The sequence below is a fragment of the Nomascus leucogenys genome, chromosome 4 (assembly GCF_006542625.1).
Source record: "Nomascus leucogenys isolate Asia chromosome 4, Asia_NLE_v1, whole genome shotgun sequence".
Classification (NCBI taxonomy): Eukaryota; Metazoa; Chordata; class Mammalia; order Primates; family Hylobatidae; genus Nomascus; species Nomascus leucogenys.
The window spans coordinates 79387561-79531739 of record NC_044384.1 but is presented as its reverse complement, the minus strand read 5'-3'; the positions used below and the strand labels follow the sequence as shown (position 1 = coordinate 79531739).

The 144179-nt window shown below is 38.0% G+C and overlaps 4 protein-coding genes and 1 pseudogene across 7 annotated transcripts; all 5 read right to left on the bottom strand.

Moving 5' to 3' along the window:
• Positions 1 to 50148: 50148 nt before the first annotated feature.
• MS4A2 (membrane spanning 4-domains A2) lies at positions 50149 to 59830 on the bottom strand. Of its 2 annotated transcripts, XM_003275209.3 has the most exons (7): positions 59673 to 59830; positions 58671 to 58800; positions 58020 to 58154; positions 55680 to 55736; positions 54970 to 55131; positions 54477 to 54575; positions 50149 to 53010 (listed from the first exon to the last, which is right to left on the bottom strand). In XM_003275209.3, exons 1-7 carry the CDS (start codon positions 59726 to 59728, stop codon positions 52912 to 52914), a joined length of 738 nt encoding a protein of 245 aa, XP_003275257.2. In that variant the 5' UTR covers positions 59729 to 59830; the 3' UTR covers positions 50149 to 52911. The 2 variants fall into 2 exon arrangements, with proteins under 2 accessions (XP_003275257.2, XP_004087855.2); XM_004087807.2 differs by lacking the exon at positions 58020 to 58154.
• Positions 59831 to 70000: 10170 nt separating this feature from the next.
• Positions 70001 to 71133, bottom strand: LOC100593047 (annotated as a pseudogene).
• Positions 71134 to 75777: 4644 nt separating this feature from the next.
• Positions 75778 to 90087, bottom strand: MS4A3 (membrane spanning 4-domains A3). 3 transcript variants are annotated; one of them, XM_003275206.3, is made up of 7 exons: positions 89975 to 90051; positions 85190 to 85361; positions 83922 to 84059; positions 82226 to 82282; positions 79446 to 79604; positions 77230 to 77331; positions 75781 to 76701 (listed from the first exon to the last, which is right to left on the bottom strand). In XM_003275206.3, exons 2-7 carry the CDS (start codon positions 85343 to 85345, stop codon positions 76624 to 76626), a joined length of 690 nt encoding a protein of 229 aa, XP_003275254.2. In that variant the 5' UTR covers positions 85346 to 85361; positions 89975 to 90051; the 3' UTR covers positions 75781 to 76623. The 3 variants fall into 3 exon arrangements, with proteins under 3 accessions (XP_003275255.2, XP_003275256.2, XP_003275254.2); XM_003275207.2 differs by lacking the exon at positions 83922 to 84059 and having other exon boundaries at positions 75778 to 76701; positions 89975 to 90087; XM_003275208.3 differs by lacking the exons at positions 83922 to 84059; positions 85190 to 85361 and having other exon boundaries at positions 75778 to 76701; positions 89975 to 90044.
• Positions 90088 to 101083: 10996 nt separating this feature from the next.
• On the bottom strand, positions 101084 to 108664 carry OOSP2 (oocyte secreted protein 2). Its single transcript, XM_003275205.1, has 4 exons — positions 108416 to 108664; positions 105303 to 105481; positions 104175 to 104278; positions 101084 to 102191 (listed from the first exon to the last, which is right to left on the bottom strand). The coding sequence occupies exons 1-4, from the start codon at positions 108489 to 108491 to the stop codon at positions 102008 to 102010; spliced, it is 543 nt and encodes a 180-aa protein (XP_003275253.1). The 5' UTR covers positions 108492 to 108664; the 3' UTR covers positions 101084 to 102007.
• Positions 108665 to 117810: 9146 nt separating this feature from the next.
• Positions 117811 to 125016, bottom strand: OOSP4B (oocyte secreted protein family member 4B). Its single transcript, XM_030810129.1, is given in 5 exon segments — positions 117811 to 118086; positions 118957 to 119104; positions 123824 to 123921; positions 124766 to 124972; positions 124975 to 125016. Coding segments are annotated over 5 exon segments (528 nt in total). The 3' UTR covers positions 117811 to 118053.
• Between the last annotated feature and the right edge of the window lie 19163 nt (positions 125017 to 144179).

Sequence of the window (144179 nt, the reverse complement as noted above, 5' to 3'; positions counted from 1 at the left end):
CCTGTTATTATTTTCCATTTTCCTTGACAATATCCTTAGACAAGAATAACGTGGTATTTAGAATAATAGTCCCACAAAGATGTCCACATCCTGATCTCCAGAACCTTTGAATACATTATGTGGCACATGGGTGTCAAAGGTTGCAGAATTAAGATTGGTAGACTCTGACTTTAAAATATGGAGATTATCCTGGATGCAATCCCATGCCCAGTATAATCACATGGATTCTTAACAGTGGAAAACCTTTTCTGCCTGTAGTCATAGTGAGTGATGTGACAATGGCAGAAGAGTTCTCCTCCTTCCTTGTGAGAAGGACCTAACTCACCATTGCTGGCTTTGAAGGGACCAAGAACTGTGATCAACCTCTAGAAGCTGAAAAATGCAAAGAGGTGGATTCATCCTTGGATCCTTCAAAAAAGAACAATAAAAATTCAATACAGGCAGGGAAATAATATGCATATCTCACTATGAATAAAGTGTAAGAGGCCAGAAATAATTTTTCAAATAAAATGTTATAATATATGAAAAGAAAAAATATGGCAATGTATCATGATTAAGATGAACTCATTCCAGATATTCAAATATATTTTAACATTCTAATCTTTAAATACTACATTTACCACAGAAGCAGATTGTTTAAAGTATAATAGTATAATAATCTCAATAGATGCATGACAACAAATCTTTGGAATGAAAAAGCAAGTATTCATAATTTTAAAGCAAACTCTTAAAAATAAGGATAAACGAAAACTTCCTAAGCTAACAAGAAAATTGATTTTAAACCTACAGTGAATAGCATTATTAGTGATAAAACCTGAAAAGTGTTACATTATTGTCAGCAACACAACAATTATACACACTTCCTACATTTATTCAGGATTATTCTGGGTCCTTTATGTAGTAAAGTAAGACAATTCATAATTAAGTATAAATTGTTAGGGAAGAACCAAACTGTCATTAGTTGCAGATAATGAATTTTTTGTGTAGAAAATTTAAATGTATTTATAGAAAAAAATTAGATATAAAATGAGAATTTAGCAAGGAGGATGTATATGGAGGAAATATTAAAATCACTTGTATAACTGTATGACAATAAAAAAGTAGGACTACATGACTTAAAATAATTATATTATCAATAGCAATAGATATATTAAGTGTCTTAGTCCCTTTTGTGTTTTTATCAAGGAATTCCTAAGGCTTGGCAACTTATAAAGAAATAAGATGTATTTGGCTCATGCTTCCGATGACTGGAAAGTTCAGGATTAGGCATCTGCATCTGGTAAGAGTCTCAGGCTGCTTGCACTCACTGTGAAAAGTGAAGAAGAGCTAGCACGCGCGGAGATCACAAGGGAACAGTGGAAGCAAGAGGGAAGAGGCGCCGACTCTTTTTAGAGAAAGCGGAGAAATATATAATGTTTGTTGCCATTGCTTTTGGTGTTTTAGACATGAAGTCTTGCCCACGCCTATGTCTGAATGTATTGCTAGTTTTTTGTAGGATTTTAATGGTTTTAGGTCTAACATATAAGTCTTAATAAAGCCAAATCGACAAATGGATCTCATAAACTAAAGAGCTTCTGCACAGCAAAGAAACTATCATCAGAATTAACAGGCAACCTACAGAATGGAGAAATTTTGCAACTACTCATCTGACAAAGGGCTAATATCCAGAATCTATAATGAACTCAAACAAATTTACAAGAAAAAAACAAACAACCCCATCAAAAAGTGGGCAGAGGACATGAACAGACACTTCTCAAAAGAAGACATTTATGCAGCCAGAAAACACATGAAGAAATGCTCATCATCACTGGCCATCAGAGAAATGCAAATCAAAACCACAGTGAGATACCATCTCACACCAGTTAGAATGGCCATCATTAAAAAGTCAGGAAACAACAGGTGCTGGAGAGGATGTGGAGAAATAGGAACACTTTTACACTGTTGGTGGGACTGTAAACTAGTTCAACCATTGTGGAAGTCAGTGTGGCGATTCCTCAGGGATCTCGAACTAGAAATACCATTTGACCCAGCCATCCCATTACTGGGTATATACCCAAAGGACTATAAATCATGCTGCTATAAAGACACATGCACACGTATGTTTATTGCGGCACTATTCACAATAGCAAAGAGTTGGAACCAACCAAATGTCAACAACGATAGACTGGATTAAGAAATGTGGACATATACACCATGAATACTATGCAGCATAAAAATGATGATTCGTGTCCTTGTAGGACATGGATGAAACTGGAAACATCATTCTCAGTAAACTATCGCAAGGACAAAAAACCAAACACGCATGTTCTCATCATAGGTGGAATGAACAATGAGAATCATGGACACAGAAGTGAACATCACACTCCGGGACTGTTGTGGGGGGGGAGGGGAGGACAGCATTAGAATACACTAATGCTAAATGACATTAATGGTCAGAAATCAACATGCACATGATACATATTAACAAACTGCACATGTGCACATGTACCTAAAACCTAAAGTATAAAAAAAAAAAAAAAAAAAAAAATATATAATGTTTGTTGACTGGAAGATTAGTTATTACAAAGCTATCTATGCTATGATGAGATTGCAGACCTTGCTGAAACCTAGATTTCAGCTTCTCAAAAGACCTAGTCAAGCCACACCCAGACTTCTGAACCATAGGAACTGTGACATAATAAACATACGTTGTTTTAGACAACTAAGTTTGTGGTAAGTTTTTACAATAAAATTGCATATGGAATTTTAGTTTTAAAAAATCACTTCACAAATGTTCCATTTTCTTTATTTTTAAAGAAACACCTGCTGTTCAAATTGTTGTTCCTTTAAAGAAAGATTTCTCAATAGTGGCCTCTCCTATCCACCAGCCTGCACAAGTTGTTTCAGCTAGTCAGAATGCTGGTCTGTGATAGATTTCACAGAGGTAAAGCCCTATTTCTGGTGCATTTTCCTCTTTTTTATCTCTTTATTTTATAGGCTGTTTTTATAAATTGTTTTTCCAGCTTTTATTTGTAACTATTCTTGGAGTGAGTAGGATTTTATTCTAGTTATTTATAGAAGATTTCTTTAGAAAGTGTGTTTTTGCTGACATATTCTGGGCATTTTAAAAATTGTTTGGGCATCTTGACTTTGCTTCTCTCCTGCTAAATTTATTTTAATGTATTCTGATGCTGTTCTTTTTTCATATTGTTTTAGGAAGAAAAGGAGCCATTTGAATATGGAATGCATTTTTTTGCATTTACCAACTACAATAAATTTTGTATCTTTTTCAATTCCCCCATAATTGTTAGGATACGTTAGAAACAGTTACCCTTTGACAAGTCTAGCATTCTAAAATAAGTTCCTTCATAGTATTCCCTTGCTACTTTAATGCAGATTGGCCTTTGAGGTACCTGTCTTGAGCTGCCTACTTAGAGTTAAAACCAACATTTTAGAACTTATCTAGTGATCTGGCCGGACTCAGTGGCTCACATCTGTAATCCTAGCACTTTGGGAGGCTGAGACATGTGAATTTCTTGAGCCCAGGTGTTCAAGACCAACATGGGCAACATGGAAAAACCCCGTCTCCACAAAAAATACAAAAATTACTGACCCTAACAAAAATGAGGCCCAGGATCAGGTGATATGATATTACAGGAATGGAGAAAAGAGAAGTTGAAATCTCTACAGACAGAATGGGGCAGAAAAAACAAATGAAGAAGTACTGGGTACTCATTTATTTGGAATTTTCCAAACTTTATGAAACCAATACACTCACATGATCCAGGAAGCTTAATGAATCCAAGTATAAAATACGTGAAGAAAACTATATCAAAGCACATAAAAATAAAATTTCTCGAAACCAATGATCCAAAGAAAATCTTAAAAGTAGCCAGAAGGTGAAAACACATTTTACACACAGAGAATGACAGTAGATTTTTAAAATCAGAAACAATGTAAGTGACAATATACAATAGCAAAATTTCAAAATGCTGAGAAAAAAATTGTCATTGTAGAATTCCATACCCAGTGAAAACATCTTTCAAAATGAAGACACAATAAAGATGGCTTTAGATACACAAACACTAAAAGAACCCATTACTAGAAGCCTTGCCTTACAAAAAGAAAATGCCAAAACTTTCAGAATAGTACCAGATGCAAATGAGGAATGAAGGACACCATAAATGAAAACATCAGGAGAAAAACAAGAAGTTTTAATCATTTCTGTATATCTTTAAAAGATAAATGACTTTTTAAACAGGAATAGTAACAATGTATTTTTACTATTAATACACATGAGTATGCAATATGTAAGGCAACAAAAGCATCAAGTCCAGGAGAGTAGACATGGGAGTACCATTATAAGGTTCTTAAACTACAGATAAAGTATTATAATACCAATTGATTATAGACTATGATAACCTAAACATGTACAATATAAACCCTAAAACACATGATAATAGCATAACAAAGAATTATAACTAATGAGCAAAAATAGAAGATAACATATGATCATAAAAATATCTAAGTAGTCCAAAGAAGGCAGTAAATAGTGAAAAGGGGGACAAAAAATGGATAGGACAAATCTAAAACAAATGGCAAGGTAAAAGATTTAAATATAGCCATGTAAGTAATCACAGTAAATGCAAATGATATAAACAACTCAGTTTAAAACCAGGATTGACAGAATGGATTGAAGGAAATAAAAAGACCAAACTCTATGCTGCTTAAAAGAAATACAGTTTAAGTACAAAGAGACAGATAGGTTTTGAGTAAAAGCAGAAAAAAAAAGATAGAGTATGAAATGAAAGTTGAAATGTCTTCAGTGATATCAAATCAGATTTCAGAAAAAAGAGTATAACTAGTGATAAACGAGATCTTCTTATTAGAAAAAAAGTAACAAAATAGAAACTGAATTAATAACAACAACAATAATAATAATAATAATAATCTCCCCAAAAAGAAATCTCCAGGCCTGGATTATGTCACTGGAGAATTCTACCAAAAATTTAGTAAAGAATCAACACCAATATATGCAATATTTTCCAGGAAATTAAAGGCAAAGGAGAACCTCACAATAATTGTATAAAGCTAATATGACCCTGATAACAAAGCTAGTCACAGACAGTACAAAAAAACTGAACTTCAGACCAGTAGTGTTTATAAGTATACATGCAAATATTATTTTAAAGAAATAGAAGAAAATATTCTTAACAAAGTATTTGCAAATAGAATTCAGCAATAATAGTCCCCCCTTATTCTTATGGGGTAGAAGTTTAAAGACCCACAGTGGATGCCTGAAACTACAGATAGTACTAGATCCTATATACAATGTTTTTCATATACCTATAATAAACTTTAATTTTCAATTTAGACACAGTACAAGATTACAACAACTAAAAATAAAATAGAAATAATATAAATTTATAAATAAATCAAAATGTAGCAATTTAAAACTTATTAATTGTTCATATCTAGAATTTTCAATTTGATATATTCAGACTGCCATGGACCACGAGTGGTTGAAACCATGGGAAGTGAAACTGCTGAAAAGGGGCTTACTACTCTATACAAACAGAATTATACATGACGACCAAGTTGGTTTATTTCAAAAATGCAAGGCTGCGCTTGTAATCCCAGCACTTTGGGAGGCCGAGGCGGGCGGATCACGAGGTCAGGAGATCGAGACCGCAGTGAAACCTCGTCTCTACTAAAAAATACAAAAAAATTAGCCGGGCGTGGTGGCGGGCGCCTGTAGTCCCAGCTACTCGGAGAGGCTGAGGCAGGAGAATGGCGTGAACCCGGGAGGCGGAGCTTGCAGTGAGCCCAGATTGCGCCACTGCACACTCCAGCCTGGGCAACAGAGCGAGACTCTGTCTCAAGAAAAAAAAAAAAAAAAAAAAAAAAAAAAAAAAAAAAAAAAAAAAAAAAAAAAAATGCAAGGCTGGCTCAGTATTCAAAAATCAATCAGTAAAAAATTATCATATTAATAATCTGAAGAAAAATGACAGGATTGTATCAATTGGTGTACAATAAAATAATTTAACACAACTCTGCACACATTTAGGATTGAAAACCCTAAGAAAATTAAATCTAGGAGAGAACTTTCTCAACTTGAAAAGAGCATATACAGAATATCTACAGCTAATATAATTAATTATGGAAGACTGATTTTTCCCTAAGATCAGAAACAAGACAAGGATGTCTACTTTTACCACTGCTCTTTAACTTAGTACTTGAACTTCTAGCTAGCATGATATGGCAAGGAAATGAAATAAAAGGCATATAAGTTAGAAAAAAGTAAATAAAACTGTGTTTATTTACATATGAGATGATGGTCTATTTGGAAAATCTCAGGGAATCTACAAAAATATCCCTAGACTAAGTGAGTTAGGGGTGGTTGCAGGATACATGATTGAGATCTAAAAGTGTATTCTTATATACGAACAATGAATATGTAAACAGAAATTAATAATAGCCAAGTGCAATTGTTCAAAAATACCTAAGTCTAAATCTAACAACATAAGCACAGTATGCTAAAAACTGCAAAATGCTCATTAAATAAATCAAATAAGATTAAAATAAATAGACATTCAGTGTTCATAAATGCAAGCACCCAGCATAGTAAAGATATTGTCTCCCCCAAAAGATATAAATAAATTATAAATAAATTCAAATGTAGCAGTTTAAAACTTATTAATTGTTCACATCTAGAATTTTCAATTTAATATATTCAGACTGCCATGGACCACGAGTGGGCCAGTTTAATGCAATTTCTATCAAAGTCTGAGCAAAATTTGTGTAGCTATAGATAGGATTATTGAGAAATGTATGTGGAAATGAAAAGAATTAGAATATTTGAAACAAATTTTGAAAAAGCAGAAGAAAGTAGGCTGAATAACTCTACTTATTTCAATACGTATATATTTACAGTAATTAAAACTGGTTGGAGTTGGTGGAGCAATAGGCATGTCAATGTCATATCTTTTGCCAATTTTTAAATTGCAATGTTGGTGTTTTACCGTTGAGTTGAGAGTCCTTTATGTATTCCAGATACAGACTCTTGATGCTAGCTATTTGATAGATACATGGTTTGTGAACATTTTTTTCCCCAGTCTGTAGCTTCTCTTTTCATCCTCTTACCAGAATATTATTATCAGAGCACATATTGTTAATTTTTATAAAGTTCAATATATCATAAAATTTTATGGATTATATTTTTGATGTCTTATCTAAAAATTCTTCCAAAAGCTCTACGACCCAAAGATTTTTACCTTATCTTTTTCTAACATTTTTATGCTTTTACATGTCACTTTAAATTCATGATTTACTTTGTGTTAACTTTTTTTGTGAAGTGCAAGATTTAGGCTAAGTTTCAATATTTTTCATATGGATATTCAATTTCTCCAGCACCATTTGTTGAAAAAGGCTATTCTTTCTTCATTGAATTGCTTTTGCACCTTTGTCAAAAATCAGTTGGCCATACTTGTGTGGAACTCTATCTGGGTTCTTCATCATACACCATTAATATGCTTATTGCCCCAACAACTCCAACCAGTGTTAATTACTATAAATACATATGTGTTGAAATCAGTAGAATTAGCCCACTTTCTTCTTTTTTGTATGTAATTGTGAGGGAGTAACAAGGAGAATTTTGTGACAAGGGAATGATGCTCAATAGTGGTGATTGTTATACAAAGCTATGCGTATTATAAAATCTCATAAAACTATACATACATTTTATACCAATGTCAATTCTATAGATACATCAGATGTAACCATCGGAAGAAACAGATGAAGGACACATGACATCTTTTTTCTACTTTAGCAACTTCCTGTGAATCTATAATCATTTGATATAAAAGCAGAAAAATATAAAATAGATTGGAAGAGACACTTCAGTAAAGAAGATATACACATGATGAATAAACACATGAAAAAATGCCATTAGTCATTAGGAAAATGCAGATTAAAAACTACAATTAGGTGCTACGAAACATGAAGTAAAACGAAAAGAACTAACATGCTTTACCTATGAGAATCAGTACTGGCTTGACTCTAGATACTTTCACATCTGTCAGATGAATCATTTATTTCCAGAAACCTCTAACTTTTGGAGACTTCTTAGTTTTATTTAGGAGACCAGATTTGGTAGGGAGGTCTGGGTCCATTACCATTTCTCCATGAATTCCCTATCCATTGAAAAAACGTGCAGATACTGCATTTTTTTCTGATGTCTGAGAAGAGATTCCATTTTTTTTGCACATGAAAGTGTTTATTAATCAGGAACTTTTCATCTTTCTCCCTAGACCCTTATCCTTTGGACTGTCTTCGGGCCTTTTTCTTTAACTTTTATTTTAAGTTCAGGGATACAAGTGCAGGTTTCTTATATAGATAAACTTGTGGCATGTGAATGTGCTGTACAGATTATTTCATCACCCAGGTATTAAGCCTAGTACCCATTAGTTATTTTTCCTGATCCTCTCCCTGCTCCCACCCTCCAACCTCTGAAAGCCCTCAGCAAAATGATCATTGGGAATACTGGAAAGTTACCAAAACTATTTTTTAATACAGGCACTGTTGTGTTAAAATTCAAAGTAACACTGGCTTTTTGTTGTTATTGTTTGCTTTGTTTTGTTTTGGTGGTTTTTTTTTTTTTGAAATCCAGTTCTTCTTCAAAAGCAGAACATATATTTTTGAATTGAGATTCAAACTCACGTCATCTCATCATTTTGTTTAATGCAAAGTGGAGGGGACTCCAAAGGCCTGAGACGAAGCTTTAGGATACAAGTCTTGATACTACCGTGAGGTGGAATCCCAGCCAATGGAATTCTGTTCTCTTTAACAGGGCCTTGTGATTGTACTGATGATGCTAAACTGCTTGCAACTTTCAGTTACTTTTGCTCTCTGCACAGTCACCTATACTGCAGATGGCAATAAAATCAGTTGGATGAGTAACAGTTGAGAGAATGAGGATGCAATTGATTATTTTGTTTAGTAATCTTGCATACAATTATTCAAATATTTGTTAAGAGGAAGAAAGGCACAGCTGTTGTTCATGTACAGTTTTTGAAGACCACTCCTCAAACAGTATTTTGATCATATTTGCCATACATTTATAAACACCTAGGATACTCAGGAACTCTCAACGGTAACACCAAGTAATTCAATATTTTTTGTTAATTGATTCATTAGTTGATTTAATATCTATTGAACACTTATTTGTTTCATACATTGTGCAGCATGGTAAGGATATAAAAGTAAGCCATTCACTTCAAAAAAACTCAAAGTAGGCTGGGTGCAATGGCTCACACCTGTAATCCCAGCACTTTGGGAGGCTGAGGCAGATAGATCACATGAGGCCAGGAGTTTGAGACCAGCTTGACCAACATGGAGAAACCCCTTCTCTATTAAAAATACAAAAATTAGCTGGGCGTGGCGGTGCACGTCTATAATCCCAGCTGCTCAGGAGGCTGAGGCACAAGAATCACTTGAACCGGGGAGGCGGAGTTTGCAGTGAGCTGAGATTGCATCACTGGACTCCAACCTGGGTGACAAAAGAAGATTCTGTCTCAAAAAAAGCAAACGAAACAAAACAAAACACTCAAAGTATATAAAGGCAATTGCCCAATGAAGAAATAAATTGGCCCTGGCACAGTAGCTCATGCCTGTAATCTTAGTACTTTGGGAAGCTGAGGTGAGAGGATTGCTTGAGTCCAGGAGTTCGAGACCAAGCTGGGCAACATAGTGAGACCCCATCACTACAGAAAATAAAACATTAGCCAGATATGTGGCACACACCTGTAGTATTAGCTACTTGGGAGACTGAGATGGTAGAACTGTTTGAGCCCAGGAGACTGAGAGTACAGTGAGTGTTGATTGAACAGTGCACTTCACCTCGGGTGACAGAAAAAAAAAGAAATAAATTATACTACTGTGATACAGTACATTTAACATGCTGTGAACTAGGACTAAGTACAAAGTGCTTTAAAGAAATTGTCATTTTATTTTCCTGTTCTGCAACAACTCAGGAGTAGGTGGTCCATACCTGGGACTATAGCTTTACTTTCTTCCTTGTGTGGCTCCTTTTAACATATGAAAGTTGTAACTAAAGCTTTTTCCTTTATGTCTGCATCATATGGACAGATCTTTGTCATATAACCACACACAGTTATAAGAGTGGTGACGAAATCTAGCTATTGACCAAGCAGTTGTATGTCTAGGTTAAACCCAGGAGCTCTATTCAAGGAAGCAAGAGCAGAATAAAAATTGCTAGGCAATCCACATTCTCTGACCCTAAAACAGTCTTTTCTCTGGCCACCCAAATGTTCAACTTTCTCCCCAGAAAGGAAATGCATTTATTTTCTCATCAAGGTAGAAAATCCAGAGCCTCAGACTTTTGTTATACTTAGCACAATCTCAGGAAATTTTTAGTGATTTAACATTATTTTTTCCTATAATTCTGGAACCACTTTCTTGTTATTTGGGAAATCATGTTGTCTGCACTTTCCCACACTCACAGTCAAAATGCCATGATCGATTAGGAGGATTAAAAAGAATAAAAACATCTAGTTGGACAAAGAAATAATTAGTAATCCTGGAGTTACCTATTCATAGACTTTAATTGATTCTCTTAGGCAGGAATTGAGATTTGCTCCCCAAGAAATAGAGCAAGATCTGCTTATAATATGGTTTTCATCTCTGCTCATTCTGGCCCTTTACTTATTACCCTCTGGGTATTGGGAAGTTTGCCCCATTTTTCCATCCACTTCCTGATGGTGCAGGGGAACTGGAGATTGCATTATCTGGCAAACGGTTCCAGGTTTTTGCAATCTAGATCTTTGAGTCTGTCAAAATAAGATATCTTCAAAAATCAGGAATGGTAGAACAGCCTTATTCTCATCAGTCTGTAGAATTCATGTCTGAATTCAGTGAGGTGGTTCCAGTTTCAGCCACTATGCCTCCATTCATGTCAGCAGGAAACAGGAAGAGAAGAAAGAAGCATCCACTTATTTTAAGTGTTTAATTCAGAAATTGTCCTATGAATGTAATTCTTACATTCATTCAATCAGGTCTTCAAATCTGACCATAATGAGATGAAAATAAAACTTAAAAACATAGCCACAGATTGACAGCCATTTGTCCAGATATATACAATTTATTTTTTTAAAGACTAAGAGAGGAGAGATAGTCTTAACCATTAAAAGAATAAATTTAATGTATATTGAAAACACAAATGTTCTCTTATACCTGAGAAAATCTTACATATATTTGTCTATGGTATGTCCTTTATACATATGCCTAGAGATAGATATAAAATTACACACACATATACACTTGCATATACACACAAATATATTACACTTCTAATAGACATAAATTAATTTTCCTGGCCCTCATAAATATCCCATATTTCCATGATTTCCAGAAATTACCAGGCTGAGTGACCTCATAAATATCCCTACTTGTGTCATCTAGAATATCTCCTGATGGATAAACATTCTTTCGTCTTCCTTTTCTGCAAATCCTGTGAGTACTCGGATGTAGATGGAAACATGTTTGCCTGACACACATCTCTGAATCACTGAGTAGTCTACTAGCATCAGTCATGACTGAAGTTGACTCTACCATACACTATCTGGATAATATGTATTAAGTGACACCAGCTCAGCATATTTTGGAAGTAGGCTTTGTAAGTCAGGGTATGTCTTAAAGGACAGGATTATAATAAAACTCTGAGGATGTAGGTAAAATTATTCGAATGATTGTTTGGTTTATTTACAGATTTCTGCATTATCTTTCCTGAAACCAGCTTCAGAAGGTTCTTATCAAGACTTGCATCAAACTTCATTTTACCAAAACCTTGAGCAGAGAGACTCATCCTCTTAAACTACAATCTCTAAGAGAGATGCACAGACGTAAGATTACACCTCTGTCACATAGTTACATAGCGATGGCAACTGGAAAAAAATAAAATACAAAATACAAAATCAAAAGCTTGTTCAGATCCTTTTTTGGTGGCTGCTTTTATCCTAATCAGCATAGTCTAGATTAAGCCATAGTAAAATCTAAGTCCTGAAACATCAATGCTTCTTAGTCACAAATTCTATATAACCCAGTAAGTCATCAAGTGGCTCTATTTCATATAATCACACTGAGACTCAAACCAATGTGGATTCCACCATCTCTGACACCATATTTTGAATAGCATAATCCAGGTTTAATGCAGTGGAAGACAGAGTGGGAGACTGGCACATTTTCAACTAAGTGCTTTGTTTGACCTGGAGGCCACATATATCACTTCGTATCACAACTGAGTCACCAAAATTAACCACCTGGCCCCACTTAACCACATGGAGACTGGGATACATAGCAGAAAAGGTGAAGTATATGAGGAGCAATATTATCTCTGTCACAGGCATCCTTTCCAGGAGCCTATTCCAACAGGAAAATTCCAAGGAAATAATTTTCTTCTAATTTTTGCTAGGTCAATTTACTGATATTTCTTAGAATGTTCATATGTACTTATGTGACATTGTATTCCCTCTCTAAGTTTCTGAAAGTATTCTTTTGATTAACAATATCTTTGATGTAAAGTTCCTTAAACTAATTTTGAAAATAGCTTGAATTTCCTCTTGGCTCTACTACTTTATACCATATGATTTGAGACATTTGCATATTAGATTTTTCATCTAGGGAATAGAATATATTGTGCCTCTCATTTCAAGCTATTATAAAAATGAAGAAAAACTAAAAATGAAAAAATAATTATATTAAGCGCTATGGACATAGTTAAACAAGAATAATCTTCATATAAATTTTGTATTTATTAACATTATATATGCTGCACTTGCTGCACTTCACTGAATGCCATTTTGTTTTTATACGACTTTCTATAACTGATGACTATGCCACAATTTAATATCTTCAGCTCTGAGATCCTATTTCAGTCTCCATTGCCATGCTAAGCCCCTCTTTCCACCTTCCCTAATGTTCCAGCTTTCCTATAATCATAACCATCTTCAGGGGAAGAATTCTATTAGCTCCAGCTACATCTAAACGAAGAACCAAGGTCATACATCTATCAATCCATGAACTTTTAAAGATCCGCCTAAGAGAGTATGGGAGTAAAATCTCAGTGAATTCTAGCAATCCCACTTAGTTGGTGTCTTTTGTTTGTTTTACCAAGAAAGTAAGTTGTTTTACTGCGTGGGAGGGCAATTAGCCTGATCACTTTTATCCAACCTTAGGCTTGCTGCTTTCATTCATCCTACTTAGTAGAAATGTATTAGTGATGTAGACAGGGTGCCACTCTATCGTGAGACAATAATCTATTCCTCTTCTTCACATGAGAATCAGCTTTCAGTAACTAGTGGAATATTTCATCTCTCATTCTTATCCTTGTTGCTCTTTCTTTTCCCATCAACCTACTATCCATGTTTATAGCAACTACTCTTCCTTCTCTGAGTAGTGCTTGATAATCTAACATGTCCCTCCCAATCTAAGCATGCTGCCAGGGCAGCTAACTAAAAATGGTCATTTTTAATCAGTTATGGGTTTGGCAGTAATTTGGGGGTTCTTCATACATCTAATCAAAACAGAATTAAATCTTATTTGAGGCCGGGTCCAGTGGCTCACTCCAGTAATCCCAGCACTCTGGGAGGCCGAGGTGGGTGGATCACTTGAGGTCAGGAATTCGAGACCATCCTGGCCAACATGGTGACACCCCGTCTCTACTAAAAATACAAAAATTAGCCAGGAGTGGTGGCTTGTGCCTGTAATCCCTGCTACTCGGGAGTCTAAGGCAGGAGAATCTCTTGAACCCAGGAGGCGGAGGTTGCAGTGAGCTAAGATCGCCACTGCACTCCAGCCTGGGCAACACAGCAAGACTCTGTTTAAAAAAAATCTTATTCGAAAATAATCTATAAAGATTTTTGACTGTTACTAAACTTAAAGTTTGCAAGAGGCTGAAAATTTTCATGTTTTCTAAGCTTGGCCAACTGGTTAATGTTGTCTTAAAATCCTTATTTATTCAATATTTTTATACTGTTCTAGTGTGATGTACCCACAGCTACCTTGCCTTGTCTCAAAACATTTTCTATTTATCTGTCTGTTTAAACTATCAGTTTTACATATGCTATCATAAAATACTTGACTCTTGCTTTCTCTCTTTTCTTTCTTAATTCCATCAACTCACAGCAATCTACCTTCTTTGATTAGGAAAATCTACCAATTACTCTATGACCAGTATTTTCTGTCCTGCTCTTATTTGTGTTCTCTGTTGTATGTAACTATATATTTTAACTCAATTGATTTTGAAATTTTATTTTGACTTACAAGTTACTGTCTTAGCCTTAATCAATTAAGAATGATAATGTCAACTACAGAAAAATAACCAACATGCCTATGAATTCATTATAATGCCATTATAACTGTAAATATTTAAGTACAGTAACTCTCATAGAAACCCCGATGTCTCTTTCATGGGATTATATCATCTTTGATGCAGGTACATCTTATATCTATTCCGCATACTTAGCGGTAAATCTTTAATGACCATTGATATTGATTAAGGGATAAAGTAGGAATGTCTTGATACAATTAATATTAAGCAAGAAAATGGCTTTTATTGTTAGTGAGCATATCCAAGACTTTTTTAAAAATATAAAACTGATATGCTGTCAACGACACAAAAAGAATAAAGGCATGATTAATTCATTCAGGAGAAATATAAACAGTTTAATCGATTAGGAAGCCATTTCCCCATATTCATGGCTTGAAGTAACTGTGGAGAGTCCATGCTCACTGGTGGAAAGTGCTATAATTTGTCAAGAAATTAGGGCATGAGACATATGGACACAAGAGATGTCACTTCTTTTGGGCCCCAACTCCTAATGCAGTAATGTTTCCTTGGTTCTACCCTTTTGCTGATCCAGACACTTCTGCCCCATTCCCCACCTCATCTAATAATGGACAAGTCTTCCAAATGCAAAACTTATCACTAACACGTTTTCACACAGATGCATAATAAAAGACAGAAACTTGTGTGTCTTATATATTTTGTGTTTTAAAATAAGCCATAAAAGACACAAAAAAGAAAGAAAATATCATAGAACACATTCTAATCATCTGCACTTTAGGCACTGACTTCACTACACTACAGCAGACACTGAATCCAAATGAGAAACAGTAACAAAAATGAAGAATTCCAGCAGGAAGAGCACAGGCAGCTTAATCACTATACCTCACCAACTAAAATTAAATTATATTGAAACATATAGAATGATTTAGCCAAAGGTGAGTGGACGCCTCAGTACAGACGAAAGCCAAACTTATACAATGCGTGATGGCTGCTGTAATCTTCAACTATCCAAAATTTCCTCTAATCAGCAACCTCCTCGGTTAAATTTATTTCTAAGTATTTTATTCTGTCTTATGCTATTATAAATGGAATTGCTTCCATAATTTTATTTCCGTATTGTTTGTTGCCAGTGTTTAGGTCTGTATTGTTCATTGCTGGTGCGATTTTTGCATCTTAATCTTGTGTGCTACAACTTTGTTAAATTTGTAATATGACGGGCCTTCAAAAACTTCATAGAAAATGCATATTATGAAAAAATATGCATGGAATTCTATTTTGAGGGCACTGAAATGAATTCATTCTAACTTGTTATAGCAGGTCTGAACAGCATCTGGTTTGAGGCACTAAGAAAGATAAGACATCAGTTTGCAGCCTCTATCAGAGCAATGTAAACCCTGCTAAAGTTAAAGCAAGAGCCCCCATCAAATATATGGTGAAGCTTGGGTGGAAGAATGGTGAAATTGTTGATGGTTTACAAGAACGTTATGTGGATAATGTCCAAAGAAATCAGAGATTTACAATGAATAACTCATTTTAAGAAAGGACAAGATGATGTTGAAGATGAAGCCCTGCAGCAGCAGACCATCCACATCAATTTGAAAGGAAAAACTTCACCTTGTTTGTGCCCTATTTGAATAGGACCAATGACTAACAGCACAAATAATAGTCGACACCATAGACATCTTAATTGGTTCAGCTTACATAATTCTGCCTGGAAAATTAAAACTGAGCAAAGTTTCTACTCAATGGGTGCAGAAACCATTGCGCCCAGATCAACTATGGACAAGAGCAAAGATTTCGATGGAAATTTGAAACAAGTGGGATCAACATCCTGAAACATTTTTTCCTGATTTAGCACCTTTTGACTTTTTTTTGTTTTCTAATCTTAAAAAATCTGTAAACACTCATTTTTCTTTCAGTTAATAATGTAAAACAGATTGCAGTGACATAGTTAAATTTCCAGGACATTCAGTTTCTTAAGGATGGGCTAAATAGTCTGTATCATAACTTACAAAGTGTCTTGAGCTTGATGGACCTTATGTTAAAATTAAATTTACATTTTATTTTCAACTTTTCATTCCATTTTCCACAAACTTGTTGAAGTACCTTCCAGAGTTTTTTGTATTCTTTAGAAGCTTCTCTACATAAAATCATGTCATCTGCAGGAAGACTACTTTCTTTCCATTCTGGATTCCTTTTATTTATTTTCCATGCTTATTTGCTCTGACTGGAGATTCCAGTAAAATGTAGAATAAAAGTGGTGAAACTGGGTATCCTAATTGTATTTCTAATCTAAGGAAGAATGCATTTAGTCTTTCATTATTGACTATAATGTTAGCTGTGGGTTTTTCATAAATGCTCTCCATCACATTGAGGAAATTTCCAACCATTCTTAATTTGTTGACTTTTTATAACAAAGGTATTAGATTTGTAATGCTTTTTCTACATCAAAAAAAATGATAATTTTGTTCTTTCATTCTATTAATGTGGCATATTTCATTGAGTTATTTTCTTATGTTTTGTCACTTGCATTCCTGAGATAAATTCCTCTTGGTAATAAGATTTAAATATTAATAGGCTTCTGCATTTAGATAAATTTTTTTTGAGAATTTTTGCATCTATATTCATAAGGGATATGGTCTCCAATTTTATATGCTTGTGGAGTCCTTAGCCTGGCTTTGGCATCAGAGTAATGATGGCCTTATAGATTTAGTTAGGAAGTGTTTTCTCCTCTTCTACTTTTGGAAGAGTTTGAGAAAGATTGGTATTTAATATTTTCTGAATGTTTGGTAGAAGTCATCAGTGAAGCCATCTGGTCCTGGACTTTTCTTTGTAGGGAGGTTTTTGGTTATTGATTCAGCCAATAGGCATATTATAGATCTTTTGATATGTTCTCTTTTCACTTGCATCAGTATTGACAGGTTGTGTTTTTTCTAGGAATTTGTAGGGTAATTAGCATATCCATCACCTCACACCTTTATCATTCCTTTGTGTTGGGAACATTCAAAAATCTCTTCTTTTATGTATTTAAAAATATGCAATAAATTGTTCTTAACCATAGTTATCCCACATTGCTACAGAGCATTAGAACTTACTCTTCCTATCCAGCTATAATGTTGTCTTCACTAAACAACCTCTCTCTATACTCCCTCTCCCCTGCCCTTTTCAGCCTGTAGTAACCACTATTATATTCTATACTTCCATGAGATCCACTTTTTTTTAGCTTCCACATGTAAGTGAAAACATGTATTATTTATCTTTCTGTGCCTGGCTTATTTCACCTAACAAACTGTCCTCCAGGTTCATCCATGTTGCTGCAAATGACATGATTTTATTCTGTTTTTATGGCTGAAATCCTATTGTGTGTGTGTGTGTATATATATACATCACATTTTCTCTATGCATCATCTGTTGATGGACACTTAGGTTGATTCCATAGTTGCCTATTGTGAATAATACTGCAATAAACATGAGAGAGTAGAAGACACCCCTTTGACTGATTTCCCTTCCTTTACATATATACCCAGTAGTGGGATTACTAAATCATATGTTACTTCTATTTTTAGCTTTTTGAGAAACTTCCATACTGTTTTCCATAATGTTTGTACAAATTTACATCCCCTCTAATCGTCTACAAGAATTTCATTTTCTCTGCCTATTCACCAGCATTTGTTATTTTTCATCTTTTTCATAACATTCATACTAACTAGGGTGAGATGATATCCCATTGTGGTTTTGATTTTCAGTCCCCTGTTGATGAGTGAGGTTGAGTATGTTTTTATATACTTGGCCATTTGTATGTCTTCTTTTGAGAAATGTCTATTTAGATCAATTGTCCATCTTTAATTGGATTATTTGTTGTTTTGCTATTGAGTTCCTTTTATATTCTGAATATTAATTTCATGTCAGATGAACACTTTTCAAGTATGTTTTTCATTGTCTTTCATTTATTGTATTTCATTTTTTTACTCTGTTGATTGTGCAGAAGCTCATTATTTTGACATAATCTTGTCTATTTTTGCTTTTGTTGCCGTGTTCTTAAGGACTTATCCATATATCCTTGCCCAGGTTTATGTCCTTAAGCATTTCCCCTATGTTTTCTTCAAGTATTTTTATTGTTTGGAATCTTATATTAAAGTCATTATTCCATATTCAGTTTGTTTTTGTACATGGTTAGAGAAAGAGGTCTAGTTTTATGCTTCTGCATATGGTACTCAGTTTTACCAGTGTCAATTACTAATTCAGCCATTCTTTCATGAAATAGATTTTTATGCCTTTTCCCATCTCTTCTTTTGAAGCAGTCATAAGGTGAATATGTGTTTGTTTCATGGTGTCCCATAGGAACTGTAAGCTTTCTTCATTTTTTTTCTTTTTTGTTGTCTAACTAGATTATTTCAGAAGATCTGTTTTCAAGTTTAGAAAGTCTGTCTTCTGCTTGATCTGGTCTATCACAGCTTTTGACTGTATTTTTTATTATAGTCATTGAATTCTTCAGCTTCAATATACTATTTGGTTATTTTTAATGATATATAAATATCGAATTTTGCATTCAGTTCATGAATTGTTTTCTAAGTTTGTTGAATTGTCATTCTGTTTATCTTGTATCTCCCTGAGTACCCTTAAGATTATTATTTTGAATTTCTTTTCAGGCCTTTCATAGATTTCCTTTTCTTTGGGGTTTGTTACAAAGGAATTATTATGTTCTTTTGGCGGTATCATGTTTCTTTGCTTTTCCTTGTTTCTAGTTTCTCTGTATTGATATCTGCACATCTGGTGGAATGGTTGCCTCTTTCAATATAATAGAGTAGCTTTTATAGGAAAAGTTCTTTTTCTGTAGATGTGACCTCTATTGACAGTCAAGTACAGTGGTGTGGCTTGTGTTCTAGTGAGTGCAGTAGTGTAGTCTCCATGTGATTTCTTTAGATGTAATCAATGTCAGCAGTGTCTGTGAGTGCCTCAGTTGCCTAGACTATGGGTATTTCTGGAAATGGGGTGTGGTTTTGGTTGAGGAAGAGGCCATTGGGTAGGCCAGTACTAGTTCCTGGGAGGTTGCTTGCCAAGTGTAGGGACTCCACCAGATGCAAGGATAGGGTCACTGACAGAAGTAGTTGTTTGGTGGGCTGGCTCTCAGCCTCCAGGGAAAATGTGCATAGCACTTAGCATCTCCACTGGTCAAGGATACAGGGAGGTATATGCCTGCCAGCCAGTCTTAAGTCTTTAGAATGGGGCATGCATAGTGCTCAGCCGCTCCACTAGTCAGAGGGTCAATGATGATGGTGAGAACTGGAGGGCCAGTTCACAGGCCCTGGAGAGCATATCATTGGCTCCCCCAGTCATGGGAAAAGCACCCCACTGTGCTGGACTGCCTATTCCATGGGATATGGGGCCCTATGTGGGTTCAAGTGCCAGAATCATAGCTATACTACTAGTTCCAGCTAGGATCATGGCATAGCAACTATTTGTGTATATGTAGTGGGGTAATGGAAAGGCCCCAGGAATATGGAGATGCAAGGGATATTTGGCCCCAAGATAGGATGCACTCCAGCAATAACTATATTCTCAAAATCGTACTGTGCCACAGCAGCTTGGGTCTCAGGAAGTTGAAGAACCCAATATGAGTTTTCTCTCTGTAGCAATACAGCTGCATGATCTTCAGGAATATTCCTATATTAGGTTCAGGGCCTGTGAGGGCTGCAGGGTTCTCCTGAAGCTATAATTACAGGTATCTGCAGTGGTAATGGGAACTGCTAGGGATCTCCAGCTTACTTTTTTTCACAATGGAGTGTTCCTACTGGCTTCAGACCAATCCTGGCAAGATGCTTTACTTCCCACTCTATGCTGCCATCCCAAGTGTCTATTCCTCAGAGGGTTTTTTATCCCTTCCTTGCTGAATTCCAGTGTTGGCCTTTAGTCACTCTACCTATAAAACAATTATTTATATGTTGTTTTATTCCTTCCTTGCAGAAGAAACATATTTTGGACACCTCTAGTCAACCATCTTGATAATGCCTCCTGTTATAATCCTTTTCATTTCTGTAAGGTAGGTAGATATGTCTCATTTTCATTTCTGATTTTATTATTTTTTTTGCATTGTCTATCTCTATCCGTCTAGTTAAAACGTCAATATTGTTGATCTATTGAAGAACCAAGTTTTGGTTTTGTTGATTCTCTCTAATATTTTATTTTCTATTACATATATCTATAGTCTAATCTTTATTATTTCCTTCCTTTTATTAGTTTTGTGATTAATTTGTTCTTTTTCTAGTTTCCAGGATGTCAAGTTAGGTCATTTGTTTGAGAAATTTTTTTTTTAATATAGATATTAATGGCTATAAATTTTCTTTCAGAGAACTACTCTCACTGAATCACATACTTTTTAAAAATATGAAAACATTCTATATTTAATTTTTACATTTCAGGTTTTAAAGAATAAATTTATAATTATTAGTCTCATGCTGGTCTTATGCCCTTTTTATCATTTTATTATTGTTAAGTGTGCAATGTAGTGGCATTAATTACATTCACAATTTTGCATAACCATCATCACTATATTCAAAACTTTTTTTCCACCTCATACAGAAATCGTATCTGTTAAATAATATTAATAATAATAATAATATGTAGGGATTATTACAATTCAAAGTGAGACTTGGGTGGGGACACAGTCAAACCATATCATTCCATCCCTGACCCCTCCCAAATCTCACATCCTCACATTTCAAAACCAGTCATGCCTTCCCCACAGTCCCCTAAATTCTTAACTCATTCCATCATTAAACCAAAAGTCCAAGTCCAAGTCTCATCTGAGACATGGCAAGTTCCCTCTGCTATGAACCTGTAAAATCAAAAGCAAGTTAGTTACTTCTTAGATACAACGGAGGTACAGGTATTGGATAAATACACCCATTCTACATGGGAGAAACTGTCCAAAACAGAAGGGCTGCAGGCCTCACATAAGTCTGAAATCCAATAGCATAGACATTAAACCTTAAAGTTCCAAAATGACCTCCTTTGACTCTATGTCTCACATCTAGGTCATGCTGATGCAAGAAGTGGGCTCCCATGGCCTTGAGAAGCTCTGCCTCTGTGGCTTTGCAGGGTACAGCCACCCTCCTGGCTGCTTTCATGGGCTGGCGTTGAGTGTCTGCAGCTTTTCCAGGTGTACGGTGCAAGCTGTCAGTGCATCTATCATTCTGGAGTCTGGAGGATGGTGGCCCTCTTCTCACAGCTCCATTAGGCAGTGCTCCAGTGGGGACTCTGTGTGAGGGCTCATACCCCACATTTCCCTTCCACATTGCCCTAGCAGAGGTTCTCTGTGATGGCTCTGGCCCTGCAGCACCCCTCTGCCTGGACATCCAGGCATTTCTATACAATCTCAATTCTTGACTTCTGTGCACTTGCAGACCCAACACCATGTGTAAGCCACCAAGGCTTGGTGCTTGTACTCTCTGAAGCAATGACCTGAGCTGCACATTGGCCCATTTTAGCTATGGCTGGGATACAGGGGACCAAGTCTGGAGAATGCACAAAGCAGCAAGGCCTTGGGCCTGGCACAGGAAACCATTTTGTCCTCTTAGACTCCTGGGCCTGTAATGGGAGGGGCTGCTATGAAGACCTCTGACATGCCCTGGAGTCATTTTACCCATTGTCTTGGCAAGTAACATTTGGCTCCTCCTTACTTATGCAAATTTCTGCAGCCAGCTGGAATTTCTCCCCAGAAAATTGTTCTTTTTTTAAATTTTCTATACTGCATTGTAAGACTGCAAATTTTCCAAACCTTTATGCTCTGCTTCCCTTTTCAACATAAGTTCCAACTCCAAACCATATCTTTGTGAATGAATAAAACTGAATGCTTTCATTGGTACCCAAGTCACCTCTTGAATGCTTTGCTGCTTAGAAATTTATTCCGCCATATGCCCTAAATCATCTATCTTTAGTTTAAAGTTCCACAAATCTCTAGGGAGAGGCAAAATTCTGCCAGTCTTTTTGCTAAAGCATAACAAATCACCTTTTCTCCAGTTCCCAACAAGTTCCTCATCTCCATCTGAGACCACTTCAACCTGGACTTCATTGTCCATATCACTATCAGCATTTTGGTCAAAATCATTCAACAAGTCTCTAGAAAGTTCCAAACTTTCCCACATTTTTCTGTCTTCTGAGCCCTCCAAACTGTTCCAGCCTCTGCCCGTTACCCAGTTCCAGAATCGCTTCCACATTTTGGGTTATCTTTACAGCAGCACCCCACTACCCAGTGCCAATTTACTGTATTATTCTTTTCTCAGATACTAACAAACATACTCAAGACTGGGTAATCTATAAAGGAAAGAGGTTTAATGGACTCACAGTTCCACATGTCTGGGGAGGCCTCAAAATCAGGGCAGAAGATGAAGGAAGAACAAAGTGACATCTTACATGGCAGCAGGCAAGAGAGAGCTTCTATAGGGGAACTCCCATTTATAGAACCATCAGATCTCATGAAACTTATTCACTACCATGAGAACAGTATGGGGGAAAACTGCCCCCATGATTCAGTTATCTCCACTTGTCCCTGCCCTTGACACATGGGGATTATTATAATTCAAGGTGAGATTTGGGTGGGGACACAGCCAAACCATATCAAGCACTATTTGAAATGTTTACCTGAAGAAGTCTTAATGATGTGTTTCCTTGAGAAGCCCTCTTGTAAATCTTTCTTTTTTCTCCCACTGCATCTTGCTTATTCTTCTGGGCCTAACCATGGCCTATTTGTCTTTCTCTTATCTCTGTTGAACTAACAGACAACTCTGATGCCTGGATGGAGGGACCATGTATATACAGGAGTGAACTAATATTGATAAATGATTTAGAAAACCTCAAACTTTCAATTGTTTCCTGGAGATACTGTTATAAATCTGAGAGGTATTATTAGATACAGGCTTTTATATATTTTTTTAATATCCTTTTGTGACAAGACTTGAGTGCAGGAGTAGAAGTGAAAATACTGAGTGATTACGTATGAGAGAAAACTAGTCTTTGTTAAGCTGAAATAAGCAAAAGGATCACAATGCAGTTTTTAAAATTTGTTCAAGCAAAAAGTTGAAGAAGGTCATTCAGAAGACAACAGACTTCAGATAAATGGGGTCAGTGTTCTGAAGTGAAAAGTTAAAATCTTGCTTATATAGGCAGAAAACAAACAAGTTCAGTATAATTTTTCTATACAAGGCTGGTTTATGAGTTACAACAATTTAATTATTACAGTTTGCTTTCTTTTTCATAGGGCGTGTTTTCTTTTATTTACAGCTGGTTTTTATATCCTTTCCAGTTTAAAAGAGTGTATTTAATATTCCGTCTTAAAACAGTGCGGTAGCCATATCTTTGTGTAAGAAATGTAAGAAAAACACTAAACTATAATGAAGATCAACAGTGAATGGGGAAAGAGGTTTTCCTGGTGCCCTTTAGTCATTTTCAACATTTTACAAAGCAGTGAAGGTAAGGAATGAGGCTAATCTATAATCAGAGAAACAGAGGTTATAGCTGCTTAGGTTACAGCTGTCTGTCACATGACTCAGACTCCACAATCACATTCCTTTAAGGCTCAAAACAATTTAGAGTTTCAACAGCTTGGATTTTGAATTATTAATACTTATTTTAACATCTTCATTACCAATCAGTCATCAGACCTCTTCCTCCTCAAAAGTTATATCTGTAGTAGTACCTAGTTTTCTAAAGCACTGCAATTCAAAGTAAAGGTGTTTTGTCTCCCAAGGCCCACAAAGAGCACCAGGTACCCCTGATATTACAACAGGCTACAAGTCCAGCAACTCAGAACCCCAGTATCATGAGAATCAGCATTGTACCATTCATGACCTGCAAACAAGTATGTCTCATGAAAGAGTGAAGATTTGAAAAGTATGTATCTCCTTCATAAGAGTATATGGATGGCCGGGTGTGGTGGCTCACGCCCGTAATCCCAGCACTTTGGGAGGCCGAGGTGGGTGGATCATGATGTCAGGAGATCAAGACCATCCTGGCTAACACGGTGAAACTCCATCTCTATTAAAAATACAAAAAAAAAAAATTAGCCTGGCGTGGTGGCAGGCGCCTGTAGTCCCAGCTACTCAGGAGGCTGAGGCAGGAGAATGGCATGAACCCGGGAGGTGGAGTTTGCAGTGAGCCAAGATCACGCCACTGCACTCCAGCCTGGGCAACTGAGCAAGACTCCGTCTCAAAAAAATAAATAAATAAATAATTAAAAAAAAGAAGAAAAAAGAGTATATGGACAAAGAATTGTTTAGAAAGAGAAAACAGAGAAAACAGCACTTCTTGGGTTGGGAACCCAAAAATGGTTTCTCTTCTTGATTAGCTGCTGAGACACTTGAAACATGATATAAATTCTCCATGGCTTACATTTATTTTTGGTCAAACTATATCCCAGGACTACTAGAGTCAAACAGTGTGAACATGTTTGAGGGAAGTGCTAACATGACAATGTTGGTATATTGCATGTTAGACTTTTGAATTTCCATATTATAATTTTATATTATTAATGATATTACAATAGTAAGAACAAAGACTGTCTCAATCTCTCCAGCAGTTAAAGATAGATAGAATAGCAGCGTCAATGTTAAACAGTTTAATGCATGTTAGAAATTGAGGAGCACTGGGCAACCTCTTGCCCCATGTACCTTTCTCAAAACTTTATGTTAAAATTTCTGTTGTTAGCAATCCATTCTTCTCCCATCCCCCAAAACTATCTCTTCTCTTCTTTCCTAAGCAATGTGCTATCTAATATAAACTCTACTTCTCTCCTAGAGGTTAAAAATGGAACAAGAATGCAAGTTCTTAGTCAAATAGAGTCAAGTAAAATTATGAACATACATTCAGGTCTAACTTCTCCAGGAAGTTCTAAATGAGCACACAAGGATATTTCCTGTCTTTTCTCCAGTACGGTCTTTACAGTGAGTTAGTCTCTAACATACCTTATCCTCTGTTTTTTGTTATCTATCTCTATATCCTATTGAGACTGATTGACACCAAAGGGCAGCAGTAATGTATTCCTCTTTGCTTTATCTAGGCCTAGAGCATCTAGCCCAAGGCTAGGCATGCAGTGAGTGCATGGACTAACTGATATATGGAAGAGGCCACACACACTGACAGAGATCTTAAATTTAGATCCACTGAGTCCTCCTTATTTGCACTATTTTCAGAGATAATGTAGGAGCCATTTGCCAAACGTTCACTGAAAAATCAACTCACAAAAGGCTGGTTAATTGGAAAAAAAAAACATACAAATTTATAACCAAAGAGGGATTACTCACTGCTCAACATGGTTCAGAAACTTATATACTATTGATACAGGAGCTAGAAAGAGAATATTTAGGCAGATGTAAAGAAGTCCATGGCAAGGCTTCCTTTTTAACAAAAAGCAGCCCCAAATCATTTCTTTTCTAACAAAGAGCAGCCTGAAAAATCAAGCTGCAGACATAGATAAGCAAGCTGGAAGCTTGCACAGGTGAATACCAGCAGCTGTGCCAATAGAAAACAGCTAGCTGGAAGCCAGGTATGTTCGACATGGAGGCTCCATCTTCCCTTTTCTTTGTCACCATGTGTACAGTAAGGACCAGGCAACATGACGCTGGCCAAGTGGAGAACTTATCCACAGCCTAAAAGATTAGGGTGGGGCAACCAGCTTCTTCACATGCTATGCAAATGGCACACCTGGTCCAGTCAATCTTTCATCCCATATGTAAATCAGACACCTCCTCAGGCTTATCTATAAAACCTTCTGCATTTCACTGCCAAAGTGGCAACCCATTTCCTCTGGGACCCTTCTCTGCTCAGAGAGCTCTTCTCTTTCTTTTTTTTTTATTACTAATATGAGTTTTTTAAAATTATACTTTAAGTTCTAGAGTACATGTACACAATGTGCAGGTTTGTTACATATGTATACGTGCGCCATGTTGGTGTGCTGTAACCATTATCTGGTCATTTACATTAGGTATATCTCCTAATGCTATTCCTCCCCACTCCCCCCACTCCACGACAGGCCCCAGTGTGTGATGTTCCCCTTCCTGTGTCCAAGTGTTCTCATTGTTCAATTTCCACCTATGGGTGAGAACATGCGGTGTTTGGTTTTTTGTCCTTCTGATAGTTTGCTCAGAATGATGGTTTCCAGCTTTATCCATGTCCCTACAAAGGACATGAATTCATCCTTGTTTATGGCTGCATAGTATTCCATGGTGTATATGTGCCACATTTTCTTAATCCAGTCTATCATTGATGGACATTTGGGTTGGTTCCAGGTCTTTGCTATTGTGAATAGTGCTGCAATAAACATACATGTGCATGTGTCTTTATAGCAGTATGATTTATAATCCTTTGGGTATATACCCAGTAATGGGATGGCTGGGTCAAATGGTATTTCTAGTTCTAGATCCTTGAGGAATTGCCACACTATCTTCCACAATGGTTGAACTAGTTTACAGCCCCACCAACAGTGTAAAAGTGTTCCTATTTCTCCACATCCTCTCCAGCACCTGTTGTTTCCTGACTTTTTAAATGATCACCATTCTAACTGGTGTGAGATGGTATCTCATTGTGGTTTTGATTTGCATTTCTCTGATGGCCAGTGATGATGGAGAGCTCTTCTCTTTCTTTTGCCTGTTAAATTTCCACACTTGGGCTGGGCGCAGTGGCTCATGCCTGTAATCCCAGCACTTTGGGAAGCTGAGGTGGGTGGATCACCAGAGGTCAGGAGTTCAAGACCAGCCTGGCCAACATGGTGAAACCCCATCTCTACTAAAAATACAAAAAATTAGCCAGACGTGGTGGCGGGCACCTGTAATCCCAGCTACTTGGGAGGCTGAGGCAGGAGAATTGCTTGAACCTGTGAGGCAGAGGTTGCAGTGAGCCGAGATCATGCCATTGCACTCCAGCCTGGGTGACAGAGTGAGACTCCACCTCAAAAAAAAAAAAAAAGAAAGAAAAAGAAAAAAAATTAAATTTCCATGCTTAACCTCACTCTGATGTGTCTGCCTCCTAGCTTTCCATGTCGTGGGACAACAAACCTTGGGTATTACCCCAGACAATGATGCCACTACATTATGCTGGCCAAAAAGGTTATGGGAGGGGAGAGAAGAGGAAATGTATTGAGGATATTACTAGGAAGAATAAAAGGATCCCTGGGAACAGATTAACTTTTAAATAATTCTCTTTGACAGTGAAAGGGTCTATTCAGGTGTTGTTACATTTTTGTAACAAACCAGAAAAGCAAAGAAAAAAACCAATTGTTCTTCTTGGTGGGTCTGGAATTTAGGCAGATAAAGGCACTTCAACTTCTTTGGGAGAGATGATGGAAGCCCGGGGAAGGTCAGAAGGACCTTGAGGCTTCTTCAGTTCAGCAAGTTAAAGTGCCATAATTTGAGTTATTAGCTTCTGAGCTCCAACATTAACCAGACAATCAGATTTTATTCAGGGAGCTGTAAACACCCTAAGAGCCGTTAGAGAGGCAGTTAAGTCTTCATGCTTCTGGAACCATATTGTAAAAAAAAAAAAAAAAAAAAAAAAATTGTAAAAAACAAACCAAACTATCCTTGAAAAATTCTAGCCCCCAAGCTTTCAAGGAGGCTGATTTGAGTAATAAACTCCTGATCTATAGCAAGGTCTTACAGTCTTTCAGGAAGGAAGTCTCAGCAGACAAGTCTTTCAAAATGTTTTATATTTCATTTATATTATATATTTTTCTTATTGGTACCAGTGTGATAACAGCAAAAACAATGTAGACACTCCATTCAGAGGTGGTAGATTTTAAATTGTAGCTCTAATACTTATTAAAGAAATCATCTTTGGATTTTTTTATAGCTTTTAAGAATGAAACTCCCTTTGCAAAGACTATGACAGTGAGAGAAGTCTAGCATGGCTGATTTCTTCTTGCTTTTAGACTCATACATTGGCTGCCCTTGGTCACTTCTGGGTGTAGGCCAAGCTAACCATGGGAGGAATTAGGTTATAGTTTAACATTGAAGCAAAAATGATAATAGTGCCCCTGTAAAACAAATCTCCTTGCTCGGAGACAAAACTGCCTTTGTAAAACTAATGAAAGATTAGGATTACGGGAGAGGCCTGAATTCTGCTAAAATGTAGGCAGACCTAGATAATAACCAGCCCTTGTTCTGGAGGTCACAAGATTTGTAACTTCCCCAATTTCTCCTGTAGATAACATCACTATTGTAGAACCTAACATGGGTCTTTTGAGATGTTTTTCAGACTTTTGCATTCTGATGACCTACTGACTCCACCTGGACTCATGACTCATGACTCAACTGATCCTGTGGTCCCCACCCAGAGGCTGACTCTGCACAAAGAAGCTATTTTCCAAACCCGTATGATTTCATCCCCAACCAATCAGCATTACCCATTTCCTAGCCCCTTACAAACCAAACTATCCTTGAAAAACTCTAGCCCCCAAGCTTTCAAGGAGGCTGATTTGAGTAATAAACTCCTGTCCTCCCATTTGGCTAGCTCTGTATTTATTAAAATCTTTACTGTAATACTGCTGTCTATGAATCGGCTCTAGCTGTGCAGTGGGCAAGCAAAACCTGTCGGGCAATTACAAAAATAAAAGCGTTGTTAGTATCAAACCTGCTAACATGTATAAGTCATTCAATGGGGTTGCCTCATATTGGGCTCTCAGAAATATTATTTTCTTTTTATGTTTATAAGTATTTATGATGTTATGATAGATATAATTTGTTTTTGTCCATCCATGACTCCTAGCTTTCAACTAGGAAGATTCTTATAAGACTTCTCATGCCCCAAGTACTAAAGCAGTAAGAATATCTTTTGTTAAAGTATTTGACTTTTGTCCTTGGTTCCTGAAGTCACTCCTAAAAGATAAAGTGGAAAGACAGTCTTTTGTTATTTACAACAAGTGCTTTAAAATATTCCTAAGCTTATGTTAATAAGGCAATTTTTAGAAAGCCCTAGAAACAACTGGATGGAGGGCTGATTCCCAGGGGAACCATTCATTGTGCCCAGAGGGTTAGATTTTTTAGTCTCAACCCTCAACTTCCAGGAAGGGGAGAGGGACTGAAAATTCAGTTAATCACCAGTGGCCAATGGTTCAATTAGTCATGCCTATATAATAAAATCTTCATAAAACCCAAAAGGACAGGTTTTGGAGGGTTTCCAGGTAATGCACAGGCTTACAAGAAGGTGAACAAGAAACTCATTAATGTGCAGGGAGTTCAGCACATTCCATGAGGACAGAAGCTCCTGTGTTTAGGACCCTTCTGGACCTTGCCCTATATACCTCTTCATCTGGTTGTTTGTATTGCAAAAGAAAAGAAACTTTTTATCTGTGAAATGTGATCTCCCTTTTAAATTATCAGGCCGAGAGACATTGAAATTAGACCACAGTCCTGTCCCACCCTCTCCTCCTTGAGCTAAGTAATCATTTCTAAGCCACCTGCTATGTGGACTCTAGACTGAGTCACCACCAATAGCTATAAATTAACATAATGATGCCATATGCAGGCAGCATAATTTGAACCCTATAGCCAATCATGAATCAATGTTATCTCTGTAAACGAATACAAATTTCTGAAAAGAGAACTTTTGTAATCACTTTCCCTAATTCTACCTTTTTTCTTTAAAAACTTGAGCCTTTTCTTTGTTCTCAGGAGCAATTCCCAGTGTTTGCTGGGCTTCAGTCCTCAACCTTTGTCAAAATAAACTCTCTACCTATATTAATTTTGTCTTAGTTTCTTTGTTTAGGTCAACAGTATCCTTTATTATTTCCTTTATAATACACTGATAAACATGTTTCCCTGAGATCTGTGAGGTGCTCCAGCAAATTAGTTAAGTGCAAGATTGGGGGCATGGGATCCCTGATTTATAGTGGGTCAGTCAGAAGCACAGGCAAAATAACCCAGGGCTTCTGATTGGCATTGGAAATGGGAAAAAGTCTTGTGAGACTGAGCCCTCAAACCATGGAATCTGATATTATCTCCAGGTTAGATGGTGTCAACAGAATTGAAGGACACCCAGCTTGTGTTCACTCCAGAAATGATTGCTTGCTTTTTTGGCAGGGAGAAATCCCCACACATTTGGTGGCAGAAGTCTATGTTGTGTCTCTGGTGTGAGAGCAGAGGAAAAACAGTTTGAGTTGTTCTTTCTACTTGGTACTATTTTGGAAGAATTATGTAAAACAGCAATCTATCTTAAAAATAGTTTCCTGTGATTTCCTGCCGGGTCTGACCCTCAGACCCTGACTGAGCGACAGATGAATGCAGTATGCAGACACAGGTTTTTTGCCTGGCCACGTGGCTAGGGGACCAGGCGGCTCAAAGACCCTGAGGAGGGTGCCATAAAGAGTCAGCGGCCGCAGCCTCGACAAGCTGGCTTTGCCGGCATTTATTCAGTACAGATTTAATCACAAAGGCCTTGAGTAATTAACACGGTTGGGCCCCCCTCCCCACCCCCGAGGAGAGCAGTCCTGCACGCAGATAATTAAAGGCCAGGTTCCAAGGCCTAAGTAAACTAACTTATCTATATCAATTCCATTGTGCCTCCTTGTTATCTACTCTGAGAGAACTCAGCTGCCTTCAGCTATATCCTTTCCCCAACCTTTTGCAAAACCTCCTGGCCTTCCAAGAAGGTTTGCTTCTTTCTATAATTTTTTCCGCCACCCTGACTGATCTCCTATAATTTCCAACTTAATTTTTCTTGAAATCTAAATTGTTGTCCCAGTTAATTTGAATTAAGTTCACTGCCCAGATAATTTTCAAAATGTCACTGCCCAGTATACATACATGACAAAGCATGTTATGGTGGTAACACAGGTTATGGGAGAAAAGAGGAGGCCTGACTAGCAAAGCTGGTCTTGTTATGTAGATGAAACTTCACAGGTAGTAGCCCTCAGAGAAAACAGGTAGTAAATCTTTTTTTCAGACCTTTAAAGATGTCAGCCTATCTATCAGTTAATCTTTTCTGGATCTGCACAAGGGCTGGCCTCAAATAAAACCTGGCTGCATTAATGTAGATTCTCTCTACAGTTGCAGATCCCCTCCCTCAAAAGACAGCTTTGCAGGGCTACTTCTGTTTGCTGGCTCTCTGAACAGACATCTCAAAATACATCAAAGAGGTATATTTTGGGGTAAAATATTTTTATTTTCTTCAAAGGCAGGTGAGAAAGCATGAGGCATGGTAGCTGTGGCCACAAATAGTAAATAGACACTTGGTGCTAGGAAATCTGGATACACTTCACTAGTAAATATAATTCTTACTCTCTGGGAGGCATCTTTCATATTTTAATCTTTATTCAATTTTAAGACACTTCTTTCCCCTACCCACATTCTCAACTATTCAATATATAGTATTTTATGGAAGAAAAAAAAGCAATGGCAACAGTTTTTCTATAAAATGAGAACTAACTCATTTTTTTCCATTATCCTATCTGCCAACCAAACTATATTTATAACCACACATGTGGCCTTTTATTTTATTACAGGGTAATATTTTATTTCATTCTACTTATAAACATTTCTGTTCCCATGTGTTGTACTGAACACCTGTTGACTCCAATAGGAATGGCACCATGTCCAAGAGGCTGAGGAAGAGACCTGGAGACTGTGAACAAGACATAGGGATTATTAGGGACTTACATATGGGATAGTCCAGGAGCAGTGAGCTGGACAGGAAAACTGCTCCCATGTGTAAAAACCATGCAAGATATACTATATTTTCACTTAGCCATCTGCATCAGCCAACCTCCACCTGCCAATCTCCATTTAACCCAAAACAAAGGGCCTCAATCCCCTGTATTGCCTGATTCCAAGCAATGGGCCTGGAGTTTAGATGTTCTTCATGGATAAGGAGTGAATCTCCAGGTTGGCCATTCCTAGATTCCTTAGCTCAGAACACCAAACACACATTCTTAGACTATAGGGCCATTCTCAGCATATGCTTGAATTACTGCTGTCAGGCACGTGTTCCATACACTATGTAAAGCTTTCTCCCTCTATTTGAGATTCCATTTTTTCTTGCATTGTTAACGACTTCACTTCTGAATTTATCACTTTTCTGTCTTACATCTTTTAGTTCTTTCCCTCTCAACTTGATTATTTGCATCAGAATAGAGACATGTCTAAAATTTTAATTTTTTTTTTACAAAGTCTGATCTATTAACTCTCTGAAATGCCCATGTGAAAGGAAAATAAAATTGTGGGACCCCCCAAACACACCATGTCAAAGAGAGAAGCTAAGCTTGGGAACTCAGTCATGCAAAAACTGCCTTCCATTTTGTTCCTAAATAGCTGCAAGATAGAAAGCCACATGTTGCCCCAGGTAGCCTCTCTCACAAATTGTTCACAAAGAAATTCCTTGTGGCCTGGAAAATCTGTACCCTAAACAGAGTTGTCTTGAATTTCACCCTGACAATGTAAATTAGCAGCTTATCTTTGCAAGCATTGGACAAAGATGAAGAAACCATCCCTCCACCCATCCTGAGATAAATAGATATTTGACTTCTTCCTCTACTCTATGTCTATTTTTATGTTATGTAAAATGAAAATTTACTAACCTCAAGATGAATGCATAATTGACTGTTCCTCTGTCCTTTCCTTTCACATATAACATGTGGATTCAGTGAGCACTAATCAAAGCCTCACAAGGATATGAACACTTATCTCACTACCTACCCTCCTTCTTTTTTTCTTTCCTGTTCCCCCTCTGCCACTCTTTCCCCACTAAATATTGAAGTCCTCAAAGGCTTTTTGGAAAAAACACAGGTCACACATCCTGCTGTAGCTTGTGTCTTTTTTCCTAGGTGGATCCTCAAACATAGTGAAATAAACCTCTGAATTGATTGACACCTGCCTCAGACACACTTTTTGGTTTATATCCATTCTCCCCTTCTTTTCATTTCCTGCTTCAAGGAGGTTCATGTGTTATGCTGCCCCTGCTTTAATCAGCAAAATTTTCAGAATCCATAATCTGGATCCTATTTGCATCTATAACCTGAATTGGCCTCCATTATGGAATTAATCACAAAGCTCAGAGCAAGTCAAGAGAATGACTAAGAGAAAGAACGTTGGTCCCATCTGGACCCTACTTGAAGCTCTCTTTGCCCAATTTGTTTCTTCATTTGTAAAGTAGAGATAATAAGATTCTGGGTTTGTTTGTTTGTTTGTTTTCTAGTTGTGAGGATTAAATCAGCAGTCCCAATCTTTTTGGCACCAGGAACCGGTTTTGTGGAATACAATTTTTCCATGGACCAGGGCGGAGGGGATGGTTTCAGGATGACTCTAGCTCATTAAATTTATTGTGCGCTTTTTTCTATTATTATTATGTTGTAATATATAATGAAATAATTATACAACTCACCGTAATGTAGAATCAGTGGGAGCCGTTTGTTTTCCTGCAACTAGATGGTCCCATCTGGGGGTGATGGGAGAGAGTGACACCCAAAGCATGCTGCTTATGTCCGATCTACTCTGTAATATCATTTTGGTTGCTGTCATTGCAGAAAACCCTGCTTCATAAAGATAGGATGTGGAAATGGAAGCAGGCTTTTCAGTGCTTTTGTGGCAATCTCAGGAGATCCTGCCTTGACTTTAATTCAGAAGGTACAGAGATTTGAAGTTGTCTTAAACATAATTTTAAGGCCATCAACTCACTTTTAAGTATATCAACTTTTAAGTACATCACTTTTAAGTATATTAATTCACTTGGCACTATAAAGCCTGCCAACAGATGCAGCTTAATTATCACTTGCCACTCACTGATAGGGTTTTCATATGAGTCTGCAAGCAATTGATTTATTATGGTCTCTATGGAGTCAAACCTCTCTGCTAATGTTAATCTGTACTGGCAGCCACTCCTGAGCACTAGCATCACCGCCTCAGCGCCCCCTCAGAGAGTTAGACGTTAGATTATCATAATGAGCACGGAACTTAGATCCCTCACATGCGCAGTTCACAATAGGGTTTGCACTCCTATGAGGATCTAATGCAGCTGCTGATCTGGCAGGAGTGGAGCTCAGGCAGTGATGTGAGCAATGGGAGCAGCTGTAAATACAGACGAAGCTTCCCTGGTTGCCTGCTGCTTACCTCCTGCTGTGTGGCCTAGTTCCTAACAGGCCACCAGTCCATGGGCTGGGGGTTGGGATCCCCTGGATTAAATGACCCAATTATATAAACATAAATTTTTGTCCTTTTCCTTCTTTGGTTGATCATGCTATATAAGTGGCTGATTTGTAAATGGGCTTATGCTTCTTTCCACCACCTTCAGTGATCTATTTTTAAAAATGAAATAAAATCCACTTATGAGAGGAAGAAGAAATCTACTATTTTTATTTAACTGACTTATACTTGCTTCCCCACCTTCCCCAAACTGCTTAGGTACCAGGCAACCCCCTGGAATTTGTAGCCTGCTAATCTCAGTCATCTCTTTCTTTCACCTCGCTCATCTAACCATTTTCTCATTATCACTGGATTGTGTAAGATGATCACAAACCCAACAATGGGTAACTGCTGGCTTACACATGTAAAAGCTCACAAGTAGGACCGATCTTAAGAATAGTTTGCTGTAGAAATTCAAGGTATCACAAGTGCTCCACATCCAATTCCCTGCCCTTCTGAATTCTGCTCTTCTCTGAGTGGTGGCTTCATCCTCAGGCTGAATGCGTTTTTAAAAACACCAAAGATGCCGGGCGCGATGGCTCACTCCTGTAATCCCTGCACTTTGGGAGGCCGAGGCGGGCGGATCACGAGGTCAGGAGATGGAGACCATCCCGGCTAACAAGGTGAAACCCCGTCTCTACTAAAAATACAAAAAATTAGCAGGGCGAGGTGGCGGGTGCCTGTAGTCCCAGCTACCCGGGAGGCTGAGGCAGGAAAATGGTGTGAACCCGGGAGGCGGAGCTTGCAGTGAGCCGAGATTGCGCCACTGCACTGCAGCCTGGGTGAAAGAGTGAGACTCTGTCTCAAAAAAAAAAAAAAAAAAACACCAAAGATTTCAGAGGTCTAGCCCTCAGATGTGTGTTCCACATAATAGAGGAAAAGAAGACCTCTTGACCAAGCATTTCAAACTTTGGTCCATGTTTGCCTGAATCAATCAATACGGTCAGTGGGACAGATTTAATTGATTATCTCAGCAATTCTCAAATATTTTGATCTTAAAACTTTTCACTCTTAAAAATTATTGAAGGTCCCCAAAAGCTTTTGGTTTTATAAGTTGTATCTAAATGTTATCTACTGTATTAGAAATTAATAATGGAAAATTATAAAATATTTATTATTTAAAAATAGTAATAAACCAATTACATGTTAAATAACATTTAATAACATACAATAAGTTTTCTAAACAAACAAAACAGAAAGAAAAAATCCTACATGCATGGCATCACATTACACTTTTACAAATCTTTTAATGCTAGACTTAATAGAAAACATCTAGATTCTTATTTTGATTCATTGTTTAATCTGTTGTAATATAATAGTTAAGGTAGCTTCTAAAATATTTGACAATTCACTTGTGAGACAAGAAGAGTAAAAAAGAGTAAGTAATGTTTTAGCATTATTATGAAAATAGTTTTGATATCGCGTACCATGAAAAGGTCTTGGGGACCCTCAGGGTTCTCTGAACTGAATTTTGCTATATTCACTTATCCTTAGAGACATGCTATCCATTGAACCTGGAGATGACAGAATCATCCTGAAAAGTTCATTTTGTACTTTCTCATAGGAAAAGGAGGCTACTTTGAAAGAGGAACTCAAATCTGGTAAATAATTAAGTGTAAAAAAGAAAAAAAAATCAGAGTAGGTTCCCATTCAGCTGTATGATTCAGTGGTGTATAAGATATCTTTTTTTTTAATGCTATTTTTGTCATCCTAGCTACCCCATAATTGTGGTTTATCAAGTGTAGCAAATATACCACGCAATTGCAAGATGTTAATAAAAGGGGAAACTGTCGAGGGCAGAGGAGTATTGGGGAACTCTCTGTACTCTGCTTAGTTTTTCCATAAATCTAAAACTGCTCTAAAAATAAATTATAAAGATACTTTGAAGACTGAGGCGAGAGGATGGATTGAGCCTAGGAGTTTAAGCCTGCAGGGAGCCATGCTTGCACCACTGCAATGAAGTCTGGGCAACAGAGTAAGACCTTGTCTCTAAAAATGAATAAATAAATAAATGATGAATAAATAAATATTAATTTATAGAATATATTAATTCAAAAGAAATATTAATTAACAAATTACATGATCCAATACTTCAATGCCAATACAAAATTGTTTCTATAATGACAGATGTTTATGATGGTTAATATTGAATGTCAACTTGATTGGATTGAAAGATGCAAAGTATTGTTCCTGGGTGTGTCTGTGAGGTGGTTGCCAAAACAGATTAGCAATTTAGTCAGTGGACTGGGAGAGGCAGACATACCCACAATCTGGGTGGGCACCATCTAATCAGCTGCCAGTTCAGCTAGAATAAAGCAGGTGGAGGAACGTGGAAAGACTAGACTGGCTAAGTCTTCTGGCCTCCATCTTACTCTTTTGCTGGATACTTCCTGCCCTCGAACATCAGACTCTGAGTTCTTCAGCTTTTCGATTCTTGGACTTACACTAGTGATTTGCCAGGGGCTCGCAGGCCTTCAGCCAAAGACTGAAATCTGCATTATAGGCTTCTCCACTTCTGAGGTTTTGGGACTCGGACTGGCTTCCTGGCTCCTCAGCTTGCAGGCTGCCCTTGTGATCATGTGAGTCAATTCTCCTAATAAACTTCACTTCGTGTATATACATTTATCCTATTAGTTCTGTCTCTCTAGAGAACCCTGACTAATACATTGTAAAAACCAGCTTCTGAGAATCATCTCTCTATCCTTCAAATGAAGAGACTGGACTGGTTTTATGGTGTGTGCAATTCTTGCTCCTTCAGCTTAGGATTCTCCCTCAGATTTTCATTTATGGCTCTATGGCTTTCAAAATGCAGATTTCAGCTCACACATCACTTCCTCAGGTTCCCTGTCTACTGTATAATAATTTTGAGCTTTAACTACATTATCATCATTATCATCAACATTATCATCACTTTGCCATCATTATTTCTGAGTTTCATACATATATTGTGACACCAGTTTTTCCCACAACGATGTGAGACAGATACTGTTACTATCTCCATCTGCAGGTGAGGGAACACAAGCAAAGTAAGATTCAGCAAAAGGCCCAGGGTCACACAGTTACCAGGCTCTCACCCCATCTACTGATTACTCTCTATCCTATTACTTAAATAGATTTTCTTCACAGTATTATTCACTTCCTAAAATTATATTTATGATATATGTATAACTGTGTGTATGCATATGTGTATACATATATGAATGCATTTAGTTTTAAACGTGCTTATTTTTTGATTTGCCTATTTTAAGGGCAGAGAACTTCTTGTTCAAGTTTGTGTCTTCCAGAGTGAAAATGAGCCCTAGGAAGTATGGCCCTTCATAAATAATTTGTGAATTGATGAATGAAATCAGTGGTAATCTCCTCATTGCTCCGGGGCTATATCCTTGTGAATTTTATTTTAAAAGAGAGAGGTGATTATTACCTTTGTCAGGTAATTAGAATAGCAATAAGCGTGTGTGTGTGTGTGTGTGTGTGTGTATGTGTGTGTGTCTCTATCCTCCCCTCCCTACTACCCATCCAAGCCTCTAATAACCACAACGCTACTCTCTTCTTCTAGGAACTCAATGTTTTTTGGGGTACATTGTCATCCCTAGGCACTCTTCTAAATAGTTTACGTTTATTAACTCAGTGATTTCTCACAGTGACTTTATGAGATAGGTTCTATTATACACATTTTACAGAATAAATTACAGGCAGATGGAACACAGGAGAGAAACTTGTTTATCTAGCTCATTCCTTGTAATTCTACTTTAACCTGGAGTAACTCATTCTGTTTGCAACTTAATGTATTAAATGTTTATCCAACTTTTAGCAGTGTAGTAGTCACAAGTAGACAGGGTCTAATTTGAATATTTAATCTTGGCTTTTAAATCACTAAGCTTGCTTTGAAAAGCTTTTTTATTGTTCTAAGTGCTTCCCCAAATGCCCTAAATAACTAAGCTATTCTAGAATCCTGTCATCTTTCATTTGGGTTTTATAAATCTTCTGAATAACAGGCATATGCGTTAAGTTCTAAGATTCAATAAACAGTGTTTAGAATTATTCCTTTTTTATCGTGTAACAATATTGTCTGCTGGAGAAAATCTCACAATCCACTTTTTTTCCTTTTATTTTTAGTTGACACATAATTGTGCATATTTATGGGGAACAGAGTGATATTTTCATACCTGTGTATATTGTATAGTAATCAAATAAAGGCAATTAGCATATCCATCAGCTCAAACATTTATCATTTCTTTGTGGGAACATTCAAAATTCTCTTTTTAAACATATAAAATAAATTATTGTTAACTATATTCACCCTACAGTGCTAAAGAACACTAGAACATATTCTTCCTATCTAGCTGCAATTTTGTATTCATTAACCAATCTCTCCCTATCCTCCCCTCCCTGCTACCCATCCAAGCCTCTGATAACCACAATTCTACTCTCTTCTTCTGGGAAGTGAATATGTTTTTAGATCCCACATATGAGTAAGAACATGCTCAACATCCTCTTGGACACCACAAATTTTACCTCTCAGGGTCTGTGTTTTCAAAATTTGGTTTTTCATAGTGATTTTTCAAATCAGTCAGGAGTCAATTTTTTGTGAGTGACATATTCCCAACTCGAACCAGTTTTACAACAAATAGGACTTGCTAGCTCCCATTTTTGGTAAGACTCCTGAAATAAGCCTAGGCGATAATGGGATGAAAAACACTTAGAACAGCCAACAAGAATCTCTTGCCATTTCTTGTCTTTCTGACCCACTTCACTGCGACCTACTTTTCTCTCACCATAGGAGAGCTTTGTTGATAAGGCAAGAACAGCAAGTTTCAGGGTTTTATCAAAGACATTCTAACACAGCATCTACAGAATAGTACAGTAGCTCATTTTCACATTAATCCCCTGTCACAAACAATGATAGAAAAAGAATGCAATTGGCAACTTACAGAAACATTATTCTTCAATATGGTGGTTATCCACCGGAGAAGAGAAAAACATGAATTTCCAAGAAAAAATAATACGAGGATCTCTTTCTCTTTGAGTGAAATTTCCCAGTTTTCTCCTGGTGTCTTAGATAAGATTGAGAATACTGAAATTGCATTCCCAGGCCTTCAGTCAGGCTTATTTTCAAATTCAGAATTCGAAATTGAGTTCAAGAAGTACACCAATGTTTCTAAAACTGAAACAGAAGATTGCAAAATGGAAAATTAAGACTTCACTGTCCCACCTGGGGTCAAGTCTCTCCTTTATGGCGCAATCACCCGATGCCCTTGGCATGCCCTTGTCACGTGCCATTTTCAGGATAGATCTTCAGGTGAATATGAAGATATGCTGCCCAGGTGCCCCTTCAAGGAAAGACTTACTTCCCAGTGGTGAGGAATGCAGTGAGCAAACTCTGTATTGGTCTGCCTCAAATTTAGAGACATGCTTCAACTTATGTCAAAACCTCCCAGGCAGGCCACATCAGATGACTGAGGAAGGCAGAAGTATAAGCAAGCTTGGCCATTTCTACATGGTAAGAACAGTACAGGCCAGGTGCAGTGGCTCACGCTTGTAATCCCAGTACTTTAGGAGGCCAAGGCGGGCGGATCACGAGGTCAGGAGATCGAGACCATCCTGACTAATACCGTGAAACCCCATCTCTACTAAAAATAAATAAATAAATAAATAAATTAGCCGGGCATGGTAGCAGGCGCCTGTAGTCTCAGCTACTTGGGAGGCTGAGGCAGAATGGCGTGAACCCAAAAGGTGGAGCTTGCAGTGAGCCGAGATCACGCCACTGCACTCCAGCCTGGGCAACAGGGTGAGACTCTGTCTCAAAAAAAAAAAAGAGTCTGCAGGGTAATCATCCTCACCCCAGAGTCCCTTGCAGATTAGTCAAGTCTTCTCGTGTCTGCATCTCATTTCACACTTCAACAGTTTTGCTTCTTCCCCATGGATTTTCATGACTGTTATAGCACCCAGAGGTCCAAATACCAAGGCAACTCTTCTTGAACACTTAGAACTTGCTCTGGATTTACTCTGTTTTGTGTCTTTGGGCTCCTTTGGATTTGCCAGCTCCTCAAAAGAGATGTTGTCTTATATGTGTGACTTTTAATAACTTACAAAACTTATACAGCAGGCACAGATGAGCATGCAATATTGTCTGAAGAATTAATAGGGTAATTATTTAATTTTAGAAGTAAATGGGAGAGATATGGTCACAGATATTCTCCTCAGAATGAAGAGGCTATATGGCAGCAAAACAAAATAATATTGTCCTCTTTTAAAAATATAATTAAATAACCCATTATTCCTAAAAGGAAGCATTTAATACCAGTCACAGTCTAGAGTACCTAGAGAAAGAAAAGAAAAAGTGTTTGGAGAAGGAAAGGCTTTTCCAAAATAGCAGCACCAGAACATCAAGATCACTTGTGAGTCAGTTTTTCTACTCTATGTCATCATTAGAGGGGGTTCCTAGTGATAGGCAGATCATTTGTGTATCAGAATTTCAGTTGCCTGAATTGGCATTGACCACACTCAGTGTTTCTTAAACTAGACAGGTGTTCCGTGGTGATAAAGTCTGTGCAATCCTACCCCCAAACTTCGAGAAATCTGAGAGGCCAAAGAAAGAGGCTGACATATCCAGTTTATCAGAAAGAATCATTTAATAGAGACTTAGGAACAGAACCCATGACTATGTCACATACAGCAAAGTGACAAGATGATGGATTGCTGTGCCATTACCCCCAGACCAAGGGTTTATATACTATAGGGAATGAATGTGCACAAAGACACAATAGGAATGGGACTCGGCACTCCCAACCCCACTAATGCATTTTTCTCAGACCTGCTGGTCCTGCATGCTGCCCCTGGGGTGCTGGGTCACAGCCCAGGGAGAGGGCAGAATGCAGTGTTCATGGCAGAGCAGGTGGCCCCCAGGGCTCCACACCACTGTTGCTGGCTGGCCTAGCACTGTCGGGCAACAGTGGGCAGAGGCTTCAACCTGTAACTTCCATATTTCAATTTGGCCAAGAGTGCCTGCATCACCTCCTCCATAACCTTCAATAAAGCAGCCCCAGCATGCCCCACCCCACCAAGGCCTGTACTACGAAGTGGTAAAGGCCCTATAGCTTCTGGAGATCCCAACTACACCATCCAGACTGTAAACCAAAAATAAAATCCTAAGTTCCCCAACTGACTTATAGACCTCACCTCTTGGCCAAGGGTATTCCAAAATAAACCTGAAAGTCTACTTCAGGCTGTGATGGGAAGGGAGGTAGGACATGCCTCATTATAATCTCCTCCCTTTGAAATTTAAGCACAACTGACCAGCATTAACATTAATACAGAGACCTTGAGACTGACAAAACAGACTCTCTGTAGCAATAAGACACCAAATTCCAACCCTCTCTAGTATAGAATCACAAGACAGCATAAACCAAAAATAAAATTCTAAGCTTCCCTCTCACCCCCCAAATAACTGAATAGACCACTCCTTTTGGCCAAGGACATTCAAAAGTTAGTCTAAAACACAAATTCAGGCCATGATTGGAATGACTGGTTGGATATGCCTCATTATACCCTCCTCCCTTTGGAATTCAGGCACAACTGACCAACATTCACATTAAAACAGTGACCTTAAGACTGGCAAAGCAGACTCTTTGTAGCAATAAAATGCCAACATGATAGATAGCAGGCCCTGAAAGAAATCAAAGTATTTTACCCCAAAATATATTTCCTTGATGTTTCTCAAAATGGTGCTGCAAATCTGTCTCTTGTGGGGAAAATCTACATTCTGTAGACAATCCCTTTCTTTTTCCAGCTCTTTTTCCTGATCTAAGAGAGAATCAAGGAATATTCTGGCACCTTGCAAAGTCTAATAAGAAACACTTAAAATCTATTCTCTCTGAAACCTGCTACTTGGAGGCCTCATCTACATAATAAAAACCTTGGTCTCTACAACATCTTATCTTAACCCAGCCACTGCCTTCTACTGATTCCAGGTCTTTAGATAAACTCTTTCAACCAACTGGCAATCAGAAAATCATTAAATCCACCTGCGACCTGGAAGACTTCCAACCAACACCCCTCCTTCTCCCTTTTCCATCCCCCATCCCTGCTCCAAGTTGTGTTGCCTTTCTGGACCAAACCAATATACATCTTACATATATTGATTGATGTCTTATGTCTCCCTAAAATGTATAAAACCAAGCTGTAGCCCAACCACCTGGAACCCATGTTTTCAGGAACCCCTGGGGTTGTGTCATGAGCATATCCTTAATTTTGGCAAAATAAACTTCTAAATTGATGAGATCTGTTTCAGATACCTTTGATTTACAAAAGCCAGCAAGCCCTGAAAGAAATTGAAGTATCTTATCCCAAAATATATTTATTTAACATATTTTACATATTTTGACATGGCCCTATAAAGCTGTCTCTTGTGGAGAAAAATCTACATTCTGTAGAGAATCCCCTTCCCTTTCCCAGTCTTTTTCCTGGTTCAGGAGAGAATTAACTAAGAGTGTGGCACCTTTTAAAGTCTGATAAACTTTTACAGTCTATTCTCTCTGAAGCGTGCTACCTGGAGGCTTCATCTGCGTTAAGAATCTTGATCTCCACAACCCCTTATCTTAACCCAGACACTCCTTTCTGTTGATTCCAAGTCTTTAGGTAATAAACTCTTTCAACCAAATTGCCAATCAGAAAATCTTTGAATTCTCTCCTTCAAGTGTTCCCACCTTTTTGGTCTGAACCAATGTACATGTTACATGTATTGCCTGATGTCATATGCCTCCCCAAAAGATAGAAAACTAAGCTGTATCCCAATCACCTTGGGCACATGTTCTCAAGACCCCTTGGGAGGCTGTGTCATGGATAATTGGTTCTCATATTTGGCTCAGAACAAATTTAAAATATTTTGCAGTTTAACTCTTTTCGTTGACAAGACCTTGCACTCCCACTTCCTCTAGAGCCAGCCCTGTTGATGGAAAAACCTTTCGAGCCAAGATAAGCCATGCTCCGACCCTGTTCCATTCATTTCATTCAAGGTCCTCTGATTGGAGGACCTTTGAAAAGCTAAAACAAATGGTGTTCCAACATAGATTTCACTCAAAGAAGTTAACCCTATCACCCTCATGTGCACAACACAAGAAGGATGACTGGTCTTTACCTTTGCCTCATTATAATACCAAAGTCCCTACCCAGGGAGAGGCTTATTTGCCATTTTCTAATCATGTCATGTATGTGTTAGCATTACTCCTTACTAGACTCATGCACCCTGCACTGTACCCCACACACGTGGTGACACTCACCTATCTCATGAATTACGCATGTCACTTTCCTTAACCCGCTTATGCCTGAGGTTGCAATTTTTTGAATTTTTGCAATCAGACCTTGGTGATGACCTTGAGCAGTAGGATACAAATAACTCCCACACGCTTAGCATTCCAATAATGGAGCATGAGGCATAAATGTATTAAGGCACCACAATGCACAGCCTTTAGGGAGACAGCATGAGACCTTTAACTCCAGTGCTGGCTCCCTTTTGTTCCAACACAAGCCATTAATAAAGGCCTTGACTGGGAAACTTGTTGGGCCTCATGCCACTTTCTATTACATGAGATTCTAAGAACCTGTGATTGGTAACAATAGGACTATTGAAGTCGTTTCCCCAGGGAAAGGCAAGAACACTGTGTAAGTCTCCTTCAAGGCAGGATTTATAGTAACAGTAGATAAAGTAGAAATCTTAGAGGCATTCCCGGAACAGGGGTGAATCAGAAGTCAACATGCAACCAAGCAGCCTAGCAGCCCAACAACCTAGCCTCAAGCTGCATTTTAAACTTTTTTTCTTTTCTTTCCTCTTTCCCATCCCAGTCTCAAGATATAACTTTGAGACAAACTGCCTATGTGTTACCTCTCATCTTTAAATCCAGGCTCAGAATGTGCTGTGAACCTCCACTCCCTTTCATTTCCCATACTATGCTCCCATGCCTTATGCACGTTTATTTACCTACATGCTTGTTAAGCACACACCATGCTGTCTTATCCGGTCCTACCTTTCCTTGGAAGCTTCATGGGTCAGATCCTGATAGGGACCAGGCACTTCTGGAATTCTTTCTCCAATAAAAGATTACTTCAATGATGGAATCCACTCCAGGTGACTATAAGACGGACTGCAACTAATTTATAACCTGGCAGGATCCACGATGGTGCCAACCCCTTCACCAAATGAGACAATAATTCAAGATGAGACATCGGAGCAAGTCATGCCACCTGGCACCTCCTAGCCCCTTCTCTCTTCTGTATTCCAAACACTTTCTTAAAAAAACCCTGCTTACCCTCCACAAATCGAAGAGCGGAATTGCTCTATACTCTTCTCCTTACCTAGCATGGATAATAAAGGAATATCACTCTTTCTTATCATAATGCATTATTATTTTGACATCATTCCATAAGAAAGAAGTTCAGCGAGCAGCCAGACCCTTTTTGCTGGTTACAAACATGGTGAATTAGCATCCAAGGAGTTGCTTTATCCCCCTCAACATGCTCACTCTTTTGGCAATTCTGATTTAATAGGTTTGTTTTAGACACTGTAGTCAGACAAGTTTGGAAAACACTGTCATAACAGAGTCCTATATTTCTCCACACACGTATCTTCAGGTACACCTTTCTCAGCCACTGCCCTTCCTTCTGCCATGAATGTGGAACCCAAGCCTGCTCTCTCCTCCTCAAAGTCTCTACAGATACAATGACATGCATTTATTTTTTATTTTTATTTATTTATTTATTTATTTTGAGATGGAGTTTCACTCTTGTTGCCCAGGCTGGAGTGCAATGGCGTGATCTCGGCTCACTGCAACATCCTCCTCCCCAGTTCAAGCAATTTGCCTGCCTCAGCCTCCCAAGTAGCTGGGATTACAGGCATGCTCCATCATGCCTGGCTAATTTTGTATTTTTAGTAGAGATGGGATTTCACCATGTTGGTCAGGCTGGTCTTGAACTCCTGACCTTAGGTAATCCACCCTCCTCGGCCTCCCAAAGTGCTGGGATTACAGGAGTAAGCCACCACTCCTGGCCATGCATTTATTTTAAATCTTGTGAATTAGTATGGTCAATTTCTTTTCATTATTCTCTCTTTAGATTTATCTGAAGAGGAGAGAGATACCTGTGAGTCTGAGGCTCATTTATCACCTAGACTTTTAAATCCTCCTTGAGAAATTGCTGCAATTTGCTTTGAGGAGACAACATAATTCCAAATGTCTTGGTTATCCTTAACTGGGAATTTTGGTGTTTCTCGGACTGCTAATTTTCATCCTATTTATATTAGTTTGCTACGGCTGTGATAACAAAGTACCATAGACTGGGTGGCTTAAACAATAGAAATTTATTTTTTCACAGTTCTGGAGGCTATAGCAAGCCTAAAATCAAGGCTTAACAGGGTTGGTTTCTTCTGAGGATTGTAAGGGAAGGATCTGTTCCAGGCCTCTCTTATTGGCTTATAAATAGCCATTTTCTTTCTGTCTTCACATAGTATTCCTTCTGTACATGTCTGTGTCCTGCACTCCTCTTCTTATAAGAATATTACTCATATTGAGTTAGGGTCCACCCTGAATATCTCATTTTAATTTAACTACGCTTTAAAGAACCTGTCTCCAAATATGTCACATTCTGAGGTCCTGGTGCTTAGAACTTCAACATATAAACTTTGAGGGGAACACAATTCAGGCCATAACACCTCTGGAAGCAAGAGTCTTATTCTGTAATAAAACTTAAGATAATCAAGTGTGATACTCCATATTCAGAGTATCATCCTCCCTTCAGAGAGGAATTCTAAAAGAAGTAGACATCTTCCATCTGTTACAAACCCTAGTAGAAGAAGAGCCCAAGATATCAGGTGATACCAGAGACCTGGAAATAGGTGATTTCCAGGGGCTGGAGTGTGAGGTGTAAAGAAGTTAGTTCTTGTGTCTAGCTTTAAAAAAAAAAATGGTTATGTAGAGGTAACTACATAGAACTGTACCACCAATTAATGCTTCATGTTTTCTATCTCAAGAACAAATGCGTAATCATTTGGAAGATAGTATTCATTAATTTCACACCTCCCATGGCTAAGACAGACAGTTAAGCCAAGTAGGAAGAGCACAGACACTAAAGTCAAGCCAGCCTGGGTTTAAATCCCAGCTCTATAATCTCATGGCTAAGTGGCCTTGGGCAAATTGTTCTTATTCTTGTTATGTAAAGACGCTTACAGCTTTAAAAAAGAGGTATTGCTTACCTCAAGAGTTCGTTTCATGGATTAAAATGAAGTAACACAAGTTAGGCTTTCAGCAGAAGGCTGGAGACATAATGGAAATTCAAGTAAGTTTGGCTTTATTTACTTTCTTTCTTTTTTTGGCGGGGAGGGACGGAGTCTCACTCTGTCACCCAGGCTGGAGTGCAATGGCGCCATCTCAGCTCACTGCAACCTCCACCTCCCAGGTTCAAGTGATTCTCCTGCCTCAGCCTCCCGAGTAGCGGGGACTACAGGCACATGCCACCACACCCAGCTAATTTTTGTATTTTTAGTAGAGGCAGGGTTTCACTATGTTGGCCAGGCTGGTCTTGAACTCCTGACCTCGTGATCTGCCTAAAGGAGGAGACCAACCCTCATATTGTCTTATGCCCAATTTCTGCCTCCAAAGAAAAAAAAAGTAAAAACTAAAAGGCAGAAATGAAATCCACAAGCAGACAGCCCAGTACCACACCCTAGGCCTGGTAGTTAAAGATCGACCCCTGACCTAATCAGTTATGTTATCTATAGATTACAGACATTGTATAAAAAAGCACTGTGAAAATCCCTATCCTGTTTTGTTCCGATCTAATTACCGGTGCATGCAGCCCCTAGTCACGTACCTGCTGCTTGCTCAATCGATCACGACCCTGTCACGCGCACCCCCTTAGAGTTGTGAGCCCTTAAAAGGGACAGTAATTGCTCACTTGGGGAGCTCAGCTCTTGAAACAGGAGTCTTGCCGATGCTCCTGGCCGAATAAACCCCTTCCTTCTTTAACTCAATGTCGAAGGAGTTTTGTCTGCGGCTGGTCCTGCTACACGCCCACCACTGCCTCCCAAAGTGCTGGGATTACAGGCGTGAGCCACCACAACCAGCCCGGCTTTATTCACTTTCTTACTCTCCTATAGGATTTGGAATTCCAGTTCAAATTTTCCAGTTTAATTGTTTATTTATCATGGTACCTGCTCATGCCAGAAAAACTCTTTCCCTGCATTCTAGTAGCATCTTCTATTTGCCTAAGTGGATCTTTCTCTCCTCTCTCCCTTTTTGCACATGAACTTCTGAAGGACAGCATTTATAGCAATTCATATTTTCTGTTCTGTGTCTTAGCAAAATGTCTGGAATCTAACAGGGCATTGGCCCTTATTCAGGTCTATTGCCATATCCATAGAATCATGTTAGATAAAATATCAATTTATTTACAAATGGCAAAACATGGCAGCACCATTGTCTATCCTAGGACACTTGTCTCTAAAAAAAAAAAAAAATCATTGAACAATAGCATATCACGTAAGAAACCACTCTTAACATTCTCATATAGACCAATTGCCAGTCCTCCTTCTGCCCAGCCTAAATCTATCCCCAGGACAAGGCCTTACAGCAGCACAAAACAGATTCCAATCCAAAAATGTTATATAGGGCCACCAAATAACGAGAGGAAATGAGCTGTTTTCTCTGGGCACCTTTTACGCACTGTTTAGTGTTAGAGCCAAAAATTGATCTTGGCTCTCTCTCTTCCTTCTGTTTTTTACAGATTGAGCTTCTTGTACTGTTTTTCAACCAGTTCCTTCCTGATAGTCAGACATGGTGGGTTAAGATATTTCTCACTGATGAAGAAAGTTGATATGCTTTTAAAGGTTTCCCAAAACTCATCTGATAGCATTTTCCCTAGAGCCTCTTTCCATCTACTTCTCTGCCTTTTTGGGACTAAGATAACATCATTAAGATAACATCATTAAGATAACATCATTAAGATAACATCATTTTGTAATATATGTTTTTTAAAGTTCAATTTATCTGGAAGTAGTCTATGTGAAGGTTACTAATGATTACATTCCCTGATCTTACCCAGGGTCTTAAGCCCACTTTTTCCAACCAGAGTTAAGGGATAGGTGAATATTGCCAAATGTTCCTGAGAAGCTAACAGTGTCTCTTTTCCTAATTTCATGTTCAGGATTACACATCAATGTCTATAAATAAAAAAATAGGTTCCATTCATCATTCTAGAAACTGGGCTAAATGATTTTTGAACATGCACAATATTAAGTTTAATATATCCATTTAAGAAACAAACAAACAAAAAAAACTAAGATAAAATAAAATGATTGGCCAAGATCATAGAGCAAATACCTAATATAGCTACTGCAATTTGCTTCTGCATATATTGTATTCCAAAATCCACTGGCTTAATAATCCATGCTCCCCAAATATTGTTCAACAAAACCCTATGCTGGAACTCCCAGATAGAAGCAATTTGGAGATGTAAGTTCAGCTCACTTAACTGTTTGTAGAGCGAACAGAGGTTTTCCAGTGGAGAGAAATACTCACGTAACACAGAGAGATACTAATGAGGGACCCTCACGCTCTTGGATATATAGATTTACCCCAACACTCTAAATCAGGTTACACTTAAAAATATGGTACCCTGTCTCATTAGTTGTTTATATAAGTAGATTCATGTCTATAGCGGGAATTGTTACCTATTATATACTTATAATGGGAATTATTTGGAAAATTTTATTTCTTTTTTTTTTTTTTTTTTGAGACAGAGTCTGGCTCTGTCACCTAGGCTGGAGTGCAGTGGCGTGATCTCGGCTCACTGCAAGCCCCGCCTCCCAGGTTCACGCCATTCTCCTGCCTCAGCCACCTGAGTAGCTGGGACTACGGGCACCTGCCACCGTGCCTGGCTGATTTTTAGTATTTTTAGTAGAGACGGGGTTTCACCACGGTCTCAATCTCCTGACCTCGTGATCCGCCCGCCTCGGCCTCCCAAAGGGGAAATTTTATTTCTAAGACAATTTTTAGAAAAAAAAAAGCCCTTTGATTAGCATTTTTCAGAGGGATTTAGAAAAATATTATTGTCCCAGATATCCTGCTACACCACACACTTCTTTACCCAAAGTGGAGAGCTGCTTCTTTGAAAATATGTCCACCAAATTGTTCTGATTGCTGTTGCTATCTCAACCACAAACTCGGTAATTGTGATTACCAAAAATCCTAAATATTGAAAAATCACAGAATATGGGAACAGAAAGACCAGTTAGGAACCTTTTGTTCCAAATTGCTCATTTTCAGATGTAAAACCTGAGGTTCACAAGGAGAAAAAACTTTCTCAAGTTTACATAGCAAGTAAATAAGAATGAGGACTGACTGGTCAAATAGGACTCATGCTCCAGTTTCCTTTCAACTCTATTCCATCAATTATTAACAAAAGATGGCTGGTGTTTGTTCCTACATTCTGTTTTCTGGCTATGGGTTGTTTATAGAGTGTTCTGTTTGATAAAGGGCTGATGTAAAGGAGGACTTCAGAAACTGCTGTTGGTCTTTGGCATCATTTTATTAATGCCTTAATTCCCCATTATCTGTGATAAGTTCCTAAATCTTGTATGCCAACACAAAGACAGATACGAAATCAAGTTACATTATTCCAATTTATTGCACAAATACAGGTAATTGAGAATACATAAGGAGGTCACAAGCACACTAATAATTAATGATACAATACTGCATCATGGGATAGAGTAGTTATGGAGCAAGAAATTAAGGCTGGATGAAAAGGGTCTTCATGGAGAAGACGACCTTGAAGTTGAAATTTAGAAAGACAATTTGGGGCAGTGATAGTGTGAAGAGAACCCCAGCATTGTGCTCTGTGTCTGCCTGAGGTGTGCATACTATAAAAGGCAGGCAGGGTGGGGCAACTCTCCAAATGATCTTGAGAAAAAATTTATAAATTGTGTGTTGTGTATAACAAATACGTAGTCAATGATGAAAATATAAGTTGAGTGAAATAAAAGAGATCATATATTATACAACTGTAAAGATAGCTTGGATCCACTCCTAGGGGTCCTGGTAAACCAGGTTTAAGAGTCTGTATGTGAACATCCATGCCATGGAAGTGATGTGATTAATACCTACAGATGATCAAGAGTAGAGATGCAGCTTAGCATGATACACAGTGAAAGGGTAGGGTTTTTTATTCTGCTGTCAAATTTGGAGAAACAAAATTTTATTTTAGAAAAATGAGAAGGGGAAATCCTCAGGCCCTACAATTAAATAAAGCATACCAAGTCACTTAATTATTTGTTGTGTGATTGTCGTGATCACTTTCATAATCTAGGGAAATTAACATCTACCTGTCACCTTTTAATCTTGGCATCCTCAATACATAAAACGTAATTAATTATTTCATTAATTGTGACTAATACTCTCAGACTGATTTTTTTCAGTCATTCTATAAGAATCTTATACTTAGTCTAAAAACATAAACTATCTTTTCCTTCTTTTATAAACAGAATTTTTTCTTAGCTTGCTTTTCTTCACTATCTTCTATTCATAATCAACTATCTTATTTCTCACATATGCCCCCATTCTCTGTCTCTAAAGGTCTTTGCAAATATTTTATTCATTTACTCATCACAATACCCATGTGTGGAATTTCTCAACACTTTTTGCATTCATTCACTATTGCTATTTTCTCTGCCCCATATTCATGCCTTAGGTGGAGTTGCTTATCACTGTGGACTTTTCTCTTGCCCAAGCCTACAGATACTGTCTCTGATGGATACTTATTTTCTCTTTATCTAATCTTTCTCTATTTTGGGCTACCTGCTCTCTACGGTTTCACAATGCATGTTTATGCCTAATTATTGTATCTTCTAGTCTAGATTTTATCCTCAGTTTTTCCCTCCAATTATAGGCATATGAAGTTTAACTTAGCTTCACTTCTGTCTCAAAATGATTCTCTTAGACTGTTAACTTGCTTCATTTAATAATGATTTCTCTTATAATGACACTAAACCTATATCAAACTTTATCTTTACCAGAACTCTGTATTGGATGTCATCAGGCCTTCTATAGTTGCATTTCCCTTTGTCTCCCCAAAATGAAAGTCTAAAAATAAGCTTAATTCAGGTCTATTTGTCCTCCACCTTTCATATTTCTGACTTTTTATCTTTTCTTTTTTTTTTTTTTTTTTTTTTGAGATGGAGTCTCCCATTGTCACCCAGGCTAGAGTGCACTGGTGCGATCTCAGCTCACCGCAACCTCCACCTCCTGGGTTCCAGCGATTCTCCTGCCTCAGCCTCCCAAGTAGCTGGGACTACAGGAGCCCACCACCACACCCAGCTAATTTTTTGTTTGGATTTTTAGTAGAGATGGGATTTTACTATGTTGGCCAGGCTGGTCTCAAACTCCTGACCTCGTGATCTGCCCGCCTCAGTCTCCCAAAGTGCTGGGATTACAGGCGTGAGCCTCCGCCCCTGGCCCTTTTTATCATTTTTTCAACATAACCAGTGTTCTCCTTTCATCTTAGACTCAAACACTTAATGTATTAGTCAACCAGTTGCTTGTCTAACTTTATTCTTTAATTTAATTTGTTAACAAAATCTACCAGTTACTGTTTTTCTACATGTTTTAGATATAACCATTGTTTACATTTCCACTCACTTTATTTCTGCTTAGGTCTTAATTTAGTCTTCTTTTTTTCACAAATATTTTACTAAATGATCTCTCCACTTATAATTTCCCTGTTTTTACCTATCTACCTCCCCAGACAGTGGTAACAATAACATTCCCAACTTCCTACTTATCAATCTGCAAATAATATCATGTCAATGAATGTGCAATTATACAGATCTTTATAAAACTTCATGTCTTTGCAAAAATGTATTATTGACTGGTGGTAAAATATTTGCATAGAAAGTTATATATAGTGTAAGTAATACATATGTGTGTGTGACTGTGTGGGTATGGGTGGATGGTACAAATCATGCCCAACTGTAACTATTAGGAATGCTAAAAAAAAAAACCCTAAGAACCAAATATTATCAAACTGTCAAAGTTTAACCAACTTTCAGCCAGCCTTCTTGTTTTCTGTATTTGCACAGTTATAATGAAACAGTTAAATCTTGCTTACTACATGTTGACTTTCCAGCAGAGATGTGTGTGAAGTCGTAATATAAAACAAGAAAAATAGGAGTCTATCATATCTACAAATGGAAGGAGAATATTAAGGTGAACAGAAGCAACAAAAACAAAATATTCTCATCTGGTGAATAAATCTAATATAAAATTGGCAGGCTGTGGAGAGAATAGAAATTTTTCCAGTAGCCCCTTAACAAGACCTTGGCCTTATGGATCCTTGGCTGTGAATCAGAGTGTTCTGGACACGTGATTCTTATAAATCAATGGGAGGAGACATTTCCCCTCGGTCTTCCAACTCACTGTAAGTAGCTGAATATATGTTTAATTCTTCATAAACACGATCATCTGGAACCTGATAAGGGAAAAATCATTTCATATCAATTACCACGAATTTCCCGTCCCTAGAAGTCTCGCTCAAGAGACTTACCTCATCTACTTTTGTCTTTCTGGCTCTCACGCTCTCTGTCATTAAACTCTGATTATTTCTTTCATTTCCAGAAAACCAAACCAGACTGGCTGGCCAAGTGGGCCCAAAAGAAATCATGTCAGTCGATGACAAGTTGGTGAGGTTATTCCTTAGTATATCTGCTGTCTTATTTATCTATCTTTGGAAGAGAGTGATTTTTTTAATTTCTTTTATTTTTTTTTGAGACAGAGGCTCACTATGTCACCCAGGCTGGAATGCAGTGGCCATGATCTTGGCTCACTGCAACTTCCCCCTCCCGGGTTCAAGCAATTCTCCTGCCTCAGCCTCCTAAGTAGCTGAAATTACAGGTGTGCGCCCCCATGCCCCACTAAGTTTTATATTTTTAGTACAGACGGAGTTTCACCATGTTGGCCAGGCTGGTCTCCAAATCCTGACCTCAAATTATTCTCTGGCTTTGGCCTCCCAAAGTGCTGGGAAGTCTGGCTCTGTCACCCACGCTGGGGTGCAGCGGCATGATCTAGGCTCACTGCAACCTCCACCTCTTGGGCTCAAGCGATTCTCCTGCCTCAGCCTCCCAAGTATCTGGAACCTTAGGTGCCTGCCACCACGCTGGGCTAATGTTTTCTTTTCTGTTTTTGTTGTTTTGTTTTGTTTTGTTTTGTTGTATTTTTTAGTAGAGATTTGGTTTCGCCATTTGGCCAGGCTGGTTTCAAACTCCTGACTTCAAGTGATCCGCCCTCCTCGGCCTCACAAAGTGCTGGGATTACAGGCATGAGCCACCATGCCCAGCCTGGAGGAGAGTGATTTTAAAAGGTGGCTAGACTTGAATGCCTCAGGAAACTGGACAGATGGAGAGAGTATGTTTCTTCCATCAGACATGGGCAAGTACATGAGCACGAGGTGCTGGTGGTTCTCATCAAAGGTGTAATGGACAGGTGAGGCAAGTGGAAACATTTGGTAGTCATGAATCAGAAAGGAAAGAAAGCTGAGGTTTTAGAGCAAGTTGGAAAGGAAAAGTCAAGAAACAAAGGAATAAAACAGAAACAGGAATAGGCTACTTCTGGGGCAGAAAACAATGCAGATACCTGGGAGGTTTCCTCACAAGCCTTCTGCACATTCATCTCTCATGCTCCACACACTTTAAGGCATTTTCTAACATTATACAGATCCTATTATCCCAACCCTCATTCAGAGGGATATATTATGAAATGTGTGCTACTTATGGGTATAAAATGTGATTTAAAATGTGAGATTTGGAAACCAAAGTAATAAAACTTGGAGAAACTATTTTCTGGAAGAAATGTTTCAGAAAACCCAGGCCATATTTTTAAGGAATAAAGCTCCAGTTCGTTAACCTGTCATTCAAGATTTTATATCAGGCTTCTATCTACCTTGTTTCCTTTGAGTTCTTCACCAGCTCCATAGACTGTGAGTGACAACGCACTACCAAGTCCCAGAATGGTGAGAAACAGCATCATCACTACGATTTCCTATTGAACAGCAACAAACGACAAACAAAAAGAGTCACACGGTAGGCGCCCCAAAAGTTTATTTTCTTATAGCATCTCCTGTTTTCATCTCCCTACCATCTGACCAGTCCTTCTAAAGTGACGCATACACACACACACACACACACACACACACACAGGCACAGAAAAACCCAGAGATCGTCACTTGCAGTAGATAACTTTAACCCCGAGGAATTTGCCTGGGTTGAGGGGAGCGGGCAGCCAGCATCTCCCTGGACTGTGTGAACTTACAGAACACTGTACTATGTAATAGAAGTTACAGAAAAGGATGGTGTTCATGGAACAGGAAAAGAGGGCTTCTTACTTACATTAGGACCCAGAATCTTAGTCTTGCCACACACACAAAAATACATACAGCGGAAAAGGAAGCCATAAAGCACTTGTCGGTCTCGAAAAATTTCTGGCAACTGTGGATGTGGATATAAGCCAAGCTCTTCTTCAGGTTGATGATCAGGATGGTAATTCCTGTTCCCCCAGCTATGCTGCTGGCAGCGTTTGCTCCCAGGCTTCCTCTCACCTGATGATAGTGAAGAACACTCAGACCTGGGCCTGCACTTGCTGGCACATTCAATAAACCTATCTTCATTTCAGGGCTGGATGCATCCAGTAAATTCCACATCGCTTCCAAATTTTGGTTAAAAAGGGAAACCCTGAAAATGTCCACATTGTTTAATGAGCATATATTACTTTCTCGCTGGACTGCCTTCAGGAACCACATGAACACGTACGGTCTTTCCTCAAATATTCTCCTTAATTGAAAGCTATTTATTTGATCATGTGAATATGCCTACAAGGACAATGCCAGTGTGAGGACACTTTTTTTTAGAACGAGCATCAAGGTAAACATAAACTTCATTGTATGTTAAATGGTGCAATTTATGTTTCTAATTATTATATCCAACTTCTGTTGCAAAAAGCCTTAGGACACAAAATAGATTGAAACAAAATCATATATCCACATTCACAAGTAATATAGGAGACAAAGATGTGTTTCCCTTAAGACTCTTAAAACTCTGTTTTTCTTATCTTTTCAAGGATGGACAAAGACAGAAACGGGCAACTCACCAGATATGTTGCATTTCTCCCTTCAGATATAATTGACAAAATTCCAGAAATAGAAAACTGTTCAAAAAGGAGGAAAAAAAAAGCCACAATGAGTTTCTTGTTTTCAATGTGTCCTTTTCAACCCCATCTTCCAAACATAGGTAAAATTTGGGGTACTCGATAAAGTTACTTTTTAATGTCACTTGTGAGCCCAATATTTCCTTATTCTTATTTTCTATACAGAATTAAATGTGCATACGAATAAAGCTGGGTGTGGTGGCTCATGTTTGTAATCCCAGCACTTTGGGAAGCCGAGGCAGGGGAATCATTTGAGGTCAGGAGTTCAAGACCAGCCTGACCAAAACGGTGAAACCCTGTCTCTACTAAAAATACAAAAATTAGCCAGTCATGGTGGCATGAGCCTGTAGTCCCAGCTACTAGGGAGGCTGAGACAGGAGAATCACTTGAACCCGGGAGGCAGAGGTTGCAGTGAGCCAAGATCATGCCACTGCACTCCAGCCTGGGTGACAAGAGCAAGACTCCATCTAAAAAAAAAAAAAGTGTATATGAATCACGTGAGGGTCTTGCTAAAATGCAGATTCTTATTCATTAGGTCCTGGATGGAGCATGAAATTCTTCATTTACATGAGGCTCCCAGGAGATGCTAACCCTGACAATGCAGGGGTTACTCTTGGAGTAGCAATATCCAGCAACATCAGGGGCATGAATCTGTTAGACCACCACTCTCATTCTATTGCAATTGTCTGTTTGTATGTGCGTCTTCCGTCAGCTCGTTTAGGCATGAAACATGTGTTTGTGGCATGCATATTTCTAGAGTTTGACATATATCATGTGAATATAGAGTAATTATTAAAATGTACATGATGATATTGTTACCAAACATTTACATATTTGATATAAGTATAAGTCAATAGCACAAATTCAAAGCAATCTCCTAAAGACCCAGATTGTGAGTTTGATGGTTTGAGAGACACCTAATAAACTGTGTTTGAAATACAAAGACAGAGCCAAGTTTCAATTATAACAGAGGTAGAGGTTCAAGGAGAGTCCTGAACAAGTCATCCGAGCCCTAAGGATTTAGCAGAATTCAAAGTGAATGTGACATAGTTTAGAATTAAAATATATTCTTGTGAATGAAGTATCGATATAAAGAAAAAACATGAATAATCTCAAAATAACTGTGCAGCGAAGGAAGACAAACAGTAAAGAGAACATACCTATATAAAGCTCTAAAAACTGCAAGTTAATTTATATTCACAGAAAGCAGATCAATGTTTTCTTGGGGATGAGAGGACAAGGAGTGGAGGGAGGAAGAAAGAGTTACAAAGATACACAGGGAAGCTTTTGGAAATGATGGATACATACATTGTATTAATGTGGTGATGTTTTCGTGTGTGTCTATGTGTGTCAAAGGTTAGCAAATTGTACACCTGAAATACTTGCAATTTATTATATGTCAATTAGACCTTTAAAAAGTTATACACCTTGTTATCTTACTCATCCACCTATTTTTCCAGCTAGAACAATGAGTAAAAGAGATACCAGGAGAAAATACCTAAAAGAGTTTCTAGGGCATAGAAGGTCACCATATGCCCATTGATCTTAATTTTTCTCACCCCAGCAATCTCTTTCCTCATTTTTCATGAAGATAACTTTATTTTCTATTATTATTATTATTATTATTTTGAGACAGAGTTTCGCTCTTATTGCCCAGGCTGGAGTGCAACGGCACAATCTCAGCTCACTGCAACCTCTGCCTCCCAGGTTCAAACAAGCCTCCTGCTTCACCCTCTTAAGTAGTTGGGATTACAGGCGTGCACTATCACACTCAGCTAATTTTTTATATTTATTAGAGGCGAGGTTTCACCATGTTGGTCAGGCTGGTCTCGAACTCCTGACTTCAGATGATCCACCTGCCTCAGCTTCCCAAAGTGCTAGGATTATAGGTGTGAGCCACCATGCCCAGCCTCTGTTATTATTTTTAGTTGACAGATAAAGCTGTATGTATTTATTATATAACTTTATTGATGAATAGTGCTAGAGGCATGTTCTTGGAGTTGGATTCTGAAAGTTTAGGTTCAATTACTATTAGTCAAGCATCCCTTAGGCAAGTCATTTGACTTGAATTAGATTCAGGTTTCTCATGGGATAAAACTGTGGGCTAAATAATTAACCCATCATTAACTGTAAAAAGAATCTTTTGTTGTTGTTAATGAGCATATCTATGTTAAGAATTATAAATATCATCTTAATACTGGAAATAAACAACTGGTTAGAGCTGAGCAAGAGAAAAACCTATGTTCAGTGTTATTTCAGAAACAATTATAGATGTATACTCACAAATATGGCTCCCCAGAATGGATAACCTGCTTTAAATGATGAAAAAATGTCTCCCTCAATGTGTGAAATATCAAGTACAGAGCAGACAACTGTTCCAAAACAAAGGCATATCATAGCAATCACAATTTGTGTTACCTATAGAAAAACACATGAATTTCATGAAAATCAAAAAATTTTCCCAAGATTGTATCATTTTTTAATAACAGAAGCCAAACATGAGAAATTGCTTTAGTGTCCTAGACTGTCCTGAGAAATGATCCACACGTAAGATTTTCCAGGATACCCTGGCCACTATAAGAATTGATAACAAGCACTACCTAATGCATGGATGGCCAATACTTTTCTCCATGCGCCTTTATGTACGTAGTCATGTTGAACATCAGTAATTGTTCTTTACATCTAAGTAAAGACAAAGATTATGAATCCTTCATTCCTGTTGGCCATTCTCGTCCTAGCAATTTAAAGTCTTTATGAGGAAATGTTTCTCTCTTCCCAAAAGGACCCAGTTAGTGCCAACTCTTTATCTACCATGTTTTTCAGAGGACCTGCCACCTCTCACGAATCCAAGTGGGAAAACAGTTGATGCAACTCAATATTCTTTTCTAGACCCAAAAGAATTACTCTAGTCAAAGTTGGAGGAGGCTCACTCACCCCCAGGAACTCCTGCTCTTTTTTCAAAACTGTCAGCCATGTATGCTGTGGTGGGGATGAGGCCGACTTCAATAGTCTGCCTGAAGATACTTCCTGGGGGGATATTTCCAAGACTTCAAATGCAGGCACACTGTGAAATTTAAAAGCAATTCGGTCATGAGAACATTCTGTAACTCCCTGTGCAACATCTCGACAGACAGAAAGGGGAGTTTTGTTTATTTTTTCAAAGCCATCCTGTAATTCAAATCTTCATTGTAATCACTAAGAAACTAAAGCCCAGAGCAGCCAAGTAACTGACCAAGAATACCTGAATACTATCCAAGTGATTAGATGGGACAAAATGGAACAAAATCCATGCCACATTTTCCTATTCTTAATCCAGTGTTACTTTCAAGTTCTTTCTCATTCGTCTATGTTGACAAGTAAAACTGAAAATAAACACATTCACCTATGCATGTCACAATCCTTTTAACATAGAAATGTATCTGAATATATTTTGTCAGTAACAAACCCCAACTTCATGTACACAGAATACAATGAAGGAATGGCTTTGAATGGCTAGATGGGACTCTATTACTATTTTCATCTTTTCAGAGAAGCATCCCACAGCTTATGGATCATAAAGACCAATCAAGAAGCAGGTTATTTTATAAAGTATTTATAAAAGCGTGTGTGAAGGATATGTGTCCCTCAGCACATATCAGACACGGAAGCAAGAGATCTACATACATAGTATGAACTCTCCTGTGTCATACCCAGAAAATGAGCTTCTAATGTGAGAAATCTGTTATTTCCAGTTTACAAGCTGAGTAAAATATTCCTCTCCAGGGAGAGAGAACCACTTGGAAAGTATGGCAAGTAGCTTCCTCATACCCAATATATTAATTAAACTAGATGGATCCATGCCTAAATCCATAAAGTTTCATCTCCTAAGCACTGTGACTATGACTTCCCCTGCCACTAAGTGACTGAGAGTAGAAAAAAATAATACCTTGTACCTACCTGGAAGGCTCTTGTGGCAGAGCAAGATTTGCTCTCCTACTATTTTCCGTGTCCATTTTTTCATTAACTGAGCTCTCCAGGAGTAAAGAATATTGTTATATTGAGACTTGGTGGATTCCCTCTTACTGCATGCTCTGAATAGGCAGTTGAAATGGGTTACCTCATGACATTGATGATTATCTTTATACATAAGCCATTTGCCAGACAGATAAGTTTCTTGGCTGATTCAGATCAGCAGGCTTTTACTTGTGATGAATAGAAAAATCGAAAAGTCTACTAAATAAAGACTAATATGAAATAAGAATATTTGAGACTCCTGGAGCATAATTTTGCCTGAGACTAGCAGGATTTACAGAACCTGAAAATGAGACATTTTAGTAGGGGTTGAGAAGGTGAGAAAGAACTGCAGAAAAGAAAGAGATGTGCCCTTCTTCTGGAGTTTTCCCCACTTGTGTCCCAATTCAGCCATTTCTATGGCAGAACTTAGCCACCTGCACCTTTGAAAAGCTTGTCTTCCTTGTTTAAGGCCTACTTGGTTTCACACATAGACCCAAAACTGAAGTGCTGTTGTATGTGAGTGAGTGTGTGTTAGTCTCTAAATCTCCAGATCCATCTCTGACTTTAATATCTATCGTCTTTCTCTCTCTTTCTGTCTTTTGGAAACTGTTTACATGATTCGCTGCAGCAGATGGTCTTGGAAATACAACAGGCTACATTCGAACTCCTGTGAACCATACCTGATAGTGTGTAAAAGCTAAGAAGACTCCATTGTCTGCTAAATTATTAGACTGATGGTGCTTAAATCTTTACAATGGCAAGAATGGGATAGTGAAAACACCGAGAGGCATGAACTTTATAACAAATCCCATGAGCAAATCTAAACAGCATTGGACTGAGTAGTATGCCTAAGTTAGAATTAGAGCTAAACCATGTGATCACTGAAATACCATAACTAGCTAGACTATAGCAAAATCAGTACAGATAAGATTCAGAGAAGGTTTTAATCTCTTTTATTTCAGTTTAATTATAAACATAACCTTGAATGGCTTTCAATAATATTTAAGATACTAAAAATCACACCTCTAATCATGTGTGGTTTTTTTGGGGGGGAGGGGGGTGAAAAAGAAAATCTTTTTGCAGGAAACTAAGATATTTGCATAAACTGAGTATACTAAAATACATATTGGTATAGCTTTTGTAGCCAAGTTTATTAACTCAGGTGTCATCTTCCCATGGTGTCTTCAGGAATTGGTGGACCTAAACAAGGTGCTATTGGAATTAAGGAATAGACCTTACTCACTTATACGTTCATCCAAAAAGAACTTAATGTTCCATGCCAGGCACTGCCCTTATCACTGTGCATGCACAGATGAATGCCAAAATCCCAGGTCCTTCTAGTCCACAATCAAGCAGAATAGAACAAAGATAAATGATATATTATTACCCAATATGTCGGAGGCCAGAGGATGTGGGAACACATAGAAGGGTAAAACAATTCTGCCTGATAGGGGATATATAGAGTTCAGGGAAGGAATTCCCAGAGAAGGTAACATTTGAGACCAGACTTAAAATTAAAATGATAGCCTCAACAATTTTCTATTTTCTTTTTTTTCTTTTTTCTTTTTTTTTTGAGACAAGAGTCTCACTCTGTCACCCAGGCTGGAGTGCAATGGCTCACTGCAACCTCTGCCTCCCAGATTCAAGCAATTCTCCTGCCTCAGTCTCCCGAGTAGCTGGGACTACAGGAGTGTGCAGCTATACTGGGCTAATTTTTTTGAATTTTTAGTAGAGATGGGGTTTCACCATGTTGGCCAGGCTGGTCTTGAACTCCTGTCCTCAGGTGACTCACTCACCTCGGCCTCCCAAAGTGCTGAGATTACAGGAGTGAGCCACTGCACCCAGCCACGAATTTTTATTTTATCTTTCTTTTTCTTTTTCTTTTCTTTCTTTCTTTTTTTTTGACGGAGTTTCGCTCGTGTTGCCCAAGCTGGAGTGCAATGGCGCGATCTCGGCTCACCGCAAACTCCGCCTCCTGGATTCAAGCGATTCACCTGCCTCAGCCTCCGGAGTAGCTGGGATTACAGGCATGCGCCACCACGCCTGGCTAATTTTGTATTTTTAGTAGAGACAGGATTTCTCCATGTTGGTCAGGCTAGATTGAACTCCCGATTTCAGGTGATCCACCCACCTCGGCCTCCCAAAGTGCTGGGATTACAGGCGTGAGCCCCGCACCCAGCCTTATTGCCTCCTTCTTAATGAAATTACCCCACACCTGCTGGGAAAAGTCCTGAAGTCGTGGTTCTGTGTGGTGTTTCCTAGTAGCTTATAGTAGTTAATTATTTGTGCAGCAAACAATCACGAATTGAACTTGAGATTTAGACTGGAAACAAACTGAAGATGGTCTTTGGTGTTTGCACGCGATGCTATTTTGTGAGAATTCTCAACAGAGCCTTGCAAAATGCAAATCAGAACCTGTCATACCTTATGGCCTCCAAATTGTTTCCTATTCCAATTCTCACAACCACCTCCTTGCCGCTTCCTAAGTTACTTATTATCTTCTATGCCCACACTTTGGTTCCCTTCAGCCATGTTTTATCATCTTTCACAATAATGAACATTGAAACATATGACAAAATGACTGGCTTTTTTAGTGAGGCAAAATTATCACGATGAGTTTTAACTATGCTGCTACCTGAAAGGAAGAGATAACAGAGCTAACACCCCTTCCCTACCATGTATCTTTCCTCCTCTAGCACGGTCTTTGCACACGCCTTTCACCCACCCCACATCTCTGGCTTCCTCTTTGACAAGCAAGGTTTCCTCTTTAAGTTACATATTAGATTTATTTCTTGAAACTTACAAAAAATTTGCTTTTGTATCCCACATTGACAATTGTTTTCTCAAACTGAATGCTCGATTTACTTAAAATAAATATGCATGAATTTGCATGTTACAAGTTAAAATTTATACTATCTCAGATTAAAGCCTTAAAAGTAAAACCTAAAACCATAAAAACTCTAAAAGAAAACCTAGTCAATACCATTCAGGACATAGGCATGGGCAAAGACTTCATGACTAAAACACCAAAAGCAAATGCAACAAAAGGCAAAATTGACAAATGGGATCTTACTAAACTAAAGAGCTTCTGCCCAGCAAAAGATCAGAGTAAACAGGCAACCTACAGAATGGGAGAAAATTTTTGCAATCTATCCATCTGACAATGGTCTAATATCCAGAATCTACAAGGAACTTAAACAAATTTACCAGAAAAAAATAAACAACCTCGTCAAAAAGTGGGCAAAGGATATGAACAGACGCTTCTCAAAAGAAGACATTTATGTGACTAACAAACATACGTAAAAAAGCTCATCATCACTGGTCATTAGAGAAATGCAAATCAAAACCACGATGAGATACCATCTTGTGCCAGTTAGAATGGTGATCATTAAAAAGTCTGAAAACTGAACAGATGATGGCAAGGATGCAGAGAAATAGGAACGCTTGGGAGTGTAAATTAGTTCAACCATTGTGGAAGACACTGTGGCGATTCCTCAAGCTTCTCCTTGGTGAAGGAATGAAAACACTGGGCCATAAGTCCAGCATTCTGATTTTTCTGGGGGCTGCTGGGGCCTTTACTTAGGTCTTACCTATCTCAGGCAAGGGCAGATAGGACCTGGCATACCCTAGACACAGGGGCATCATTAAGAACAAAGGCTGCAGTTTGAATAGCAAGCTAGTACATGTCACATTCCCCCCTTCCAGCTCAGGGCAAAGCAAATAGGCAAAACAAACAGAACAACACTGAACCACAACTGCCCCCCTTCCAAAAAAAAAAAAAAAAAACCAGCTCCCTGAGAAAGGAAAGAAAAAGAGAGGACCATATGTTCAATAGTCTGATTTTTCTGAGGGCTGCCCAAGGCACTGGCTCTACCTCAACTGTCTCAGAGCATTTATGGCTCCTGCCATATTCCAAATGCCTAGGAACCACTGAGAACAGAAATAACAGTCTGAGATAGCATCTGGACTTGAGATGCTCCCAGAATGTCTGGACTGGCAGATTGGTGAGGTGCTTCTCCTATATGAGTCCATTCTATGAGACTATTGTGCAAACATCAACACAAGAGTCAAGGACAATGAAGAAACAGAAAAATACACTCCAAAAAATATAGTAAGTTTCCAGAAACTGACCACAAGGATACAAAGACATGTGATATACCTGACAGGGAAATCAAAATAACCATCGTAAAAATGCAAAATAAGGTCAGGAGAACATGCATGAATGTGAGAATTTCAAGAGAGATAGAAAGATTTAAAAGTATCAAATAGAAATCATAGAGTTGAAGAACACAATAGTTGAAATGAAATTCACTAGGTAGATTCTACAGCAGACTAGAGCAAGCAGAAGAAAAGGTCAGTGAACTTGAAGAAAGTTTATCGAAATTATCTAGAGAAATGAAAAGAATAAAAAGAGTGAAAAAAAAACTTAAAGGGGCTGGGCGTGGTGGTTCACGCCTGTAATCCCAGCGCTTTGGGAGGCCAAGACGGGTAGATCACAAGGTCAGGAGATCGAGACCATCCTGGCTAACATGGTGAAACCCCATCTCTACTAAAAAAAATTAGCAGGGCGTGGTGGCAGGCGCCCGTAGGCCCAGCTACTCAGGAGGCTGAGGCAAGAGAATGGCATGAACCTGGGAGGCGGAGCTTGCAGTGAGCCAAGATTGTGCCACTGCACTCCAGCCTGGGTGACACAGCAAGACTCCGTCTCAAAAAAAAAAAAAAAAAAAGCTTAAAGGATTTATGGGACACCATTAAGTGGGTCAGTATAGAAATCATAGGATTCTCGGAAAAAGAAGGGAGAGAAAAAGAAAGAAAGCTTATTCAAAAAATAATAAAGGAAATTTTCCAAATCTAAGGGCATCTAGAAAGCCCCTAATGGGCACCTACAAGGCCCAGTGGACCCCAAATAAGATGATACCAAGATATCCACACTGAGATACATTATAATAAATTATCAAAGGTCAAGGGCAAAGTGAGAATTTTAAAAGCCGCAAAAGAAAAGTGACTTGTTAATACAGTGGTGTCCCCATAAAAATATTAGGAGAATTTTTCAGCAGAAACTTTGCAGGCCAGAAGTAAGTGGAATGATATATCCAAAGTGCTGAGAGAGAGGAAAAAATGCCAACCAAGAATACTACTCTTGGCAAAACCATTCTTCAGAAATGAAGGAGAGATAAATACTTTCCTAGACAAACAAAAGCTGAGGAAATTTATCACCACTGAACCTGCATTACAAGATATGCTGAAAGGAGTTTTTCAAGTTGAAACAAGGAACAATTAAAAGCAATATGAAAGTATATGAGAGTATAAAATCACTTTTTCTTTAAGGTAAGGAGCAAGGCAAGGATGCCCATTTTTGCCAATTCTATTCAACATAGTACTAAAATCCCTAGCAAGAAAAATTAGGCAAGGAAAATAAATAAAAGGTATTCAAATTGGAAAAAAGTAAAAGTAAAATTGTCTCTCTTTGTAGATGGCATAATCATATATGTAAAAAATCCTAAAGACTACATATACTCACACACGTGCACACACATACACTTTGAATAAATAAATTCTGTAAGTAGCAGAATACAAAAATCAGTGGTGTTGCTACACACTAACAACAAACTTCCTGAAAAGAAAATTAAGAAAATATCTCATCTAAAATAGCATCAAAAAGAATAAAATACTTAGGAATAAACCTAACTAATGAGGTAAAAGACCTGTACACTGAAAACTATGAAACACGGAGGAAAGAAATTAAACACAAATAAATAAAAAGACATCCATGTTCATGGATTGGAAGGCTTAATATTGTTAAAATTTCTGCACTACCCAAAGCAACTTACAGACTCAATGCAAATTCTATCAAAATCCTAATAGAATTGTTTACAGAAGCTGTTAAAAATCCTAAAATTCATATGAAACCACAAAGGGCCCCAACAGCCAAAACAATCTTGAGAAAACACAAAGCTAGAGACATCTGCTGATTTCAAAATGTATTAAGAAACAACAGTAATTAAAACAGTATAATGCTGGCATAAAGGCAGGCATAAGACCTACAGAACAAAAGAGCCCAGATATAAATCCACACATATATGGCCAACTGATCGTCAACAAGGTTGCCAAGAATACAGAATGAGAAAAGGAGTCTTTTCTACAAATGGTGCCGGGAAAACTAGATATCCTACATAATAGAATGAAATTGATTTTTATCTTACACAATATACAAAATTCAACTTAAAATGAATTGAAGAATTAACTGTAAAGGAGACCCAAAATTGTAAATCCCATAAAATAAAACATAGAGGAAGAGTTTCATAATATTGAAGTTGGCAATAATGTATTGGATAAGACACCAAAAGCAAAGAAACAGAAGCAAAAATAGGGAAGTAGAAATAAATCAAACTTTTTGCACAGCAAAGGAAACGATAAAAAAAACGAGGAGACAACCTATAGGATGGGAGAAGTATTTGCAAGTAATCTATCTGATACGGAATTAACATCCAAAATATATAAGAAACTTTTACAACTCAGTAGTTAAACAATCAAACAAACAAAAGCAATAACCCGATTTAAAAAGTAGACAAAGTACTTGAATGGACTTTTCTCCAAAAAAGACATACATATGGCCAATGGGTAGATGAAAAGATTCTCAACATCACTAATCATTGGGGAAATGCAAATCAAAGCCAAAATGAGATATCACCTCATACCTGTTAGGATGACCATTATTAAAACATAAATAAATAATAAGTATTGGCGAGGATGTGGAGAAATTGGAATTCTTGTACACCGTTGGTGGGAAGGTAAAATGGTGCAGCAGCTATGAAAAACTGTATGGAGGTTTCAGCAAAAATTAAATATAGAACTACCATATGATCCATCAACCCTACTTTTCTATATTTAAGAGAATTAATACCAGGATCCCATGTTCATTGAAGCATTATTCAGAATAGCTAAGATGTGGAAACAACCTAAATATCCATAAATGGATGTGTGTTAAATACACACAATGGAATATTATTCAGTCTTTTTTTTTTAAAAAAAGGAAATCCTACCATCTGCAACAAAATGGATGAACCTGGAAGACATTTGCTAAGTGCAATAAGCCTGTCACTAAAGGACAAACACAGCGTGATTTCATTTGTATGAGGTATCTAAAATAGTCAAATTCATAGAATCCAAGAGTAGAATAATGGTTGCCAGTCCCTAGAAGGAGAGAGAAATAGAGAGTTGCTAATTAGCAGTCATAAAGTTTCAGTCAAGCAAGATGAATAAACTCTAAAGATACAATGTATAATATTGCACCTACAGTCCATAACAACGAGTGTACATTTAAAAATTTGTTAAGAGGACAGTTAAGTGTTAACTTTTGTTAAGTGTTCTTACCATAATAAAAAAATATGAAGTTGTACACTAACTATTTGTACATTTTTCTGTATCTTTCATATACCTCAATATAATGTATTTTGAATAAAATATGAATTTGGCTTTTCCTCTTTCAGGCATGTCCTATTATTTATGATCTATTACAAATTTTCATTACTATTTTCCATGGCAAATATCTATTTAGCCACAATTTTTGTTTTTGTTATAATGTGGGTGGCTGGCTGGAGGTTTCCATGTTTGCTTATTCCCCTGCCCCAGCTTTTAAATATGTAATTGACAAAGGTTGTATATATTTAAGATATACAATGTAATGACTTGATAAACATACATTGTATAATGACTACTATAATCAAATTAATTTACATATCCATCACCACCCATGTCATACGTTATGTATTAGTCTGTTCTCACACTCCTCTAAAGAACTGCCTCAGACTGGGCAATTTATAAAGGAAAGAGGTTTAATTGACTCACAGTTCCACATGGCTGGGAAGGCCTCAGGAAACTTACAATGATGGCAGAAGAGGAAGCAAATACGTCCTTCTTCACATGAGGGCAGGAAGGAGAAGTGCTGAGGAAAGAGGGAAAAGCCCCTTAAAAAACCATCAGATCTTGTGAGAGCTCACTCACTGTCATGAGAACAGCCCCCCATGATTCAATTACCTCCCACAGGGTCCCTCTCATGACACATGGGAATTATGGAAACTACAATTCAAGATGAGATTTGGGTGGGGACACAGCCAAACCACATCATCTTAGAAACCCAGAAATTGTTAGTCTTTTTTTTTTTTTCCTCCATTGGACTTTTATTTGAATGTAATATTTGGGACAGTTATTCAAAAGGACAAATATTTTCCAACTTAATCTAAGGTCATAATAAAACAAGCAACAAAACAGTGTTTGGGATTTCACTTTCTCGCTCTTATAATCAAGACTCAATGCCTCCCGTCATCAATATTTATTGAGCATTTACAATGTGTGAGGCACAATAGAACATAGAGAGAACATTGTCCCTGCTCTTGAGGAGCTTACATTCTAAAAACAAAAAAAAACAAAAAAAACGCCTCTTTTAAAATGTTTTGTTTGGTGTTTTCTGCAAAGTATTGAGAAAATATTCTGTAGAGTGAACTTTGGATATAACTTTACCCCATTATTATTTAAAGAATAGAGGAAAAGAAAGAGGAAGGATTTTAAAGGCAGACAATGACAGAATATTCAGGATAGGTAAGGTTTAAAGGGAGATAAACACAAACTAAGGAGAGATTTGTTGCAGTAAATAGGATGAGGGAAATAGTTTCTGGGATGCAGGCAAAGGAAGCAGAGTGTTTTAGACACTGAGTGGAGCCAGACATATCATGTGGCCTTTTTCCAAGTAAACGGCCACCAAGTAGGAATGGTTGGTGACAAGACAGAAGGCTAAAAAAGGAAGGTAATCTTGTGCTCCTGACAAATAGAAGGAATAAAGGATCAAAATCAAAGGCAACCTATAATAGTATCTATAAATTATTCTTAAAAATCAAAAGTGATTTGGAAGCCCAAAACTTACAGTTAATGCTACCCAATGTGATGATGGACCAAGAACATTGTGGCTTCCTAAGTTAGAAAATGCTGTACATTAAAATTTTAAAAGGAACATATTACTTTTTTCCAATCAATCCCCTTCCACTAGAAAAAACAGAAACTCATTTTTTTCAGGGTGAGGAGGAGCGGAGGCGAACATGGGGCATGGTTGCAAACAGTAGTTATGTTAGTAGTATTTTTGCTATGATAAATTTTGTGTTTAAACTTGGTAAAATTTCATTAACTGCCAAGGAAGAATAAGGAATAAATTTCAAAAAATGGACAATTTCCTTTAGAGCAATTTCAGAATCAAAAGACTAATTTACATGAAAAGCTATAGAGAAATAGCTGGAAAGTCTATTCATACAGCATTTATTCCACTTACATGAACATAATACATGTGTTATTAACAATTATGTTGGATTGTTTATAAAAATTTCATAAGATATTAAATGAAACTATGCATCATGTCAAGTTACTTCTCTGTTAACTACTGTTACAGTACATGCATGTGAGGCAAGTATCAAAAAAAGGCATAAAAGAAAAACACTTTAAAAATTAAATACACGTGTTTTCTTTTAATTTGACTGATTTGCTTGATGTACATGAAGTAATGACTATCAAGCAATTCACTTTTACTGCATCTTTACTTTTACATTTGTCCTTAGGTTGCCTAAAATATTTAAATACAAAGATAATGAGCGTAGCAAAAATAATGAAAGCAAACAGCAGTGAACTTTACAAATACGGAATATAAACCACTTCTGCCCATATCCAGAGTAAATTGGTCTCAGCTTTGTCTAAAGAACACTTCTGCAGCTGTAGTCAAAGGTGTGCACGTTGAAGTTGAGTATTCTGCAGATATACGTGGTTTAACATGTGGTATCCATAGCATATCTGTTTCTACCACAGCCTTGTAAGTGCTCCAAACCTTAAAGTACCCACAGTTACTATATCTGTGACTGGAACAAATTATCCCTTTTATTCCCCATGAGGACAAATCAATATGTAGGCAGTTTTCTTCACTCAGACATGGAAGCAGTTTTAACTCTGGCCATTGTGAAGTCACAATGTACCAAAAGTCCTATGCCAAACATTTATAACTTGTATAAAAATTCCACATCCCCATATTTTCCATCTCAAGATGAAAACAGATAACTCCCTAAATGTTGACTGGCTCTAATCTTCTAATATTAACATAAAAACCACATGGGAAATATTAAAATTTAAATAGAATTTCCATATCTTGGCCATTCTGAATACTGCTGCAATAAACATAAACCTGTCATAAAGCTAAACAGAAAACTATTTGTGAGACAGCATGGATGACAAACGGTCTACTGTGTAAATTTCAGAATGAGGCAGACAAAAGTTGGAGGGCTGGTTAATTTTTTTCTTCCTCTTGCTTCAGTTTCATCTCCTTGAGTATCCAATGTCCACAATGTCAAGTTGTCTCTCAGTAACTGCATTAGCAAGCAGCCTTTGTATGACTCTTCACTTAATGTATCAAGTTCAGCAAGGGCTTCATCAAAAGCTGCCTTTGCAAGTGAATGGGATTTCTCTGGGGAGTTCAGGAGCTCATAATAGAAGACAGAGAAGTTAAGGGCCACACCCAATCTGATAGGATCTGTTGGTTGCATTTCCTTTTTGGCGATTTCACGTATGCTTGTGGTGACTGATCTAGGATCCCTTTCATGTCATCACCAGCAGCAGCCTCAGGCCAAGTAAAAATAGTTGTCTCCTTTTTGTTGTTGTTGTTGTTGTTGTTGTCGTTGAAATGGAGCATTGCTCCGTCCCCCAGGCTGGAGTGCGATGGCACAGCATCGGCTCACTGCAACCTCCACCTCCCGGGTTCAAACGATTCTGCTGCCATTGAGGCAGCTACTCCTGAGTAGCTCGGACTACAGGTGCGTGCCACCACGCCCGGCTAATTTTTGTATTTTTAGTAGAGACAGGGCTTCACCATATTGGCCAGGCTGGTCTCAAACTCCTGATCTCGTGATCCGCCCGCCTCGGCCTCCCAGAGGGCTGGGATTACAGGCGTGAGCCACCGCACCCGGCCCTCCTTCATTTTTAAATAGAAGATTTTGCTCTCTGCTTCTGAGGCATTGGAGATCAAGAACTTTTCCAAAAGACATAGTACATAGTACATCATTGTAGATATCTCTTAGCTCCTTCTCAATTTTCTCTCTGTATTCTCAAGCCATCTGCTGTTTTTTCTCAGCACCTTCTGTCTTTTGCTCAATACTTGAGATGACCCTGCAAGATGACCTACAGACTCCTACAACATTTTTATAAGGAACTGAAAGACAATTCCTCTCCTCACTGGATAATTCGCCTCCTTTCTCAGTTACGGACTTCATGTAGACTGCAGTATCATCATATTGCTCAGCCTCCTCGCCAGTTTGTCCTTCTGAACCAGTTCATTTTTATCTATGACTGGATGCTCTGTGTCCGGAGTAGGTGGAAGTAGATGGACAGGGGTTCAGCAGTCTCTAGGCAGCAGCAGCGGCAACAGGAAGCTGAGACTCTGTCCCTGGATCTCGCTGCTCAAAAGCTCCTGTTCATCTTGTAACTGAAGTTTTGTACCCTTTGGCCAAACTTCCCTCCCGTCCCCTGCTCCCCAGTCTCTGGTAATCATCGTTCTACTCTCTGCTTTTATTAGTTCAATTCTTTTGGGTTTCACAAATAAGTGAGCTCATACAGTATTTGTTTTTCTGTGCCTAGCTTATTTCACTTAGAATAATGACTTCCAGTTCCATTCATGTTATCACAAATGGAAGGATTTCCTTCCTTTTTATCACTAAAAAATATATTCCATTATATATGTATTCCACATTTTCTTTATCCATTTATCTGTTCATGGATAGTTAGGATGTTTCCATATCTTGGCCATTGTAAATATTGCTGCAATGAAAATGGGAGTACAGATATCTCTTCAGCACACTGATTTCAATTCCTTTGGGTATATACCAGAAGTGGGATTGCTGGACTTATTTTTAACTTTTTGAGAAACCCCCGTACAGTTTTCCCTATGGCTGTACCAATTTATGTTCCTACCAACAGTGTACAAGGGTTCGCTTTTCTCTATACCCTGGCCAACACTTGCTATCTTTGGTCTTTTTAATAATAGCTGTTCTAACAGCTGTGAGGTGACAGCTCATTATGGTTTTGATTTGTATTTCTCTAGTAATTTGTAATGTTGAGCATGTTTTATATAGCTGTTGGCCACGTGTATGTCTTCTTTAGAAAAATGTCTATTCAGGTAATTTGCCCATTTTTTAAAATAAGTTTATGTGGGTTTTTTTTCTGGATTGTAGGAGTTCCTTACATATTTTGCATATTTACCTCTTATCAGATAAATGGCTTGCAAATGTTTTCTCCCATTCTATATATTGACTTTTCATTTTGTTAGTTTCCTTTGCTATGCAGAAACTTTTTAGTTTGATGTGACTCCACTTATTTATTTTTACTTTTGTCACCTGTGCTTTTGGTGTCTTATCAAAAAAATTATTGCCAAGACCAATGTCAAGGAGATTTCCCTATGTTTTCTTTTAGAATTTTCATCATCTCAGATCTTACATTTAAGTCTCTAATTCATTCTGAGTTAATTTGTGTATATGGTGTAAGGGTCCAATATCACTTTTTTGCATGTAAATGTCTAGCTTTCCTAACACCATCATTTTTGTCTCAAATTTTCCCAATTCTAAAACTATCTTGATTTTGCATACTTGTTTGATTCTCACTGGCACAGCAGTTATCCAAGCTCATATTATTGTCCAACTTTACACTGTTAATACCATTCTTACTGGGTTTCTTTTTTACATATTACATATTCACTTATGTACCAGCCCTCTCAAAGCTGTTATTCATAATGCAGCCATAGTGACCTTTCAAATTGGCATTATTAGTAGTATCACCATCCTCTGAAATCCATTCCATAACACCCATTGCTTTATGACTGGATCTCTGCCTTCACTCCTTCTCACTCTACTGCCTCCATAAGAATAGATATATAGATACAGTATTTTCCAGAATATCATATGAAAAGACTATATCTATATATCAATTAATATGGAAAATAGTTTGGTTGTTACCAGAGTTTGGGGTGGGGAGAGAAGTTGATTTTCAAGAGATTACAGAAGGGAACTCTTAGGATGATGAAACTGCTTTGTATGGTACTGTGGATACATAACTCTATGTTTTGTTAAAACTGATAGAATGATGTTTTGCAAATAATGAACTTTACTGTATGCTACTTTAAAATAAAAATTAACCAAGATAACTATGGAACGCAGGATGAAATTTAAACTGTGAAAAATAAATTAAACAACATTAGAAATGCATGCCAACCTCACTGAAAGAGGTAGAGGTTAAAAGGAGCTGGCCTAAGTATCTATAAAAAACAACTACTTTGACTGCATACCTTAAAGCTAAGGATAAAAAGAACTGTACACAAACAGTGTACTGTAGGTGGTAAATTTATTTCTCACAAAAATACTGGTTAGCAATTCTGAAATGAATTTACATGTATACTAATGTCAAACAGGTAAGGAAATAAATTGTGGAAATTGTTGCCAGATTTATTATATTCAGAAAACAGGTTATAAATAACCAAGGATGAGAGGTTGCTAGAATGGACCCTGTGTGGCCATATTTGAGTGGAATTTATCAGTAGGAATTCATGATGGAAAGAGAGAGATGGATAGATACATACATACATACATATGATAATAAATATAGTCATGTGTGTGCATGGGTCAGTGTACATGCATATACTTCTTAGCTTTGTCCCCTGAGAGGGCCTAAAAGCAGTGACATACAGTAGCAATGAGCATATCTTGCCTCCAGGTCAGGTTTTTTAAACATAGTTCTCTAAATAAAGAAACCAGAGCTCCCTGAAGAAATGAAAATTCTAGGTCTGTAGCAGGTGAAATAACATGAAGAATCTCGTAGTTCCAGAAAATATGAAAGTGCTAAAAAGGGGAGGGTGGGGTGGAGCATGTCAAAACTACACAGGAGCCAACTCAGCTCCCAAAGGCCAAAGCTGGAAAACTTTGAGAAACAAAATAAATATTGCTCATAACCAAAATAATAATATAAATATTCATTTGTACATAACAATATAAATAAACAAATGAGAGAAGAGACAAATCTTCCTTACTGAAACATTTAAATGATAAATAAAGGAGAAATGAGGGAAACAAAATCACCTTTTGAACAACACAATAGTATTTGCTGCAGGCAAAATCTACACATGAATGCTAAAACTTGTGGTTTTTCCCCATCTCTGCGGTGTAAATCCTCCCATCAGAGCTAACTTCAAGCTACCCAAACTATGTTGACCGGTGCTCCCTGAAAATTTAAAATTGACTTCCACAAAACAATATAAGCCAGTCTCAGGACATTCCTGTGTAAATTTTTTTTTTTTTTTTAGATGGAGTCTCACTCTGTTGCCCAGGCTGGAGTGCAGTGGCGCAATCTCAGTTCACTGCAACCTCTGCCTCCCAGGTTCAAGTGATTCTCCTGCCTCAGCCTCCTGAGTAGCTGGGATTACAGGCACACACCACCACACATGACCAATTTGTGTATTTTTAGTAGAGACAAGACTTCACCATGTTGGCCAAGCTGTTCTCAAACTCCTGACCTCAAGTGATCCACCCATCTTGGCCTCCCAAAGTGCTGGGATCACAGGTGTGAGCCACCGTGCCTGGAACCTGCATACATTTTCAATTGCTTCTTAAAACTAACAGAGTTGTCATTTTATAATGTCTTGTGACATACACCTCTCTCCAAACTTTTATTTTTCCATCTGCCCATTATACACTGAAGTTAAACCCACTAAAGTCTCTAGTTTATTCTTTGAATATTCAAAACTGTTTCTAACTTAAAGGCTTCGGATGTATCCTCTTTTCTTCCATTTGCCTTCCATCATGTTAACGCTCAGTTATCTTTAAGAACTCAGTTGAGAAGAAAAGTGTTCTTAAAAATTATCACTGACATGTCTTCTAATCTGGGTTAGAGCTCGTCCTACGTGCTTCTCAAGATTCCTAGACTCTTCCTTTCAGAGCCCTTGTGTGTTTCTAGGGGTCTATATCTCCCACTACAAGCAACTTAAGAGCAGAGATTATGCATCATTCTCTATTATATGCCAAGCTCTTAGCACAATACATGACACAGAGTAGGCACTCCCTAAATAACTGTTGAATTAGAACAGGAATTAAAAGAAATTAAAGAATGTGTAAGCAAAGGCTCAGTTGTATGTAAGAAAACCCAATTCTCCCTGAAGAGGAGAAAGAGCTGGAGTCCTTTAAAATTAACTGCCTGTTTTTCTGTGGCTAGTGAGCCTTATCTCTCCCTTTCCCAGGCATTGTGAAGACCCTGTTTCTCTAGCTGTGCAGCTGCAAGGTCACTAGGCAGATAAACTCAAGTCGTAAAACATGTTTTTCCTTGAAAAATAAGAAATAATGTAATACATGTCTTAACTGAATAACTGTCTTTGTTTCTCACTTCTGTAATAGGCTTCCTCCTGCACAGATCCTCCCCCGCCCCGCAAAATGCTTAAAAGGTAACCGGACTCTTTGCTCAGGGCTCAGTCCTTTGGACGTTAATCTGACTGGGTCAGTGCACCTAAATAATTAAATAATTCCTCCTCAACCCCTCGGTCTCTCTGATTCCTTAATTATCCCGCTGCAGAATGGATTAACAATAAAGAAATAATTATTATATAAGTAGGCAACAAGTGGTAGGAAAGAACCTTTGCACATACGATACACAAGTAGCTAAGAGTAAATTATGGGTATAAATTTATGGACACAATAAGTGCTTATATTTCTTATTCATAAATTTTATTTATCTTGAATATTTGTGAATAAGAAATATAAGGGCTTTAGCAGATTTATAAACGAGGAACTGAGGGAAGTTTTCACACCACATTGCCACCTTGAAAAGATGGCTATTGGAGTTGTTGGAAATTATACGAGGAGCCACAGTGGAAGTATAAGTAAGGTTTCCACTGTATCTCTCCAGCACATCTGACCACAATCCCACCTTGGCTTTCACCAGCAACAGCAAGACCAGCAACAACAGCAACATCATTAGCAAGTACCTGTGGTGCTGTTTCACATTTTCTTTTTATTTTCATTTAACCCTCAGAGCAACTGACAAAGTAGTTGTTATTATTACACCTATTTTACAGATGAGGAAAAATAGGTCAGAGAGATTAGATAACTTGCCCATGTTCATACAGGTAATAAGTGACAGTTTCAGAATTTGAACCCAGATGTGTCAGATTCTAAAGGCCTTATTCTTTACTTCTCTACTTTACAGTTTCCCATTGTCCTTTGAAGAACACATTTGGGCTTGCTCTCAGACTCACCAACATAAATTATCATTTACATATCAGGGCATGTGTGAGTTCTAGCAGTTCACTGAAATAAAATCCCTGAGCCTTAACCCTCCTATCTCAAATATAGTGAAAATTTATTTTAATGACAATGATGGTAATTTTTTATTTGACACCTTTTATAATGCTGATGTTAGTTAAAGTGAAGAAGCATTTCTCTGTAATGGAAAAAATGTCTCATTTTTCTTCCTACTGGGTGGTCAGAAGTTGGATTTTAGAAAAAATATATTGAATAGGGATTATACTGCCTTCCTTCCTTAAACCTCATAAAGCAATGGAGTAGGTGGGTAAGAAGAAATAGAACCAATTTCTGGAAACAACTTTGGAGTAATGATCATAGAAGTTACAAATATCCAAGAATGCCTAAAGAAATATATCTGTCCTTCCATACCCACAACACACAAATAGGATTTATAGTTAGGAGAGAAAGGATAGAGTCAGTCAAATGTCCAAGGTTCTTGTGATTGGTGCCATGGTAGAAGGATTGAGCTTTACAAACAGGCTCATGTTCTCCTGAGTTTGTGGGTGAAGCTCTGAGTCACTGGAGATTTAAGGTCAAATATTCATGCTCTCAGAATTAGTTTCATAAGGAAGTATTCTTGATTCCACAGAATTGGGAGGTGAGGAAATTTCCTAAAAAATAAAACAACATTAATGTCCACGAACAGGATCATTATCTCCTCCTCCTCCCATCCGTTCCTGTTATCATCATAATCATCAACAATAAAATCCATTCATTGATGTTTACTGTGCCAAATGCTGTAAAGATTATATAGACAGTACTCACAACAAACATTAGAAGAGAATGAAAATATTATTTTCATTTTACAGTTAATATATCTAAAATTTAGAAAGAATTATTAATTTTTCCTAGGTCATACAAGTAGAAAGTTACAAGTTATAAGAAAATAATAAAACTTAATTCCAGCTGTATAAGAAAGTATGCTCTTATATATCAAGTACAGTATTTCCTCTTGCATTTTCACGTCCAAATTCTTTTCTACCCTTCATTCCATCTCTAACATTCATACAATCTCTAATTCCAGGAACTCCACAAATCATTACCACATAAAAGTTTATTTCTAAGCATCAGAAACAACTTCAAACCCGACAGGGAGGCTTTGAGACCATGTGAATGATTAATCATTTGAAAAATCTCACCTCTCTTGAATTACAGCAGTTTGTTTTGCACCACATGGCTACAGTAGAGATGGTTATGCATAATTCCAGCGAGGTGAGAATCAGCAGTAGAGACACCACGCCCTAGGGGATATGATGCCTTATATCAAACCCAGTGGCAACATCCAGAGGTAAAAAAAAAAAATGTCAGCAGGAAACCAGACTACAACATCTCCCCGCCGTAAAGTGGAACAAAGCGAACCATAAATTAAAGACACAGACACATATAATACTGTAGAAGAGATAGTATCTCAATCTAAAAGCATGAAAACATTTTCTCTGAAGAGAAAGATGTGTCGCATTTCTATGTCAACGCATGTGAAGTAGCTACAGGGGGAAGAAGCTGTAGAAACAAAATTCTGACATTATCACTAACATCTTCCAATCTGAATAGTGGTAAACTAAGGAGAGGAGTAGGCAGTTTAGGAAAATGAACAAAAATGGCCCTTCCACAATTTCATTAATAGCACTTTATAGGGGTTTAGGCATTTACATTATCCCTAGAAACTAAAACACTAAGCTGATATAAACACAAAATAAAATGGTTGGGCTGATGATTCTACTGTTGTTACTGAGGCACCTAGAAGCAACCAATACAATATAACCCTGGAGGAAAAATACCTCCAAATTCACGGAAAAATCAGGCTCCAACAAATATAAATTTAGATCATTAAAAATATAATAAAGAAAATGAGAACACAAACTTCCACAAGTAGTGTCTCACCCATAGGTGGGAATTGAACAATGAGAACACTTGGATGCAAGGCGGGGAACATCACACACCAGGGCCTGTCGTGGGGTGGGGGGATGGGGGAGGGATAGCATTAAGAGAAATACCTAATGTAAATGACATATTAATGGGTGCAGCAAACAAACACGGCACATGTATACATATGTAACAAACCTGCACATTGTGCACGTGTACCCTAGAACTTAGAGTATAATAATAATAAAAACAAGAAAACAGGAAGCTTAGGAGTGAGTCTGTAATTAACAGTTCATAGATCATTGGGATGAAATGGATAATTCCAAAGGAAAATATTAATTTCTAAGTAGACCTCACAAGAGGTAGAATACCTAAACACAAATTTTTAAAAAATTGGTAAGGTTGGCCAGGCGCGGTGGCTCACGCCTGTAATCCCAGCACTTTGGGAGGCCGAGGCGGGCAGATCACGAGGTCAGGAGATTGAGACCATCCTGGCTAACACAGTGAAACCCCGTCTCTACTAAAAATACAAAAAATTAGCCGGGCATGGTGGTGGGCACCTGTAGTCCCAGCTACTCGGGAGGCTGAGGCAGGAGAATGGCATGAACCCAGGAGGCGGAGCTTGCAGTGAGCCGAGACTGCGCCACTGCACTCCAGCCTGGGCGACAAAGCGAGACTCCATCTCAAAAAATAAAAAATAAAATTGGTAAGGTTATTAAAGAGCTTTCCTTTGAAAACACCATGCTCATTTCATTCTAAAGCGCAGTCCTTCAAAACTTCAAGTCATTATTTGAACATTCCAGATTGCAGAGAAAGTTGTAAATCTCTCGTTTGTTTTATTAAGCAAGGAGATATGAAATGAAACTTTAAAAAAAATCTCTCTGCGGAGTGTAATAGTAGTAGTTGTAGTAATAATTGTGTATCATGATATACTAAGCCTTGTTTTAATTGCTTATCATATGTTAACTTATTAAATATTAACATCAATCCTATGAGATGGGTACTATTGTTATCCTCATTTCAAAAATGAGAAAACTCAAGGGATTATCTAATTTGCGCTTCATTATAAATCAAATAGGTGGCAGACCCAAGATTCAAATTATGGGCTGGGTGCAGTGGCTCACGCCCGTAATCCCAGCACTTTGGGAGGCTGAGGTGCATGGGTCATGAGGTCAGGAGATCAAGACCATCCTGGCTAACACGGTGAAACCCTGTCTCTACTAAAAAAATACAAAAAATTAGCTGGGCATGGTGGTGGGTGCCTGTAGTCCCAGCTACTCAGGAGGCTGAGGCAGGAGAATGGTGTGAACCCAGGAGGCGGAGCTTGCAGTGAGCCGAGATCATGCCACTGCACTCCAGCCTGGGCGACAGAGCAAGACTCTGTCTCAAAAAAAAAGAGGTTCAAATTATGGCACATTGGTACCTGATATATTATTTTTCTGTACATCCTGGATTGTTTGAAATATTTTATACATATTTTTCAGAAACATACATTTGATATGGAGCCCATGTAATTGCATAGGTCCGGTGACTTTGAAGACTGACAACTCTTTAATGACAGGATATTAACTGCTAAATTTACTGAGAGAAAAGCAATCCCCACTAGTGCAATTGTACCACTGGCAATGTTCATTCCAAAACTGTTCTGTATCTAAAAAAGAATAAGAATTTTCAATTAATATATGCAGCACATACTTCATTCCTTTGGCAACAATTCATTGACACAAACATTGATTGAATATTGTTTACACACCCACTGATATCCTAGATGCGAGACAAACATCAATGACCAAAGAAAGATTTCTGTCCCCCACCCTCCATGGAGCTTATATTCTAGCAATAAAAACAAAGAAAAAAGTAAACATACTATAGGTAAATTACATAATATTTTTGAAAGTGATGAAGTACTAAGGGCTAACAGAATGGGATAAGGAGAATCTGGGAATCCAAAAAGAGGAGTGGGGGTTCTTGATATTGAATAGAAATGACACTGGGGAGAGGCATGAAAGAGCTGTGGCTGCCAGCCAGGAGGATATCTGGGGAATATCCTTGCAGTTAGGGAAACACTCAAAGTCCTGAGGCCAGAATCTTTGGGGAAGCAAAGGGGCCAAGGGCGTTGGAGGCATGTAGGCAATACTAGGAAATGAAGAAGAAGGAAAGTTAACAGAGAGCCAAATCATGTAGGGCTCTGCAGATCACGAAAAGAACTTGTTTCTAACTCTAAGAAAAATACAAAGCCAATGAAAGATTTGGAAGAAATAAATGATATATTTGGCTTTATGGTTTCGAGGGATCACTGTTTCTAGCAAGGCAAAGAGAAGTTCAACGATAAAAGCTAGAAGCCCGATTAGGAGAGACAAGGTGGATTGGATGAAATGTCATCAATAGAAAGATAAGAAAAGGTCAAAATTGGATGTAACAATAGCTTGAAAGTAGAGCCAACATTATTTGCTGATAAAGAGGATTCAGGATTGTGAAAGAAAGAAGACTCTGGGTTATTCTGTGTTTGGTCTGGGAATCTAGAAGGATGACATTCCCCTCAGCTGACATGAGGAGAAGGTTTGAGGAAGAAGACTGGGAGTTGGGCTTTGGATCTTTACATGCCAGTGTGATGATCAGGAGAGACACCTGGGCTGGAAATACTTATTTCAGGGTTGTGGGCATATAGATATTATTTGAAGTCATAGGAATGTGTGAGATCACAGAAGAAGTACGTATAGATTGAGAAGAGCAGGTGGCAAAGAATTCAGCTCTGGGGCACCAGAACATTAAAAGGTCAGAGACAAAGAGAGGAACCAGGAAAGGAGACTGAGATGGAGAAACCAAAAGATGGGAGGAAAACCAGCCAAGCAATGTATGCTGGAAGCCAAGTGAGGAAATTCCTGGAAGGAAGAGTGGGAGACTAACTATGCTAAATGCTGCTCATGGGGTAAGTTAGATGAGGATCAAGAGTCGACCGTTGTTTTAGCAGGGTGGAAGTTTTCAGTGATCTTAAAGACAGCAGTTACAGAAGGATAGTAGGGAATAAAATAAAGTCTTATTGAAGTGGGCTTAATTCAAACCAGTATATGGAAATTAGAGAAAGAACATGATGATTCCTTTGAAGGAGTTTAGCTACAGAAGGAAATACAAATTGTGCCTGTCTCTAGCAGGGAGAAATAATGTCAAGGTTTTCTTTTTTTGTTTTGTTTTTAAGTTTAGAACAGTAACTGGATGTTTACATGCTGATTAGAGATGGGGCAAGGTAACTCATGCCTGTAACCCCAGCCTTTTGGGAGGCTGAGGCAGGAGGACTGCTTGAGCCCGAGATTTTGAGACCAGCCTGGGCAACATGGAAAGATCCTGTCTCTACCAAAAAAAAAAAAAAAAAAAAGACAAAAATTAGCCAGGCATGGTGGCACACACCTGTAGTCCCAGCTATGTGAGAGGCTGAGGTGGGAGGATGGCATGAGCCCTGGAAGGTGGAGGCTGTAGTGAGCTGTGACCACACCACTGCACTTCCACCTGGGTGACAGAGTGAGACTCAAAAAAAATATATATAGTAGAGAGACACAAATTAAAGTGATGCACTTGTGTGGGGAAAAAAAGAATGGAATCTTATACTCAAGTAGGGAGATCAGCTTTAAAGAAAATCACAAAGTTTTCCTATGGTAAGAGGCTAGAAGAAAAAATACATTGGTACAGATTTAGTCCATTAAGTAGTGGAGGTCTGAAAATTCTCTTCTAATGGCTTCAGTTTTCTCAGAAGAGACAGAAAAATCATCAGCAGAGAGTAAGGAGGAGAGAAGTGGGATTGGTGTTTGAGGATACAATAAAATGGTAAAATAGCTATCCATGGAGGAGGGAAAGTGAATGAATGGACTAGGAAAGTGGAGTATCAGTGGCTACGTGACTCACTAAGAACACATCATAGAGACTTAGCAGTTGTTTAGAATAGAAGTTTGGACTTTCAGTTGTCAAACTAGTTAGTGGTGGGAGTTCTTACTTCCAAATAATTAGAATTGGTCAAACTTGACAACACATAAAAATCAAGAAGACCTTTTCTAAGCTTCAAGTTCACCAATATTAACAGCAAGCATCCCAGGAATGCATCCTCGCAACGTATGTGATCTTCTGCTGACCTACCATCTGAATACGTTAAGAAAACTAATTTTTTGTCCATTAAATGATATTCAATGCCTCAGTTGTATTCATGGACACTTACTATCCTACTGTTTATGAATAATATATTTCTACTCCTCTGATCATAGAAAAAGAGGAAGTGCTACTTACCCATGTTCTCGTGGGTTTTCTCCCTGCTACAACAGACAAGGTTCCTGAACTACAGAACTGTTCGAAAATAGGAAGTAAAACAGATAAAGGAATATTAAGTCTCAACCATTTTCTTCTTGGTCCTCCCTCAATTAGCAGATATCCAGCAATAGTCATACAAACCTCCTTTTTAAATTCACATCCTAGGACACAGAATTGTACTTGATGCTGCTCACTTTATTTATTTATTTATTTATTTTGTCTTTCCATGCAATTAATTTTATTCATTTTGTTTTTTTAAATTTTTTTTATTTCCATACGTTATTGGGGAACAGGTGGTGTTTGGTTACATGGATAAGTTCTTTAGTGGTAATTTGTGAGATTTTGGTGCACCCATCACCCAAACAGTATACACTGCACACAATTTGTAGCCTTTTATCCCTCACCTCCTTCCCACCTTTCCCTCTGAGTCCCCAAAGTCCATTGTGTCATTCTTATGCCTTTGCATCCTCATAGCTTAGCCCCCACTTATAAGTGAGAACATATGATGTTTGATTTTCCACTCCTGAATTACTTCACTTAGGATAATGGCTTATGCAAGGATTTCATGACAAAGAAGCCAAAAACAAATGCAATAAAATCAAAGATAAATAGCTGGGACCTAATTAAACTAAAGAGCTTTTGCATGGCAAAAGGAACAGTCAGCAGAGTAAACAGACAACCCACAGAGTGGGAGAAAATCTTCACAATCTATACATCTAACAAAGGACTAATATCCAGAATCTGCAATGAACTCAAACAAATCAACAAGAAATAAACAAACAATTCCATCAAAAAATGGCTAAGGACATGAATAGACAATTCTCAAAAGAAGATATACAAATGGCCAACAAACATATCATTCACTTTTTAAAAATGAACCATCAGGGAAGTAATAATCAAATAATCAAAGCTGAATGAATACGTTTTAAAATCACCCCTATTTTTTCTGATTGCATGTTGACCCAAATAGTGGAAATGATTCTCCTGATTTTCAGACAGTAATCAGCAGACAAATTTCTTAACTCTCAAGCCAGGACTCTCTGCTGTACCACAAGGCAATTCATCAATACCCATTTTTCATTCAAATTTTTAAGTATCTATAACTGTAACACATAGATATAAGATAATTTTTAGGACTTCATTTGTACTTGGCAAATGTGGTTTCTCTTAATCAGAAAGAGATTTTTGGCCTGGCATCAGGGCTCACGCGTGGCAATTCCAGCATTTTGGGAGGCCAAGCTGGGAGGACCACTTGTGGTCAGGAGTTTGAGACCGTCCTGGAAAACATGGTGAAACCCTGTCTCTACTAAAAATACAAAAACAAAAATTAGCTGGGCATGGTGGTGCATGCCTGTAATCCCAGCCACTCAGGAGACTGAGGCAAGAGAATCACTTGAGCTGGGGAGGCAGAGGTTTCAGTGGGCAGAGATCATGCCACTGCACTCCAGCCTGGATGACAGACCGAGACCTTGTCTCAAAAAATAAATTAAGTAATTAATTAATTAATTAAAAAAGAAAGAGTTTATTGTCTCTAATTGTTTATATCAAGAATTGTGAATCAAAACCACAGCATGCAACCTTCCAATAACCCACAAACAATACTTTTGTCATCAAACACATCTCCAGCAGTGGTATCTAAGAAATAACATACAGCCAGGGGAGTATGAATACTCACAAATATAGCACCCCAAATCGGGTAGCCTGTGTAGAAGGTGAAGAAAAAGAAGTGCGTTTCGAGGTGGAACAGGTATTGCAAGGAACCCAGAAAGACACCCAAAGCCAGAATCATTGCTGCATTCAGGATCTGAATGGCCTGAAAGAAGAAAGGGGAAAAAGGCATAACAGTCATGTACTAAAGTGGACACTGAAAACAGGCCATTTTAATTTTCCTCAGAAAGGAGATGTCGGTGCTTGAAATGGTTACAGTGTCAAGCCTAAATTAACAGAACAAGAGCTTATCTGAAAGAGATTTTGTTCCACACTATCCGCACCAATTCCAGCGGCAGCCTTTCATCTTCACCTCTCTCCCACATTTCTGTTCCTTCTCACGAACTCCTCTCAGAAAGTGGCAGGAGAGTAAAGGAGACATGATTGGTAAGGTAGATGGAGTCAAAGTCTCTTCCCAGCATGCTTTTGGGTCATAATATGATGAAGGCAGACAGAGGATAAGCCATATCCTACTCAGCCTTTCTCTCAACCCAATGTTTAAATTTAAAATATAGAATATAAGCTTCATAGAGCTCAGCCTCCTGAAATGGCTGGTCAAAAGGCACAAAACAAAAAATGAAGCGTCTTGGAATCTGTTCTCCAAGGTTTGATGTTTTCTACCATGAGAAAATGCCTCTGCATTTCTGCTCCCCAGATCTATAAGAAGTCCCTGTCTTTTCTCCAATTCATCACTAAGTCAGTGATAAATAACTCAGAATTTCCTCCTTCTCAGCATAAGCAAGTTTTTCTACATGACACAGTTGGCTCTTGAACAACATCGGGGTTTGGAATGCCCACCCCTTCACGGTGGAAAATCCACATATAATTTGTGACTTCCCCAAAACTGAACTACTAATAGCCTACTGTTGACCAGAAGCCTTACTATTAACATAAAGAGTCGATTATCACATATTTTGTATGTGACATATTATATACAACAAGCTAGAGAAAGTAAAAAAGTTATTAAGGAAATCATAAGAAAGAGAAAATGTATTTACTATTCATTAAGTGGAAGTAGATTATCATAAAGGTCTTCATCCTCATCCTCTTCACATTGAATAGACTGAGGAAGAAGATGGAGAGCAGGGGTTGTTCTTGCTGTCTCGGGATGGCAAACAGGGGTGGAAGAAATCCACATGTAAGGGAATCCTCACAGTTCGAACACACATTGTTCACAGGTCAACTGTATTTATTTTCTTCCCTCTTAAATCAGTGTTTAAACTAAGGCTGACTTACCCCAAGAACTTGTAATTTTCCTTTCTGATAATCTTGTGATCCATCAATGGGCTGGTAGACAGAATTATTCAGCTCGTCTGGTCCCACCTCACTGCCTGGGGTACGATGGGTAGAGGCTGACCCCAGCTCTGCATTATCAACTTCATGGGAGGCCATTTGGGGTTGTTTATGGCTGTGATAGAAAAGAAATCCAAAGCCTTCATGCTTTCCCTTTTTCCACTAGCTACTAAAATTTTGAGTGTTACAGAAGGGTTCGATTCTGTCCATACATTACAGTGACTCTCCACAAATGGGACACCAGGGCAGAGCAACAATAGAGTTTGTACAATATTTAATTCTGTCTTGCCTTGAAGTAGTAGACATCATCAGGTCATTGTAGTAGGCCTTGGTACTTCACTTAACTTTAGAATGGTAAAGAACAATTTCTTTCTCATTTTGCATGCACTGATATACAGTCCCTGCCTTTCTTCAAATCAGTCGAGGGCAACCAGACATATGGTTTCTCTGAGCAGTGGTCTCTTTATAAGAATAATGGCTTTAGTCACATTCCAGTAATAATAATAGGTGTCATTTATTTAGTACTTCTTACTATATGCCAGGCACTGTCTGGATGCTGTGAATGTATTAATATATTTAATTCTGTTATAATATTATTATTATTCCCATTTCACAGATGAAAAAAATTGAGGTATAGAGAGACTGAGAAACTTACCCAAACTTATATAGCTTATAAATCATTTCAGATTCTACTAAAAACATTCTACTCTAAGGTCCAATATTTTTCAAACCACCACATTATACAGCATTATATAGAAGATGTCTTTCTGAGTATCAACATAACATAATAGAGTTTAAGCACTGTGGAAGATCCAAATTCAAATCCAGATTTCATCACTTACTAGTTGCATGACCTTGTAGTGGGAACCTCAGTTTTCACTTCTGTAAAAATGGGAATAATTTTAATTTTATATTAACATTGAGAGAGTTGACTTTGATAATGTACGGAATTCTTAACCTGTGAACAGGTGGTATCAGCTTTTAACTTATACTCTGCCTTCTGACAAAAAGGCCTTCAAGTTTATATATATATAAGGGTCACAAAACAACCACCTCAATCATTACAGCTAAAAAATATGTATCACTAAAGTACACACAGAATGCTTATATTGGACTTCTGAATGTTGGGCAATATAACTTCCTAATTCATAGTACCCTCCAACACAAAATAGTTGTAAAATGCTTATATGCTTTTTTAACTGATGAGGGAGATGGCATGAGATGAACCATAAACACACGAAATGATGCTGTATTCTGCCATAACTATTGATTGGGTTAAGAATAAGATCTTAATATAAATCATTCTACCATAAAGTCACATTCACGTGAATGTTCGTTGCAGCACTATTCACAATAGCAAAGACATAGAATCAACCTAAATGTCCATCAGTTGTAGACTGGATGAAGAAAATGTGGTACATACACACATGGAATACTATGCAGCCAAAAAAAGGAATGAGATCATGTCTTTTGCAGGAACATGGATGAAGCTAGATGCCATTATCCTTAGAAAGCTAATACAGGAACAGAAAACCAAATACCACATATTCTCACTTATAAGTGGGAGCTAAATGATAAGAACAAATGGACACATAGAGGGGAACAACACACACTGGAGATTATCAGAGAGAGGAGGGAGGAGATTGGGAAAAATAACTATTGGGTACTAGGCTTAGTACCTGGGTGACAAGCTGCACAACACACCCCTGTGGCATGAATTTACCTATAGAACGAACCTGTACATGTACCCTTCAATCTAAAATAAAAGCTTTTTATTGAAAAAGAAAGTAAAGAATAGTATCTTAATTTCTACTCCTTCTTATAAATTATATACTAGATCCATTTTTCTTTTTTTTTTTTTTTTTTTTTTTTGAGACGGAGTCTCGCTCTGTCACCCAGGCTGGAGTGCAGTGGCGCGATCTCGGCTCACTACAAGCTCCGCCTCCTGGGTTCACGCCATTCTCCTGCCTCAGCCTCTCCGAGTAGCTGGGACTACAGGCGCCCGCCACCACGCCCGGCTAATTTTTTGTATTTTTAGTAGAGACGGGGTTTCACCGTGGTCTCAATCTCCTGACCTCGTGATCCGCCCGCCTCGGCCTCCCAAAGTGCTGGGATTACAAGGGTGAGCCACCGCACCCGGCCGATCCATTTTTCTAATAATGTTTTTGTCAAGCTAAATACATGCCACTTTCAGGATGTTTACCTTTCTGATACTCTATTCTGGGGGCACGTATGACCCTCACTTAAGTGTGGTGACAAATTTACTAAGCATTGACTTAAAGTGAGAGTCAAGTCATGTTGTATTATTACACTGGGAATTGCTATAAAAGTTCATAAAAGTTCTCTACCAATACTGATAAAACATTTATTAGAAATGTCATAAAATTTTCCTACCAATACTCTTCATCAAAGTTTCCTACCAATATTGATTTTCATGCCAAGATTAAATTACATTCTCTATGTATTTAAATATGGATAAATGTGAAATGACAAGGAACTCTTAACCTCCCGTGTTCAGCACTGCACAGAACCCAAGAGCCAGGGAAGATCAATAAAGCTTAAAGCAAACTCTATGTGAATGATTTCCTAACGTAATTATCTGCAAGAAGTATAAATAAGAATAGCCAAAAAGCTAAGACTTCAAATTTATCCACTGGGAAATTTGTATGTATTTTGGATTAAATATCTAATGAACTAAGATGCATGCAATATGGAGAATGTTGCTGCTTTATGACCAGATAATTTCTTGCCTGTGTCTCCCACCTCACCCCTCACCCCTCCCTATCTCAAAACTCCATCCAGCCTTGTTTTATTGATTTGTCTTCCTTCAGAAGTTCCAAGCCCTCAACTGTCTTTAATCCTCTATGCTATCCCCCTATTCCTGAAAGACAAGTCCCCCCAAGCTTCACCTGGATAATTTCTGCTCTCCTTCCAGACTGTATTTTTTTTTTTTTTTTTTTTTTTTGAGCTGGAGCCTTGCTCTGTCTCCCAGGCTGGAGTGATCTCGGCTCACTGCAACCTCCACCTCCTGGGTTCAAGCTATTATCCTGCCTCAGCCTCCCAAGTAGCTGGGATTACAGGCGTGCACCACCACACCCAGCTAATTTTTGTACTTTTAGTAGAGATGGGGTTTTACCATGTTGGCCAGGCTGGTCTCGATCTCTTGACCTAAGTGATCCACCCACATCGGCCTCCCAAAGTGCTGGGATTACAGGCATGAGTCAACGCGCCCAGCCCTTCCAGACTGATTTTCAGCCCACATGTCATACTTCCAGGACGTTGTTTTTAGTCCTGGCCAACTCTGGAAGAAGCGTGCACCCCTTTTGTTTGCTCTCAAAATTTCCTCAACTTTCCTTCTCATACCACTTAATCAGCCTGAGCTTTAATTGCCTGGATACTTGTCTGTTACCTCGTTGTCTACTCATCACTGCAACTCCAGCGCCTAGCTCAGAACCATCAGATGGCAAGCACTCAGTTAACACATATGTTCAATCAGTAACCAGACTTTTGGTCCAGCCCAAGGTAGCCATCCTGATAAATGATAATGGAAAATACCTCTGCAAGCACTGGAGCCTCTCATCCCGAGAAACCCCAAGAGCACTTCTGAAGGGAGCAAATATCTAACCATATTATTTAACTTGATTTGTTTCAAATAATCAAAATAATCAGGGAGAATTTTCAGCCTCCAGGTGAAACAAAGTATATTTTGTAAAATTCGGTTAAATCAGTTATTTATTTGTTAAAAAAAAATCAGAGAAATGGTCCGGGTGCAGTGACTCGCGCCTGTAATCCCAGCACTTTTGGGAGGCCAAGGCGGGAGGATCACGAGGTCAGGAGATTGAGATCATCCTGGCTAACACAGTGAAACCCTGTTTCTACTGAAAACGCAAAAAAATTAGCTTGTTGTGATGGCACGCGCCTGTAATCCCAGCTACTCAGGAGGCTGAGGCAGGAGAATTGTTTGAACCCATGAGGCAGAGGTTGCGGTGAGCCAAGATCGTGCTATTGCACTCCAGCCTGGGTGACAGAGCGAGACTCTGTCTCACACACACACACACACAAAATCAGAGAAATGTAGATTTTCTAGGAAACTGCCAGTTAAGTTCACCTCTCCAGCTCTTAGTATGTGACAGGCATTTGTTCTAAGGGCTTTACTCATGTTTACTAATTTAGTTCTCACAACCTCAGATAAATGGGTACTACTGTTATGATCCTTTCCATCTAACAGACAAAGAAGCTGAGGAACAAAGAAGTTCAGTAGCTTTCCCAAGCACACACAGCCAGCAATTTCAGAAGCTAAAAATCAGAACCTGGTAATCCATCTCAAGTTATCATGACACTCTACTGTCCCCTGAGCTATGCTAAAATGCACTTTGCAGACCCCATACTTCAGGCATATCGAGACCACCCCTCATTATCAGAGCTGGCAGACAAACTCAGGTGCAGCCAGTGGGATTTAATGTACCTAAGAGGTGTGTGTGCATGTGTGTGTGTCCATACCCACATTTTCCCAAAGAAATTGCTGTATTATTATGTCTAACACTTTCTATCATGGCTCCAAAGGAATCGTCACATCCTAAAGAGAAGCCATGCTCACAGTTAAATGTTCCAAACCTCTACATAGCAACCAAACAGAGACCTTTGCAGACATCCCCAGTAGTCCACCGGGAGGCATTTTAACAAAAGATATGAAAGAAAGGGGAATGTCTGTGGAGAGAGAATCTATACCTTGGAGGATTCAGGCTTTGGCAGACGGCTTCCCTCCCAAGTCCACCTTGTCGCAAGTAGGAGACACTCAGAAAAGATCACTACAGCATCTTTTCCCGATAACGGAAGCCTCCACAGACTTAACGTTATCTTTACTTTATGCAACACTTTAGAGGACTCGGTGAAAATGTTTTGCGGGCTGACTGCCCAGTGTGCTAATCACATCTGCATTTGGGGCCTCGCTGATCCATTGTGTTTCCCCAGGGCTTAGTGATGATTAGGAAACTGGTGTGAGGGATAACTGTCTTCTGGCTTTCAGATGTTGCTTAACACATTGTTGGAACAGGAAATACAAGCAACAAATATGGGTAGACAAGTGGGAAGAGGTTGTGGGATGGAGGTAGAACAGAGTTAGTTGCATAGCAAGAAGAGAGAAAGTCACACTGTAAGAGAAGCATCTGGAGGAGGGAGGTGGTCACTCAGGCACTTATTTTACATAATGTGCCAGCAACGGTGCTGTGTACCTTATATGCGTGATGACATTCAATTCTCACATGCTTAGAGAGGTTAATTACTTTGCCCAATATCACAGATATAATAATAATGCAAATTATTGTTTAAATGTATTAAATGATTACTACGTACAGGTCATTGTTTTAAATGCTTTATATATGTTAATTCATTTCATCTTCACAATAACCCAGGACCCAGGTACTACTATTAACCCAATGTTATGGTAGAGAAAACTATGGTATAGAAATGTTACCCAGCTTTCCTAAAATTTAACTGGAAAAGCCCTGTGCAAAATCTCTGTTTTGTACAATGGTGAAGCCCAAAGTGTGCCTGTTATCCTAATATGATTGTTAAAACCTCTCCTTTCAGTTTCTTTTTTGTTGTTTTGTTTTTTAGGTTTTTTGTATTTGTTTGTTTGTTTTGTTTGTTTGTTGAGATGGTGTCTCGCTCTGTCATCCAGGCTGGAGTGCAATGGTGCAATCGTGGCTTACTGCAACCTCCACCTCCCAGGTTCAAGCAATTCTCCTGTTCCAGCCTTCTGAATAGCTGCAAATACAGGCATGCGCCACCACGCCCAGCTAATTTTTGTATTTTCAGTAGAGCCAGGGTTTCACCATATTGGTCATGCTGGTCTCGAACTCCTGACCTCAGGTGATTCACCTGCTTCAGCCTCCCAAAGTGCTGGGATTACAGGCATGAGCCATCACGCCCGGCCTCCTTTCGGTACTAAGAACTGTTTAAATAATTAAATACAATATGGCTGTTAAAAAATAGAGATAACCTTCTGTATGCTTGATAGGGAAAGATCTCTAGGATATGTAAGTGAAAAAAGAGAAGTGCAAAAGATTGTTTTAGTATGCTACCTTTTGTATAAAAGGCAAAATAAAGAATCTATATTGACAAAAAAAAAAGTGGCCAAATTATATGCTTATCCTAAATAAATGTCCTAAAATAGGTGATAGAAAGATCAGAGCCAAGTGACAGGGAGTAAAGAAGTAGGTAACGTGAAGATTCAAACCACAATCTTTATGAAGGTCACAGGGCCAGGCCTGAGAGAAATGGGGGCACAGACCCTGATCCATGCCCCAGGGGAGTCTGTGAGACAGAGAAGAATGTTCACAGCAAGGAAAGCGAGGTCCTAGTCCTACAAACAGGAGCGTAAGTGGGGACGTGATCACAGGAAAGAGAAAGAGGGCCAGTTACCAAGACCAAAGCATAGTGTGTGGGGCAGAGATTGTGAATATGAAATGAGCAGGGGCCCAGCTGCCAGAAAATTTCTGCACAGGTGCTTCTGCTAAGGGAGCTGGCACCTGAGCCCTAGGGCAGCGGCTCTCCAGGGTCTACATTTAGGAGTGAAGGAAGGGACTGATGAAAGAGAAGACAGAGACAGAAGTCAGAAGGAAATAGCCAAAAGGAAGGTGGTAAAGATAAGATCCTTCCCTCCCCGTTTTAGCCAGAACCATTGACAATGGAATACTGAAGAAGAAAGAGATGACAAGAAAATGCCTTCAGCGAAGAAGAGAAAGAAATCTGAAGAAGTGAAAGGAAAAAGAGTGGATGCTTTCAACATGCTCATTTTGAATTTGGAGCTGTAAAAAAAGCCATGAAAGGAAGTTACTTAAACTCTAAGGCTTCAGTTCTCCCATTTGTAAATTGAAGATCATAGTGCCCACTCTGGGGTATAAAGTGTAAATGACAGAATGCATGTAAAGTCTTAATAACTAAGATCTTCACGTGAGTTCAAAGTAAATAATAAAAATGATTGGGGTCTTTCTTCAATTCCATAGAGAATGATTGTGAGAAACTGCTTTCAAAGGAAGATTCACAAATAAAAATTTAATATACTTACCATATACAACATGATGTTTTGACACATGTGTGCATTGTGCAGTCACTACCACAAAGCAGATAATTAATCTTCCCATCAGATCACATAATCATCTTTTTTTTTTTTTTTTTTTTTGGTGGTGGTGGTGAGAACATTTCAGATCTCCTTAACAAACTTCAAGTACACAATACAGTACTGTTAACTGCAGTTATCATGCTGTACATTAGATCTGCAGACCATTCATGCTGTACATTAGATCTGCAGAACGTATTTATCTGACTGTACCTCATTAAAGCTGAGGGGGGAAGCAGTAAAATAAATACATAAAAATTATTTTTATTTTTTATTTTATTTATTTATTTGAGACAGAGTCTCACTCTGTCACCAGGCTGGAGTGCAGTGGTGCGATCTCAGCTCACTGCAACCTCTGCCTCCGGGTTCAAGCAATTCTCCTGCCTCAGACTCCCGAGTAGCTGGGACTACAGGCACACACCAAAACGCCCAGCTAATTTTTGTATTTTCAGTAGAGACGGGGTTTCACCATGTTGGGCAGGATGGTCTCGATCTCTTGACCTCGTGATCTGCCCGCCTCGGCCTCCCAAAGTGCTGGGATTACAGGCGTGAGCCACCACGCCTGGCCCCCTATTTTTTCCATTTGTTGTAGGTACCTAGTGTATATACTTATGAGGTACATGATATGTTTTGATACAGGCATGAAATGCACAATAATCACATCATGAAGAATGGGGTATCCATCCCCTTAAGCACTTATGCATTGCATTGCAAACAATCCAATCACACTCTTTATTTTAAAAATGTACAGTTATTATTGACTACAGTCACCCTGTTGTGCTATCAAATAGTGGGTCTTATTCATTCTTTCTATTTTTTTGTACCCATTAACCATCCCCACCTCCCTTCCCAGGCCCCCACTACCCTTCCCAGCCTCTGGTAACCATCCTTCTACTTTGTCTTCATGAGTTCAATTGTTTTGATTTTTAGGTCCCACAAGTGAGAATATGTGATGTTTGTCTTTCTGTGCCTGGCTTATTGCACTTGACATAATGATCTCCAGTTCCATTCATGTTGCAAATGACTGGATCTTATTCCTTTTTATGGCTGATAAAAATAAATAAATTAAAGATTTTTAAAAACAAATTAAAAAGGGAAAAATAGAAGATTCATAGACCTTTCTTCCACTTGCATGCAATATCTCCTAACGGCAGGGAGAAATGATAAAGGAGAGACTGACTAGCTTTCAGTGCTGAAATACCTTAAAGAATAATCAGGTTCAAAACTCAAGTTGCAAATTTCCAAAAGGAAAAGGAAATCTTCAAGTGAATTCACCTATAGTTTAGCTATTCGTTTACAAGTGCCCCATTTGACTAAAAAGCAATATATTTCTCAAGACTTGCTGGTCTTATCTACTTACTAAATATTATTGCTTGCACTGTCTGTTTTACCCCCACACACACACTCATGCCCATGTGTGTACATATTAAAATCACACTGTTCATGAAGCAGTACCTTTATATATCTTAACACATGTATAAGCTCTTAAAACAGTTAACCACGTAAGGTTTTTGACTTTGGGGTGCATTAAACGTGTTTAATTCATAAATTTACCAGTTTATAAAGTTGCAAAAGTCACAAGTTGAAATCATGTTGAAATGGTATTAGTTACTATAATTGTAAGATTAATAAAAGATTAAGACGGACAAGGGTTGTTGTTCCAAGAGGTCTTGAAATAATGAGCCATCAAATAAAATAAAACCAACAATCAGAAACTACCTTTGATTCATCCTTGTTTTGACCTCATGCTGTGTTTTCAAATAAACGAGGAAAATGGACTAGAAATCCAATCTCGGCATTTGAATGAAGGCATTGGTGTTTTTTAGAGTTCCTAAGAAAACTGGAAGAATTTATCATGTCATTTATTGGTAAACATGGAAATAGCCTAGATAGAAAATGCTAATACAACAGTTCTACTTTCAACTACCTAGTGGAATCTTCTGGGAAGTTTATAAGACATTAAATCAGGATATTTGTGATGAACCCAACATGAACATGAACTTCTTTTTTTTTTTTTTGAGACAGAGTCTTGCTCTGTTGCCCAGGCTGGAGTGCCATGGCACAATCTCGGCTCACTGCAGCCTCTGCCTCCCGGGTTCAGGCGATTCTTGTGCCTCAGCCTCCTGAGTAGCTGGGATTGCAGGGGCACACCACCATGCCCAGCTAATTTTTGTATTTTTTTTTAGTAGAGACAGGGTTTTGATATGTTGACCAAGCTGGTCTTGAACTTCTGGCCTCAAGTGATCCACCCGCCTCAGCCTCCCAAGGTGCTAGGATTACAGGCATGAACCACTGCACCCAACACAGACATTTTTTAAAGGTCCCAAGGTAACACCAATGTGAAGCCAGATTGTAGAACTACTGGGTATGTCTAAAAGACCTTTATAACGAGATAGTTGGAAATGAGATAGGAAAGAACAAATACATTTCTCTAAGAAAGGTCACCTCTTCTACTGGGGTGGCCTATATACTTTATTTTAGGGTGTAAAATTGTATCTTAGTTTGGAGTTAAATAGATTTCATTATTGACAGCCATTTTAATGGGATTTCATCCTGATAAGTACATTTTCTATAGTGCAAGATGGGCTTCACGTGAAATATTACAGCTCTTTAATCTTTGGCCTTGATTTGCATTCTCTTCACCAAAGGTAACCATTGAGTTCTACATGCACATATTCTTAAGATACCTAAATGCCATTGTATTATATATATCATGGTCCTCTTTTTCACTCAGCTCTGTTAGTAATACCCAATGTTTGTTTGTTTGTTTGAGATGAAGTCTTACTCTGTCACCCAGGCTGAAATGCAGTGGCATGATCTAGGCTCACTGCAACCTCTGCCTCCCAGGTTCAAGTGATTCTCCTGCCTCAGCTTCCCAAATACTTGGGATTACAGGCATGCATTACCACACTCCACTAATTTTTGTATTTTTAGTAGAGACTGGTTTCACCATGTTGGCCAGGCTGGTCTCAAACTCCTGACCTCAAATGATCCACCCACCTCGGCCTCCCAGAGTGCTGGGATTACAGGCCTGAGCCACTGTGAGTGTGCAGTCTGCTGTATCCAAATACTGCACTGACATCCACTATGTTTTACCTAACCACCACCCATAAATGAACACACAGGGATTATAGCTTGGTATCAGGAACTTTCTCATACCCATGTTCCTTAATTCTGTATGAGGATTTCTTTGCAATGTATAATCAAAATCCTAATTGCTGGGCCATAGGATGTGCACATAATTAACTTGACCGAGGACTGCCAGGTAGTAAACTCTAGAATGTCTGCACCTCTATGTGCACACATACAGTGCATGTGGCATTCAATATTCCCACTTACTGCCACCCATGGCACTATTCAACTCCATTTCTTACCAGCCTAAAAGTATTTCTGGGTACATTTAGCTAAGCTGTAACTACATTTACTAGAACTATCTTTCCTGAACAGTCTTTGGGTTGGTCATATAAGAAATTTGTGTGGGATTTGGGAGGTAGAAAGTAAGACAGCAGCCATGGTGCACCAAAATGGATTTAGGGTGCAAGTTACACACTCTGTCTCTGGTCCTCTGGCTCACCCCCCTAGCAACGGACTATAGCTGGGCCTATAATTTCTCCTGCTCTCACCAAATCTCCTTTAGCATCTCTGAGTCTTACACCAAGTGCTTGCACAACTCCATGGCAATGGATGCCAGGTCATCCTTGTGGTTAAGGTTGGAGATGAGAGGAAGATGTGGTTCCAATGTGTTCTTTTGCTTCCATGCTTCAAGGTCGCTTAATTACTGTACAAAACACATAACATAAAATGTACCATCTTAACCATTTTTTCAAGTCCAGCTTGTTTTCCAGGCTGCCAGCCCTGCTGACCTACAAGCAACATCAGGCTCACCATCAGATGCAAAAGTAACAGTCTTCCCAGTTCTTAAAATTAATTACGATAAATCCCTTATCAGTATCACTTAATCTGGTTCTGCTTACCTGATTGAACCCTAACTGCTACAAGGTATAAGTATTATATCATGACTCTTTTCTGGTTTTCGTTTCTCTATTAGCTTTTTGGACTTGTTTTCCTGTGAGTCATCAGTAGATTTATTTGATTAGAACAGTATAACATCCATTTCGCTGAAACCAGCTTTCAATTTTAAAATGCCTTTTCAACCTTCTCTGAAGAACAGTAGATGCTAAGGAATTCTAGGGTTTTCACAGAATATAGAATCCCCTGCCCTCAGGATTACTCCTTAATTTTAGAGATGACTTTAAAATATCGTTAATTTTACTTCCATTCCATTCAACCTTTTAAATATATAGTTTCACATATTAAAGATTATATAACCTTTTGAAATTCTGACTATTTTGGAAGCATCAGAGGAATACAGGATCTTTATCAAAATAATCCATCTCTTTTTTATGATGTGAGGCTTTTGCTAGCCCTACATCTTGCTAAATTTATATCCAGACTAGAAATAAAAATTGATGTGTTTGTGTATCCTAATTAGTCCCAAATATTGATTGAAGATGAATCTGCAGACGTAGTAGGGGAGAGGAAGCCCTGAAGTCACTCACTTGTGGGTCCCACGTAGACCCGGAGTCACTTCTTGTGCTTTCCTCCCGGGTAAGAAGTCCACGTCTGGCTGGGCACGGTGGCTCATGCTTGTAATCCCAGCACTTTGGAAGGCCGAGGCGGGCGGATCACGAGGTCAGGAGATCGAGACCACGGTGAAACCCCGTCTCTACTAAAAAATACAAAAAATTAGCCGGGCGTGGTGGCGGGCGCCTGTAGTCCCAGTTACTCAGAGAGGCTGAGGCAGGAGACTGGCGTGAACCCGGGAGACGGAGCTTGCAGTGACCCGAGATTGCGCCACTGCACTCCAGCCTGGGCGACAGAGCGAGACTCCGTCTCAAAAAAAAAAAAAAAAAAAAAAAAAAAGCAGTCCACGTCTAAGACCCAGGTGCTTTTCTAGAGAGAAGCCCACATGGCTGTCATACCGTCCTGCATTTGTGTCCCCACTGTCCGTAAAGACAGATCTCATTCCCAGTGGGCCTAGGTCTGTGCAGAGACTCATACTGACTTAGCTTTTTGCAGCATACCTTCCTTCCTTTGCCTTTGTTCCTGGAATGAAGACTCTAACTCCATCGCGTCACTAAAACATGATTCTAAAGAAAGAATTTCTACTCTAACCTGTCACCTTCTCCATTTCTGAAGAAAAACAGGGATATATTTTCAAGAAAAAATAAATCAGCATTTAAATATATGAAATAACACTAACTCTTTGATGATTTTTAATTATACCAAGTCTAGCTTTGCCTTCTGCAAAACTGAAAACAAAGCATCTGTTGTTTTGTGTGAAATATATTGGGTTTTATAAGTATTCTCGATGAATTCATCCCTGCATAACTTACATGTAATGAAAGAGAATGAACACATACACATAGAAAGTCTCACCAGGCTACCAGCCATGAAGTCACAAACAGAATACTTAACAATAGAGACACTGGTAATTTTATCATTTACATCCTTGATTTCTAATAAGGACCAGTAATCATGTAAGCAACACCTCAACCAAAATGACAATAATTTTGAGACTCTGAAATCTTTGCATGTGATAAATAAACATTTGGTTTTTTAAGACACTGATATTTGAGGTCATGTTATTGTAGCAGAACCTAATCAGTACTGCCTGATGCAGGTAAAGAAACAAATTTATACTGCTTTATACAACTGGCAGTTTGAGACCTGAAATAATTTGAAATCTGAATTAAGTCACTCCTAGGTTTCAGTTGTTCCAATAACGGTCATTGCCCTAAACTACTATTCAAGAACTGTGTGGTGATTATAACACCCCCAAATAACTTAAAACACACACACACACACACACACACACACACACACACACACACAAGTTTTTGTGGGCAAATGGAGGACGGGTCAGAGATGGGAAAACAAAGGACTTGCTCAAATATTTAAATTAATTATAGAAATAGAGATGATTCAAATGTTTACCTATTTTTATACATTAGAATGAAAGAGTAAATACCATTTCATAGAATTCAGTCAAGAAAAATAGATCCTACAATCCTATTGCACCTCTTGCTTTCATTTTCTCAAATGCCAGTCAAGGTGGTCCTTGACTAATTATCCAGTTAATTATTACTTTGACAGTTCAGATTTATCATGGGAAAAATGTCCTATCCTCAGTCTTTCCAATTTTAGTAAATATTATTACTGTCCACACAATTGCCTAGACCAGATATCTGGTTGTCAGGCTCCATTTTCACTAATTTCTTACCTCACTTTAAATCCATTTGGAAATATTTTACAAAATACATAGAAAATGAGCCCACATATTTTTCCGTCTTCACTGCCACAAACTCAGGCTATGACAACATCATCATTTGCCTTAATTTTTATAAAACTCTTATAGCACTCCTGGCTACTGCTCTCATCCATTGTTTACAGGGTAATAAGAGTGATTTTATAATATAAGTCAGATCCTGTCACTCCTCTGCTTACAGTGCCTGCAATGGCTTCTTATCTCACCAAGATAACTGTATGTTGCTGCTGGTAGCCTGATGTGTTCCCCATTATGTTTTTATGGGCATGGACATTCTGTTTCTTCTTTTGAGAAATGATTGAATAATAAATTCACTAAAGACAATATGTAAAATCCAATAAAATTCTCATGAGCAGTAGGTATTTTCTTTCAGTTTTTGTGGAGGCAAAGCTTGACTTTGTATAATTAAAAGCTACCAAAGAGTTAGGAGTAATGTATATGTTTAACTTGAATTATTTTTGTCTTAAATATATAATATTCCTTGCTTTACTTAGAAGGAAAAGAGAGAAGCTAAATTGAGCTTTGACTCAACCACATAAAATAAGCACTTTCAAATGTTTTAAACTAATATATACAGATATAATAGAAATAACGGAATCCATCACAATTACAGAAGGTAGAAGAATTTGTGAAATGAAGAATGGAACTATATTTATTCTGGCTTTTTTTTTTTTTTTTTTTTTTTTTTTGAGATGGAGTTTCACTTGTCACCCAGACTGGAGTGCAATGGCGGGATCTTGTCTCACTATAACCTCCGCCTCCTGGATTTAAGCGATTCTCCTGCCTTTGCCTCCCAATTAGTGGGATTACAGGTGCCCACCACCATGCCCAGCTAATTTTTTGTATTTTTAGTAGAGTCTGGGTTTCACCATGTTAGCCAGACGGTCTTAAACTCCTGACCTCAGGGTGATCCACACGCCTAGGCTTCCCAAATTGCTGGGATTACAGGCATGAGCCACCACACCCGGCCTGGCTTCATTCTTAAATGTTTATGTGAATTTAAGACAAATTACTTCCTCTTCCTGAGCCTAACTGGCATCACCTACAAAATGAAATGGCAGGATTTTATCCTTTTTAAGGGCTAAATAGTATTCCTTCTGTATGTACACCACATTTTCTTTGTTGCTGGATGCGTGGGTTGACTCCATATCTTGGCCATTGCAAACAGTGCTGCAGTGGACATGGGAGAACAGATATCTCTTTGACATACTGATTTCATTTCGTTTAGATATATACCCAGTAATGGGATTGCTGGAGCATATGGTAGTTCTATTTTTAATTTTTTGAGGAATCTCCATAAAGTTTTGCATAGTGGTTGTACTAACTTACATTCCCACCAGCAGTATGTAAGGATTCCTTCTTTTCTACATCCTTGCCAACACTTATTTTTGATTTTTTATAGTAGCTATCTGACTAGAGTGAAGTACCACATGATCTCACTCATATGTGGAATAAGTAGAATCGTGGTTACCAGAAGATGACGAGGGGTGGGAAGGGGAGGGGAGGAAGAGGGATGCTGAGGGATTGGTCAACAAAGCTAGAGTTAGGAGGAATAAGTTCTGGTGTTTTATTGCATAGTAGGATGATGAAAGTTAAGAATAATGTATTGCATATTTCAAAATGGCTAGAAGAGAGGTTTTTGAATGTTCTCATTAAAAGAAATAATGTTTAAGGTGACAGATATGCTAAGTACTCATTACATGATTTGTATATGTATTAAAACATCACTGATACTATTATGTGTAAATCATAATTTTTTAAAAAAAGGAAAAAATGAAGAGGTTTTAGAGCCACCCTTCTAAAATCCAGCCACATCACTCTTTATCTTGTACATATGCACTATCTCACACTCAATAATTTACTTTGTTTTCAGCAACCATTCACCTGCCCAATATTCTCTCAAATCAGTTTATATAAAATAATTTTACTTCTATATTCAAGAGAAACACTATTGCTCAACTTTAAGTTTTATTGAGAGTTGTGTAATTGCTTGAATAGCAATTGTTTTCTAGAGAACTAAAGTTCAGCAACTTAAGATGATTCCAAGCAGTAGAGTATAGTGGCTAATGTACAAAGAGAGAGTATAGAGACAGATCTAAAGGCAGATTGCCCGATTTTAAAACTTGAACCAACACCAACAAGTTGTGTGACTCAGGCAAATGATTTAACCTCTGTTTGTTTGCTTATCTGTAAAATTGGGATAATCGTGATATATTTCACTCTTTTAAGAAGATTAAATAATTTATCACAATGTACTTGAACCATATTCTGACCCTTAGGAAGTCCCATAGAAGTATTACCTCTTAGCTGCATATTAACTAGTAAAGACAGATGTTCACTATGACAGGGTCAAATTCTTTATTTGACAAGTAAACAGGTATAGATGGCATTTAATTGAAAGTGGAATAGTATCACTTTAATTAAAAATAATAATAAACAGTATCTTGGCAAAATTTGCTTCCAGGAGCATGTAGCATCAAAACATACATTCAATAAGCTATTGAATAGCCAATGGCACAGTTCAATTCTCACCCTAGATATAAGAAATCTATCAAATCAGAAGTATTTTTTGATATATTACATATTTAGACTCCATGTTTAAAGAAAGGAAGATAGTATAAAGTAGGTGGTAATAAATAATCATTTAATGAATGCTCTTACGTGGCAGGATAACTCTTTTAACTCTTTGCTTAACCAACTCAACCATTCAATTATTTTGAGTGTGGAAGAACCATTCGGAGGAACAAGGGAAACCTAACATCAAATTTCAGTTAAGGTAGTGGTTACTTGAGCTCTAGAAAATAAATTGAATTTAATTCTGGAATAATCTAAATAGGTTGTCACATGGCATTATTGTTAGGATTCAACTTTACTGATTAATAGGAAAGTCTACATGAATTAAAGTATCTGCACATAAAAGGATTTTGCCTTTCATGAGAGTTAATATGTTAAATTTTACACTATGCTCAAAGTTTGGCCTCTTGCACATTTATATGTCTCTCTCTATTCTTTATTCTTCCTGAAAAATATTAGAACATATTTATTGGAGGTTCTTATCAATTAGATCAAGTCATTGTCTTTGAAGACATATTTCTGAATCTTCTACACAGAACAGAAAAAACTTAAATATATAATATGAATTACCAAATAGTTAATGTTAAATTAATAAGCCACACCCCTGCTGAATACAAATATTTAGAAATACACATTCACTAATCAACTAATCAGGACCTTTACTGAAGTGGGGTTTTTAGAAACCAGAGACTTAAGGAGAGATATACACCAACTATGCTTTTGCTATGAAAAAACAAAACTATTTTCCTGCAAAATACCTAATACCAGCTTCAAGTTTCCATTTCTCCTTTAGCTCAGAGCAAGTTTGACTAGAAGATAATAATCCTAACTCTTCTGCTGTTGTCTGAAAGTCAGCAATAAAAGGACTAGGATCCAATTTTATTTCATTCTCAGTAGAAACTGGTGTAAGCCACACTGATTTCCTAAAGAAAAGGGAAACAGAAAGCAGATAGTGTTGGCACACTTGGGATCAAGTCAGTTTTACCACTGTTTAATATCATGATCATTTTCAGAATAGTCATTCAGGAGTATGGCATAGAGCCAGCATACTACGCCTTCTAGATCCTCGTGAACTCTTGGTACAAGATTTGAGCAGATAGACTCACAAAAGAACTAATTCCAGATAGTCTCCCCATGATTTCTGCATCAAACACTGAGTAGAAAGATGAATGGTCTTAGATAATTTGTGATGCTTGCATTAGAAGAGTACCAGTGTATCCAGCAAAACAGACTCAGCCAAATGAATCCTAAGAACAGTAAGAAAAAGCCACCAAAAGCTTAATCTGGCCCACTGTGGTGGTAGCAAAGTTCTATATGTCAATGTGAATAAGTGAATATGAGACAGAGAGACTACAACATTAACATTTATGCACCCAAAACCTAAACAGACAACTTTGTTGGCCGAGTCTTCATTTTTTTTTAAGGAAAGTAGGCTTCAAGCAACATAGTAGTTACTATCAAAATAGGAATATCTATTTATCATGATTACTCTGGCAGCCTACGCAAAGGCAGTAGTTCTGGGGCATTAGATCAGAACTCTGTGTTGCTCCAAGCTTTGGGTAGTTCATAGAATTGAAAACATATGTATGTGTGTGAAAGATAGACAGAGACAAAGAGATGGAGATGGAGAGAGACAGGGAGAGAGAGAGAGAGAGACAGAGAGAGAGAGAGACAGAGAGACCGAGAGGCAGAGCGAGAGACAGAGAGACAGACCAGAGAGACAGGCCAGAGAGACAGGACAGACCAGAGTGACAGAGACAGAGAAAGACAGAGAGACAGAGAGACAGACAGAGACAGACAGACAGACAGAGAGACAGAGACAGAGGCAAAGGCAGAGCGAGAGACAGGGAGACAGACCAGAGAGACAGGCCAGAGAGACAGGGACAGACAAGGACAGAGGCAGAGAGAGAGACAGAGAATCAAGGGGTGGTTTCTATTTAGAGTTCAGCTACTTTCCTGAATATCACTAAACCTCTCAGCCTTTATGAAAATAAGTTAAAGGGAAGAGTAAAAGTATTAACAATGTGAATGGACTTAGTGCCACTGAATTGTACACTTAAAATGGTATCTTAGATTATGTACAATTTACCAAAATTAAAAAAAAATTCTGCCTCTCCCTGAAGAAAAGTACTATAATCACATTAAAAGACATTGCTCATTGGCTGAGCTCTAAATTCTTATTTTGATGTCAACTATTTTCACATATTAAGCAAGGATAAGTTTTCCTGTGGTTTTGAGATAGTTTCCAAGATTCATCACTCAGATTTGTAAAACTTAACATAAATATTTCAATGGCATGGCAAAAAAAAAAAAGTATATCAGGATACCTTTCCACTTAGTCTCAAAGTTCATACGAGCCTCTTGGGATTCAATATCTCAGTTCCGCAAAATTGCAAGCAAAGTACATTTAATAATTAGGCTGATAAGCCCTCCCTTCATGTATTCTCCATGAGTTAGTATTAAATGAAGGATTGATTTTCTTATGTTTTTAGCCACTTACTATTACAAGATGAAATTGAGCAATAAAATGTATCGAAAAAATATTATAAAGACAAAACATAGAAAGATAATATCAGTGCTTAATTCTATCACTTACTAAAGGTGACTGAGTATTTAATGACTCTGCTTTGTAGCTGAGTTATTATAACGTAGTTACACTAGATTGTCTGTTAGGACCATTATAAATCTGTATGTTTTTATTCTAAAATAAACATTACATTCAAAATATTAAAACATTTTAAAATATTCATTAAAACATTTGTGTAAATACTAATTTGGGGTTTGTTTACAATTATACTTATGGGTGAATCATGTTATATTCTCTAAAATCTATGCTTCCGCAGAAGCTTCTCATAAGCAAAGGTAAAGCTAAAACATTCCAAAGGAATCAGATCTGCTGGACTCACCTAGAGGCGGAACACTCCAAATGGATTTCCTCAGGGTCATGATCTATATTCCTTGGGGTAAAGTACAGCTCAGTTTGAAAAAGGAGAGTTTCCTCAGAAACTACCTAGGAGAGCACAAAGTTTCGGTAGAAGACATTTGGAGTAACAGAGGATGAATACACACACTTGAATAGGATGTAAAAAAACATTCATGATCTCAAAAATGGCTACTGTCATTCTTAAATATAAATAAAGATAAGACAAGTCACTGGGACAGAAGAGGAGTGTTATCCCTAAGAGTGAATTTAAAATGCCTGGGGGCAAAACAATCTTAATTCATTGCAGCAAATTTAAGCTGCCACTTACAGCCATCTTTATGATTCATTAATGAAAAGGTTTCCAACAGTTCTTTTGAGAAAGGTGATTTGTAAGGCAAGTAACACAGTGGTTTAAAGCACAAGCTTTGGAGAGTATTCATCCTGGTTTGGCATCTAAACTACCACCAACAAGCAGTGCATCCCTGGAAAAATTGGTAAGGCACCTTCTGAAGCTCCAAGTTTCTAATTTCTAAAATAAAATACTTTATTCAAAAATGAGTGTTATTATCATTGGTCACTGGCCCAAAATATTTGTGTAATGTGAGTATAAATTGTTTAAATTTGGGAATCTATGAGAAGATAATATCCCAGGATAACAACGCAATTTAGGATTTGTGTCTAGCTGAATAACAAACAAGAGATTTCATTTCAATGTAAATCCACTATATATTGACACAAATCCTCATGGAACATGGATAGATTTCAAATGACCTAACATTGAACATGATAGAGCTTCCCAAGATTGGTGACCTCCCACATTAGAAGAATTAAATAAAATTTACAGCTGTCTGCTAATATTTAGTAAAATATAATAGTAGCCTAAAGGCAACTTAGAATCAGTTCCCTAGCCAATTTATAAATCTGTGATCTAAGGTCCTGTGCACACAGAATGACCCAATATTCAGTGAGAAATAATGATAAATTCCGTTGTCCTCTGCTCATAAATTACTACAACAACAAGCAAAGATTATTTTTTAAAAGACAATTTTAATACTAGGCATTAAAGTCTGACAAACATTTAGTATTTTTTACAGACAATCACTGTTCTCACCCTTGTCCTGATGCCACAATCATGAACAAGATATATAAACTCATATACATATGTATGTATCCAATTTGCAGGGCAGCCCATTCCCAGATGTAATTCATCCGCAAATATATACAGATTTCTGCTTTCTGCAAGTGGGATAACTGAGACCATCAACCAGTCCAGAGAGCAATTTATTTTCACTGTGGAAAGAACCATATGAAAAGCATCAGAAGTGTGTCTAAAGGAAGTGTTCAAAGAATAGTCAACTCTGCCCTTTGTGATAAATAAAAGGCATTTATTTCTCTGGCAAGGGTAACCATGGCTTAAAGGTTTTCTTATAAACATTATTAAAATTATTTTCCAAAATATCTAACTAATTATGCCCCCAAGTAACTAGATTTCAGTAATTTCATGGGGGAGGTGGGAGGATCAACATGCAAGAATAAGAAAAAGCATAACTGGGCCGGGCACGGTGGCTCACACCTGTAATCCCAGCACTTTGGGAGGCCGAGGGGGGCAGATCACGAGGTCAGGAGATCGAGACCATCCTGGCTAACACGGTGAAACCTCGTCTCTACTAAAAATACAAAAAATTAGCCGGGCGTGGTGGCAGGCACCTGTAGTCCCAGCTACTCGGGAGGCTGAGGCAGGAGAACAGTGTGAACCTGGGAGGCGGGGCTTACAGTGAGCCGAGATGTGCCACTGCACTCCAGCCTGGGTGACAGAGCAAGACTCCAAAAAAGAGAGAAAAAAAAAAAGAAAAAGTAAAACCATAACTGTATAGCCCCTTATTTTTTCCTAAATATTCCATGGAGGGTGATATATTTAGGACAACACATAAGGGGCAGAAGTGAATTGCAAAATATTAGAATAAAAGTGATATCATCCCAGTATACTTTTTGGAAAGAGAAAGAGGAGAAAGGGTGGTTCTAGAACAGGAGAATCCTTGTCTAGAGCAGCCAGAACCAGAAACAATCTCAGTCATAAAAGGAAAAAGAGAGAGAAAGCCCTTTATCTGGGATGTTAGCTCCATGCAAGTTTTGTTGTAAAACTCAGCTTTAGCCTCTATATTTAAATCGTAAGTCAATAATAATCATTGTTTGCAATAGATTCACTTGGAGGAACTGAGTCTTTACAGCATTAAAAAGGACATATTTAAATTATTAATGAGCAAGTGGCCACAGAGGACTCCACCACCATTGGAGCTTGGAAGTCCCGCCTTTAGAGAGAAATCATCATCAACAAGATAAGACAATGCACATTTCAGAAAAGGAGTAGAGGAGGCAAATGTCCTACATTAGTGATCATAATCTTTAAATCACGTCTCTATGTGTTTGAAATACTGTTCTCACATCACCTAGGAAAGATGATCAGGAAGGTCCTTCCAAAAGGAAAATAAATTCCAGCAGCTAAGATTAAAGATGGATGGAAAGGATAAGTGGACATGGACACACAGAAAGCCCATACTTATGATTTCACTGTATTTTTTTCACACTAACATTAGAAAGTCGAGTTTTTGTTTTTGTTTTTGTTTTTTTTTTGAGACGGAGTCTCGCTCTGTCGCCCAGGATGGAGTGCAGTGGCGCTATCTCCGCTCACTGCAAGGTCCGCCTCCCAGGTTCATGCCATTCTCCTGCCTCAGCCTCCCGAGTAGCTGGGACTACAGGCTACAGGCACCCGCCACCATGCCCGGCTGACCTCCTGATCCGCCAACCTTGGGCTCCCAGAGTGCTGGGATTACAGGCGTAAGCCACCGCGCCCAGCCTGTTTGTTTTTGAGACGGAGTTTTGCTTTTTTTTTTTTTTTTTTTTGAGACAGAGTCTCGCTCTGTTTCCCAGGCTGGAGTGCAGTGGTGTGATCTTAGCTCACTGCAAGCTCCGCCTCCCCGGTTCAAGTGATTCTCCTGCCTGAGCCTCCCGTGTAGCTGGGATTACAGGCGCCCACCACTACACCAGGCTACTTTTTGTATTTTTAGTAGGGACGAGGTTTCACCATGTTGGCCAAGCTGATCTCGAACTCCTCCTGACCTCTGGTAATCCACCCGTCTCGGCTTCCCAGTGTGCTAGGATTACAGGTGTCAGCCACCGTGCCCGGCCAGAAACTCGAGTTTTAGTTTGACATTCTATCAAATAGCTGAGAAAAGCCTGAGAAACACACATAGATACTTTCACTGCAGCAGAATCTTCCTTTGCTCAGGCTTCCTGAAAGACAGTTAGGGCCTAAACACCCTACCCATCCTAGATAGCCAGAATTCAGGGTCGCTCTTTCTCTCCATGTGCTGTTCATTTCAATAATAAACTGTTACGTGGTGAGCTGCACTGATCTAGGCATTCTTAAAATTCATCTTAGGTAAAATGGAAAAATATCAGGAGCTATGTGTGGTCTTTGCTTCCAAAGGTATTACAGGCCAAATGGGTAAGAAATTGACGTTATCAGTTTCAAAGAAAAATCCCATTTCAAATTAAAAAGTCTACAAAAAGAAACCATAAAGAACATAAAAAGTAATATTGAAATGCTGCTTTACAGAAGATTACATTTAGTCAGGCCTTGGAGCTGGCAAGAATTTGAATTCCAGGCAAAACAGAAAAGATACATTGGAATCAACTTGTAGACAGCAACGCACTGACTTCGCCTTCTCCTATTAACTTTGCAGAACCGTTGATGAGTTTAACATGAGTGAAGTTCAGAGCAGTCTTTTTAAGGGAACAAAACAGCAATAATATCAGCATCAAGCAAAAATATGAGTCTGGAAGCAGGAAGATCAGCTAAGATGCAACCGAATATCTTACAATATGATACAATCAAGCACCAGTAATTGGCAGTGGTTTTGAAAAGTCAGACTGAAAGAGAGCCAGGGACTATTCCTGAAGAACCTCTGCAAATGAGTCTCAAGATAGAGAGAAGACCAAAACAGAGAGAGAGAGAGAAATAAAAGCCTGAGAACTGGGACATTTAGGCAGAAAGAGAAAATGTATCCTCTGTATATTGACACAAGTCTACTTGGCCTGAAAGCGCTTCTTCTTCTAGCCAATTAGAATAAGATCAGATTTCTTCAGAGAGTAAAACACCTGCATGGAAAGCGATCATTCTGATTAACTCCTTCAAGGAAGCATTCTCTAAAACTTGTTATTTACCATGGAGGTTCTCAGCACCAGTCCAAATCAAGACAGCGAGGAGCATCAAGACTTCTAAAGCCATGGAGACCTTCATCTGGGCAGACCTCCAGCACAGGACGACTCAGGAAACAAGGAGTGGCGACTGGTTTAAGTGATTTTTATATGGCATCCCATGCTCAGCTGCGCTCGTTTTCCTCCTTATTTGGGTAGTTCACAGGATGCACTTATCACAGTGTCAACTACCTAAAGGCTGAGACTCTCTTGATTATCCAAACACTGAAGCTCAAAGAGACATATCAAGAAAAAAGTGTTATTTGATAACAGTCTGTACAAGGCCTGTAACAAACATCAGGAGGATGGCACGGCACACAATGCTTCCAGTAAATACTAAATTACAGGAAACTATTCTTACTAGCTAACGTTCAGGTGTTGTAAGTTTCCATCTAATATGAGAACAGCCTAGATCTTTCATACTTGAAATCAAAAGACTATTATTTCTTCATTTCTATGGGTTTGGCTGGAAGAAGCAAAGCAGAAATGATAAAGTGACTTGACCAGGAACATAAATCTCTAGGAGGGGACAGGCACCCAAAGGAGAGCCAAGTCTATTGGTATTAGGAAAGTTGACAAATCCGTCTCTGTTGATTCTTTCTAAATTAAGGTGTTGGTAACTTTAGTCATTTCAAACCTGAGACAAGAGAATATTTTATATGTATATATATACACATAACTTTATATGTATAATAACTTTATATGTATAATTCATTTCAATACTCAAGTAAAATAAAAGTTCCAGCCAAAGATTTTTATTGTATTTTTTAAAAATGTTAGTCATGGCCTGAATGTGACTGCGTGGTTTTAAGGGTAATTGAAAATCAAAGGCTAACAGTAAATAAAATTCAAAGAGGCTGAATTAAATGCCTATTATTGTTTTTAGTCATATCTGAATTATCTTTTCAATGTGACAATCTGCTGTCAAATGACTACATGCACAGAGTTTCCCTATGCGTTTAAGAAGGACTTCTATTTCTGACATTACATTCTCTTGTGGACGGTGAGATCCCCAAAGCTGTGACCCACACAGTGCTCTGCATCAGGAAAGCCTGGAGAATCCAGTCGCCAACCACCAATGGGGAAAGAATGTTAGAGAAAGAGAAGGGTAAGTCCACATATTATTTTTTCATCTTTCATTTTTTTTAAACATTTTTCTGATGTTATGAACATTTTCAGGATCTAAAATGTATTAACTTCATATGCAGTTTTAAATCTTGCCTATGTAAACATCTAATATTGTTCCAAAAGGAATCATTGGCCAGTTTCTTGTATTTAAGTTTGAGAAAGTTAGTTAAACAAGCTAAGGCTCCTGTTCATACTCTGTAAAAAGGAGATATATTCTCTCTAAACTTATTGTGAATAAGACATAGCAAATGTAAACAGTCTTGCTCAAGTTAATAGTGTACAAAAAATATCTAATATATGACTATTTCCTGTATCTTGAAGCACAGTTAGTAACAGGATTTTATGCAGTGTTTCAAGGATTACTCAAAGCCACAGAATGAACAAAGTTCATTTTCCAAAAATTCCAATTTTAATACAGAATTTTACTGTGAAAGAGTAACGGAATTTAAATATAACTTTAATGTAAAATAGATGGAGATAAAGCAGAGATAAAACAAATATTTTAAAACAATTTATAACTTAGGAAATGTTGCAACTATAGTACAAAAAAACTTTATTTTTCCTGGACCTTTTGAGAGTAGGTTGCTGGTAAGTTGTTCCCTTGACTCTAAATATTTTGAAGTATATATCCAACAAATAAGGACATTCTTCTATGGTGGTTCTCAATAATTGGACCTTAGATGATGGAGGGGTCCATGGGATCAAATCTATCTTCATAATAACAATAACACATTTTCTTTTGCACAATGCCGACATTTGCACAGGTGTGCAAAAACAGTGGTGGGAAACGCTGCTGTCTCTTGAGCACCAATCAAGTTAGTGGCATAAGAATGTGTTAGTTTGTCAGTCATCATTGTATTCTTCACCCCCATACACTCGCAGTAAAGGGAAAAAGCCAGTTTCACTTAAGTCTTGAAGCAATAAAAAGTATCTGTTTTATTAAATGCCAACCCCTGAATGCATGCCTTTTTACTATTCAGAGTGATAAAATAGAAAGTATGCATAATACACTTCTGCTGCGTATCGAAGTATGAAGAGTGTCTCAAGGAAAATCTGTGCAGTTATTGGAGCTGTGAGCTGAACTAGCCACTTGTTACATAGAACACCATCTTTACTTAAAGAATGACTATCAGACAAACAATGATTATTTGCCTGTGGGTATTTGACATTTTTTGAAATTGAATGATGTAAGCTTGTCACTTCAAAGAAAACAACTAACAACAATTAAACCCAGGGATAAAATTCAAGCTTAAAGGAAAAATTAGAATTTTGAAAAACTTGTATTCTCTACTATGAGCTTGGAAGCTCAGTGGTGATTTCTTAACCATGATTTCTTGTATTGAGTAATAAAATGTCATCATTTAAAACATCTGCATAACTCTGAACTAAAATTTTCCAAATTATCTGCACATGATGTTACAGAAACATTCGTGGGCAAAGTATAAGAGGGACCAGTGGATTTTAATGGGAATAAGTATGAAGAGTTTATTGATATATTTTCAGATCCCATTTTGCAACAAACCTCGAAGATACTGCCCCTTAGCAAGTTTTGGTGCAGTATCAAAAAAAAAAAAAAAATAGCCACAATGATCTGAAAAGACTTTTAAAATACTCTTCTTTTTCCCAACCACATATCTGTGTGAGGCAGGGTTTTCTTTATGTACATTAACCAAAGCGACATATTACAAAGACCGAATGCAGAAGCAGATATGATAATCCAATTGTCTTCTAGTTAGCCAGGCAAGAGACTTGTAAAAATGCGAATATAAAATGACATCACTCCTTTTTTGGAAGACAGTAATTTTTCACTAAATGTTCACTATTTTATGTTAACACCTGTTGGGTTTATTAGTTATTTTAATTATTTAATAAATATTTTTAACTGAGTTTTAATTTCTAATGTGGTAATGTGGATGGATAAAGGCCATATAAATAAAAGCTCTTTGTAATTCAATATTTTAACAGTCTAAAGGAGTCCTGACATCAAAAATTCTGAGCAGCATATATACCCAAAAGAAAGGAAATCAGTATATTGAAGAGAGATATCTACACTCCTATGTTTGTTGCAGAACTGTTAACAATAGCTAAGATTTGAGAACAACCTAAGTGTCTGTCAACAGATGAATGGATAAAGAAAATGTGGTACATATAAACTATGAAGTGCGATTCAGCCACAAAAAGTATGAGATGCTGTCTTTTGCAACAACAGGGATGGAGCTGGAGGCCATTATGCTAAATGAAATAAGCCAGGCATAGACAGACAAACATCACATGGTCTCACTTATTTGTGGGATCTAAAAATCAAAACAGTTGAACTCATGGACATAGAGAGTAGAAGGATGCTTACCAGAGGCTGGGAAAAGTAGTACGGAGGAGATGGGGATGGTTAACGGGTACAAAAAAAAATAGAATAAGACTATTTGATAGCATAACAGGGTGACTACAGTCAGTAATAACTTAATTGTACATTTTAAAATAATGAAGAGTGTAGTCAGATTCTTCATAATGCAAAGGATACATGCTTGAGGAGATGGATATCCCATTCTCCATGGTGCGACTATTGTGCATTGCATGCCTGTATCAAAATATCTCAGGGACCCCATAAATATATACACCTACTATATACCTGCAAAAATTAAAAAAAATGTAAAGTCTAAGCAGTCAGCATTATTGCATTGTGGCTGCAAAGTTGTTTAGCGGCTACAGAGTTACAGTTTTACAAGATGAAGAGTTCTGTTCACAATGTACAGATGAAGAGTTCTGTTACATGACAATGTAAATGTACTAAACACTACTGAATTGTACACTTAAAGTGGTTAAGATGGTAAATTTTATGTTATATAGCTCTTATTAAAAATAAAATTAAAACTATTACATTACATGCCTAAATGTGAAAGACAAGACTGTAATTTTTTAAGAGAAATACGTAGGACAGAATATCTTTGTGACATTCTAATAGGGAAGGCTAAAGGTGAAGGTTTGGAGTGGGAAAGGAATATAGGAGCATCCATGTTATACATACTTTGGTTAAACAGTGTTTTGAACAGCCACGTGAATATGTTGTAGAAGGAAATGAATAACTGAGTCTACATTTCAGGGGTGAAGTCCAGGATAGAGTTGTAACTTGAAGCCATCAGCATAGAGATGTTAATTAAAACAATGAGATTGAATAAACTCTCCAAGGGAGTGAATATGTAGAGATGGGGTGAGCAGTTCAATGTCCAACCCCTAGGAACCCCAATAAGCTAGAAAAGAAGAGAAATATCAGCCACAGAGTATCTACTAAAGACAAACAGTGATCACTGAGAAAGGATGCTATTGCAGAAGCAAGATTTTTTAAAAATTTGGCCAGAAGAATTAATATATCAATAATATACACAGAGATACATCATACTGAGAATAATTATTTCTATTAAAACTAATCACAAAACAAGGCCTCTAACTTTGCTATTGCAGAAAAAAAAACTTATTGCACTCCAACAAGAGACAAAAAGTTTATATATTTGAAATAGTTACTTTTTGTTTGAGACAGGATCTCACTCTGTCACTCAGGCTGGAGTGCAGTGGCACGATCACGGCTCACTGCAGTCTCAACCTCCTGGGCTCAGATGATCCTCCTACCTCAGCCTCCTGGGTAGCTGGGACTGCAGGCACCCACCACCATGTCTGGCTAATTTTTGTAGAGACGAGGTTTTGCCATGTTGCCCAGGCTGGTCTCAAACTCCTGGGCTCAAGCAATCCACCTGCCTTGGCCTCCCAAAGTGTTAGGATTACAGGTGTGAGCCACTGTGCCTGGCCTGAAATAGTTAATATCAATATTAGTTTCAGCTGATATAATCAACTTATTTTAAAAAAAGAGAATCAACTAAGAAATTATTAAACTGATTAAAAATTCAACAAGCATGATGGATATTACTACTCAAAAAAAAACCTTAAAGCAGTCAAATGTGCTAATTTGGATTCATTGATCCAATTCAAAAAAAACAAGAATAAAAGAATCCCATTAGTAATTGTTCCTGAGCTTGCATGAAACCTTGTAGAGGGCCTCATATTGGCAGTTGGTTGGCCCCATTCATTGTGTTCTACAATTTTTAGGGATACCTGATCACTAAGTTGTAAAGATAACAGTCTGTGTGCTTTGTTTCAATATATTGGTTGCACTGTTTGTGTAAGATTTGGGGCAACTCAAACTATACCACCGCTGTGACCTTATCCCAATGTAAAACAACCTTTCTGTAATACACATGCAGAATAAAGCAAGTGCATAAGGAAATTTTAAAGTTGTTATACACACTTTGTCCAAAGTATTATTGGCAGAGACCACATGTGTAATTATTTGTGTTACCCAAAGCATATCTTAGCATAATGAACTCATATGTGGAAATAATTGATTAGCTTTATCAAAATTAAACAATAAATATTACGGCAGTTTTCTCTGTAGCTATCTAGGTTACACTATATATGCTAGAGGCAAAGGAATGGGAAGGCTGCATTACTTAAATTCCTTTGTTAGGATTATTCGGGTGCCAGCAGTTGTAGAGGCCATCTCTGATCATACCCATCTGACATCTACCTGTGCCCCCCACTTTGTCCCATTCTCTGACCGGGGCACCCATGGAACTGACTTTCAGTTTGCCTTTATTCTACATTTTGTCACAACTACTAAGGAGGACAAAACCTGCTAACTCCCCTAACCACATTAAGTTTGAGTCCAGCCTTTTCTGGAGTGATTAGCAAAAATCCCGTCTGAATACTGATGAAGAACGCAAGATAGAAAGAAAACCAGAAAAACTGCTAAACTTAAAACATGCTAAATTTTTAAGCCTGTACAAACATTAAGTGTTGACTCCCAAAGAAATCTTTCCCATCTAAGTAGCACCACAAGTCACCCACTTATAGCCCCCAATCACAGGAGACGTGCTTGATTCCAGCGTGTTTCTCACACTCTGTGTCCAAACCATTTGTATGTTTTAATATCCTGCAAAATATATCCTCAATTGTACCACTTCTCTGGACCCTTGGCTCTAACCTTTCAAGTCAAAAACAATTTTCATCAACTTTCTGGTCAGCCTGTTACTACGTCTCCAGGAAATTAATAAGATTCTTTAACCCGGAGACACTGTTTCTTCAATTTCACAGCTGCGCAAATCCTTGTCAAAAATAAGACAGATTGTTATCCATCTTATCTCCCTCTGATACACTGTATATTCCTGAAATCATTATTATTGGAATTAGTGAATACCTACATTAAAAGTTAATTTTAAAAACTTAAGATTTTTCAAAGTATCAGACATTAAATGTCAAAAATTAAGGTCTAAAACCAAAAGCATCTGGATCAAAACCTCATTCTGACATGTAGAGATTTTGGCCAATTGAATTCAACATTGAGACTTTTTAGGTTGAGTTAATGAGTACTTGCCTCATTACTGTAGTGATTGTTAAATAAATGCACGTATCCTATTGCAATGAGGGCAACAGATGGCTATTTTTTAATTTTAGGTTCAGGGGTACACGTGCAGGTTTGTTATATAGGTAAACTGCATGTCACGGGGCTTGGTGTACAGATTAGTCACCCGGGTAATAAGCATAGTAACTGGTGGGTAGTGTTCTATCCTCTCCCTCCTCCTACCCTCCATCCCTCACGTAGGCCCTGGTGTCTGTTGTTCCCTTATTTGTGTCCACGTGTACTCGAGCTCTGGCTCCTACTTATAGGTGAGAATATGTGGTATTAGGTTTTCTGTTCCTGCATTATTTCACATACGATTATGGCCTCCAGTTCCATCCATATTGTTGCAAAGGACATGTCTCATTCTTTTTTATGGCTGTATGGAATTCCATGGTGTACATGCACCATATTATCTGTACCCAGTCTACCATTGATGGTCATTTAGATTGATTCCATGGCTTTGCTATTGTGAAGAGTGCTGGGACAAACATGTGTCTTTATGGTAGAATGATTTACATTCCTTTGGATATATAACCAATTATGGGATTTCTGGGTCGAATGACAGCTCTAAGTTCTTGGAGGAATTGTCACCCTGCTTTCCACAATGCTGAGCTAATTTACATTGCCACCAGCAGTATGTAATTGTTCCCTTTTCTCTGCAACCTGGCAAGCATCTGTAATTTTTTAACTTTTTAATAAGAGCCCAAAAATAACTTTTAATTGGGATTTATATTTCCAGGAGTAGTCAAAAATCTACTAGGGTTTTATCGAAATGAAAAATTAGGCCAAGTGGCCTGACATGGTGGCTCACCCCTCTAATCCCAGTACCTTGGGAGGCCGAGGTGGATCACCTGAGGTGAGGAGTTCAAGACCAGCCTGGCCAACATGGTGAAATCCCATCTCTACAAACATACAAAAATTAGCCAGGCATCATGGGTGCCTGTAATCCCAGCTACTCAGGAGGCTGAGGTGGGAGAATCATTTGAACCTGGGAGGCAGAGGTTGCAGTGAGCCAAGATCATGCCCATTGAATCCCAGCCTGGGTGACAGAGCGAGACTCCATCTCAAAAATAAAATAAAAAAGAAAGGTCAGGACAAGTCATGCTGCATCTTTAATTTTACTCAAGGTGGAAAGAAATAAAAATAGTAAAAGAATCACATATATTCAGATGACAAAATTTTACTGTCATTTTCCTTTCAAAAACAAAAGTATTCAGTCCCTTCAACCAATCCCAGCTCTTCTCCAGCTTCAGCTGTCATGGGAAGGATTGAAGGTCAGGAAATTGACATAGTTAGGTACCTGTTAGTCAACCAAGTCCAGCAGCTCAGCTAAGTTATTTAGCAGTTCTAGATGACTCAAATTTAATGTCTTTGTATTCTCTTGGCACAAAAATCCCCATTTCCAGAGGGGAAAGAGAGGTACTTTCAGATTTAGCAAAAATAAATTGTGTCTAAAGAGGTGGAGAGAGACCTTTTTCACATTTTCTTGTGTCCATGAGTTTCTCTCCCTCCCAGGAGCAAGAAATCTAGCCATAAGAATGTTCTGCCCCAACTACCAGTTTTCCCTATGGAAGAAGACTGACCTTGCTTTGAGTAAAGATCATTTGTGTGCATGCATCCCTGCTCATGTATGTGGCACTTCCTGGTTCAGTCTCCCTGGAATGAGTTTGGCACCTGTACTCTTGTACAGTATACTCAAAGGCACAAGACTTCACTTCCAGAGATACACTAAGCAATTTAAATTAAGAATTAGATGTCTTTCCACCTGGGATCCAAGCTGTGATCAGCATGATCTGAGTTTTGAGCACTTTTGTGTTGGGATAAGCAGCTATTGTGGAGCCTGCCGTCCCTCTAAGGGATTTTCACTGGGCCTGGGACACTGTGCTATATGGAAGCTGGGAGCCAAGTTGTCACTTGGTTCCAGGTTCTTTATTAGAAGAAATCATTTCCCTGTTCTGGGTACACAAGGCACATTCCCTGTATTGCTTAAGGTGTGGGTGTCATATGGCACTTGGCTGGTATCAGTATAGGTATACCTACCCCCTGTGGTAAGGCAACAGGGTCTTTGCCTACAGCTCCAGAGGGGTGCATGCATCCCCCACTTTGCATTGGCTATCAGGAGGGACCTCCATGGGAGACTAGTACTCACAACAAATGCTGATTTTGCTTCATCTTTTCTCCTTGCTGCACCTTTCCTTCTTTCCTGACACACAAAAAAAGACGCTGGTTCCAACCAGTGGTTGACACTATTATCTTTGCCATCCTCCATGCAATGGGAATTCTTATTTGGGATTCATAGCTGGATCTCCCTACTCGACATTTTGCCAATCGATTTAGGAGCCTCAAAAGGAAGGGCAAGTCATCTTGTTCACTGAGAAAATCTCCACCAAAGCACTGATGGTGGGAAGGGTGGTGTGATGGTGTAGTTGTGGCCCTATATGGTTACAACACTTTCAGAATTAGGCCAAAAAGCAATTGGAATCTTTTTTTCTAGATTCTTGCTTTATCAAGGTAATAGGAAAGAAATGCACAATGTCAAAATAAGTTTACAATGTTTCCTCATGAGACATTACCAGGAAACAGAAAAGGAAAAAGCAGTATAGAAAGCCACAGATGAAGGGCTGATGGGAAAATCCTCCTTTGAGTGCATTATAAAAGAGGGAGACTTAAATATATTTCACTGAGACACAGTTACTAAGCATAATGGGTAAAACTAAAGTGAGCAACTAAATCATAAAAATGCTGAATGTTAATTCAGAAAAGCACACACTGGGTATGGGAAAGCTTTATTATGTATGAACTTGATTTCAGAGTTAGAATGGCAATTTCACTTCAAATTAACTCATTAAAAAGTGTAAATATCATGGTATAGATATGTTATTCAAAACTCCAAAATGTAGTGAAACTGGTAACAGATGTTGCTACTCGTCTTTGTACAGACACATCAACAGTATTGATGAAACTGGTTTTCAGACAAGATGTATCACTTGTTCCCTTGCTTTAGGGAGGAGAGGGTGTTATAACACAGGCATTATTGATACAGTGACTTCTTAGATAGTTGCTCCTGTAGGATAGGGGGGAAAAGCAGTTAAGAGCTGCTTAAATATAACCTTACCTAAAAAGAAAACATGTTCAGAGAACTCATGGGTGCTCAATTAGAAGTAATGTGGAAAAAAAAAATTACATTTCTACCCTAAAATGTAATCTATGGAATTAACCAGCTATATCAAATATAACCATTAGATATTATGCTATTAGAAGTGATTAGCATCTATGTGTTGGCTAGATCGCTGCCTTTCTGAGACTATCAAGTAATTACATCATACATTTCAACTTTGATTTTAAGTGGTTTTTGGATCTCTAGAACAAAGCTTATTTCTTTATGAAATGTCAACTTCAAGGCTATTGTCAGTATGCACAAGTTTTCTGGCACCCTTTTAAAATAAGCTCAGTGGAAAAATCCTGATTAAAAAGAGTGTTTTCTACAGGTATTAATCTTAGGAAAAGTGCTAATTAGATGTAGTGACTTCCTCTGAATTTAAGCCTAGTTTACCTATCTGCCTACTTATTTTATACACATATATGTATATAGACATGTTTTTCTGCAAATATTAGTATGAAATTAGAGATCTGGTATGGGCCTTCTATGACAATTTCATTTTGTCACAGGCTATATTGAAAATGAACAGTTTAGTACCTGAGAGAATAGGTAAGGAAACTGACCAGTATGGAACCTATTCATGTTTATGTGCAACAAGAAAATTATAACTGTATCCAAGTACAGACTATGGTACCTAATTCTACAGGGTTCATATTAAAACCAGAGCAATTTCAGCATGCAGCATTCAAATAGGAATTTACATTATTGCCTTCCTTGAAGTTATATTTAACAAATTGTGGTTAACTATAAAATAAACAACCTTAATATTCTCACCTTATTAACACTATTAAAATTAGGTGTCCATGTTTTACTTTGTGTGGGAGCTGGTGACTCTTGTCCTTTTGTTTTTTGAGGGATTTCTTTCAAGGTGTTGGCATCAAACCCACTCATTCCAAAATGCATCACAGATGGGAATTTAAGCCTAAATGCAGAGCAAACAAAAGCAAAGCACAGGATTAATAGCTGTACAGATTTTTTGTGGGAAAAATATGTATTAGATAGGTTTGTTATAAGTGATAACTCAAAATAACTGACTTGTGGAGGAAAGGCAAAGTAGCTCAGTAAATCTAAATAAAGAGTTTGTAACAGAACCTTGAATAGGATGGTACTTATTGATCCAGAATTGATCCTTGACTTGACTTTGAGGCTCCAGGGTCAATAAAAGTTTTGAAAAGCAAAATGATTGTTAGATGTGACAAACATTCTATCTATGCTGAATGGACTATGACTCAACCAAGCCAAGCCACGCACATATCCCAAGATTAGAAATTGAAAACAGAGACCCATAGGTATGCAAAAAGATTCTACCGCCAAAATCTTAGGCAGGAAATAGAAACATAGTCCCCCCCCACCCTTCCAAGGTTAAAAAGGAGTTAGATTTCACCACCTTTAACTACCATCTCAACCCTTCCCCATCCTATCTTGGGAGTTGCGTGTTTATTCCCACTGCTGGTATTTCCTTCCCTGCATGTAAGGAAAAGTAATGTGGTTTGCTCATCTCCGAAAGCCAGCATGTAGGCAGTTCCAGGAGCATGATTCAGATTCAGAGTGCGTGTGTAAAGGGAGGCTAAAATCTCATTCAAATTTTCTATATCTCTTGTTGAATTTAGAAGGGCTAATATGTCCTGGCCTATTTGATCTGGGAGAAAAATGGACTGCAAATAGATAAGGCATAATAGCCTTTACTTCTATAATCTGCTATTGAAACCATTTTTTTTTAGAGCTTAGTGGATGCCTATATAGATGGCAATATAGTTCGATCCCATCTGCTAAGATTCCCCTTAAGACGCCCAGCACCAAGTGAGAAATCCAAGGATCAAATCTGATGTTCGTGATAGACTCATTCAAAAAGTCATTAAGTGAGGAAGACCGGCATTTGGACCCACCACGGAGAAAGCATCTATGCTCAGTGTTGGCCAAAAGACCCCTACAACCATTTCAGCAAAGAGATATTTTCTCTTTTCATGTCTTAATACCATTACCCTATCCCAGCAAACACAAGAAAAGTAGGGGAAGAGAATAGATTTTAAAACCACAAAAAGATCACATTTAAGAATCTATTCCAAAACTCAAACCCCAGCATAGCTGGAACTGGAAAGAAGGGAAGGAAGAAAACTAAGTATGAAAATCTAGTATTAAGTCATATTCCACTGGGCTTCACAAGTCTAATAGCCAGAAAATGACCTTCAAGATGCTGTCAAGCATTGAGGAAAAATTTACATTGCATAAAAGCAGTGATTACACGCCAGGTGCAGTGGCTCATTCCTGTAATCACAGCACTTTGGGAGGCCAAGGCAGGTGGATCACCTGAGGTCAGGCATTCGAGACGAGCCTGGCCAACATGGTGAAACTTCATCTCTACTAAAAATATAAAAATTAGTCTGGCATGGTGGGGCACACCTGTCATCCCAGCTACTCTGGAGGCTGAGGCAGGAGAATCATTTGAACCCAGGAAATGGAGGTTGCAGTGAGCTGAGATTGCACCACTGCACTCCAGCCTGGGCAACAGAGTGAGACTCCATCTCAAAAAAAAAAAAAAAAAAAAGTGACTACAAAATTACTCTCTGCAAGTTTAGACTATCTAATAATTAAAAGGTGAATATGACAATATCAACTGCAAAAAGGCAGCTAGATCTCAGGAATCAGAAGTAGGAATTTAAATGACATGTAACTTATCACCACGTTTACATGCTCATTGCCTTGACTCCATTACCATAAGTACCACTTCTTTCCATGATCCAAAAGGAGGAGACTAATGGCTTTTTTTTTTTTTTAAAGACAATCTCACTCTGTCACCCAGGCTGGAGTGCAGTGGCTCTATCTCAGCTCACTGCAAACTCCACCTCCCAGGTTCAAGTGATTCTCCTGCCTCAGCCTCCCAAGTTACTCGGATTATGGGCATGTGCCATCATGCCTGGCTAATTTTTGTATTTTTAGTAGAGACAGAGTTTCACCACATTGGTTAGGCTGGTTTTGAACTCCTAGCCTCAAGTGATCTGCCTGCCTTGGCCTCCTAAATTGCTGGGATCATCTTTTTTTTTTTTTTTAAATATCATACCCTTTACCTGCTTAGAGGCTGACAAGTTTACAAAGGCTGTTTGAAAAACTAATTGGCATTGTCCAAGTCAGGTGCTAACCCCTGGGTCAATTAAGTGGAAGAGGATAGGAGGTGACTGTAACAATAGAGCAGCTAATATTATAGACAGAGAGGTTGAGAAGACATTGGGGGCTGGAAGAACAAACATACTTTCTCAGATTAAAAGAGGGTACAACAGAGGTACATTTTCTACCCCGTTCCAGGAAGTATGGGAGACTCATACCAATTTGTAAAAATTCCTCATGGTCAGGGAAGCATGTTATTTAAAAAGCCAAAGACTACCACCAAAATCTTAGCCAGGCAAGAGAGGGAGACACCCATTCCAAGGCTAAAAAGCAGTTAGATTCCACCACCTTTAGCTATCATCTCAACCCTTCGCTATCCTACTTTAGGAGCTGTAGTGTTCATTCCCACTGTTAAATCTTTCCTTCCCTGACAGGCCCAGTACCTGGATAGCAGGGTCAATAGTATCTCAAACCTCAGAATCATGCAATGTACTTATGTAACAAACCTATATATGTACTCCCTGGATCTAAAATAAGAGTTAAAATTTAGAAAATTAAAAATAAAGGTTAGAACCACTTTAAGATCAACATGAATGTTTATGATATTTAGCTACTGTCTGGTTAACAATTGTGTTTATTCTGATGTAGCAACACTGTCCGTTAGTAAATCTTTATTACAGAAAATTCTAAGTCTACACTGTGCAAACGTTACCACTAACCACATGCCACTACTGGGCACTCGAAACAATAGCTCGTACAACTCAATTTTTTGTTGTTTTAATTTTAGTAATTTAAATGTAATATTACCAGTGGCTACTGGTTACTATGTTAGACAGCAAAGGTTTAGAGATGACTGGCAAAGTTTGAAGAACAGAGGTTCCTTTTAAAAGCTGATTTCAAGTCATTCCTTGCAGGGTGCCTTAATTTTGTCTGACCTTTTCCACCCCTCAAGAAGTATAAGGATATAGTGAGAATTTGTTTGAAATCATCCTGAACAACTGAAAATGGCATTGCTAAGTTGCAAATGAACTTAAGTAGTCAAGATAAAGATCAAATAGATCATTAAGACATAAATAAGAGCCCAGAGAAATCCAAGCTTATAAGGTCATTGATATAATGAAAGAGTCAGAGCAATTCAAGGATGAAAGAAATTTCATTTCAGTTAATAGTACTGTATCAACAGGATGTCCCTATGGAGATGGAAGAATCTTGACCTTCCTTACACTACAGGCAAAAATTAAGTTCAGATGGATTATAAACCCAAATATATTCAAAACCATAAAACTTTTAGAAGAAAATAAGACTTGGCAGTAGCAAGGAATTTTACGACAGAACAGAAAGCAATAACTAGAAGGAAGAGTCTATAAATTAAACTCCAAAATTAAAGATGTCTGCTTATCAAAAAACACATTAAGAAAATGAATAAGCAATGTGGGGACTGGGGCGAAATACATCTGACAAAGTCCTGGTCTTTGAGATATGAAGACCACTTACAACTTAAGACAGATGATGCAGAGTAAAAATGAACAAAGACGTGGCTCACAAGAGACATACAAATGGCCAATGAGCACTAATAACTAGTTATCAGAAAATGCAAATTAAATATGACTATGCACCTATTCAGATGGTTAGAATAAGAAACTGACATCAGAGGGTGAAACCACTGGACTCTCATACATTCCTCGTATTAGTGCCAAAAAAGACATCTTATTTTGGGAAAATATGCATCATTTCTTACAAAACTAAACAAAAACTCTCCCTATGATCAAGCAGTCCCATTCTTAGGTATTTAAAGGAAACAAAAACATACACCCAAAGACATACAAACATATGGTAATAGCACATTTATTCATAATAGCCAGAGACTGAAAACAGCACAAATCTTCATCAAATAATACGTATCTAATGAAATATACCACTCGGCAGTATAAGGAAACAAGCTGCTGGAATATACAACATAAACGAGTTTCAAACATTCTGCTGAATGAAATAAGCTAGACACAAAGCATACACGCTGCGATTCTATTTCTACAAAGTTGTAGAAGAGGCAAGAACAGTGAGGCGTGGCCGCAGGAACCAACTGGGAAGATCCACTTTCTGCAGCAATCAATCTTACGCATGGCGATAGGGTTTTATGTTAAACATAAAGCTCAGTTGACAAATGCATTAACTTGTGCAACATTTATATATTAATTGCTTGTGAGTTTTTCTTCAAATAAATTATTGATCCTTAATTCATGATATGCATGCTGAAGCACTTAGGGAAAAGTGTACTCATGTCTTCAATTGGAAGTGCATCAAAATTGATAGATGGGGAAATGATTGTGTAACAAAGTTTAGCAAAATGGTAGAATCTAGGTATTATATATAAATTCTTTCAATTCTGTACATTTGAACATTTTCCTTAGAATTAGAGAAACTTTCGAAATTTGTGCCATACGCATCCCTCCAGGGCATTTTTATAGCTGCATTCTTAACCGAAACATCTATCAACCAAATAATAAATTTAACAATGTGTAAGGGAAGTAGCTACACATACCTCTTCACAAAGCAAACCACTGGAAATTCATAGGCAGTATGCAACCTTGGTCTGTAACTGATCTCTGATAATATGGCGTCATCATTTGTTTGGAACATCTGAAACAATTGAGAGTTTTAATACTAGAAGGCATTAAATTATTTTGGTGGCTTAATGATCTCAATAGAGTCTGTTTTAGGAAAATCTGGAAATGTCATTTTACATTAATTTAACAGAAAATAGTAGACCTCATGAGAAATACTTTATTCTCCTTTTTCTCCTGGTCCTTCAACTTCTTTACCCCCATCTCTAATACCAGATGGGGGATAGGAGAAAATAATTGTCTCTGGGTCTGTTTTAAAGTATATGTACTTTTTCCAAAATAGTCCAATTGCATATATTCATAAACAATGTTCCCAGCTATTAAAATCTGACAGCAGATGGAGATAATAAAATTGAGAAGGCACAGGCCATACCTTATGACTTTGAGACAGTTTCACTCATCACCCAGGCTGGAGTGCAATGGCACCATCTCAGCTCACTGCAACCTCTGCCTCCCAGGTTCAAGCGATTCTCCTGCCTCAGCCTCCCAAATGGCTGGGATTACAGGTACCTGCCACCACATCCAGCTAAATTTGGTATTTTTAGCAGAGACTGGGTTTAACCGTGTTGACCAGGTTGGTCTCAAACTCCTGACTTCAGGTGATCCACCCGCCTCAGCCTCCCAAAATGGTGGGATTACAGGTGTGAGCCACCACACCCAGCCCCTTATGACCTTTTTAAAGTCCCTTAAATGAAATGTCCCAATTAAGTAGATAAGCACCTGGTCCTATCTAACAATTGATCACTGCAAGAGATAAGAAGATGCTTGAAAATTTTAATTAGGAAGGAACTTTTGATACTATTTAGCCCTGAAAAAAAAAATTCAGTATATGTTTTAGGGAAAAGCATCATGGCCCTTACAATTTTCTTGATCCCACAAGAAGTGACAGGATAAGAAAACTCGTAGTTAAATGACAACAGTCTTGTTACAGGACAGTTATCTCCCAGGTGTATGTCGCCAATTCTAATTTCTGTGTTATTATCAAAAGGCCTTATTTTCATTCTGACTAACAACCAATTATCAGAGCACATTGCAGTTATTGCTAAAAAAAAGAAAAATAGAAAAAAAAAATCCAAAAAGTAATATGGTAGCATACTTCATCTCAAGACATTACACTATCAGTGCTGACAGACAAATATAACACAAGCTACATGGGTAGCATTCAGTCTCCTATTAGCCATGTTCAAAAATAAGCAGGTATAGGCCAGGCACAGTGGCTCATGCCTGTAATCCCAGCATTCTGGGAGGCCGAGGCAGGTGATCACCTGAGGTCAGGAGTTCAAGACCACCCTGGCCAACATGGTGAAACCCCATCTCTACTAAAAATGCAAAAATTATCCAACTGTGGTGGTGCACCCCTGTAATCCCAGCTACTCGGGAGACTGAGGTGGGAGAATTGCTTGAGCCCAGGAGGCAGAGGCTGCAGTGAGTCGAGACCATGCCACTGCACTCCAGCCTAGGCAACAGAGTGAGACCCCCATCTCAAAAAAAGACATTAAAATTAAAATTTAAAAAAGCAGGTATAGTTTAAAATATATTTCATCTAAGCTAATATAACCCAAATATGATCATTAACATGTAACAAAACAAAAATTGAGATTACATTCCTTATACTAATTTTCTGGAACTGATGCATGTTTTGTATTTGTAGCACAATTCAAATTGGCCACACTTCATGTGCTCAAAAGCCCCTTGAGGGTGGTGGCTGCTGTGCTGCTCTGTTACATAGCTGCAAAAATCCATAAAGAGGTTAGTTGGTTATTTAATTTCTTTGCAACCATTTATTCATATTTAGAGTGAGCGTAGTCATTATTATCTACCTTTTAGGGTTCTGTGATGATTAAATGAAAGAAGGCATATAAAAGATCTTGGAACACTGCCTAGAACTTAAATGCTCAATTAATGTTTATTAAGGTAAAAACAATTTAATGGTCTTTATATAAGACACTACCACCACCAATTCCTTCCATAGTGATAGATCTCCATCCATCCATCCTCAGTATCAATTAAACTCAACCTGGATCAGAATTTAATACTATATAAAAGATTAGGTTACGGAGTCCAATCTTCTCATATTAACCTGAAGAAGCTGTGGCTATACCCTAGGAATATTTTTACAATACCAGGCACACAGGGATGTTTCACATTTTACCATTATGTCTCCCCACCCCTGGGCGGGGTGGGGGGGCGGGTCGTGAAACATCTTCATCTCTTTATCCCCATATGGCATGTATTTGGTCTTCAATATGAATTTTAATTAAATAAGTGACTAGTCCAACCATATAAGACATTGACCCAGGTTTTAATCTCAGGACAGTTGGCAGTATCCAAAGATCTACAGAACTCTGTCTTCTGTAAAATGTTTGGCTTAGAATTAGCCTTATTTGGCCTAGAAACCTGAGGTTACCAACTTGACACATGCTTATTGGGACAGCTAGAAGAACAGAGACACAAATACACATGGAACTCAGCATTTAGAATTTTGAGAAACCATTTTCCTAGAGCGATTAATAGCATAAGTTATTCATATAAGAAAGTTGATAGATACTGATAGTAAATACAGTGATGACAGCTGCAGAAGTGAAGTTTAGGGGGAAGATGAAAAAAAATCTGCAATCCACTTACCTCATAGCAGCACGACTATGGTACAATGTCCTTCTTGGTCCATGTCAAAATGGGAATTGTAATTACTATCAAGTCCCTCCTTTTATTCAGACTAAGAAAGGAGCTGTAGCCTATGTATTTTCTGTTTGTATCCCAAGGATAGATATATTTATCTTAAAAAGCAAAGCTTTCGGGGCCAGGCTGTCATTGAGGGGTTAATATGTTAGACCACAAGCCTGTTCCCATGGGGATTCCCACATTTATTGTCACCACATTAAATAAGAAGCTCCGCTGTTTATGCACCAATTCCTAGGTCAAATTTCACCACATCCTTTTTTTTTTTTTTTTTTTTGAGACAGAGTCTTGCTTTGTCACCCAGGCTGGAGTGCAGTGGCAGGATCTTGGCTCACTGCAACCTCCACCTCCTGGGTTCAAGTGATTCTCCTGTCTCAGCCTCCTGAGTAGCTAGGACTACAGGCATGCGCCACCACACCCAGCTAATTTTTGTATTTTTAGCAAAGATAGGGTTTCACCAGGCTGGTCTCAAACTCCTGACCTCAGGTGATCCACGCCACCTCAGCCTCCCAAAGTGCTGGGATTACAGGTGTGAGCCATGGCACCCAGCCTATGTTCTTGTTATTGAGTCTAACAAAGAAAACCTGAGATAGGACAGATAATCTCTTCATTTTCCAGATAAGAAATGAAATGCTCAAACCATTAAATTACTTGAAGAATCTTAAGTCTGGTACATAACGTGGCTGGCCCTAATACCAATCAGACAGTGATCTAGGCCATCAGTAGTCAACTCAGTCATTGCTGCAGTCTAAACAGCGTCTTCTTTGTCCACTGAACATCTGTGTCTTAGGAGAGGTAGGAGTGAAAGAGTGAGAATTAGAATAACAGTAAGTGCCTGACTCAGGTTTCAGTTAATTGTTCTCTATTCTCTATTAATAATGCTAGTCGGTAATTTGTCTAAAGCCTTACTAATCAAATTCTAGTCCACAAATCGGTAACATCAACGTCACCTTAGAACTCATTAGAAATATTGAGTTCCAGATCCCATCTCTAACCTATTGACCCAGTTTGCATTTTAATAACAAGATGACTTACATATACAAAGTTTGGGAACTGGTCTGAGAGGTACCAACATTCAGAGCTGCAAGATGACCACTGAATAAAAGCAGATAAAAACATGTGAAGAGAAGGATAGACGAGAGGCCAGATTTCTTTCACATAGCCATTCATTCAATTTTTATATAACTAATGCTTTCCAGTGCAAGGATGGAAGACTTTCTGTGTGCCAAGCATTATGGCTAGACCACAGTTACAAAAATGCCATAAAAAAATAGATTGGTAGTACTCTCAGAGCAGGAGCTAGGTTTTGTTTTGAAAGATGGAGTCTCCCTCTGTCGTCCAGGCTGGAGTGCAGTGGTGAGACCTCAGCTCACTGCAACCTCCACCTCCTGGGTTCAAGTGATTCTTCTGCCTCAGCCTCTGGAGTAGCTGGAACTACAGGCATGCACCACCACACCTGGCTAATTTTTGCATTTTTAGTAGAGATGGGGTTTCACCACGTTGCCCAGTCTGGTCTTGAACTCCTGAGCTCAAGCAATCTTCCTGCCTAGGCCTCCCAAAGTGCTGAGATTACAGGCACTAGGTTTTTTTTTTTTTTTTTTTTTCTGAGATAGAGTCTCGCTCTGTCGCCCAGGCTTGAGTGCAATGGCGCGATCTCGGCTCACTGTAACCTCCGCCTCTCGGGTTTAAGCGATTCTCCTGCCTCAGCCTCCTGAGTAGTCGGGATTACAGGCGTCCACCACCATGCCCGACTAATTTTTGTATTTTTTTGTTTAGTAGAGACGGGGTTTCGCCATGTTGGTCAGGCTGGTCTCAAACTCCTGACCTCAAGTGATCTGCCTGCCTCGGCCTCCCATAGTGCTGAGATTACAGGCATGAGCCACTGCAACCGGCCTACAGGCGCTAGGTTTTTAACTCATTTTACTCCCTAAGTTTCCCTAGACTTGTCTAATGTGACTAAAGTACACTTAGGTCTCAATCCCATCCTTAACTATGTACCCTAATTTTGGTCTCAGGGAATGGTAATAGAGAAAGTTAGACCCATATACAAAAAAGACATTAAGGCATTGAAATCTCAAAGAAAGATCAAACTCAGGTATAACAGAGAAGCCAAGTCTGATTATGAGAAAGGTAATCACAGGTTTGAGGTTTGATACTGGGTAGCCCCCCACAAACCTTATTCACTCTGAGACCCCTGCAAGGAGGTGGTCTTTAGCTTCGGTTGTTAGAAATCAAGATTATATGAAACGTAGCAGTGGTTTCAGCTGGTTTCAGGTCTGGCACTAGTTTTGCTTAGAAAAGGGGTCTCACAAACACATGCCTTAAAGTGCTTCTAAGCTGAAGTAAAACACGAGGCTGGGTTTCTCAACTCAGCCCTATAGAAATCTATAACCAAAGAGATTTTGTTGTTATTAGCTATACATTGCAGAATGTGTAGTAGCATTCTTGACCACTATCCACTAGCTACCAGTGGCAAATGCTGTTGTGACAGCCAAAAATCCCTCTAAATATTGCCAAATGTCCCCTGGAGGGCAAAACCACCCACTGAGAACCAGTATTCTAATGTAAAGGTGGAAGAGAACCAGTGCATGGTTACAGAAACAGGAGAAAGGCCATAGGCTGCTTTATTTGGCAAACCTCTCACACTGACATTAGACACAGCCGACATCACTCTGGCACACTGAACCAAACAGCTATCTCCTTATTACCTCAGGGTAATTCCAGCACTAAGATTTGAGTGTTTTCATTTCACTGGGCCTCTCATCATCTTATTTTAAGACACTATACATTCCTAGTAATTTTTTCCTGGCAGCCAAAATTAGAGAGACTTCAAAAGTAACTTGCCCAAGTTCATGCAGCTAACAAGTACAATGCTGGGGCTCAACTGTTTCCCAAACTTCAGTATATAGAGGAAGCAATTAGAACTCAACCAAATTCAGCTGCTTACTCTCTATATAATTTTCATTCTATCTCTCCAGCACCATGGATGGGCCAAGAGAGCCTGTAACCCTCCCCAGAAACCCAGAGATCTCTAAGGTAGTCCTTCCTTTCCCTGGTTCTCTCAAATTATAGGAGCCCCAGTTATGTTAGAAAAATGGGTCTCACATTAGAAGAGGGATAATGGCACAAGATAAACTGGAGAACCTTCAAATTGGCTTATAGAGAAAGAAAATACTTAGAGCACAGTTTATGTGACCAGAAAGGGTAAGTTTTTCCTAACTGAGTAATTAGAAACAGGCAGCCCTACCTGTTGGTTTATAATCAGGGAGAAAAAAAAAATCTCAGCTTTTTACACAGCAGTGTTTTAGAAAGTAATCTTATCACTTTAAATCACCACCTCTGAAGATATTTCTTATGCATACCTGGGTTGAATCCAGAAGAATTCCAAAACAATAAAGAAAAGAGAAAGGACCTACCTAAGAGCACAGAGGTCTTCGTTGCTCCAGACTCCAAGACACAACATAGGGAACAAGAAATGGCAAGGAGCTAGCGGTGGGGGGGGGGGGGGGGGGGGGGGGGGGGTTCCTTGAGTGCTTATAAACCTTTGGCCACATTCAGCTGTCTGCAATTACCCTCTGCTGGGGTAGCCTAGGGAAACCCCTTAGCATCTTCTCAAAGCATGGCCCATCAGCTGTCTGCAATTACCTTTGGCCAAAAACCTTTGGCCACATTCAGCTGTCTGCAATTACCCTCTGCTGGGGTAGCCAAGGGAAACCCCTTAGCATCTTCTCAAAGCATGGCCCATCAGCTGGCAGTAGCTGCATCACTTCACCTGTGCCATAGGCAACCTGGGAGCTTGTTAGATGCAAAATAACAGGTTTCACTCTAGACTTACAGTGTCAATCACAAACTGCATGTCAACAAGATTTCCAAGTAGCTCACATGCATATTAAATTCGAGAGGCATTTTTCTTAGCATAGCTTTAGTCTGGGCCACTTGACTACCGACTTCTTAAAAATTATTTTAAAATTAGAAATCATGATGTAAATAAAGTTACTCAATCTATTATACATCTCTAGGTATATGGATGTGTCTCAGTGAAGTCCTACATACCTACCTATGATACTTATTAATTAAATTATAAGGAACAAGAGCCCTAGGATTTAAAAAGCATCAGGAGACTGACACAGGTGACACATTTGTGATTTCATCTCACCATCATTCTCTCATTGTGGTTCAATTTTAAATTTCCTGAACTACTAATGAGGTTGAGCCCCTTCTCAAACATTTACTGACCATTTTGACACCCTCTATTGTGAAATCATTTTCCAAGTTTTCTATTTCGTTGTCTGTATTTTTAAAGTTAATTTGTAAGAGACCTTTATATATTCTGAATATGAATCTTCTGGTTTCTGTGTATTGTGAATATCTTCTACCACTCTGTACTGTGATGGTTAATTTTGTATGTCAATTTGATTGGGCCACAAGGTGCAAAGATCTTTGGTTTATAACGTTATCCTGGGTGTGACTGTGAAGGTGTTTTTCAGTGAGATGAACATTCAAATGGGTAGACTGAGTAAGGCAAACTGCCTTCACCAATGTGGGTGAAGCCTCATTTAATCTGTTGAAGGCCTGAATGGAATAAAAAGATTGAGAGAGGGAGCATTCACTCTCTCTGTCAGACTATCTTCAGCTGGAACATTGGTCTTCTCCTTTTCCTGACTTGGATTTAGACTAGAATTTATACCGTCACCTCTGCTGGTTCTTAGGCCTTTGGACTTGCACTGGAACGATACCCTTGGCTCTTCTCAATCTCCAGCTTGCTGACTGCAGATCTTGGGACTTCTGAGACACTGGGAATCACATGAGCCAATTCCTTATTGTATGTGTGTGTGTGTGTGTGTATATATCTCATATATACATGGTATATTATACAGACACATACATCTCATATTGATTCTATTTCTCTAGAGAACCCAAATAATACAGTAGGTAATCTTGTTAATTTCCTCATGGTATATTTAATGATAATAAACAGAATAATTAAATATTACTATGGTCTAATTTTTTCCTTTAGAGTTTGTGCACTTTATGTCTCTTTTAATGTCTTTATTGATCTGAAATCTATGACAATTTTTCCAGTATTCTCTTCTAAAAACTTTATAATTTTGCTCATCATATTGAGGTTTTAAATCTACTTGGAATTGATTTTTGTGAATAGAAAAGCATATTTGACCATATGGATAGCCATCTGGGAATTGAAATAATTTATTTAAAAGTCTGTCTTTATCCACAGTTCTGCAGTCTGTCTTTCATAAGTCAAGGTGTGTATGCCTATTTCCAGAGCCTCTATTTTATTCATTTATCTATTTATCCATTCCTGTATCAATACCAGTATATCTTGTTTACCATAGATTTATCTTGATATTGATACAGTAAATCCTCCTTCTTTTTTCTTTTTAAGTGTTCCGATTTTTTTGACCAATTATGTAAATTTTAAGACCAGCTTGCCAAGTTTTAGAAAAAAAAAAAAAACCTGTTGTTCAAGAGAATGAGAAGGCAAGACATACACTGTTAGAAAATATTTGTAAAAGACATAACTGATAAAAGACTTTTGTTTTGCAGTGGGCACATCTATGCAAACCGACCCCAAAGTCCAAGGAAGCTGAATGGGCAGAAGAAAGTGGTTGACAAATCCAGTTTCTTAGAAAGAAACATTTAATAGGGACCTAGAAACCATGTAGCCATGTTGTGCCTCGGTGGCAACGAGACCAGATGGTTGATCCCATGCCTTTTTCCCCTAGACCCAGAGGGGCATACCATAGGAAGGGAAATACGTGATTCAGAAGAGATGTGTAGGACAACTGGAAGTACGATGACATGAAGGTTGTTTTGACCTAAAGGCAGGATTTACACACTCTTATATAGGGAGCAATAGATAAACTGGAATCTTAAGAGGCCTTCTTTGGAACCAGGGTTAATCAAAAGTCAACATGGCAAATTAGCATTCAAGATGTAGTTGCTTTATCTCCACAACTGTTATCCAAAATATACAAAGTACTCAAAGTTAACAATAAAGAATCAAACAATGCAATTAAAAAAATGGGCCAAATACCTGAACAGACACCTCACCTAATAAGATATGCAGATGACAAATAAACATATGAGAGGATGCTGCATGTCACATGTCATCGGGGAAATGCAAATTCAAAGAATGAGATACTATTACACACCTATTAGAATGGCTAAAATCCAGAACATTTGCAACACCTGTTAGTTGCTGGTGAGGATGTAGAGCAACAGAAGTTCTCGCTCAGTGCTGGTGGGAATAGGAAATGGTACAGCCACTTTGGAAGACAGCTTGGTAGTTTCTTACAAAATTAAATATACTCTTAGTACCTGCTCCAGCAATGTGCTCCCTGGTACTTACCCAAAGAAACTGAAAACTCATGTCCACACAAAAACTTGCACACAAATGTTTATAGCAGCCTTAATCATAATTGCCAAAACTTGGAAGCAACCAAGATGTCCTTCAATAGGTGAATGGATAAACTGTGGTACATCCAGACCATAGAATATTATTCAATGCCAAAATGAAAGAAGCTATCATCACACCATGAAGAGACATGGAGGAACCTAAAATATTTGCATATTACTTAGTGAAAGAAACCAGTCTGAAAAGGCTACATATTGTGTGATTCCAACCATATGATATTCTGGAAAAGGCCAAACTACAGGAATAGTAAAAATATAAGTGGTTTCCAGGAGTTGGGTGGAGGGACAGATAATTAGGCAGAGCACAGAGGATTTTTAGGACAGTGAGACTATTCTGTATTATACTATAATGGTGGATATACGTCATTATACATTGATCTAAACTCATAGAATATATAACACCAAGAGTGAATCCTAGTGTAAGCTGTGGATTTTCAGTGATAATAATATGTCAATGTAAGTTCATCAATTGTAACATATTTACCACTCTGTTTAGGGGTGTTGATAATGAGGAAGGCAATTATATGTGGAGGCAGGAGAAATATGAAATACCTTCCTTTCAATTTTGCTGTGAACCTAAAACTGCTGCATAAAATGTTTTTAAAAACGGTTGCAATTTTTATTGTTATTGGAATCAATTTATATCCCACAGGACTGCCAAATCATGAACATATTATCCCTCCATTTATTTACGCCTTCTTTAGTGTCCATGAGTAAAGCATTATAATTATCCCTTTATATTCTTACAAAGGTTCTGTTAGATTTATTCAAAATAGTTATTATGTATATGCTATTGTAATTTTTAAATGTTTTCTAACTACTAGGTATATTTGATGGAACCTTTATCAAAATAAGGGAATTTCTTTATATTAATAGTTTACTCATTTTTATCACCATTGACTATTAAATTTTATCAAATTTTTTACTGTGCTCTACTAAGTACATTATTTGTTAATGTGGTAACAAACTTTAATACATTTTTTAATACTAAATCTAAATTTCACCATAGACACAAACCCAATTGATCATATATTTTTTAATGTATTTCTGGAGTTGATTTTTCTAATATTTTATATAGGGCTTTTACATCTATGTCTAATTGAGGCTTTCTATTGTAGTTTGCTCTTAGTTTAATTATTTACCTCTCATTCTTGGAATTCATCTCTTCAAATGTCTGTTAATGGTTGTTTAGTACTATACCTTTCAGCTCTTCTTCTTTTGTAATGTATAATTGTACACCATAAATTTCTCTAGTTGTATCCTACAACCAAATGATAACCAAAAGTGGTACTGTTTTTATTCAAAATGCTTTCTAATTATTATAGTGATTTTTTGATCCACTGCTTATTAAGAGAGGTCTTATCCAATTTCTCTACATGTTGATTTTTAAAATATTTGCATTATTTTATCACTTATCATTTATTGTTGAACTCTAATTCCCCCATCAGAAAACATATAGTATATCATTTCAATCCTTTGAAACAAAACTTTTCAACTTTTTGTAAATCTATGTAAGATTTAAAAGAATATATATTCTACACTCAGGATATGATAATGTATAGATGTCACTAGGTCAGTTTTGTTAACTGTGTCATCCAAATTGCCAAAATCCCAAAGAATTGTGAATGTATCATTGTATCATTTACTGTGAAAGGTGTATTAAAATTTTCCTCCTACACACACACACATGCATTACTTAATGACAGGGATATATTCTGAGAAATGAATCATTAGGCAATTTCATCATGGGTTAACACGATAGCATGTACTTACATAAACCTAGATGGTATAGCCTACTACACACCTAGGCTATATGGTATAACTTATTGCTTCTAGACTACAAATCTGTACAGCATGTGACTGTACTGAATACTGTAGGCAATTGTAACACAATGGTAAATATTTATGTATTTAAATATAGAAAAGGTGCAGTAAAAATATAGTGTATTTGAGACCAGGCTGGGCAATGTAGTGAGACTCCACCTCTCCAAAAAAAAGAAAGAAAAAAGTATGAAAGATTTTAAAATGGTACCCCTGTGTCTGTAGTGGGCCTCCAGCAAACTCCCGCAGACCTGCAGAAAAGGGGCCTGATTGTTAGAAGAAAAACTGACAAACAGAAAGCAATAACATCAACATCAACAAAAAGGACCCCCACGAAAGACAAAATCCCATCCAAAGGTCATCAGCCTCAAAGATCAAAGGTAGATAAATCCACAAAGATGAGGAAAAAACAATGCAAAATGCTAAAAATTCCCAAAACTAGAATGCCTCTTCTCCAAATGATCGCAACTCCTCTGCAGCAAGGGCACAAAAGTGGATGGAGAATGGGATTGATGAACTGACAAAAGTAGGCTTCAGAAGATGGATAATAACAAATGCCTCTGAGCTAAAGGAGCACGTTCTAACCCAATGCAAGCAAGCTAAGAACCTTGACAGAATGTTGCAGGAACTGCTAACTAGAATAACCAGTTTACAGAAGAACATAAATGACTTGATGGAGCTGAAAAACACAACATGAGAACTTCGTGAAGCATAAACAGGTATCAATAGCTGAATTGATCAAGCAAAAAAAAAAGGATATCAGAGATTGAAGATTAACTTAATGAAATAAGGTGTGAAGACAGGATTAGAGAGAAAAGAATGAAAAGGAATGAACAAAGCATCCAAGAAATATGGGACTATGTGAAAAGACCAAACCTACGACTGATTGTTGTACCTGAAGTATGAAGAGAATAGAACCAAGTTGGAAAACACACTTGAGGATATTATCCAAGAGAACTTTCCCAACCTAGTAAGACAGGCCAACATTCAAATTCAGGAAATACAAAGAACAGCATTAAGATATTCCTCCAGAAAAGCAACCCCAAGAAAGACACATAATCATCAGATTCTCCAAGGTTGAAATAAGGGAAAAATGTTAAGGGCAGCCAGAGCGAAAGGTCAGGTTACCAACAAAGGGAAGCCCATCACACTAACAGCAGATCTGTCTGCAGGAATCCGACAAACCGGAAAAGAGTGGGGGCCAATATTCAACATTCTTAAACAAAAAAATTTTCAACCCAGAATTTCATATCCAGCCAAACTAAGCTTCATAAGTGAAGGAAAAATAAAATCCTTTACAGACAAGCAAATGCTGAGGGATTTTGTCACCACCAGGCCCACCTTACAAGAGCTCCTGAAGGAAGCACTAAATATGGAAAGGAAAAACCAGTACCAGCCACTGCAAAAACACACCAAGATATAAAGACCAATGACACTATGAAGAAACCGCATCAACTAATATGCAAAATAACTAGTTAACATCATGATGACAGAATCAAATTCACACATAACAATATTAACCTTAAATGTAAATGGGCTAAATGCCCCAATTAAAAGACACAGACTGGCAAATTGGATAAAGGGTCAAGATCCATCAGTATGCTGTATTCAGAAGACACATCTCACATGCAAAGACACACACAGACTCAAAGAGATGGAGGAATATTTACCAAGCAAATGGAAAGCAAGAAAAAAGCAGGGCTTGCAATCCTAGTCTCTGATAAAACAGACTTTAAACCAAAAAAGATCAAAAAAGACAAAGAAGGGCATTACATAATGGCAAACAGCTCAATGCAACAAGAGGAGCTAACTATCCTAAATAAATATGCACCCAATACAGGAACATCCAGATTCATGAAACAAGTCCTTAGAGACCTGAAAAGAGAATTAGACTCCCACACAATAATAGTGGGAGACTTTAACACCCCCACTGTCAATATTACACAGATCAACGAGACGGATGAACCCAGCTGTAGACCAAGTGAACCTAAGAGACATCTACAGAACTCTCCACCCCAAATCAACAGAATATACATTCTTCTCAGCACCACATAGCACTTATTCTAAAACCAACCACATAATTGGAAGCAAAACACTTCTCAGCAAATGCAAAAGAACGGAAATGATAACAGTGTCTTAGACCACAGTGCAATCAAATTAGAACTCAGGATTAAGAAACTCATTCAGAACCACACACTACACAAAAACTGAACAACCTGCTCCTGAATGACTACTGGGTAAATAACAAAACTAAGGGAGAAATAAATGAGTTTTTTGAAACCAATGAGAACAAAGACACAACGTACCAGAATCTCTGGGACACAGCTAAAGCAATATGAAGAGAAAAATTGATAGCACTAAATGCTCCCATCAGAAAGTGGGAAGGATCTAAAATCAACACCCTAACATCACAATTAAAAGAACTAGAGAAGCAAGACTAAGCAAATTCAAAAGCTAACAGAAGACAAGAAATAAGTAAGACGACAGCAGAACTGAAGGAGTTAGAGATACGAAAAACCCTTCAAAAAATCAATGAATCTAGGAGCTTGTTTTTTGAAAAGATTAACAAAATACATAGACCACTAGCCAGACTAATAAAGAACTAATAGAAGAATCAAATAGACACAATAAAAAATAATAAAGGGGATATCACCACTGATCCCACAAAAATACAAACTACCATCAGAGAATACTATAAACACCTCTACGCAAATAAACTAGAAAATCTAGAAGAAATGGATAAATTCCTGGACACATACACCCTCCTAAGACTAAACCAGGAAGAAGTCGAATCCCTGAATAGACCGATAGCAAGTTCTGAAATTGAGGCACTAATTAATAGCTTACTAACCATAAAAAAAGCCCAGGACCAAATGGATTCATAGCCAAATTCTACCAGAGGTACAAAGAAGAGCTGGTACCATTACTTCTGAAACTATTCCAAACAATAGAAAAAGAGGGAATCCTCCATAACTCATTTTATGAGGCCAGCATCATCCTGATACAAAACCTGGCAGAGACAACAAAAAAAAGAATTTTAGCCAATATCCCTGATGAACATCGATGCTAAAATCCTCAATAAAATACTGGCAAACCAAATCCAGCAGCATATCAAAAAGCTACCCATCACAATAAAGTCGGCTTCACCCCTGGGATGCAAGGCTGGTTCAACATACACAAATTAATAAACGTAATCCATCACATAAACAGAACCAATGACAAAAACCACATGATTATCTCAATAGATGCAGAAAAGGCCTTTGATGAAATTCAGTAGTCCTTCATGCTAAAAACTCTCAGTAGGCTAGGTGACTGCATTGAATTTGTAGATTGCTGGAATTGATGGAACATATCTTAAAATAGTGAGAGCTATTTATGACAAACCCAAGGCCAATATCATACTGAATGGGCAAAAGCATTGCTTTTGAAAATCAGCACAAGACAAGGATGTCCTCTCTCATCACTCCTATTCAACATAGTATTGGAAGCTCTGGTGAGGGCAATCAGGTAAGAGAAAGAAATAAAGGGTATTCAAATAGGAAGAGAGGAAGTCAAATTGTCTCTGTTTGCAGATTATATTATTGTATATTTAGAAAACCCCATAGTCTCAGCCCCAAAACTCCTTAAGCTGATAAGCAACTTCAGCAAAGTCTCAGGATACAAAATCAATGTGCAAAAATCACAAGCATTCAAATACACCAATAATAGAGGCAAATCATGAGTGACAATAATAGAGGCAAATCATGTCACAATTGTGACAAAGACAATAAAATACCTAGGTATACAACTTAAAAGGGATGTGAAGGACCTCTTCAATGAGAACTACAAACCACTGCTCAAGGAAATAAGAGAGGACACAAACAAATGAAAAAAAAAAATCCATGCTCATGGATAGAAAGAATCAATATCATGAAAGTGGCCATTCTGCCCAAAATAATTTATAGATTCAATGATATTCTCATTAAGCTAACATTGGCTTTCTTCACTGAATTAGAAAAAACTACTTTAAACTTCATATGAAACAAACCAAAAAAAAAGCCTGTATAGCCAGGAAAATCCTAAGCAAAAAGAACAAAGCTGGAGCGATCACACTACCTGACTTCAAACTATACTACTATAAGGCTAAACAAAACTGCACGGTACTGATACCAAAACAGATATATAGACCAATGGAACAGAACAGAGGCCTCAGAAATAACACCACACATCTACAACCATCTGATCTACTACAAACCTGACAAAAACAAATAATGGGGAAAGGATTCCCTTTTTAATAAATAGTGCTGGGAAAACTGAAACTGAACCCCTTCCTTACACCTTATACAAAAGTTAACTCAAGATGGATTAAAGACTTAAACATAAAACCTAAAATCTTAAAAACCCTAGAAGAAAACCTCGGGAATACCATTCAGGACACAGGCATGGGCAAAGACTTCATGACTAAAACACCAAAAGCAATTGCAACAAAAGCCAAAATTGACAAATGGGATCTAATTAAATTAAAGAGCTAGGACTCAGCAAAAGAAACTACCATCAGAGTGAACAGGCAACCTACAGAATGGGAGAAAATTTTTGCAATCTATCCATCTGACAGAGGTCTACTATCAAGAATCTACAAGGAACTTAAACAAACGTACAAGTAAAAAGCAAACCTATCTAAAAGTGAGCAAAAGATATGAACAGACACTTCTCAAAAGAAGACATTTATGCTCCAACAAACATGAAAAAAGATTCATCATCACTGGTCATTAGATAAATGGAAATCAAAACCACAATGAGATACCATCTCACTCCAGTTAGAATGATGATCATTAAAAACTCAGGAAACAACAGATGCTGGAGAGTATGTGGAGAAATAGGAATGCTTTTACACTCTTGGTGACAGTGTAAATCAGTTCAACCATTGTGGAAGACAGTGTGGGGATTCCTTAAGGCTCTAGAACTAGTAATACTATTTGACCCAACAATCCCATACCTGGGTATATACCCAAAGGATTATAAATCATTCTACTATAAAGACACATGCACACTTGTTTACTGCAGCACTATTCACAACAGCAAAGACTTGGAACCAACCCAAATGCCTATCAATGATAGACTGGATAAATAAAATGTGGCAATACTATGCAGCCATAAAAAGGGATGAGTTCATGTCCTTTGCAGATACATGAATGAAGCTGGATACCATCATTTTCGGCAAACTAACACAGGAACAGAAAACCAAACACGGCATGTTCTCACTCATAAGTGGGAGTTGAACAATGATAACACATGGACACAGGGAGGGGAACATCACATACTGGGGCCTGCCGGAGGGTGGAGGACAAGGGGATTTTGACCAGATGAATGACGCATTCCTGCTTACATTTTCATGAGAGCTCTCTGGTTGCTATGTGGAAAACATAATTCAAGGGGATGGGGTGACACATAAAACAAGTTACAAGGACAGTGCAATAATTCAAGCCAAAGATACTTAACGGTTTGGACCAGCATAGTAACATTAGAGTTGATCAAAAATGGTCCAGTTCTTCAAATATTTTGAAGGTAGAATCAACGGTTTGCTGATGTATACAGTAAGAGAAAAAGGGAGCCAGGACAGCATCACAGTTTTCAGCTTTAGCAACCTGTAAGGTGCAGTTGTAAATACAAATTGAAGACAAGAGGTTTAATTCTTCCCATTAAAAATAAGGAAAGCTTTCCCTCCTCTCCTTTTGCTTAGAGCATTTACCTTAGAAAACTTGTAAGTACTTTCTCCTCTTTAAAAAAAAAAAAATGTATATAGAGCCATTTGAAGAATTAATTGATCTTTTGTCAGCTTTAAGACCTGAGAACGTCTTTCTCAATGACCTGGGGGCCATCTCTTTGGAATGTAAACATCAAGGAAGAGGGTGTTCCTATCTCAGTTTCTAGGAGAGAATGACAGCCTAATTCCAGTAGATGCCTCGTTCTAATTTGCAAAACTATGTCCTATCATAAAGATATGAAAAGTTTTTTTTCTAGATAAAGCCAATTACCTAAAAGAAGTTACCTCCATTGCCAGGTAAAAGATAGGATAAGTTATATGTGACAAATGGTGCTCTCAAGTCAAGTCCTCTTTCCTAAGGACTAATTTTTTAACTTGAGAACACATATAGGGAATTGTATCTGCATAGCTGTATGGAAGAGTGAGATTTTCTTTCTTTGCAATCTCTTAGCAGATTGACTGTGATGTCTATCACATTGTTATTCAATAATAGAACTGTTTTATTTCTCTTCTACCACTGTGGAGTGTTTTCCTTGGCTGGGAGAAGATTTTGTTTTTAGTTATTTTTTTTCCAACATAGTCACCATAGGCTGATATGAGGGATAACGTGGGAGAAACAAATGTGGCAGTTCATAGCAGAAGTTCAGTTTGGAAAGGTTAAGTCTGAAATGCCATTAGATATTCAAACAGATAGTGGGAAATATGCATCTGAAGTTAAAAAAGAATACTCAGACTGGGGATTAAAAGTGAGATAATTATGAATGTAAAAAGGATAGGTTATATCATGGCACTGGATAGGATAACAACAACAACAACAAAAAATAGAATAAGAAAGAGGTTCTGAGATTGATTCTTGTGTGACCAAGATCAAGCAATGAAGGAGACACTAGAAAAGGAAAGAAAAGAAATGTCAGCGAGACAGGACAAAAGAGAAGAGAACAGTGAACCAAGTTTTTAGGAGACGAATAATCCATCCCATGGGCTATGACAAAAATCAAGTAAGTGAGGGCTGACAACAGAGTAACTGTCAAATGTTTTAATGTAGAAATCACCAATGTTTCAGGCAAACTTTTGATGGAGTGTTTTTGGTGAATGACTCATTAAAGTGAAATTTAAAAAAAAAAAAAAGAGAGAGAGAAATAGGAGAGAGTGAATACAGTAACTTTAAAGAGAAGAAAACTGAGGCAGTAACTGGAAGAGGAAGTGGGATCAATAAGTCCAGAGATGTATAGACCATGTCTATGCAATGACACAGAGTTCCAGGATGATACAGTTTCTTAGGAAGAGGAAATGTTAAGCTTTCATTAGGACACAAGATGGCCAAAAGTCTGGGAGATTTAAATCGTGTGTGTTGGTTACAATGAAACTATAGGCCAAATTCCCCACAGGTCATTTAGAGTTTGTTCAATTTTTACATAGGAAAGGGCCCCAGGAATACATCTTTGAAATTTTTCAAAACCTGAAATGGAAGTTTCATTATCTATTATACTCACTTGGAACAATGTATCAGCTGCTTTGATATTTAAAAAAATGACGCAGGCCATTTGACCCAGTTAATATTAGTTTGATATGCCATTTGAAAGTGTGCTCTGAAAAGGAATCATTTACAAATGAAAGCAGCTGACCACTTTGTCCAAACTCTAAGCCACATGGCCAAAGGCATGAACACCTAAACAATCTCCACTCTAGACACTGAGCAGAATCTCTTGATTATCAATTTATTGTGACTATTTCAGACACTACAAAGTGACAAGCATGTCTAAGACAAAAGAAAATAAGAACCTCAGAAAGTCTGCAGATTAAGAAAAAATATAATCCATCTAATTATGGATTCAAGGGGAAATTACAGTAGTACAGATGCATGAATAAACTGAGTGAAAACAGCCAGTAGATATTAGCAGATGATCATCAGATTATGAAACCCCAAAGTCAAAAGTATGTAACAAAGCAACCCATTGCTTAATATGCCACCCTCCAGAATCCTCTGTTTTTTCTTACTATTTTCAAGAGCATGAGTCAAGGCAAAAAGTATGAGGACCCCTCCTAAAACTCCAGAGATCTTCGTTGCTGCAGATCGTAAACCAAGGAATCACAGGAAGTGGGTCTCTGCAGGTGTTTATAAACCTCTTACCTCTTCAGCTGTGGGTGATGTTTATCATTCTGGAGAGCACCGAGAAGCACTCAGCACCTCATTGGCTTTTCCTCCTTACAGCTGAAGTCATTATAATCATAATTCAGAAAACCCGTTGGAAAATGTGAAAAAGGGGGTTCTAGGATGTACTCTCTACCCCAAGCACATGGTAAGGCTGAAATGGTGACTTATATAATATTTGATATGTGTCTGTTGGAATGTTAAGAGCAGGGCTTTGCAGGATGATTTGAGGAGCTTCAAGGGGATAATACAGAAGACTCGTTTATGATTTGATTGATAATATTGTTTACCAATCAAATTAACCACTCTAGGATCTTGTGATTCCCTGGCCTCACAGCCAATGGTTCTGACCCAGTGAGCCCATTAATGTGTCCTTCCAACGAGCAGCAGGAGACTCTGATTCAGGAAAACAAATTCACAAACCTGTGGTTTCAGCTTTGAAAAGCCCCAGTCTGCTTTAATTTTGCTTTCCCAGAGTATTTTGTCATGAATATGTATGTCTCCAGGTTGCTGAAGAAAAGTTCATGAGTAATTTTTGTCCAGTAAAACCTAGGAAGGCAAAATCCTGGCAGAGTGAGGGATTATGGATAAGGATAATAATTTGACCTGGCTCAATATTTTGGCAGAAACCATTCATTATAAAAGCTCCACCTCAGAAGCAAGAGTTTAATGAATTAGCTGTAGAAATTACATAATATGTTACATAGATTGTCTCATTTTCTAAATGCAGGATACTTGCTGGTGAATATTATCAAAATTAACTATAGAAATCTTGGGCTGGGCGTGGTGGCTTATGCCTGTAATCCCAACACTTTGGGAGGCAGAAGCGGGTGGATCACCTGAGGTTGGGAGTTCGATACCAGACTGGCCAACATGGTGAACCCCCGTCTCTGCTAAAACTACAAACATTAGCCAGGTGTGGTGGCGCGTGCCTGTGATCCCAGCTATTCGGGAGGCTGAGGCAGGAAAATCGCTTGAACACAGGAGGCAGAGGTTGCAGTAAGCCGAGATCGTGCCACTGCACTCCAGCCTGGGCAAAGAGTGAGACTTCATCTCAAAAAATAAAATAAAATAAGAATCTCCAAGACTATGTGTTGACATAGCAAAGAACAAGTAAAAAGAGATATCTACGATTGTCAGAAACCTCAAGTGACAGTTCTTTCCACTAAATATTTGTATTATAACTCAAGTGCTACTTCCACGTTACAGAATGGAACCTAATCAAGGATTAATCTCTACCTGTATTAAGTACCTAGAGCACAGTTTCTTAAACTCATCACTATTGACATTTTAGGCTAACGCATATTTTATTTTTCTTTATGGTTAGTGCTTTTTGTATTTTCTTTAATAAGTCCTTCTTACACCAAAATCATGAAGAAATTTTCCTCTATTCTCTTCTGAAAGTTTTTTACAATTAAGCTCTTTATATTTACATTCTTAATCC

Coding starts and splice junctions, on each gene's coding strand:
- MS4A2 (XM_003275209.3), bottom strand. CDS start 59,728: ATGGACACGGAAAATAGTAGGAGAGCAAATCTTGCTCTGCCACAAGAG. Junction 58,801..59,672: donor CTGCCACAAGAGCCTTCCAG/GTAGGTACAAGG, acceptor TAAATTTCACAG/TGTGCCTGCATTTGAAGTCT. Junction 53,011..54,476: donor AAGAACTCAAAGGAAACAAG/GTAGATAGAAGC, acceptor TTCCCTTATCAG/GTTCCAGATGATCGTGTTTA.
- MS4A3 (XM_003275206.3), bottom strand. CDS start 85,345: ATGGCCTCCCATGAAGTTGATAATGCAGAGCTGGGGTCAGCCTCTACC. Junction 84,060..85,189: donor GAAAATTACAAGTTCTTGGG/GTAAGTCAGCCT, acceptor TTCTTCTTTCAG/GCCATTCAGATCCTGAATGC. Junction 76,702..77,229: donor ACTGCTGTAATTCAAGAGAG/GTGAGATTTTTC, acceptor TTTATTTTTTAG/GAAATTTCCTCACCTCCCAA.
- OOSP2 (XM_003275205.1), bottom strand. CDS start 108,491: ATGAAGGTCTCCATGGCTTTAGAAGTCTTGATGCTCCTCGCTGTCTTG. Junction 104,279..105,302: donor ATTGTGGCATCAGGACAAGG/GTGAGAACAGTG, acceptor GTGCTCTCCTAG/GTAGTTTCTGAGGAAACTCT. Junction 102,192..104,174: donor TTGGAGTGTTCCGCCTCTAG/GTGAGTCCAGCA, acceptor CCTTTTCTTTAG/GAAATCAGTGTGGCTTACAC.